This window comes from Triturus cristatus, chromosome 1_1, assembly GCF_964204655.1.
Source record: "Triturus cristatus chromosome 1_1, aTriCri1.1, whole genome shotgun sequence".
In the NCBI taxonomy this organism is placed as follows: domain Eukaryota; kingdom Metazoa; phylum Chordata; class Amphibia; order Caudata; family Salamandridae; genus Triturus; species Triturus cristatus.
Window position 1 is genome coordinate 1,182,211,368 of NC_140579.1, and position 144,179 is coordinate 1,182,355,546.

Below are 144,179 nucleotides of genomic sequence, written 5' to 3' on the forward strand. Positions count from 1 at the left end.
ATCAACATCACTGCAGATATAGGTGTGAGATCTCTATCACTGTAGATATTGGTGTTAGATCACTATCACTGCAGCTATAGGTTTGAGATCACTATCACTGCAGATATTACTTCAGTTATAGGTGTGAGATCCCTATCACTGCAGATTTAGGTATGAGATCACCATCACTGCAGATATAGGTGTGAGGTCACCATCACTGCAGATATAGGTGTGAGATCATTATCACTGCAAATATAGGTGTGAGATCATCATTACTTGAGATATAGGTGTGAGATCACTATCACTGCAGATACAGGTGTGAGATCACCATCACTGCAGATATAGGTGTGAGATCACCATCACTGCAGATATTGTTGTGAGATCAAAATCACTGCTGATATAGGTGTGAGATCACTATCATGGCAGATATAAGTGTGAGATCTCTATCACTGTAGATATTGGTGTGAGATGACTATCACTGCAGATATAGGTTTGAGATCACTATCACTGCAGATATTAATTCAGAGATAGGTGTGAAATCACTATCACTGCAGATATAGGTGTGAGATCACTATTGCTGCAGGTATAGGTGTGAGGTCACTATCACTGCAGATATAGGTGTGAGATCATGACCAATTCAGATATTGGTGTGAGATCACTATCACTGCAGATAAAGGAGTGAGATCTCTATCACTGCAGATATTGGTGTGAGATCAGCATCACTGCAGATGTAGGTGCGAGATCACTATCACTGCAGATATAGGTGAGATCACCATCACTGCAGATATGGGTGAGAGATCACTATCACTGCAGAGATGGGTGTGAGCTCAGTATCACTGCAGATATAGGTGTAAGATCACCATCACTGCAGATATAGGTGTGAGATCACTATCACTGCACGTATAGGTGTAAGATCACCATCACTGCAGAGATAGGTGTGAGATCACTATCACTGCAGATATAGGTGTAAGATCACCATCGCTGCAGATATAAGTGTGAGATCACTATCACTGCAGAGATAGGTGTGAGATCACTATCACAGCAGATATAGGAGTAAGATCACCATCACTGCAGATATAGGTGTGAGATCTCTATCACTGTAGATATTGGTGTTAGATCACTATCACTGCAGCTATAGGTTTGAGATCACTATCACTGCAGATATTACTTCAGTTACAGGTGTGAGATCCCTATCACTGCAGATTTAGGTATGAGATCACCATCACTGCAGATATAGGTGTGAGGTCACCATCACTGCAGATATAGGTGTGAGATCATTATCACTGCAAATATAGGTGTGAGATCATCATTACTTGAGATATAGGTGTGAGATCACTATCACTGCAGATACAGGTGTGAGATCACCATCACTGCAGATATAGGTGTGAGATCACCATCACTGCAGATATTGTTGTGAGATCACAATCACTGCTGATATAGGTGTGAGATCACTATCACTGCACGTATAGGTGTAAGATCACCATCACTGCAGAGATAGGTGTGAGATCACTATCACTGCAGATATAGGTGTAAGATCACCATCGCTGCAGATATAAGTGTGAGATCACTATCACTGCAGTGATAGGTGTGAGATCACTATCACTGCACGTATAGGTGTAAGATCACCATCACTGCAGAGATAGGTGTGAGATCACTATCACTGCAGATATAGGTGTAAGATCACCATCGCTGCAGATATAAGTGTGAGATCACTATCACTGCAGTGATAGGTGTGAGATCACTATCACAGCAGATATAGGAGTAAGATCACCATCACTGCAGATATAGGTGTGAGATCTCTATCACTGTAGATATTGGTGTTAGATCACTATCACTGCAGCTATAGGTTTGAGATCACTATCACTGCAGATATTACTTCAGTTACAGGTGTGAGATCCCTATCACTGCAGATTTAGGTATGAGATCACCATCACTGCAGATATAGGTGTGAGGTCACCATCACTGCAGATATAGGTGTGAGATCATTATCACTGCAAATATAGGTGTGAGATCATCATTACTTGAGATATAGGTGTGAGATCACTATCACTGCAGATACAGGTGTGAGATCACCATCACTGCAGATATAGGTGTGAGATCACCATCACTGCAGATATTGTTGTGAGATCACAATCACTGCTGATATAGGTGTGAGATCACTATCACTGCACGTATAGGTGTAAGATCACCATCACTGCAGAGATAGGTGTGAGATCACTATCACTGCAGATATAGGTGTAAGATCACCATCGCTGCAGATATAAGTGTGAGATCACTATCACTGCAGTGATAGGTGTGAGATCACTATCACTGCACGTATAGGTGTAAGATCACCATCACTGCAGAGATAGGTGTGAGATCACTATCACTGCAGATATAGGTGTAAGATCACCATCGCTGCAGATATAAGTGTGAGATCACTATCACTGCAGTGATAGGTGTGAGATCACTATCACAGCAGATATAGGAGTAAGATCACCATCACTGCAGATATAGGTGTGAGATCTCTATCACTGTAGATATTGGTGTTAGATCACTATCACTGCAGCTATAGGTTGGAGATCACTATCACTGCAGATATTACTTCAGTTATAGGTGTGAGATCCCTATCACTGCAGATTTAGGTATGAGATCACCATCACTGCAGATATAGGTGTGAGGTCACCATCACTGCAGATATAGGTGTGAGATCATTATCACTGCAAATATAGGTGTGAGATCATCATTACTTGAGATATAGGTGTGAGATCACTATCACTGCAGATACAGGTGTGAGATCACCATCACTGCAGATATAGGTGTGAGATCACCATCACTGCAGATATTGTTGTGAGATGACTATCACTGCAGATATAGGTTTGAGATCACTATCACTGCAGATATTAATTCAGAGATAGGTGTGAAATCACTATCACTGCAGATATAGGTGTGAGATCAATATCACTGCAGATATAGGTGTGAGATCACTATTGCTGCAGGTATAGGTGTGAGGTCACTATCACTGCAGATATAGGTGTGAGATCACGACCAATTCAGATATTGGTGTGAGATCACTATCACTGCAGATAAAGGTGTGAGATCTCTATCACTGCAGATATTGGTGTGAGATCAGCATCACTGCAGATGTAGGTGCGAGATCACTATCACTGCAGATATAGGCGTGAGATCACCATCACTGCAGATATAGGTATGAGATTATTATTACTGTAGATATAGGTGTGAGATCACCATTACTTCAGATATAGGTGTGAGATCACTATCACTGCATATATAGGTGAGATCACCATTACTGCAGATATGGGTGAGAGATCACTATCACTGCAGAGATGGGTGTGAGCTCACTATCACTGCAGATATAGGCGTGAGATCACCATCACTGCAGATATAGGTATGAGATTATTATTACTGTAGATATAGGTGTGAGATCACCATTACTTCAGATATAGGTGTGAGATCACTATCACTGCATATATAGGTGAGATCACCATCACTGCAGATATGGGTGAGAGATCACTATCACTGCAGAGATGGGTGTGAGCTCAGTATCACTGCAGATATAGGTGTAAGATCACCATCACTGCAGATATAGGTGTGAGATCACTATCACTGCACGTATAGGTGTAAGATCACCATCACTGCAGAGATAGGTGTGAGATCACTATCACTGCAGATATAGGTGTAAGATCACCATCGCTGCAGATATAAGTATGAGATCACTATCACTGCAGAGATAGGTGTGAGATCACTATCACAGCAGATATAGGAGTAAGATCACCATCACTGCAGATATAGGTGTGAGATCTCTATCACTGTAGATATTGGTGTTAGATCACTATCACTGCAGCTATAGGTTTGAGATCACTATCACTGCAGATATTACTTCAGTTACAGGTGTGAGATCCCTATCACTGCAGATTTAGGTATGAGATCACCATCACTGCAGATATAGGTGTGAGGTCACCATCACTGCAGATATAGGTGTGAGATCATTATCACTGCAAATATAGGTGTGAGATCATCATTACTTGAGATATAGGTGTGAGATCACTATCACTGCAGATACAGATGTGAGATCACCATCACTGCAGATATAGGTGTGAGATCACCATCACTGCAGATATTGTTGTGAGATCACAATCACTGCTGATATAGGTGTGAGATCACTATCACTGCACGTATAGGTGTAAGATCACCATCACTGCAGAGATAGGTGTGAGATCACTATCACTGCAGATATAGGTGTAAGATCACCATCGCTGCAGATATAAGTGTGAGATCACTATCACTGCAGAGATAGGTGTGAGATCACTATCACAGCAGATATAGGAGTAAGATCACCATCACTGCAGATATAGGTGTGAGATCTCTATCACTGTAGATATTGGTGTTAGATCACTATCACTGCAGCTATAGGTTTGAGATCACTATCACTGCAGATATTACTTCAGTTACAGGTGTGAGATCCCTATCACTGCAGATTTAGGTATGAGATCACCATCACTGCAGATATAGGTGTGAGGTCACCATCACTGCAGATATAGGTGTGAGATCATTATCACTGCAAATATAGGTGTGAGATCATCATTACTTGAGATATAGGTGTGAGATCACTATCACTTCAGATACAGGTGTGAGATCACCATCACTGCAGATGTAGGTGTGAGATCACCATCACTGCAGATATTGTTGTGAGATCACAATCACTGCTGATATAGGTGTGAGATCACTATCACTGCACGTATAGGTGTAAGATCACCATCACTGCAGAGATAGGTGTGAGATCACTATCACTGCAGATATAGGTGTAAGATCACCATCGCAGCAGATATAAGTGTGAGATCACTATCACTGCAGTGATAGGTGTGAGATCACTATCACTGCACATATAGGTGTAAGATCACCATCACTGCAGAGATAGGTGTGAGATCACTATCACTGCAGATATAGGTGTAAGATCACCATCGCTGCAGATATAAGTGTGAGATCACTATCACTGCAGTGATAGGTGTGAGATCACTATCACAGCAGATATAGGAGTAAGATCACCATCACTGCAGATATAGGTGTGAGATCTCTATCACTGTAGATATTGGTGTTAGATCACTATCACTGCAGCTATAGGTTTGAGATCACTATCACTGCAGATATTACTTCAGTTACAGGTGTGAGATCCCTATCACTGCAGATTTAGGTATGAGATCACCATCACTGCAGATATAGGTGTGAGGTCACCATCACTGCAGATATAGGTGTGAGATCATTATCACTGCAAATATAGGTGTGAGATCATCATTACTTGAGATATAGGTGTGAGATCACTATCACTGCAGATACAGGTGTGAGATCACCATCACTGCAGATATAGGTGTGAGATCACCATCACTGCAGATATTGTTGTGAGATCACAATCACTGCTGATATAGGTGTGAGATCACTATCACTGCACGTATAGGTGTAAGATCACCATCACTGCAGAGATAGGTGTGAGATCACTATCACTGCAGATATAGGTGTAAGATCACAATCGCTGCAGATATAAGTGTGAGATCACTATCACTGCAGTGATAGGTGTGAGATCACTATCACTGCACGTATAGGTGTAAGATCACCATCACTGCAGAGATAGGTGTGAGATCACTATCACTGCAGATATAGGTGTAAGATCACCATCACTGCAGATATAAGTGTGAGATCACTATCACTGCAGTGATAGGTGTGAGATCACTATCACAGCAGATATAGGAGTAAGATCACCATCACTGCAGATATAGGTGTGAGATCTCTATCACTGTAGATATTGGTGTTAGATCACTATCACTGCAGATTTAGGTATGAGATCACCATCACTGCAGATATAGGTGTGAGGTCACCATCACTGCAGATATAGGTGTGAGATCATTATCACTGCAAATATAGGTGTGAGATCATCATTACTTGAGATATAGGTGTGAGATCACTATCACTGCAGATACAGGTGTGAGATCACCATCACTGCAGATATAGGTGTGAGATCACCATCACTGCAGATATTGTTGTGAGATCACAATCACTGCTGATATAGGTGTGAGATCACTATCATGGCAGATATAAGTGTGAGATCTCTATCACTGTAGATATTGGTGTGAGATGACTATCACTGCAGATATAGGTTTGAGATCACTATCACTGCAGATATTAATTCAGAGATAGGTGTGAAATCACTATCACTGCAGATATAGGTGTGAGATCAATATCACTGCAGATATAGGTGTGAGATCACTATTGCTGCGGGTATAGGTGTGAGGTCACTATCACTGCAGATATAGGTGTGAGATCACCACCAATGCAGATATTGGTGTGAGATCACTATCACTGCAGATAAAGGTGTGAGATCTCTATCACTGCAGATATTGGTGTGAGATCAGCATCACTGCAGATGTAGGTGCGAGATCACTATCACTGCAGCTATAGGCGTGAGATCACCATCACTGCAGATATAGGTATGAGATTATTATTACTGTAGATATAGGTGTGAGATCACCATTACTTCAGATATAGGTGTGAGATCACTATCACTGCATATATAGGTGAGATCACCATTACTGCAGATATGGGTGAGAGATCACTATCACCGCAGAGATGGGTGTGAGCTCACTATCACTGCAGATATAGGCGTGAGATCACCATCACTGCAGATATAGGTATGAGATTATTATTACTGTAGATATAGGTGTGAGATCACCATTACTTCAGATATAGGTGTGAGATCACTATCACTGCATATATAGGTGAGATCACCATCACTGCAGATATGGGTGAGAGATCACTATCACTGCAGATATAGGTGTGAGATCACTATCACTGCACATATAGGTGTAAGATCACCATCACTGCAGAGATAGGTGTGAGATCACTATCACTGCAGATATAGGTGTAAGATCACCATCGCTGCAGATATAAGTGTGAGATCACTATCACTGCAGAGATAGGTGTGAGATCACTATCACAGCAGATATAGGAGTAAGATCACCATCACTGCAGATATAGGTGTGAGATCTCTATCACTGTAGATATTGGTGTTAGATCACTATCACTGCAGCTATAGGTTTGAGATCACTATCACTGCAGATATTACTTCAGTTACAGGTGTGAGATCCCTATCACTGCAGATTTAGGTATGAGATCACCATCACTGCAGATATAGGTGTGAGGTCACCATCACTGCAGATATAGGTGTGAGATCATTATCACTGCAAATATAGGTGTGAGATCATCATTACTTGAGATATTGGTGTGAGATCACTATCACTGCAGATACAGGTGTGAGATCACCATCACTGCAGATATAGGTGTGAGATCACCATCACTGCAGATATTGTTGTGAGATCACAATCACTGCTGATATAGGTGTGAGATCACTATCACTGCAGTGATAGGTGTGAGATCACTATCACTGCACGTATAGGTGTAAGATCACCATCACTGCAGAGATAGGTGTGAGATCACTATCACTGCAGATATAGGTGTAAGATCACCATCGCTGCAGATATAAGTGTGAGATCACTATCACTGCAGTGATAGGTGTGAGATCACTATCACAGCAGATATAGGAGTAAGATCACCATCACTGCAGATATAGGTGTGAGATCTCTATCACTGTAGATATTGGTGTTAGATCACTATCACTGCAGCTATAGGTTTGAGATCACTATCACTGCAGATATTACTTCAGTTACAGGTGTGAGATCCCTATCACTGCAGATTTAGGTATGAGATCACCATCACTGCAGATATAGGTGTGAGGTCACCATCACTGCAGATATAGGTGTGAGATCATTATCACTGCAAATATAGGTGTGAGATCATCATTACTTGAGATATAGGTGTGAGATCACTATCACTGCAGATACAGGTGTGAGATCATCATCACTGCAGATATAGGTGTGAGATCACCATCACTGCAGATATTGTTGTGAGATCACAATCACTGCTGATATAGGTGTGATATCACTATCACTGCACGTATAGGTGTAAGATCACCATCACTGCAGAGATAGGTGTGAGATCACTATCACTGCAGATATAGGTGTAAGATCACCATCGCTGCAGATATAAGTGTGAGATCACTATCACTGCAGTGATAGGTGTGAGATCACTATCACTGCACGTATAGGTGTAAGATCACCATCACTGCAGAGATAGGTGTGAGATCACTATCACTGCAGATATAGGTGTAAGATCACCATCGCTGCAGATATAAGTGTGAGATCACTATCACTGCAGTGATAGGTGTGAGATCACTATCACAGCAGATATAGGAGTAAGATCACCATCACTGCAGATATAGGTGTGAGATCTCTATCACTGTAGATATTGGTGTTAGATCACTATCACTGCAGCTATAGGTTTGAGATCACTATCACTGCAGATATTACTTCAGTTACAGGTGTGAGATCCCTATCACTGCAGATTTAGGTATGAGATCACCATCACTGCAGATATAGGTGTGAGGTCACCATCACTGCAGATAAAGGTGTGAGATCATTATCACTGCAAATATAGGTGTGAGATCATCATTACTTGAGATATAGGTGTGAGATCACTATCACTGCAGATACAGGTGTGAGATCATCATCACTGCAGATATAGGTGTGAGATCACCATCACTGCAGATATTGTTGTGAGATCACAATCACTGCTGATATAGGTGTGAGATCACTATCACTGCACGTATAGGTGTAAGATCCCCATCACTGCAGAGATAGGTGTGAGATCACTATCACTGCAGATATAGGTGTAAGATCACCATTGCTGCAGATATAAGTGTGAGATCACTATCACTGCAGTGATAGGTGTGAGATCACTATCACTGCACGTATAGGTGTAAGATCACCATCACTGCAGAGATAGGTGTGAGATCACTATCACTGCAGATATAGGTGTAAGATCACCATCGCTGCAGATATAAGTGTGAGATCACTATCACTGCAGTGATAGGTGTGAGATCACTATCACAGCAGATATAGGAGTAAGATCACCATCACTGCAGATATAGGTGTGAGATCTCTATCACTGTAGATATTGGTGTTAGATCACTATCACTGCAGCTATAGGTTTGAGATCACTATCACTGCAGATATTACTTCAGTTATAGGTGTGAGATCCCTATCACTGCAGATTTAGGTATGAGATCACCATCACTGCAGATATAGGTGTGAGGTCACCATCACTGCAGATATAGGTGTGAGATCATTATCACTGCAAATATAGGTGTGAGATCATCATTACTTGAGATATAGGTATGAGATCACTATCACTGCAGATACAGGTGTGAGATCACCATCACTGCAGATATAGGTGTGAGATCACCATCACTGCAGATATTGTTGTGAGATCACAATCACTGCTGATATAGGTGTGAAATCACTATCATGGCAGATATAAGTGTGAGATCTCTATCACTGTAGATATTGGTGTGAGATGACTATCACTGCAGATATAGGTTTGAGATCACTATCACTGCAGATATTAATTCAGAGATAGGTGTGAAATCACTATCACTGCAGATATAGGTGTGAGATCAATATCACTGCAGATATAGGTGTGAGATCAATATTGCTGCAGGTATAGGTGTGAGGTCACTATCACTGCAGATATAGGTGTGAGATCACCACCAATGCAGATATTGGTGTGAGATCACTATCACTGCAGATAAAGGTGTGAGATCTCTATCACTGCAGATATTGGTGTGAGATCCACATCACTACAGATATTGGTGTGAGATCACTATCACTGCAGATATAGGTGTCAGAGCATCATCACTTCAGATATAGTTGTGAGATCACTATCACTGCACATATAGGTGTAAGATCACCATCACTGCAGAGATAGGTGTGAGATCACTATCACTGCAATTATAGGTGTAAGATCACCATCACTGCAGATATAAGTGTGAGATCACTATCACTGCAATTATAGGTGTAAGATCACCATCACTGCAGATATAAGTGTGAGATCACTATCACTGCTGAGATAGGTGTGAGATCACTATCACAGCAGATATAGGTGTAAGATCACCATCACCGCAGATACAGGTGTGAGATCTCTATCACTGTAGATATTGGTGTTAGATCACTATCACTGCAGCTATAGGTTTGAGATCACTATCACTGCAGATATTACTTCAGATATAGGTGTGAGATCCCTATCACTGCAGATTTAGGTATGAGATCACCATCACTGCAGATATAGGTGTGAGATCACCATCACTGCAGATATAGGTGTGAGATCATTATCACTGCATATATAGGTGAGATCACCATTACTGCAGATATGGGTGAGAGATCACTATCACTGCAGAGATGGGTGTGAGCTCACTATCACTGCAGATATAGGCGTGAGATCACCATCACTGCAGATATAGGTATGAGATTATTATTACTGTAGATATAGGTGTGAGATCACCATTACTTCAGATATAGGTGTGAGATCACTATCACTGCATATATAGGTGAGATCACCATCACTGCAGATATGGGTGAGAGATCACTATCACTGCAGAGATGGGTGTGAGCTCAGTATCACTGCAGATATAGGTGTAAGATCACCATCACTGCAGATATAGGTGTGAGATCACTATCACTGCACGTATAGGTGTAAGATCACCATCACTGCAGAGATAGGTGTGAGATCACTATCACTGCAGATATAGGTGTAAGATCACCATCGCTGCAGATATAAGTATGAGATCACTATCACTGCAGAGATAGGTGTGAGATCACTATCACAGCAGATATAGGAGTAAGATCACCATCACTGCAGATATAGGTGTGAGATCTCTATCACTGTAGATATTGGTGTTAGATCACTATCACTGCAGCTATAGGTTTGAGATCACTATCACTGCAGATATTACTTCAGTTACAGGTGTGAGATCCCTATCACTGCAGATTTAGGTATGAGATCACCATCACTGCAGATATAGGTGTGAGGTCACCATCACTGCAGATATAGGTGTGAGATCATTATCACTGCAAATATAGGTGTGAGATCATCATTACTTGAGATATAGGTGTGAGATCACTATCACTGCAGATACAGATGTGAGATCACCATCACTGCAGATATAGGTGTGAGATCACCATCACTGCAGATATTGTTGTGAGATCACAATCACTGCTGATATAGGTGTGAGATCACTATCACTGCACGTATAGGTGTAAGATCACCATCACTGCAGAGATAGGTGTGAGATCACTATCACTGCAGATATAGGTGTAAGATCACCATCGCTGCAGATATAAGTGTGAGATCACTATCACTGCAGAGATAGGTGTGAGATCACTATCACAGCAGATATAGGAGTAAGATCACCATCACTGCAGATATAGGTGTGAGATCTCTATCACTGTAGATATTGGTGTTAGATCACTATCACTGCAGCTATAGGTTTGAGATCACTATCACTGCAGATATTACTTCAGTTACAGGTGTGAGATCCCTATCACTGCAGATTTAGGTATGAGATCACCATCACTGCAGATATAGGTGTGAGGTCACCATCACTGCAGATATAGGTGTGAGATCATTATCACTGCAAATATAGGTGTGAGATCATCATTACTTGAGATATAGGTGTGAGATCACTATCACTTCAGATACAGGTGTGAGATCACCATCACTGCAGATGTAGGTGTGAGATCACCATCACTGCAGATATTGTTGTGAGATCACAATCACTGCTGATATAGGTGTGAGATCACTATCACTGCACGTATAGGTGTAAGATCACCATCACTGCAGAGATAGGTGTGAGATCACTATCACTGCAGATATAGGTGTAAGATCACCATCGCAGCAGATATAAGTGTGAGATCACTATCACTGCAGTGATAGGTGTGAGATCACTATCACTGCACATATAGGTGTAAGATCACCATCACTGCAGAGATAGGTGTGAGATCACTATCACTGCAGATATAGGTGTAAGATCACCATCGCTGCAGATATAAGTGTGAGATCACTATCACTGCAGTGATAGGTGTGAGATCACTATCACAGCAGATATAGGAGTAAGATCACCATCACTGCAGATATAGGTGTGAGATCTCTATCACTGTAGATATTGGTGTTAGATCACTATCACTGCAGCTATAGGTTTGAGATCACTATCACTGCAGATATTACTTCAGTTACAGGTGTGAGATCCCTATCACTGCAGATTTAGGTATGAGATCACCATCACTGCAGATATAGGTGTGAGGTCACCATCACTGCAGATATAGGTGTGAGATCATTATCACTGCAAATATAGGTGTGAGATCATCATTACTTGAGATATAGGTGTGAGATCACTATCACTGCAGATACAGGTGTGAGATCACCATCACTGCAGATATAGGTGTGAGATCACCATCACTGCAGATATTGTTGTGAGATCACAATCACTGCTGATATAGGTGTGAGATCACTATCACTGCACGTATAGGTGTAAGATCACCATCACTGCAGAGATAGGTGTGAGATCACTATCACTGCAGATATAGGTGTAAGATCACAATCGCTGCAGATATAAGTGTGAGATCACTATCACTGCAGTGATAGGTGTGAGATCACTATCACTGCACGTATAGGTGTAAGATCACCATCACTGCAGAGATAGGTGTGAGATCACTATCACTGCAGATATAGGTGTAAGATCACCATCACTGCAGATATAAGTGTGAGATCACTATCACTGCAGTGATAGGTGTGAGATCACTATCACAGCAGATATAGGAGTAAGATCACCATCACTGCAGATATAGGTGTGAGATCTCTATCACTGTAGATATTGGTGTTAGATCACTATCACTGCAGATTTAGGTATGAGATCACCATCACTGCAGATATAGGTGTGAGGTCACCATCACTGCAGATATAGGTGTGAGATCATTATCACTGCAAATATAGGTGTGAGATCATCATTACTTGAGATATAGGTGTGAGATCACTATCACTGCAGATACAGGTGTGAGATCACCATCACTGCAGATATAGGTGTGAGATCACCATCACTGCAGATATTGTTGTGAGATCACAATCACTGCTGATATAGGTGTGAGATCACTATCATGGCAGATATAAGTGTGAGATCTCTATCACTGTAGATATTGGTGTGAGATGACTATCACTGCAGATATAGGTTTGAGATCACTATCACTGCAGATATTAATTCAGAGATAGGTGTGAAATCACTATCACTGCAGATATAGGTGTGAGATCAATATCACTGCAGATATAGGTGTGAGATCACTATTGCTGCGGGTATAGGTGTGAGGTCACTATCACTGCAGATATAGGTGTGAGATCACCACCAATGCAGATATTGGTGTGAGATCACTATCACTGCAGATAAAGGTGTGAGATCTCTATCACTGCAGATATTGGTGTGAGATCAGCATCACTGCAGATGTAGGTGCGAGATCACTATCACTGCAGCTATAGGCGTGAGATCACCATCACTGCAGATATAGGTATGAGATTATTATTACTGTAGATATAGGTGTGAGATCACCATTACTTCAGATATAGGTGTGAGATCACTATCACTGCATATATAGGTGAGATCACCATTACTGCAGATATGGGTGAGAGATCACTATCACCGCAGAGATGGGTGTGAGCTCACTATCACTGCAGATATAGGCGTGAGATCACCATCACTGCAGATATAGGTATGAGATTATTATTACTGTAGATATAGGTGTGAGATCACCATTACTTCAGATATAGGTGTGAGATCACTATCACTGCATATATAGGTGAGATCACCATCACTGCAGATATGGGTGAGAGATCACTATCACTGCAGATATAGGTGTGAGATCACTATCACTGCACATATAGGTGTAAGATCACCATCACTGCAGAGATAGGTGTGAGATCACTATCACTGCAGATATAGGTGTAAGATCACCATCGCTGCAGATATAAGTGTGAGATCACTATCACTGCAGAGATAGGTGTGAGATCACTATCACAGCAGATATAGGAGTAAGATCACCATCACTGCAGATATAGGTGTGAGATCTCTATCACTGTAGATATTGGTGTTAGATCACTATCACTGCAGCTATAGGTTTGAGATCACTATCACTGCAGATATTACTTCAGTTACAGGTGTGAGATCCCTATCACTGCAGATTTAGGTATGAGATCACCATCACTGCAGATATAGGTGTGAGGTCACCATCACTGCAGATATAGGTGTGAGATCATTATCACTGCAAATATAGGTGTGAGATCATCATTACTTGAGATATTGGTGTGAGATCACTATCACTGCAGATACAGGTGTGAGATCACCATCACTGCAGATATAGGTGTGAGATCACCATCACTGCAGATATTGTTGTGAGATCACAATCACTGCTGATATAGGTGTGAGATCACTATCACTGCAGTGATAGGTGTGAGATCACTATCACTGCACGTATAGGTGTAAGATCACCATCACTGCAGAGATAGGTGTGAGATCACTATCACTGCAGATATAGGTGTAAGATCACCATCGCTGCAGATATAAGTGTGAGATCACTATCACTGCAGTGATAGGTGTGAGATCACTATCACAGCAGATATAGGAGTAAGATCACCATCACTGCAGATATAGGTGTGAGATCTCTATCACTGTAGATATTGGTGTTAGATCACTATCACTGCAGCTATAGGTTTGAGATCACTATCACTGCAGATATTACTTCAGTTACAGGTGTGAGATCCCTATCACTGCAGATTTAGGTATGAGATCACCATCACTGCAGATATAGGTGTGAGGTCACCATCACTGCAGATATAGGTGTGAGATCATTATCACTGCAAATATAGGTGTGAGATCATCATTACTTGAGATATAGGTGTGAGATCACTATCACTGCAGATACAGGTGTGAGATCATCATCACTGCAGATATAGGTGTGAGATCACCATCACTGCAGATATTGTTGTGAGATCACAATCACTGCTGATATAGGTGTGATATCACTATCACTGCACGTATAGGTGTAAGATCACCATCACTGCAGAGATAGGTGTGAGATCACTATCACTGCAGATATAGGTGTAAGATCACCATCGCTGCAGATATAAGTGTGAGATCACTATCACTGCAGTGATAGGTGTGAGATCACTATCACTGCACGTATAGGTGTAAGATCACCATCACTGCAGAGATAGGTGTGAGATCACTATCACTGCAGATATAGGTGTAAGATCACCATCGCTGCAGATATAAGTGTGAGATCACTATCACTGCAGTGATAGGTGTGAGATCACTATCACAGCAGATATAGGAGTAAGATCACCATCACTGCAGATATAGGTGTGAGATCTCTATCACTGTAGATATTGGTGTTAGATCACTATCACTGCAGCTATAGGTTTGAGATCACTATCACTGCAGATATTACTTCAGTTACAGGTGTGAGATCCCTATCACTGCAGATTTAGGTATGAGATCACCATCACTGCAGATATAGGTGTGAGGTCACCATCACTGCAGATAAAGGTGTGAGATCATTATCACTGCAAATATAGGTGTGAGATCATCATTACTTGAGATATAGGTGTGAGATCACTATCACTGCAGATACAGGTGTGAGATCATCATCACTGCAGATATAGGTGTGAGATCACCATCACTGCAGATATTGTTGTGAGATCACAATCACTGCTGATATAGGTGTGAGATCACTATCACTGCACGTATAGGTGTAAGATCCCCATCACTGCAGAGATAGGTGTGAGATCACTATCACTGCAGATATAGGTGTAAGATCACCATTGCTGCAGATATAAGTGTGAGATCACTATCACTGCAGTGATAGGTGTGAGATCACTATCACTGCACGTATAGGTGTAAGATCACCATCACTGCAGAGATAGGTGTGAGATCACTATCACTGCAGATATAGGTGTAAGATCACCATCGCTGCAGATATAAGTGTGAGATCACTATCACTGCAGTGATAGGTGTGAGATCACTATCACAGCAGATATAGGAGTAAGATCACCATCACTGCAGATATAGGTGTGAGATCTCTATCACTGTAGATATTGGTGTTAGATCACTATCACTGCAGCTATAGGTTTGAGATCACTATCACTGCAGATATTACTTCAGTTATAGGTGTGAGATCCCTATCACTGCAGATTTAGGTATGAGATCACCATCACTGCAGATATAGGTGTGAGGTCACCATCACTGCAGATATAGGTGTGAGATCATTATCACTGCAAATATAGGTGTGAGATCATCATTACTTGAGATATAGGTATGAGATCACTATCACTGCAGATACAGGTGTGAGATCACCATCACTGCAGATATAGGTGTGAGATCACCATCACTGCAGATATTGTTGTGAGATCACAATCACTGCTGATATAGGTGTGAAATCACTATCATGGCAGATATAAGTGTGAGATCTCTATCACTGTAGATATTGGTGTGAGATGACTATCACTGCAGATATAGGTTTGAGATCACTATCACTGCAGATATTAATTCAGAGATAGGTGTGAAATCACTATCACTGCAGATATAGGTGTGAGATCAATATCACTGCAGATATAGGTGTGAGATCAATATTGCTGCAGGTATAGGTGTGAGGTCACTATCACTGCAGATATAGGTGTGAGATCACCACCAATGCAGATATTGGTGTGAGATCACTATCACTGCAGATAAAGGTGTGAGATCTCTATCACTGCAGATATTGGTGTGAGATCACCATCACTACAGATATTGGTGTGAGATCACTATCACTGCAGATATAGGTGTCAGAGCATCATCAATTCAGATATAGGTGTGAGATCACTATCACTGCACATATAGGTGTAAGATCACCATCACTGCAGAGATAGGTGTGAGATCACTATCACTGCAATTATAGGTGTAAGATCACCATCACTGCAGATATAAGTGTGAGATCACCATCACTGCAGATATAGGTGTGAGATCACCATCACTGCAGATATAGGTGTGAGATCATTATCACTGCAAATATAGGTGTGAGATCATCATTACTTGAGCTATAGGTGTGAGATCACTATCACTGCAGATACAGGTGTGAGATCACCATCACTGCAGATATAGGTGTGAGATCAATATCACTGCAGATATAGGTGTGAGATCACTATTGCTGCAGGTATAGGTGTGAGGTCACTATCACTGCAGATATTGGTGTGAGATCCACATCACTACAGATATTGGTGTGAGATCACTATCACTGCAGATATAGGTGTCAGAGCATCATCACTTCAGATATAGTTGTGAGATCACTATCACTGCACATATAGGTGTAAGATCACCATCACTGCAGAGATAGGTGTGAGATCACTATCACTGCAATTATAGGTGTAAGATCACCATCACTGCAGATATAAGTGTGAGATCACTATCACTGCAATTATAGGTGTAAGATCACCATCACTGCAGATATAAGTGTGAGATCACTATCACTGCTGAGATAGGTGTGAGATCACTATCACAGCAGATATAGGTGTAAGATCACCATCACCGCAGATACAGGTGTGAGATCTCTATCACTGTAGATATTGGTGTTAGATCACTATCACTGCAGCTATAGGTTTGAGATCACTATCACTGCAGATATTACTTCAGATATAGGTGTGAGATCCCTATCACTGCAGATTTAGGTATGAGATCACCATCACTGCAGATATAGGTGTGAGATCACCATCACTGCAGATATAGGTGTGAGATCATTATCACTGCATATATAGGTGAGATCACCATTACTGCAGATATGGGTGAGAGATCACTATCACTGCAGAGATGGGTGTGAGCTCACTATCACTGCAGATATAGGCGTGAGATCACCATCACTGCAGATATAGGTATGAGATTATTATTACTGTAGATATAGGTGTGAGATCACCATTACTTCAGATATAGGTGTGAGATCACTATCACTGCATATATAGGTGAGATCACCATCACTGCAGATATGGGTGAGAGATCACTATCACTGCAGAGATGGGTGTGAGCTCAGTATCACTGCAGAAATAGGTGTAAGATCACCATCACTGCAGATATAGGTGTGAGATCACTATCACTGCACGTATAGGTGTAAGATCACCATCACTGCAGAGATAGGTGTGAGATCACTATCACTGCAGATATAGGTGTAAGATCACCATCGCTGCAGATATAAGTGTGAGATCACTATCACTGCAGAGATAGGTGTGAGATCACTATCACAGCAGATATAGGAGTAAGATCACCATCACTGCAGATATAGGTGTGAGATCTCTATCACTGTAGATATTGGTGTTAGATCACTATCACTGCAGCTATAGGTTTGAGATCACTATCACTGCAGATATTACTTCAGTTACAGGTGTGAGATCCCTATCACTGCAGATTTAGGTATGAGATCACCATCACTGCAGATATAGGTGTGAGGTCACCATCACTGCAGATATAGGTGTGAGATCATTATTACTGCAAATATAGGTGTGAGATCATCATTACTTGAGATATAGGTGTGAGATCACTATCACTGCAGATACAGGTGTGAGATCACCATCACTGCAGATATAGGTGTGAGATCACCATCACTGCAGATATTGTTGTGAGATCACAATCACTGCTGATATAGGTGTGAGATCACTATCACTGCACGTATAGGTGTAAGATCACCATCACTGCAGAGATAGGTGTGAGATCACTATCACTGCAGATATAGGTGTAAGATCACCATCGCAGCAGATATAAGTGTGAGATCACTATCACTGCAGTGATAGGTGTGAGATCACTATCACTGCACGTATAGGTGTAAGATCACCATCACTGCAGAGATAGGTGTGAGATCACTATCACTGCAGATATAGGTGTAAGATCACCATCGCTGCAGATATAAGTGTGAGATCACTATCACTGCAGTGATAGGTGTGAGATCACTATCACAGCAGATATAGGAGTAAGATCACCATCACTGCAGATATAGGTGTGAGATCTCTATCACTGTAGATATTGGTGTTAGATCACTATCACTGCAGCTATAGGTTTGAGATCACTATCACTGCAGATATTATTTCAGTTACAGGTGTGAGATCCCTATCACTGCAGATTTAGGTATGAGATCACCATCACTGCAGATATAGGTGTGAGGTCACCATCACTGCAGATATAGGTGTGAGATCATTATCACTGCAAATATAGGTGTGAGATCATCATTACTTGAGATATAGGTGTGAGATCACTATCACTGCAGATACAGGTGTGAGATCACCATCACTGCAGATATAGGTGTGAGATCACCATCACTGCAGATATTGTTGTGAGATCACAATCACTGCTGATATAGGTGTGAGATCACTATCACTGCACGTATAGGTGTAAGATCACCATCACTGCAGAGATAGGTGTGAGATCACTATCACTGCAGATATAGGTGTAAGATGACCATCGCTGCAGATATAAGTGTGAGATCACTATCACTGCAGTGATAGGTGTGAGATCACTATCACTCCACGTATAGGTGTAAGATCACCATCACTGCAGAGATAGGTGTGAGATCACTATCACTGCAGATATAGGTGTAAGATCACCATCGCTGCAGATATAAGTGTGAGATCACTATCACTGCAGTGATAGGTGTGAGATCACTATCACAGCAGATATAGGAGTAAGATCAACATCACTGCAGATATAGGTGTGAGATCTCTATCACTGTAGATATTGGTGTTAGATCACTATCACTGCAGCTATAGGTTTGAGATCACTATCACTGCAGATATTACTTCAGTTATAGGTGTGAGATCCCTATCACTGCAGATTTAGGTATGAGATCACCATCACTGCAGATATAGGTGTGAGGTCACCATCACTGCAGATATAGGTGTGAGATCACCATCACTGCAGATATTGTTGTGAGATCAAAATCACTGCTGATATAGGTGTGAGATCACTATCATGGCAGATATAAGTGTGAGATCTCTATCACTGTAGATATTGGTGTGAGATGACTATCACTGCAGATATAGGTTTGAGATCACTATCACTGCAGATATTAATTCAGAGATAGGTGTGAAATCACTATCACTGCAGATATAGGTGTGAGATCACTATTGCTGCAGGTATAGGTGTGAGGTCACTATCACTGCAGATATAGGTGTGAGATCACGACCAATTCAGATATTGGTGTGAGATCACTATCACTGCAGATAAAGGTGTGAGATCTCTATCACTGCAGATATTGGTGTGAGATCAGCATCACTGCAGATGTAGGTGCGAGATCACTATCACTGCAGATATAGGTGAGATCACCATCACTGCAGATATGGGTGAGAGATCACTATCACTGCAGAGATGGGTGTGAGCTCAGTATCACTGCAGATATAGGTGTAAGATCACCATCACTGCAGATATAGGTGTGAGATCACTATCACTGCACGTATAGGTGTAAGATCACCATCACTGCAGAGATAGGTGTGAGATCACTATCACTGCAGATATAGGTGTAAGATCACCATCGCTGCAGATATAAGTGTGAGATCACTATCACTGCAGAGATAGGTGTGAGATCACTATCACAGCAGATATAGGAGTAAGATCACCATCACTGCAGATATAGGTGTGAGATCTCTATCACTGTAGATATTGGTGTTAGATCACTATCACTGCAGCTATAGGTTTGAGATCACTATCACTGCAGATATTACTTCAGTTACAGGTGTGAGATCCCTATCACTGCAGATTTAGGTATGAGATCACCATCACTGCAGATATAGGTGTGAGGTCACCATCACTGCAGATATAGGTGTGAGATCATTATCACTGCAAATATAGGTGTGAGATCATCATTACTTGAGATATAGGTGTGAGATCACTATCACTGCAGATACAGGTGTGAGATCACCATCACTGCAGATATAGGTGTGAGATCACCATCACTGCAGATATTGTTGTGAGATCACAATCACTGCTGATATAGGTATGAGATCACTATCACTGCACGTATAGGTGTAAGATCACCATCACTGCAGAGATAGGTGTGAGATCACTATCACTGCAGATATAGGTGTAAGATCACCATCGCTGCAGATATAAGTGTGAGATCACTATCACTGCAGTGATAGGTGTGAGATCACTATCACTGCACGTATAGGTGTAAGATCACCATCACTGCAGAGATAGGTGTGAGATCACTATCACTGCAGATATAGGTGTAAGATCACCATCGCTGCAGATATAAGTGTGAGATCACTATCACTGCAGTGATAGGTGTGAGATCACTATCACAGCAGATATAGGAGTAAGATCACCATCACTGCAGATATAGGTGTGAGATCTCTATCACTGTAGATATTGGTGTTAGATCACTATCACTGCAGCTATAGGTTTGAGATCACTATCACTGCAGATATTACTTCAGTTACAGGTGTGAGATCCCTATCACTGCAGATTTAGGTATGAGATCACCATCACTGCAGATATAGGTGTGAGGTCACCATCACTGCAGATATAGGTGTGAGATCATTATCACTGCAAATATAGGTGTGAGATCATCATTACTTGAGATATAGGTGTGAGATCACTATCACTGCAGATACAGGTGTGAGATCACCATCACTGCAGATATAGGTGTGAGATCACCATCACTGCAGATATTGTTGTGAGATCACAATCACTGCTGATATAGGTGTGAGATCACTATCACTGCACGTATAGGTGTAAGATCACCATCACTGCAGAGATAGGTGTGAGATCACTATCACTGCAGATATAGGTGTAAGATCACCATCGCTGCAGATATAAGTGTGAGATCACTATCACTGCAGTGATAGGTGTGAGATCACTATCACTGCACGTATAGGTGTAAGATCACCATCACTGCAGAGATAGGTGTGAGATCACTATCACTGCAGATATAGGTGTAAGATCACCATCGCTGCAGATATAAGTGTGAGATCACTATCACTGCAGTGATAGGTGTGAGATCACTATCACAGCAGATATAGGAGTAAGATCACCATCACTGCAGATATAGGTGTGAGATCTCTATCACTGTAGATATTGGTGTTAGATCACTATCACTGCAGCTATAGGTTTGAGATCACTATCACTGCAGATATTACTTCAGTTATAGGTGTGAGATCCCTATCACTGCAGATTTAGGTATGAGATCACCATCACTGCAGATATAGGTGTGAGGTCACCATCACTGCAGATATAGGTGTGAGATCATTATCACTGCAAATATAGGTGTGAGATCATCATTACTTGAGATATAGGTGTGAGATCACTATCACTGCAGATACAGGTGTGAGATCACCATCACTGCAGATATAGGTGTGAGATCACCATCACTGCAGATATTGTTGTGAGATCACAATCACTGCTGATATAGGTGTGAGATCACTATCATGGCAGATATAAGTATGAGATCTCTATCACTGTAGATATTGGTGTGAGATGACTATCACTGCAGATATAGGTTTGAGATCACTATCACTGCAGATATTAATTCAGAGATAGGTGTGAAATCACTATCACTGCAGATATAGGTGTGAGATCAATATCACTGCAGATATAGGTGTGAGATCACTATTGCTGCAGGTATAGGTGTGAGGTCACTATCACTGCAGATATAGGTGTGAGATCACCACCAATGCAGATATTGGTGTGAGATCACTATCACTGCAGATAAAGGTGTGAGATCTCTATCACTGCAGATATTGGTGTGAGATCACCATCACTACAGATATTGGTGTGAGATCACTATCACTGCAGATATAGGTGTCAGAGCATCATCACTTCAGATATAGGTGTGAGATCACTATCACTGCACATATAGGTGTAAGATCACCATCACTGCAGAGATAGGTGTGAGATCACTATCACTGCAATTATAGGTGTAAGATCACCATCACTGCAGATATAAGTGTGAGATCACTATCACTGCAATTATAGGTGTAAGATCACCATCACTGCAGATATAAGTGTGAGATCACTATCACTGCTGAGATAGGTGTGAGATCACTATCACAGCAGATATAGGTGTAAGATCACCATCACCGCAGATACAGGTGTGAGATCTCTATCACTGTAGATATTGGTGTTAGATCACTATCACTGCAGCTATAGGTTTGAGATCACTATCACTGCAGATATTACTTCAGATATAGGTGTGAGATCCCTATCACTGCAGATTTAGGTATGAGATCACCATCACTGCAGATATAGGTGTGAGATGACCATCACTGCAGATATAGGTGTGAGATCAGCATCACTGTAGATGTAGGTGTGAGATCACTATCACTGCAGATATAGGCGTGAGATCACCATCACTGCAGATATAGGTATGAGATTATTATTACTGTAGATATAGGTGTGAGATCACCATTACTTCAGATATAGGTGTGAGATCACTATCACTTCATATATAGGTGAGATCACCATCACTGCAGATATGGGTGAGAGATCACTATCACTGCAGAGATAGGTGTGAGCTCACTATCACTGCAGATATAGGTATAAGATCACCATCACTGCAGATATAGGTGTGAGATCACTATCACTGCACGTATAGGTGTAAGATCACCATCACTGCAGAGATAGGTGTGAGATCACTATCACTGCAGATATAGGTGTAAGATCACCATCGCTGCAGATATAAGTGTGAGATCACTATCACTGCAGAGATAGGTGTGAGATCACTATCACAGCAGATATAGGAGTAAGATCACCATCACTGCAGATATAGGTGTGAGATCTCTATCACTGTAGATATTGGTGTTAGATCACTATCACTGCAGCTATAGGTTTGAGATCACTATCACTGCAGATATTACTTCAGATATAGGTGTGAGATCCCTATCACTGCAGATTTAGGTATGAGATCACCATCACTGCAGATATAGGTGTGATATCACCATCACTGCAGATAATAATTCAGAGATAGGTGTGAGATCACTATCACTGCAGATATAGGTGTGAGATCACTATCACTGCATATATAGGTGTGAGATCACTATTGCTGCAGGTATAGGTGTGAGATCACTATCACTGCAGATATAAGTGTGAGATCACCACCAATGCAGATATTGGTGTGAGATCACTATCACTGCAGATATAGGTGTGAGATCACCATCACTGCAGATAAAGGTGTGAGATCTCTATCACTGCAGATAGTGGTGTGAGATCACCATCACTACAGATATTGGTGAGAAATCACTATCACTGCAGATATGGGTGTGAGATCACTATCACTGCAGAGATAGGCATGAGATCACTATCACAGCAGATATAGGTGTGAGATCACAATCACTGCAGATATAGGTGTGAGATCTCTATCACTGTAGATATTGGTGTTAGATCACTATCACTGCAGATATAGGTTTGAGATCACTATCACTGCAGATATTACTTCAGATATAAGTATGATATCCCTATCACTGCAGATATAGGTGTGAGATCACCATTACTTCAGATATAGGTGTGAGATCACTGTCACTGCAGATTTAGGTGTGAGATCACCATCACTGCAGATATAGGTGTGAGAGCACTATTACTGCAGATATAGGTGCAAGATCACTATCACTGCAGATATATGTGTGAGATTGCCATCACTGCAGATATTGGTGTGAGATGACCATCACTGCAGATATAAGTGTGAGATCACTATCACTGCAATTATAGGTGTAAGATCACCATCACTGCAGATATAAGTGTGAGATCACTATCACTGCTGAGATAGGTGTGAGATCACTATCACAGCAGATATAGGTGTAAGATCACCATCACCGCAGATACAGGTGTGAGATCTCTATCACTGTAGATATTGGTGTTAGATCACTATCACTGCAGCTATAGGTTTGAGATCACTATCACTGCAGATATTACTTCAGATATAGGTGTGAGATCCCTATCACTGCAGATTTAGGTATGAGATCACCATCACTGCAGATATAGGTGTGAGATGACCATCACTGCAGATATAGGTGTGAGATCAGCATCACTGTAGATGTAGGTGTGAGATCACTATCACTGCAGATATAGGCGTGAGATCACCATCACTGCAGATATAGGTATGAGATTATTATTACTGTAGATATAGGTGTGAGATCACCATTACTTCAGATATAGGTGTGAGATCACTATCACTTCATATATAGGTGAGATCACCATCACTGCAGATATGGGTGAGAGATCACTATCACTGCAGAGATAGGTGTGAGCTCACTATCACTGCAGATATAGGTATAAGATCACCATCACTGCAGATATAGGTGTGAGATCACTATCACTGCATGTATAGGTGTAAGATCACCATCACTGCAGAGATAGGTGTGAGATCACTATCACTGCAGATATAGGTGTAAGATCACCATCGCTGCAGATATAAGTGTGAGATCACTATCACTGCAGAGATAGGTGTGAGATCACTATCACAGCAGATATAGGAGTAAGATCACCATCACTGCAGATATAGGTGTGAGATCTCTATCACTGTAGATATTGGTGTTAGATCACTATCACTGCAGCTATAGGTTTGAGATCACTATCACTGCAGATATTACTTCAGATATAGGTGTGAGATCCCTATCACTGCAGATTTAGGTATGAGATCACCATCACTGCAGATATAGGTGTGATATCACCATCACTGCAGATAATAATTCAGAGATAGGTGTGAGATCACTATCACTGCAGATATAGGTGTGAGATCACTATCACTGCAGATATAGGTGTGAGATCACTATTGCTGCAGGTATAGGTGTGAGATCACTATCACTGCAGATATAGGTGTGAGATCACCACCAATGCAGATATTGGTGTGAGATCACTATCACTGCAGATATAGGTGTAAGATCACCATCACTGCAGATAAAGGTGTGAGATCTCTATCACTGCAGATAGTGGTGTGAGATCACCATCACTACAGATATTGGTGAGAAATCACTATCACTGCAGATATTGGTGTGAGATCACTGTCACTGCAGATATAGGTGTGAGATCACTATCACTGCAGATAAAGGTGTGAGATATCTATCACTGCAGATATTGGTGTGAGATCACCATCACTACAGATATTGGTGTGAGATCACTATCACTGCAGATATAGGTGTCAGAGCATCATCACTTCAGATATAGGTGTGAGATCACTATCACTGCACATATAGGTGTAAGATCACCATCACTGCAGAGATAGGTGTGAGATCACTATCACTGCAATTATAGGTGTAAGATCACCATCACTGCAGATATAAGTGTGAGATCACTATCACTGCAATTATAGGTGTAAGATCACCATCACTGCAGATATAAGTGTGAGATCACTATCACTGCTGAGATAGGTGTGAGATCACTATCACAGCAGATATAGGTGTAAGATCACCATCACCGCAGATACAGGTGTGAGATCTCTATCACTGTAGATATTGGTGTTAGATCACTATCACTGCAGCTATAGGTTTGAGATCACTATCACTGCAGATATTACTTCAGATATAGGTGTGAGATCCCTATCACTGCAGATTTAGGTATGAGATCACCATCACTGCAGATATAGGTGTGAGATGACCATCACTGCAGATATAGGTGTGAGATCAGCATCACTGTAGATGTAGGTGTGAGATCACTATCACTGCAGATATAGGCGTGAGATCACCATCACTGCAGATATAGGTATGAGATTATTATTACTGTAGATATAGGTGTGAGATCACCATTACTTCAGATATAGGTGTGAGATCACTATCACTTCATATATAGGTGAGATCACCATCACTGCAGATATGGGTGAGAGATCACTATCACTGCAGAGATAGGTGTGAGCTCACTATCACTGCAGATATAGGTATAAGATCACCATCACTGCAGATATAGGTGTGAGATCACTATCACTGCACGTATAGGTGTAAGATCACCATCACTGCAGAGATAGGTGTGAGATCACTATCACTGCAGATATAGGTGTAAGATCACCATCGCTGCAGATATAAGTGTGAGATCACTATCACTGCAGAGATAGGTGTGAGATCACTATCACAGCAGATATAGGAGTAAGATCACCATCACTGCAGATATAGGTGTGAGATCTCTATCACTGTAGATATTGGTGTTAGATCACTATCACTGCAGCTATAGGTTTGAGATCACTATCACTGCAGATATTACTTCAGATATAGGTGTGAGATCCCTATCACTGCAGATTTAGGTATGAGATCACCATCACTGCAGATATAGGTGTGATATCACCATCACTGCAGATAATAATTCAGAGATAGGTGTGAGATCACTATCACTGCAGATATAGGTGTGAGATCACTATCACTGCAGATATAGGTGTGAGATCACTATTGCTGCAGGTATAGGTGTGAGATCACTATCACTGCAGATATAGGTGTGAGATCACCACCAATGCAGATATTGGTGTGAGATCACTATCACTGCAGATATAGGTGTAAGATCACCATCACTGCAGATAAAGGTGTGAGATCTCTATCACTGCAGATAGTGGTGTGAGATCACCATCACTACAGATATTGGTGAGAAATCACTATCACTGCAGATATTGGTGTGAGATCACTGTCACTGCAGATGTAGGTTTGAGATCACAATCACTGCAGATATTAATTCAGAGATAGGTGTGAGATCACTATCACTGCAGATATAGGTGTGAGATCACTATCACTGCATATATAGGTGTGAGATCACTATTGCTGCAGGTATAGGTGTGAGATCACTATCACTGCAGATATAAGTGTGAGATCACCACCAATGCAGATATTGGTGTGAGATCACTATCACTGCAGATATAGGTGTGAGATCACCATCACTGCAGATAAAGGTGTGAGATCTCTATCACTGCAGATAGTGGTGTGAGATCACCATCACTACAGATATTGGTGAGAAATCACTATCACTGCAGATATGGGTGTGAGATCACTATCACTGCAGAGATAGGCGTGAGATCACTATCACAGCAGATATAGGTGTGAGATCACAATCACTGCAGATATAGGTGTGAGATCTCTATCACTGTAGATATTGGTGTTAGATCACTATCACTGCAGATATAGGTTTGAGATCACTATCACTGCAGATATTACTTCAGATATAGGTATGATATCCCTATCACTGCAGATATAGGTGTGAGATCACCATTACTTCAGATATAGGTGTGAGATCACTGTCACTGCAGATTTAGGTGTGAGATCACCATCACTGCAGATATAGGTGTGAGAGCACTATTACTGCAGATATAGGTGCAAGATCACTATCACTGCAGATATATGTGTGAGATTGCCATCACTGCAGATATTGGTGTGAGATGACCATCACTGCAGATATAAGTGTGAGATCACTATCACTGCAATTATAGGTGTAAGATCACCATCACTGCAGATATAAGTGTGAGATCACTATCACTGCTGAGATAGGTGTGAGATCACTATCACAGCAGATATAGGTGTAAGATCACCATCACCGCAGATACAGGTGTGAGATCTCTATCACTGTAGATATTGGTGTTAGATCACTATCACTGCAGCTATAGGTTTGAGATCACTATCACTGCAGATATTACTTCAGATATAGGTGTGAGATCCCTATCACTGCAGATTTAGGTATGAGATCACCATCACTGCAGTTATAGGTGTGAGATGACCATCACTGCAGATATAGGTGTGAGATCAGCATCACTGTAGATGTAGGTGTGAGATCACTATCACTGCAGATATAGGCGTGAGATCACCATCACTGCAGATATAGGTATGAGATTATTATTACTGTAGATATAGGTGTGAGATCACCATTACTTCAGATATAGGTGTGAGATCACTATCACTTCATATATAGGTGAGATCACCATCACTGCAGATATGGGTGAGAGATCACTATCACTGCAGAGATAGGTGTGAGCTCACTATCACTGCAGATATAGGTATAAGATCACCATCACTGCAGATATAGGTGTGAGATCACTATCACTGCACGTATAGGTGTAAGATCACCATCACTGCAGAGATAGGTGTGAGATCACTATCACTGCAGATATAGGTGTAAGATCACCATCGCTGCAGATATAAGTGTGAGATCACTATCACTGCAGAGATAGGTGTGAGATCACTATCACAGCAGATATAGGAGTAAGATCACCATCACTGCAGATATAGGTGTGAGATCTCTATCACTGTAGATATTGGTGTTAGATCACTATCACTGCAGCTATAGGTTTGAGATCACTATCACTGCAGATATTACTTCAGATATAGGTGTGAGATCCCTATCACTGCAGATTTAGGTATGAGATCACCATCACTGCAGATATAGGTGTGATATCACCATCACTGCAGATAATAATTCAGAGATAGGTGTGAGATCACTATCACTGCAGATATAGGTGTGAGATCACTATCACTGCAGATATAGGTGTGAGATCACTATTGCTGCAGGTATAGGTGTGAGATCACTATCACTGCAGATATAGGTGTGAGATCACCACCAATGCAGATATTGGTGTGAGATCACTATCACTGCAGATATAGGTGTAAGATCACCATCACTGCAGATAAAGGTGTGAGATCTCTATCACTGCAGATAGTGGTGTGAGATCACCATCACTACAGATATTGGTGAGAAATCACTATCACTGCAGATATTGGTGTGAGATCACTGTCACTGCAGATCTAGGTTTGAGATCACAATCACTGCAGATATTAATTCAGAGATAGGTGTGAGATCACTATCACTGCAGATATAGGTGTGAGATCACTATCACTGCATATATAGGTGTGAGATCACTATTGCTGCAGGTATAGGTGTGAGATCACTATCACTGCAGATATAAGTGTGAGATCACCACCAATGCAGATATTGGTGTGAGATCACTATCACTGCAGATATAGGTGTGAGATCACCATCACTGCAGATAAAGGTGTGAGATCTCTATCACTGCAGATAGTGGTGTGAGATCACCATCACTACAGATATTGGTGAGAAATCACTATCACTGCAGATATGGGTGTGAGATCACTATCACTGCAGAGATAGGCGTGAGATCACTATCACAGCAGATATAGGTGTGAGATCACAATCACTGCAGATATAGGTGTGAGATCTCTATCACTGTAGATATTGGTGTTAGATCACTATCACTGCAGATATAGGTTTGAGATCACTATCACTGCAGATATTACTTCAGATATAGGTATGATATCCCTATCACTGCAGATATAGGTGTGAGATCACCATTACTTCAGATATAGGTGTGAGATCACTGTCACTGCAGATTTAGGTGTGAGATCACCATCACTGCAGATATAGGTGTGAGAGCACTATTACTGCAGATATAGGTGCAAGATCACTATCACTGCAGATATATGTGTGAGATTGCCATCACTGCAGATATTGGTGTGAGATGACTATCACTGCAGATATAAGAGTGAGATCACTCTCACTGCAGATAAATATGTGAGATCTCTATCACTGTATATCACTTTCACTGCAGATATAGATGTGATATCACTATCACTGCAGATATAGGTGTGAGATTACCATTACTTCAGATACAGGTGTGAGATCACCATTACTTCAGAAATAGGCGTGAGATCACTATCACTGCAGATATGTGTGAGATCACAATCACTGCAGATATTGCTTCAGATACAGGTGTGACATCACAATCACTGCAGATATAGGTGAGATCAACATCACTGCAGATATAGGTGTGAGATCACTATTGCTGCAGATATAGGTGTGAGATCTCTATCACTGTAGATATTGGTGTTAGATCACTATCACTGCAGATATAGGTTTGAGATCACTATCACTGCAGATATTACTTCAGATATAGGTATGAGATCCCTATAACTGCAGATATAGGTGTGAGATCACCATTACTTCAGATATAGGTGTGAGATCACTGTCACTGCAGATTTAGGTGTGAGATCACCATCACTGCAGATATAGGTGTGAGATCTCTATCACTGTAGATATTGGTGTTAGATCACTATCACTGCAGCTATAGGTTTGAGATCACTATCACTGCAGATATTATTTCAGTTACAGGTGTGAGATCCCTATCACTGCAGATTTAGGTATGAGATCACCATCACTGCAGATATAGGTGTGAGGTCACCATCACTGCAGATATAGGTGTGAGATCATTATCACTGCAAATATAGGTGTGAGATCATCATTACTTGAGATATAGGTGTGAGATCACTATCACTGCAGATACAGGTGTGAGATCACCATCACTGCAGATATAGGTGTGAGATCACCATCACTGCAGATATTGTTGTGAGATCACAATCACTGCTGATATAGGTGTGAGATCACTATCACTGCACGTATAGGTGTAAGATCACCATCACTGCAGAGATAGGTGTGAGATCACTATCACTGCAGATATAGGTGTAAGATCACCATCGCTGCAGATATAAGTGTGAGATCACTATCACTGCAGTGATAGGTGTGAGATCACTATCACTCCACGTATAGGTGTAAGATCACCATCACTGCAGAGATAGGTGTGAGATCACTATCACTGCAGATATAGGTGTAAGATCACCATCGCTGCAGATATAAGTGTGAGATCACTATCACTGCAGTGATAGGTGTGAGATCACTATCACAGCAGATATAGGAGTAAGATCACCATCACTGCAGATATAGGTGTGAGATCTCTATCACTGTAGATATTGGTGTTAGATCACTATCACTGCAGCTATAGGTTTGAGATCACTATCACTGCAGATATTACTTCAGTTATAGGTGTGAGATCCCTATCACTGCAGATTTAGGTATGAGATCACCATCACTGCAGATATAGGTGTGAGGTCACCATCACTGCAGATATAGGTGTGAGATCATTATCACTGCAAATATAGGTGTGAGATCATCATTACTTGAGATATAGGTGTGAGATCACTATCACTGCAGATACAGGTGTGAGATCACCATCACTGCAGATATAGGTGTGAGATCACCATCACTGCAGATATTGTTGTGAGATCACAATCACTGCTGATATAGGTGTGAGATCACTATCATGGTAGATATAAGTGTGAGATCTCTATCACTGTAGATATTGGTGTGAGATGACTATCACTGCAGATATAGGTTTGAGATCACTATCACTGCAGATATTAATTCAGAGATAGGTGTGAAATCACTATCACTGCAGATATAGGTGTGAGATCAATATCACTGCAGATATAGGTGTGAGATCACTATTGCTGCAGGTATAGGTGTGAGGTCACTATCACTGCAGATATAGGTGTGAGATCATGACCAATTCAGATATTGGTGTGAGATCACTATCACTGCAGATAAAGGTGTGAGATCTCTATCACTGCAGATATTGGTGTGAGATCAGCATCACTGCAGATGTAGGTGCGAGATCACTATCACTGCAGATATAGGCGTGAGATCACCATCACTGCAGATATAGGTATGAGATTATTATTACTGTAGATATAGGTGTGAGATAACCATTACTTCAGATATAGGTGTGAGATCACTATCACTGCATATATAGGTGAGATCACCATCACTGCAGATATGGGTGAGAGATCACTATCACTGCAGAGATGGGTGTGAGCTCAGTATCACTGCAGATATAGGTGTAAGATCACCATCACTGCAGATATAGGTGTGAGATCACTATCACTGCACGTATAGGTGTAAGATCACCATCACTGCAGAGATAGGTGTGAGATCACTATCACTGCAGATATAGGTGTAAGATCACCATCGCTGCAGATATAAGTGTGAGATCACTATCACTGCAGAGATAGGTGTGAGATCACTATCACAGCAGATATAGGAGTAAGATCACCATCACTGCAGATATAGGTGTGAGATCTCTATCACTGTAGATATTGGTGTTAGATCACTATCACTGCAGCTATAGGTTTGAGATCACTATCACTGCAGATATTACTTCAGTTACAGGTGTGAGATCCCTATCACTGCAGATTTAGGTATGAGATCACCATCACTGCAGATATAGGTGTGAGGTCACCATCACTGCAGATATAGGTGTGAGATCATTATCACTGCAAATATAGGTGTGAGATCATCATTACTTGAGATATAGGTGTGAGATCACTATCACTGCAGATACAGGTGTGAGATCACCATCACTGCAGATATAGGTGTGAGATCACCATCACTGCAGATATTGTTGTGAGATCACAATCACTGCTGATATAGGTGTGAGATCACTATCACTGCACGTATAGGTGTAAGATCACCATCACTGCAGAGATAGGTGTGAGATCACTATCACTGCAGATATAGGTGTAAGATTACCATCGCTGCAGATATAAGTGTGAGATCACTATCACTGCAGTGATAGGTGTGAGATCACTATCACTGCACGTATAGGTGTAAGATCACCATCACTGCAGAGATAGGTGTGAGATCACTATCACTGCAGATATAGGTGTAAGATCACCATCGCTGCAGATATAAGTGTGAGATCACTATCACTGCAGTGATAGGTGTGAGATCACTATCACAGCAGATATAGGAGTAAGATCACCATCACTGCAGATATAGGTGTGAGATCTCTATCACTGTAGATATTGGTGTTAGATCACTATCACTGCAGCTATAGGTTTGAGATCACTATCACTGCAGATATTACTTCAGTTACAGGTGTGAGATCCCTATCACTGCAGATTTAGGTATGAGATCACCATCACTGCAAATATAGGTGTGAGGTCACCATCACTGCAGATATAGGTGTGAGATCATTATCACTGCAAATATAGGTGTGAGATCATCATTACTTGAGATATAGGTGTGAGATCACTATCACTGCAGATACAGGTGTGAGATCACCATCACTGCAGATATAGGTGTGAGATAACCATCACTGCAGATATTGTTGTGAGATCACAATCACTGCTGATATAGGTGTGAGATCACTATCACTGCACGTATAGGTGTAAGATCACCATCACTGCAGAGATAGGTGTGAGATCGCTATCACTGCATATATAGGTGTAAGATCACCATCGCTGCAGATATAAGTGTGAGATCACTATCACTGCAGTGATAGGTGTGAGATCACTATCACTGCACGTATAGGTGTAAGATCACCATCACTGCAGAGATAGGTGTGAGATCACTATCACTGCAGATATAGGTGTAAGATCACCATCGCTGCAGATATAAGTGTGAGATCACTATCACTGCAGTGATAGGTGTGAGATCACTATCACAGCAGATATAGGAGTAAGATCACCATCACTGCAGATATAGGTGTGAGATCTCTATCACTGTAGATATTGGTGTTAGATCACTATCACTGCAGCTATAGGTTTGAGATCACTATCACTGCAGATATTACTTCAGTTATAGGTGTGAGATCCCTATCACTGCAGATTTAGGTATGAGATCACCATCACTGCAGATATAGGTGTGAGGTCACCATCACTGCAGATATAGGTGTGAGATCATTATCACTGCAAATATAGGTGTGAGATCATCATTACTTGAGATATAGGTGTGAGATCACTATCACTGCAGATACAGGTGTGAGATCACCATCACTGCAGATATAGGTGTGAGATCACCATCACTGCAGATATTGTTGTGAGATCACAATCACTGCTGATAGGTGTGAGATCACTATCATGGCAGATATAAGTGTGAGATCTCTATCACTGTAGATATTGGTGTGAGATGACTATCACTGCAGATATAGGTTTGAGATCACTATCACTGCAGATATTAATTCAGAGATAGGTGTGAAATCACTATCACTGCAGATATAGGTGTGAGATCAATATCACTGCAGATATAGGTGTGAGATCACTATTGCTGCAGGTATAGGTGTGAGGTCACTATCACTGCAGATATAGGTGTGAGATCACCACCAATGCAGATATTGGTGTGAGATCACTATCACTGCAGATAAAGGTGTGAGATCTCTATCACTGCAGATATTGGTGTGAGATCACCATCACTACAGATATTGGTGTGAGATCACTATCACTGCAGATATAGGTGTCAGAGCATCATCACTTCAGATATAGGTGTGAGATCACTATCACTGCACATATAGGTGTAAGATCACCATCACTGCAGAGATAGGTGTGAGATCACTATCACTGCAATTATAGGTGTAAGATCACCATCACTGCAGATATAAGTGTGAGATCACTATCACTGCAATTATAGGTGTAAGATCACCATCACTGCAGATATAAGTGTGAGATCACTATCACTGCTGAGATAGGTGTGAGATCACTATCACAGCAGATATAGGTGTAAGATCACCATCACCGCAGATACAGGTGTGAGATCTCTATCACTGTAGATATTGGTGTTAGATCACTATCACTGCAGCTATAGGTTTGAGATCACTATCACTGCAGATATTACTTCAGATATAGGTGTGAGATACCTATCACTGCAGATTTAGGTATGAGATCACCATCACTGCAGATATAGGTGTGAGATGACCATCACTGCAGATATAGGTGTGAGATCAGCATCACTGTAGATGTAGGTGTGAGATCACTATCACTGCAGATATAGGCGTGAGATCACCATCACTGCAGATATAGGTATGAGATTATTATTACTGTAGATATAGGTGTGAGATCACCATTACTTCAGATATAGGTGTGAGATCACTATCACTTCATATATAGGTGAGATCGCCATCACTGCAGATATGGGTGAGAGATCACTATCACTGCAGAGATAGGTGTGAGCTCACTATCACTGCAGATATAGGTATAAGATCACCATCACTGCAGATATAGGTGTGAGATCACTATCACTGCACGTATATGTGTAAGATCACCATCACTGCAGAGATAGGTGTGAGATCACTATCACGGCAGATATAGGTGTAAGATCACCATCGCTGCAGATATAAGTGTGAGATCACTATCACTGCAGAGATAGGTGTGAGATCACTATCACAGCAGATATAGGAGTAAGATCACCATCACTGCAGATATAGGTGTGAGATCTCTATCACTGTAGATATTGGTGTTAGATCACTATCACTGCAGCTATAGGTTTGAGATCACTATCACTGCAGATATTACTTCAGATATAGGAGTGAGATCCCTATCACTGCAGATTTAGGTATGAGATCACCATCACTGCAGATATAGGTGTGAGATCACCATCACTGCAGATATTAATTCAGAGATAGGTGTGAGATCACTATCACTGCAGATATAGGTGTGAGATCACTATCACTGCAGATATAGGTGTGAGATCACTATCGCTGCAGGTATAGGTGTGAGATCACTATCACTGCAGATATAGGAGTGAGATCACCACCAATGCAGATATTGGTGTGAGATCACTATCACTGCAAATAGAGGTGTAAGATCACCATCACTGCAGATAAAGGTGTGAGATCTCTATCACTGCAGATAGTGGTGTGAGATCACCATCACTACAGATATTGGTGAGAAATCACTATCACTGCAGATATTGGTGTGAGATCACTGTCACTGCAGATATAGGTTTGAGATCACAATCACTGCAGATATTAATTCAGAGATAGGTGTGAGATCACTATCACTGCAGATATAGGTGTGAGATCACTATCACTGCAGATATAGGTGTGAGATCACTATTGCTGCAGGTATAGGTGTGAGATCACTATCACTGCAGATATAGGTGTGAGATCACCACCAATGCAGATATTGGTGTGAGATCACTATCACTGCAGATATAGGTGTGAGATCACCATCACTGCAGATAAAGGTGTGAGATCTCTATCACTGCAGATAGTGGTGTGAGATCACCATCACTACAGATATTGGTGAGAAATCACTATCACTGCAGATATGGGTGTGAGATCACTATCACTGCAGAGATAGGCGTGAGATCACTATCACAGCAGATATAGGTGTGAGATCACAATCACTGCAGATATAGGTGTGAGATCTCTATCACTGTAGATATTGGTGTTAGATCACTATCACTGCAGATATAGGTTTGAGATCACTATCACTGCAGATATTACTTCAGATATAGGTATGATATCCCTATCACTGCAGATATAGGTGTGAGATCACCATTACTTCAGATATAGGTGTGAGATCACTGTCACTGCAGATTTAGGTGTGAGATCACCATCACTGCAGATATAGGTGTGAGAGCACTATTACTGCAGATATAGGTGCAAGATCACTATCACTGCAGATATATGTGTGAGATTGCCATCACTGCAGATATTGGTGTGAGATGACTATCACTGCAGATATAAGAGTGAGATCACTCTCACTGCAGATAAATATGTGAGATCTCTATCACTGTATATCACTTTCACTGCAGATATAGATGTGATATCACTATCACTGCAGATATAGGTGTGAGATTACCATTACTTCAGATACAGGTGTGAGATCACCATTACTTCAGAAATAGGCGTGAGATCACTATCACTGCAGATAAGTGTGAGATCACAATCACTGCAGATATTGCTTCAGATAGAGGTGTGACATCACAATCACTGCAGATATAGGTGAGATCAACATCACTGCAGATATAGGTGTGAGATCACTATTGCTGCAGATATAGGTGTGAGATCTCTATCACTGTAGATATTGGTGTTAGATCACTATCACTGCAGATATAGGTTTGAGATCACTATCACTGCAGATATTACTTCAGATATAGGTATGAGATCCCTATAACTGCAGATATAGGTGTGAGATCACCATTACTTCAGATATAGGTGTGAGATCACTGTCACTGCAGATTTAGGTGTGAGATCACCATCACTGCAGATATAGGTGTGAGAGCACTATTACTGCAGATATAGGTGCAAGATCACCATCACTGCAGATATAGGTGTGAGATCACCATCACTGCAGACATAGGTGTGAGATCATTATCACTGCAAATATAGGTGTGAGATCATCATTACTTGAGATATAGGCGTGAGATCACTATCACTGCAGATACAGGTGTGAGATCACCATCACTGCAGATATAGGTGTGAGATCACCATCACTGCAGATATTGTTGTGAGATCACAATCACTGCTGATATAGGTGTGAGATCATTATCATGGCAGATATAAGTGTGAGATCTCTATCACTGTATATATTGGTGTGAGATGACTATCACTGCATATATAGGTTTGAGATCACTATCACTGCAAATATTAATTCAGAGATAGGTGTGAAATCACTATCACTGCAGATATAGGTGTGAGATCACTCTCGCTGCAGATATAGGTGTGAGATCACTTTTGCTGCAGGTATAGGTGTGAGATCACTATCACTGCAGATATAGGTGTGAGATCACCACCAATGCAGATATAGGTGTGAGATCACTATCACTGCAGATATAGGTGTGAGATGACCATCACTGCAGATATAGGTGTGAGATCAGCATCACTGTAGATGTAGGTGTGAGATCACTATCACTGCAGATATAGGCGTGAGATCACCATCACTGCAGATATAGGTATGAGATTATTATTACTGTAGATATAGGTGTGAGATCACCATTACTTCAGATATAGGTGTGAGATCACTATCACTTCATATATAGGTGAGATCACCATCACTGCAGATATGGGTGAGAGATCACTATCACTGCAGAGATAGGTGTGAGCTCACTATCATTGCAGATATAGGTATAAGATCACCATCACTGCAGATATAGGTGTGAGATCACTATCACTGCACGTATAGGTGTAAGATCACCATCACTGCAGTGATAGGTGTGAGATCACTATCACAGCAGATATAGGTGTAAGATCACCATCACCGCAGATACAGGTGTGAGATCTCTATCACTGTAGATATTGGTGTTAGATCACTATCACTGCAGCTATAGGTTTGAGATCACTATCACTGCAGATATTACTTCAGATATAGGTGTGAGATCCCTATCACTGCAGATTTAGGTATGAGATCACCATCACTGCAGATATAGGTGTGAGATCACCATCACTGCAGATATAGGTGTGAGATCATTATCACTGCATATATAGGTGAGATCACCATTACTGCAGATATGGGTGAGAGATCACTATCACTGCAGAGATGGGTGTGAGCTCACTATCACTGCAGATATAGGCGTGAGATCACCATCACTGCAGATATAGGTATGAGATTATTATTACTGTAGATATAGGTGTGAGATCACCATTACTTCAGATATAGGTGTGAGATCACTATCACTGCATATATAGGTGAGATCACCATCACTGCAGATATGGGTGAGAGATCACTATCACTGCAGAGATGGGTGTGAGCTCAGTATCACTGCAGATATAGGTGTAAGATCACCATCACTGCAGATATAGGTGTGAGATCACTATCACTGCACGTATCGGTGTAAGATCACCATCACTGCAGAGATAGGTGTGAGATCACTATCACTGCAGATATAGGTGTAAGATCACCATCGCTGCAGATATAAGTGTGAGATCACTATCACTGCAGAGATAGGTGTGAGATCACTATCACAGCAGATATAGGAGTAAGATCACCATCACTGCAGATATAGGTGTGAGATCTCTATCACTGTAGATATTGGTGTTAGATCACTATCACTGCAGCTATAGGTTTAAGATCACTATCACTGCAGATATTACTTCAGTTACAGGTGTGAGATCCCTATCACTGCAGATTTAGGTATGAGATCACCATCACTGCAGATATAGGTGTGAGGTCACCATCACTGCAGATATAGGTGTGAGATCATTATCACTGCAAATATAGGTGTGAGATCATCATTACTTGAGATATAGGTGTGAGATCACGATCACTGCAGATACAGGTGTGAGATCACCATCACTGCAGATATAGGTGTGAGATCACCATCACTGCAGATATTGTTGTGAGATCACAATCACTGCTGATATAGGTGTGAGATCACTATCACTGCACGTATAGGTGTAAGATCACCATCACTGCAGAGATAGGTGTGAGATCACTATCACTGCAGATATAGGTGTAAGATCACCATCGCTGCAGATATAAGTGTGAGATCACTATCACTGCAGTGATAGGTGTGAGATCACTATCACTGCACGTATAGGTGTAAGATCACCATCACTGCAGAGATAGGTGTGAGATCACTATCACTGCAGATATAGGTGTAAGATCACCATCACTGCAGATATAAGTGTGAGATCACTATCACTGCAGTGATAGGTGTGAGATCACTATCACAGCAGATATAGGAGTAAGATCACCATCACTGCAGATATAGGTGTGAGATCTCTATCACTGTAGATATTGGTGTTAGATCACTATCACTGCAGCTATAGGTTTGAGATCACTATCACTGCAGATATTACTTCAGTTATAGGTGTAAGATCCCTATCACTGCAGATTTAGGTATGAGATCACCATCACTGCAGATATAGGTGTGAGGTCACCATCACTGCAGATATAGGTGTGAGATCATTATCACTGCAAATATAGGTGTGAGATCATCATTACTTGAGATATAGGTGTGAGATCACTATCACTGCAGATACAGGTGTGAGATCACCATCACTGCAGATATAGGTGTGAGATCACCATCACTGCAGATATTGTTGTGAGATCACAATCACTGCTGATATAGGTGTGAGGTCACTATCATGGCAGATATAAGTGTGAGATCTCTATCACTGTAGATATTGGTGTGAGATGACTATCACTGCAGATATAGGTTTGAGATCACTATCACTGCAGATATTAATTCAGAGATAGGTGTGAAATCACTATCACTGCAGATATAGGTGTGAGATCAATATCACTGCAGATATAGGTGTGAGATCACTATTGCTGCAGGTATAGGTGTGAGGTCACTATCACTGCAGATATAGGTGTGAGATCACCACCAATGCAGATATTGGTGTGAGATCACTATCACTGCAGATAAAGGTGTGAGATCTCTATCACTGCAGATATTGGTGTGAGATCAGCATCACTGCAGATGTAGGTGCGAGATCACTATCACTGCAGATATAGGCGTGAGATCACCATCACTGCAGATATAGGTATGAGATTATTATTACTGTAGATATAGGTGTGAGATCACCATTACTTCAGATATAGGTGTGAGATCACTATCACTGCATATATAGGTGAGATCACCATTACTGCAGATATGGGTGAGAGATCACTATCACTGCAGAGATGGGTGTGAGCTCACTATCACTGCAGATATAGGCGTGAGATCACCATCACTGCAGATATAGGTATGAGATTATTATTACTGTAGATATAGGTGTGAGATCACCATTACTTCAGATATAGGTGTGAGATCACTATCACTGCATATATAGGTGAGATCACCATCACTGCAGATATGGGTGAGAGATCACTATCACTGCAGATGTAGGTGTGAGATCACTATCACTGCACGTATAGGTGTAAGATCACCATCACTGCAGAGATAGGTGTGAGATCACTATCACTGCAGATATAGGTGTAAGATCACCATCGCTGCAGATATAAGTGTGAGATCACTATCACTGCAGAGATAGGTGTGAGATCACTACCACAGCAGATATAGGAGTAAGATCACCATCACTGCAGATATAGGTGTGAGATCTCTATCACTGTAGATATTGGTGTTAGATCACTATCACTGCAGCTATAGGTTTGAGATCACTATCACTGCAGATATTACTTCAGTTACAGGTGTGAGATCCCTATCACTGCAGATTTAGGTATGAGATCACCATCACTGCAGATATAGGTGTGAGGTCACCATCACTGCAGATATAGGTGTGAGATCATTATCACTGCAAATATAGGTGTGAGATCATCATTACTTGAGATATAGGTGTGAGATCACTATCACGGCAGATACAGGTGTGAGATCACCATCACTGCAGATATAGGTGTGAGATCACCATCACTGCAGATATTGTTGTGAGATCACAATCACTGCTGATATAGGTGTGAGATCACTATCACTGCACGTATAGGTGTAAGATCACCATCACTGCAGAGATAGGTGTGAGATCACTATCACTGCAGCTATAGGTTTGAGATCACTATCACTGCAGATATTACTTCAGTTACAGGTGTGAGATCCCTATCACTGCAGATTTAGGTATGAGATCACCATCACTGCAGATATAGGTGTGAGGTCACCATCACTGCAGATATAGGTGTGAGATCATTATCACTGCAAATATAGGTGTGAGATCATCATTACTTGAGATATAGGTGTGAGATCACTATCACTGCAGATACAGGTGTGAGATCATCATCACTGCAGATATAGGTGTGAGATCACCATCACTGCAGATATTGTTGTGAGATCACAATCACTGCTGATATAGGTGTGAGATCACTATCATGGCAGATATAAGTGTGAGATCTCTATCACTGTAGATATTGGTGTGAGATGACTATCACTGCAGATATAGGTTTGAGATCACTATCACTGCAGATATTAATTCAGAGATAGGTGTGAAATCACTATCACTGCAGATATAGGTGTGAGATCAATATCACTGCAGATATAGGTGTGAGATCACTATTGCTGCAGGTATAGGTGTGAGGTCACTATCACTGCAGATATAGGTGTGAGATCACCACCAATGCAGATATTGGTGTGAGATCACTATCACTGCAGATAAAGGTGTGAGATCTCTATCACTGCAGATATTGGTGTGAGATCAGCATCACTGCAGATGTAGGTGCGAGATCACTATCACTGCAGATATAGGCGTGAGATCACCATCACTGCAGATATAGGTATGAGATTATTATTACTGTAGATATAGGTGTGAGATCACCATTACTTCAGATATAGGTGTGAGATCACTATCACTGCATATATAGGCGAGATCACCATTACAGCAGATATGGGTGAGAGATCACTATCACTGCAGAGATGGGTGTGAGCTCACTATCACTGCAGATATAGGCGTGAGATCACCATCACTGCAGATATAGGTATGAGATTATTATTACTGTAGATATAGGTGTGAGATCACCATTACTTCAGATATAGGTGTGAGATCACTATCACTGCATATATAGGTGAGATCACCATCACTGCAGATATGGGTGAGAGATCACTATCACTGCAGATATAGGTGTGAGATCACTATCACTGCACGTATAGGTGTAAGATCACCATCACTGCAGAGATAGGTGTGAGATCACTATCACTGCAGATATAGGTGTAAGATCACCATCGCTGCAGATATAAGTGTGAGATCACTATCACTGCAGAGATAGGTGTGAGATCACTATCACAGCAGATATAGGAGTAAGATCACCATCACTGCAGATATAGGTGTGAGATCTCTATCACTGTAGATATTGGTGTTAGATCACTATCACTGCAGCTATAGGTTTGAGATCACTATCACTGCAGATATTACTTCAGTTACAGGTGTGAGATCCCTATCACTGCAGATTTAGGTATGAGATCACCATCACTGCAGATATAGGTGTGAGGTCACCATCACTGCAGATATAGGTGTGAGATCATTATCACTGCAAATATAGGTGTGAGATCATCATTACTTGAGATATAGGTGTGAGATCACTATCACTGCAGATACAGGTGTGAGATCACCATCACTGCAGATATAGGTGTGAGATCACCATCACTGCAGATATTGTTGTGAGATCACAATCACTGTTGATATAGGTGTGAGATCACTATCACTGCACGTATAGGTGTAAGATCACCATCACTGCAGAGATAGGTGTGAGATCACTGTCACTGCAGATATAGGTGTAAGATCACCATCGCTGCAGATATAAGTGTGAGATCACTATCACTGCAGTGATAGGTGTGAGATCACTATCACTGCACGTATAGGTGTAAGATCACCATCACTGCAGAGATAGGTGTGAGATCACTATCACTGCAGATATAGGTGTAAGATCACCATCGCTGCAGATATAAGTGTGAGATCACTATCACTGCAGTGATAGGTGTGAGATCACTATCACAGCAGATATAGGAGTAAGATCACCATCACTGCAGATATAGGTGTGAGATCTCTATCACTGTAGATATTGGTGTTAGATCACTATCACTGCAGCTATAGGTTTGAGATTCACTGCAGATATTACTTCAGTTACAGGTGTGAGATCCCTATCACTGCAGATTTAGGTATGAGATCACCATCACTGCAGATATAGGTGTGAGGTCACCATCACTGCAGATATAGGTGTGAGATCATTATCACTGCAAATATAGGTGTGAGATCATCATTACTTGAGATATAGGTGTGAGATCACTATCACTGCAGATACAGGTGTGAGATCATCATCACTGCAGATATAGGTGTGAGATCACCATCACTGCAGATATTGTTGTGAGATCACAATCACTGCTGATATAGGTGTGAGATCACTATCACTGCACGTATAGGTGTAAGATCACCATCACTGCAGAGATAGGTGTGAGATCACTATCACTGCAGATATAGGTGTAAGATCACCATCGCTGCAGATATAAGTGTGAGATCACTATCACTGCAGTGATAGGTGTGAGATCACTATCACTGCACGTATAGGTGTAAGATCACCATCACTGCAGAGATAGGTGTGAGATCACTATCACTGCAGATATAGGTGTAAGATCACCATCGCTGCAGATATAAGTGTGAGATCACTATCACTGCAGTGATAGGTGTGAGATCACTATCACAGCAGATATAGGAGTAAGATCACCATCACTGCAGATATAGGTGTGAGATCTCTATCACTGTAGATATTGGTGTTAGATCACTATCACTGCAGCTATAGGTTTGAGATCACTATCACTGCAGATATTACTTCAGTTATAGGTGTGAGATCCCTATCACTGCAGATTTAGGTATGAGATCACCATCACTGCAGATATAGGTGTGAGGTCACCATCACTGCAGATATAGGTGTGAGAACATTATCACTGCAAATATAGGTGTGAGATCATCATTACTTGAGATATAGGTGTGAGATCACTATCACTGCAGATACAGGTGTGAGATCACCATCACTGCAGATATAGGTGTGAGATCACCATCACTGCAGATATTGTTGTGAGATCACAATCACTGCTGATATAGGTGTGAAATCACTATCATGGCAGATATAAGTGTGAGATCTCTATCACTGTAGATATTGGTGTGAGATGACTATCACTGCAGATATAGGTTTGAGATCACTATCACTGCAGATATTAATTCAGAGATAGGTGTGAAATCACTATCACTGCAGATATAGGTGTGAGATCAATATCACTGCAGATATAGGTGTGAGATCACTATTGCTGCAGGTATAGGTGTGAGGTCACTATCACTGCAGATATAGGTGTGAGATCACCACCAATGCAGATATTGGTGTGAGATCACTATCACTGCAGATAAAGGTGTGAAATCTCTATCACTGCAGATATTGGTGTGAGATCACCATCACTACAGATATTGGTGTGAGATCACTATCACTGCAGATATAGGTGTCAGAGCATCATCACTTCAGATATAGGTGTGAGATCACTATCACTGCACATATAGGTGTAAGATCACCATCACTGCAGAGATAGGTGTGAGATCACTATCACTGCAATTATAGGTGTAAGATCACCATCACTGCAGATATAAGTGTGAGATCACTATCACTGCAATTATAGGTGTAAGATCACCATCACTGCAGATATAAGTGTGAGATCACTATCACTGCTGAGATAGGTGTGAGATCACTATCACAGCAGATATAGGTGTAAGATCACCATCACCGCAGATACAGGTGTGAGATCTCTATCACTGTAGATATTGGTGTTAGATCACTATCACTGCAGCTATAGGTTTGAGATCACTATCACTGCAGATATTACTTCAGTTACAGGTGTGAGATCCCTATCACTGCAGATTTAGGTATGAGATCACCATCACTGCAGATATAGGTGTGAGGTCACCATCACTGCAGATATAGGTGTGAGATCATTATCACTGCAAATATAGGTGTGAGATCATCATTACTTGAGATATAGGTGTGAGATCACGATCACTGCAGATACAGGTGTGAGATCACCATCACTGCAGATATAGGTGTGAGATCACCATCACTGCAGATATTGTTGTGAGATCACAATCATTGCTGATATAGGTGTGAGATCACTATCACTGCACGTATAGGTGTAAGATCACCATCACTGCAGAGATAGGTGTGAGATCACTATCACTGCAGATATAGGTGTAAGATCACCATCGCTGCAGATATAAGTGTGAGATCACTATCACTGCAGTGATAGGTGTGAGATCACTATCACTGCACGTATAGGTGTAAGATCACCATCACTGCAGAGATAGGTGTGAGATCACTATCACTGCAGATATAGGTGTAAGATCACCATCACTGCAGATATAAGTGTGAGATCACTATCACTGCAGTGATAGGTGTGAGATCACTATCACAGCAGATATAGGAGTAAGATCACCATCACTGCAGATATAGGTGTGAGATCTCTATCACTGTAGATATTGGTGTTAGATCACTATCACTGCAGCTATAGGTTTGAGATCACTATCACTGCAGATATTACTTCAGTTATAGGTGTAAGATCCCTATCACTGCAGATTTAGGTATGAGATCACCATCACTGCAGATATAGGTGTGAGGTCACCATCACTGCAGATATAGGTGTGAGATCATTATCACTGCAAATATAGGTGTGAGATCATCATTACTTGAGATATAGGTGTGAGATCACTATCACTGCAGATACAGGTGTGAGATCACCATCACTGCAGATATAGGTGTGAGATCACCATCACTGCAGATATTGTTGTGAGATCACAATCACTGCTGATATAGGTGTGAAATCACTATCATGGCAGATATAAGTGTGAGATCTCTATCACTGTAGATATTGGTGTGAGATGACTATCACTGCAGATATAGGTTTGAGATCACTATCACTGCAGATATTAATTCAGAGATAGGTGTGAAATCACTATCACTGCAGATATAGGTGTGAGATCAATATCACTGCAGATATAGGTGTGAGATCACTATTGCTGCAGGTATAGGTGTGAGGTCACTATCACTGCAGATATAGGTGTGAGATCACCACCAATGCAGATATTGGTGTGAGATCACTATCACTGCAGATAAAGGTGTGAGATCTCTATCACTGCAGATATTGGTGTGAGATCACCATCACTACAGATATTGGTGTGAGATCACTATCACTGCAGATATAGGTGTCAGAGCATCATCACTTCAGATATAGGTGTGAGATCACTATCACTGCACATATAGGTGTAAGATCACCATCACTGCAGAGATAGGTGTGAGATCACTATCACTGCAATTATAGGTGTAAGATCACCATCACTGCAGATATAAGTGTGAGATCACTATCACTGCAATTATAGGTGTAAGATCACCATCACTGCAGATATAAGTGTGAGATCACTATCACTGCTGAGATAGGTGTGAGATCACTATCACAGCAGATATAGGTGTAAGATCACCATCACCGCAGATACAGGTGTGAGATCTCTATCACTGTAGATATTGGTGTTAGATCACTATCACTGCAGCTATAGGTTTGAGATCACTATCACTGCAGATATTACTTCAGTTACAGGTGTGAGATCCCTATCACTGCAGATTTAGGTATGAGATCACCATCACTGCAGATATAGGTGTGAGGTCACCATCACTGCAGATATAGGTGTGAGATCATTATCACTGCAAATATAGGTGTGAGATCATCATTACTTGAGATATAGGTGTGAGATCACGATCACTGCAGATACAGGTGTGAGATCACCATCACTGCAGATATAGGTGTGAGATCACCATCACTGCAGATATTGTTGTGAGATCACAATCATTGCTGATATAGGTGTGAGATCACTATCACTGCACGTATAGGTGTAAGATCACCATCACTGCAGAGATAGGTGTGAGATCACTATCACTGCAGATATAGGTGTAAGATCACCATCGCTGCAGATATAAGTGTGAGATCACTATCACTGCAGTGATAGGTGTGAGATCACTATCACTGCACGTATAGGTGTAAGATCACCATCACTGCAGAGATAGGTGTGAGATCACTATCACTGCAGATATAGGTGTAAGATCACCATCACTGCAGATATAAGTGTGAGATCACTATCACTGCAGTGATAGGTGTGAGATCACTATCACAGCAGATATAGGAGTAAGATCACCATCACTGCAGATATAGGTGTGAGATCTCTATCACTGTAGATATTGGTGTTAGATCACTATCACTGCAGCTATAGGTTTGAGATCACTATCACTGCAGATATTACTTCAGTTATAGGTGTAAGATCCCTATCACTGCAGATTTAGGTATGAGATCACCATCACTGCAGATATAGGTGTGAGGTCACCATCACTGCAGATATAGGTGTGAGATCATTATCACTGCAAATATAGGTGTGAGATCATCATTACTTGAGATATAGGTGTGAGATCACTATCACTGCAGATACAGGTGTGAGATCACCATCACTGCAGATATAGGTGTGAGATCACCATCACTGCAGATATTGTTGTGAGATCACAATCACTGCTGATATAGGTGTGAGGTCACTATCATGGCAGATATAAGTGTGAGATCTCTATCACTGTAGATATTGGTGTGAGATGACTATCACTGCAGATATAGGTTTGAGATCACTATCACTGCAGATATTAATTCAGAGATAGGTGTGAAATCACTATCACTGCAGATATAGGTGTGAGATCAATATCACTGCAGATATAGGTGTGAGATCACTATTGCTGCAGGTATAGGTGTGAGGTCACTATCACTGCAGATATAGGTGTGAGATCACCACCAATGCAGATATTGGTGTGAGATCACTATCACTGCAGATAAAGGTGTGAGATCTCTATCACTGCAGATATTGGTGTGAGATCAGCATCACTGCAGATGTAGGTGCGAGATCACTATCACTGCAGATATAGGCGTGAGATCACCATCACTGCAGATATAGGTATGAGATTATTATTACTGTAGATATATGTGTGAGATCACCATTACTTGAGATATAGGTGTGAGATCACTATCACTGCATATATAGGCGAGATCACCATTACTGCAGATATGGGTGAGAGATCACTATCACTGCAGAGATGGGTGTGAGCTCACTATCACTGCAGATATAGGCGTGAGATCACCATCACTGCAGATATAGGTATGAGATTATTATTACTGTAGATATAGGTGTGAGATCACCATTACTTCAGATATAGGTGTGAGATCACTATCACTGCATATATAGGTGAGATCACCATCACTGCAGATATGGGTGAGAGATCACTATCACTGCAGATATAGGTGTGAGATCACTATCACTGCACGTATAGGTGTAAGATCACCATCACTGCAGAGATAGGTGTGAGATCACTATCACTGCAGATATAGGTGTAAGATCACCATCGCTGCAGATATAAGTGTGAGATCACTATCACTGCAGAGATAGGTGTGAGATCACTATCACAGCAGATATAGGAGTAAGATCACCATCACTGCAGATATAGGTGTGAGATCTCTATCACTGTAGATATTGGTGTTAGATCACTATCACTGCAGCTATAGGTTTGAGATCACTATCACTGCAGATATTACTTCAGTTACAGGTGTGAGATCCCTATCACTGCAGATTTAGGTATGAGATCACCATCACTGCAGATATAGGTGTGAGGTCACCATCACTGCAGATATAGGTGTGAGATCATTATCACTGCAAATATAGGTGTGAGATCATCATTACTTGAGATATAGGTGTGAGATCACTATCACTGCAGATACAGGTGTGAGATCACCATCACTGCAGATATAGGTGTGAGATCACCATCACTGCAGATATTGTTGTGAGATCACAATCACTGCTGATATAGGTGTGAGATCACTATCACTGCACGTATAGGTGTAAGATCACCATCACTGCAGAGATAGGTGTGAGATCACTATCACTGCAGATATAGGTGTAAGATCACCATCGCTGCAGATATAAGTGTGAGATCACTATCACTGCAGTGATAGGTGTGAGATCACTATCACTGCATGTATAGGTGTAAGATCACCATCACTGCAGAGATAGGTGTGAGATCACTATCACTGCAGATATAGGTGTAAGATCACCATCGCTGCAGATATAAGTGTGAGATCACTATCACTGCAGTGATAGGTGTGAGATCACTATCACAGCAGATATAGGAGTAAGATCACCATCACTGCAGATACAGGTGTGAGATCTCTATCACTGTAGATATTGGTGTTAGATCACTATCACTGCAGCTATAGGTTTGAGATTCACTGCAGATATTACTTCAGTTACAGGTGTGAGATCCCTATCACTGCAGATTTAGGTATGAGATCACCATCACTGCAGATATAGGTGTGAGGTCACCATCACTGCAGATATAGGTGTGAGATCATTATCACTGCAAATATAGGTGTGAGATCATCATTACTTGAGATATAGGTGTGAGATCACTATCACTGCAGATACAGGTGTGAGATCATCATCACTGCAGATATAGGTGTGAGATCACCATCACTGCAGATATTGTTGTGAGATCACAATCACTGCTGATATAGGTGTGAGATCACTATCACTGCACGTATAGGTGTAAGATCACCATCACTGCAGAGATAGGTGTGAGATCACTATCACTGCAGATATAGGTGTAAGATCACCATCGCTGCAGATATAAGTGTGAGATCACTATCACTGCAGTGATAGGTGTGAGATCACTATCACTGCACGTATAGGTGTAAGATCACCATCACTGCTGAGATAGGTGTGAGATCACTATCACTGCAGATATAGGTGTAAGATCACCATCGCTGCAGATATAAGTGTGAGATCACTATCACTGCAGTGATAGGTGTGAGATCACTATCACAGCAGATATAGGAGTAAGATCACCATCACTGCAGATATAGGTGTGAGATCTCTATCACTGTAGATATTGGTGTTAGATCACTATCACTGCAGCTATAGGTTTGAGATCACTATCACTGCAGATATTACTTCAGTTATAGGTGTGAGATCCCTATCACTGCAGATTTAGGTATGAGATCACCATCACTGCAGATATAGGTGTGAGGTCACCATCACTGCAGATATAGGTGTGAGATCATTATCACTGCAAATATAGGTGTGAGATCATCATTACTTGAGATATAGGTGTGAGATCACTATCACTGCAGATACAGGTGTGAGATCACCATCACTGCAGATATAGGTGTGAGATCACCATCACTGCAGATATTGTTGTGAGATCACAATCACTGCTGATATAGGTGTGAAATCACTATCATGGCAGATATAAGTGTGAGATCTCTATCACTGTAGATATTGGTGTGAGATGACTATCACTGCAGATATAGGTTTGAGATCACTATCACTGCAGATATTAATTCAGAGATAGGTGTGAAATCACTATCACTGCAGATATAGGTGTGAGATCAATATCACTGCAGATATAGGTGTGAGATCACTATTGCTGCAGGTATAGGTGTGAGATCACTATCACTGCAGATAAAGGTGTGAGATCTCTATCACTGCAGATGTTGGTGTGAGATCACCATCACTACAGATATTGGTGTGAGATCACTATCACTGCAGATATAGGTGTCAGAGCATCATCACTTCAGATATAGGTGTGAGATCACTATCACTGCACATATAGGTGTAAGATCACCATCACTGCAGAGATAGGTGTGAGATCACTATCACTGCAATTATAGGTGTAAGATCACCATCACTGCAGATATAAGTGTGAGATCACTATCACTGCAATTATAGGTGTAAGATCACCATCACTGCAGATATAAGTGTGAGATCACTATCACTGCTGAGATAGGTGTGAGATCACTATCACAGCAGATATAGGTGTAAGATCACCATCACCGCAGATACAGGTGTGAGATCTCTATCACTGTAGATATTGGTGTTAGATCACTATCACTGCAGCTATAGGTTTGAGATCACTATCACTGCAGATATTACTTCAGTTACAGGTGTGAGATCCCTATCACTGCAGATTTAGGTATGAGATCACCATCACTGCAGATATAGGTGTGAGGTCACCATCACTGCAGATATAGGTGTGAGATCATTATCACTGCAAATATAGGTGTGAGATCATCATTACTTGAGATATAGGTGTGAGATCACGATCACTGCAGATACAGGTGTGAGATCACCATCACTGCAGATATAGGTGTGAGATCACCATCACTGCAGATATTGTTGTGAGATCACAATCACTGCTGATATAGGTGTGAGATCACTATCACTGCACGTATAGGTGTAAGATCACCATCACTGCAGAGATAGGTGTGAGATCACTATCACTGCAGATATAGGTGTAAGATCACCATCGCTGCAGATATAAGTGTGAGATCACTATCACTGCAGTGATAGGTGTGAGATCACTATCACTGCACGTATAGGTGTAAGATCACCATCACTGCAGAGATAGGTGTGAGATCACTATCACTGCAGATATAGGTGTAAGATCACCATCACTGCAGATATAAGTGTGAGATCACTATCACTGCAGTGATAGGTGTGAGATCACTACCACAGCAGATATAGGAGTAAGATCACCATCACTGCAGATATAGGTGTGAGATCTCTATCACTGTAGATATTGGTGTTAGATCACTATCACTGCAGCTATAGGTTTGAGATCACTATCACTGCAGATATTACTTCAGTTACAGGTGTGAGATCCCTATCACTGCAGATTTAGGTATGAGATCACCATCACTGCAGATATAGGTGTGAGGTCACCATCACTGCAGATATAGGTGTGAGATCATTATCACTGCAAATATAGGTGTGAGATCATCATTACTTGAGATATAGGTGTGAGATCACTATCACTGCAGATACAGGTGTGAGATCACCATCACTGCAGATATAGGTGTGAGATCACCATCACTGCAGATATTGTTGTGAGATCACAATCACTGCTGATATAGGTGTGAGATCACTATCACTGCACGTATAGGTGTAAGATCACCATCACTGCAGAGATAGGTGTGAGATCACTATCACTGCAGCTATAGGTTTGAGATCACTATCACTGCAGATATTACTTCAGTTACAGGTGTGAGATCCCTATCACTGCAGATTTAGGTATGAGATCACCATCACTGCAGATATAGGTGTGAGGTCACCATCACTGCAGATATAGGTGTGAGATCATTATCACTGCAAATATAGGTGTGAGATCATCATTACTTGAGATATAGGTGTGAGATCACTATCACTGCAGATACAGGTGTGAGATCATCATCACTGCAGATATAGGTGTGAGATCACCATCACTGCAGATATTGTTGTGAGATCACAATCACTGCTGATATAGGTGTGAGATCACTATCATGGCAGATATAAGTGTGAGATCTCTATCACTGTAGATATTGGTGTGAGATGACTATCACTGCAGATATAGGTTTGAGATCACTATCACTGCAGATATTAATTCAGAGATAGGTGTAAAATCACTATCACTGCAGATATAGGTGTGAGATCAATATCACTGCAGATATAGGTGTGAGATCACTATTGCTGCAGGTATAGGTGTGAGGTCACTATCACTGCAGATATAGGTGTGAGATCACCACCAATGCAGATATTGGTGTGAGATCACTATCACTGCAGATAAAGGTGTGAGATCTCTATCACTGCAGATATTGGTGTGAGATCAGCATCACTGCAGATGTAGGTGCGAGATCACTATCACTGCAGATATAGGCGTGAGATCACCATCACTGCAGATATAGGTATGAGATTATTATTACTGTAGATATAGGTGTGAGATCACCATTACTTCAGATATAGGTGTGAGATCACTATCACTGCATATATAGGCGAGATCACCATTACTGCAGATATGGGTGAGAGATCACTATCACTGCAGAGATGGGTGTGAGCTCACTATCACTGCAGATATAGGCGTGAGATCACCATCACTGCAGATATAGGTATGAGATTATTATTACTGTAGATATAGGTGTGAGATCACCATTACTTCAGATATAGGTGTGAGATCACTATCACTGCATATATAGGTGAGATCACCATCACTGCAGATATGGGTGAGAGATCACTATCACTGCAGATATAGGTGTGAGATCACTATCACTGCACGTATAGGTGTAAGATCACCATCACTGCAGAGATAGGTGTGAGATCACTATCACTGCAGATATAGGTGTAAGATCACCATCGCTGCAGATATAAGTGTGAGATCACTATCACTGCAGAGATAGGTGTGAGATCACTATCACAGCAGATATAGGAGTAAGATCACCATCACTGCAGATATAGGTGTGAGATCTCTATCACTGTAGATATTGGTGTTAGATCACTATCACTGCAGCTATAGGTTTGAGATCACTATCACTGCAGATATTACTTCAGTTACAGGTGTGAGATCCCTATCACTGCAGATTTAGGTATGAGATCACCATCACTGCAGATATAGGTGTGAGGTCACCATCACTGCAGATATAGGTGTGAGATCATTATCACTGCAAATATAGGTGTGAGATCATCATTACTTGAGATATAGGTGTGAGATCACTATCACTGCAGATACAGGTGTGAGATCACCATCACTGCAGATATAGGTGTGAGATCACCATCACTGCAGATATTGTTGTGAGATCACAATCACTGCTGATATAGGTGTGAGATCACTATCACTGCACGTATAGGTGTAAGATCACCATCACTGCAGAGATAGGTGTGAGATCACTATCACTGCAGATATAGGTGTAAGATCACCATCGCTGCAGATATAAGTGTGAGATCACTATCACTGCAGTGATAGGTGTGAGATCACTATCACTGCACGTATAGGTGTAAGATCACCATCACTGCAGAGATAGGTGTGAGATCACTATCACTGCAGATATAGGTGTAAGATCACCATCGATGCAGATATAAGTGTGAGATCACTATCACTGCAGTGATAGGTGTGAGATCACTATCACAGCAGATATAGGAGTAAGATCACCATCACTGCAGATATAGGTGTGAGATCTCTATCACTGTAGATATTGGTGTTAGATCACTATCACTGCAGCTATAGGTTTGAGATTCACTGCAGATATTACTTCAGTTACAGGTGTGAGATCCCTATCACTGCAGATTTAGGTATGAGATCACCATCACTGCAGATATAGGTGTGAGGTCACCATCACTGCAGATATAGGTGTGAGATCATTATCACTGCAAATATAGGTGTGAGATCATCATTACTTGAGATATAGGTGTGAGATCACTATCACTGCAGATACAGGTGTGAGATCATCATCACTGCAGATATAGGTGTGAGATCACCATCACTGCAGATATTGTTGTGAGATCACAATCACTGCTGATATAGGTGTGAGATCACTATCACTGCACGTATAGGTGTAAGATCACCATCACTGCAGAGATAGGTGTGAGATCACTATCACTGCAGATATAGGTGTAAGATCACCATCGCTGCAGATATAAGTGTGAGATCACTATCACTGCAGTGATAGGTGTGAGATCACTATCACTGCACGTATAGGTGTAAGATCACCATCACTGCAGAGATAGGTGTGAGATCACTATCACTGCAGATATAGGTGTAAGATCACCATCGCTGCAGATATAAGTGTGAGATCACTATCACTGCAGTGATAGGTGTGAGATCACTATCACAGCAGATATAGGAGTAAGATCACCATCACTGCAGATATAGGTGTGAGATCTCTATCACTGTAGATATTGGTGTTAGATCACTATCACTGCAGCTATAGGTTTGAGATCACTATCACTGCAGATATTACTTCAGTTATAGGTGTGAGATCCCTATCACTGCAGATTTAGGTATGAGATCACCATCACTGCAGATATAGGTGTGAGGTCACCATCACTGCAGATATAGGTGTGAGATCATTATCACTGCAAATATAGGTGTGAGATCATCATTACTTGAGATATAGGTGTGAGATCACTATCACTGCAGATACAGGTGTGAGATCACCATCACTGCAGATATAGGTGTGAGATCACCATCACTGCAGATATTGTTGTGAGATCACAATCACTGCTGATATAGGTGTGAAATCACTATCATGGCAGATATAAGTGTGAGATCTCTATCACTGTAGATATTGGTGTGAGATGACTATCACTGCAGATATAGGTTTGAGATCACTATCACTGCAGATATTAATTCAGAGATAGGTGTGAAATCACTATCACTGCAGATATAGGTGTGAGATCAATATCACTGCAGATATAGGTGTGAGATCACTATTGCTGCAGGTATAGGTGTGAGGTCACTATCACTGCAGATATAGGTGTGAGATCACCACCAATGCAGATATTGGTGTGAGATCACTATCACTGCAGATAAAGGTGTGAGATCTCTATCACTGCAGATATTGGTGTGAGATCACCATCACTACAGATATTGGTGTGAGATCACTATCACTGCAGATATAGGTGTCAGAGCATCATCACTTCAGATATAGGTGTGAGATCACTATCACTGCACATATAGGTGTAAGATCACCATCACTGCAGAGATAGGTGTGAGATCACTATCACTGCAATTATAGGTGTAAGATCACCATCACTGCAGATATAAGTGTGAGATCACTATCACTGCAATTATAGGTGTAAGATCACCATCACTGCAGATATAAGTGTGAGATCACTATCACTGCTGAGATAGGTGTGAGATCACTATCACAGCAGATATAGGTGTAAGATCACCATCACCGCAGATACAGGTGTGAGATCTCTATCACTGTAGATATTGGTGTTAGATCACTATCACTGCAGCTATAGGTTTGAGATCACTATCACTGCAGATATTACTTCAGATATAGGTGTGAGATCCCTATCACTGCAGATTTAGGTATGAGATCACCATCACTGCAGATATAGGTGTGAGATCACCATCACTGCAGATATAGGTGTGAGATCATTATCACTGCATATATAGGTGAGATCACCATTACTGCAGATATGGGTGAGAGATCACTATCACTGCAGAGATGGGTGTGAGCTCACTATCACTGCAGATATAGGCGTGAGATCACCATCACTGCAGATATAGGTATGAGATTATTATTACTGTAGATATAGGTGTGAGATCACCATTACTTCAGATATAGGTGTGAGATCACTATCACTGCATATATAGGTGAGATCACCATCACTGCAGATATGGGTGAGAGATCACTATCACTGCAGAGATGGGTGTGAGCTCAGTATCACTGCAGATATAGGTGTAAGATCACCATCACTGCAGATATAGGTGTGAGATCACTATCACTGCACGTATCGGTGTAAGATCACCATCACTGCAGAGATAGGTGTGAGATCACTATCACTGCAGATATAGGTGTAAGATCACCATCGCTGCAGATATAAGTGTGAGATCACTATCACTGCAGAGATAGGTGTGAGATCACTATCACAGCAGATATAGGAGTAAGATCACCATCACTGCAGATATAGGTGTGAGATCTCTATCACTGTAGATATTGGTGTTAGATCACTATCACTGCAGCTATAGGTTTGAGATCACTATCACTGCAGATATTACTTCCGTTACAGGTGTGAGATCCCTATCACTGCAGATTTAGGTATGAGATCACCATCACTGCAGATATAGGTGTGAGGTCACCATCACTGCAGATATAGGTGTGAGATCATTATCACTGCAAATATAGGTGTGATATCATCATTACTTGAGATATAGGTGTGAGATCACGATCACTGCAGATACAGGTGTGAGATCACCATCACTGCAGATATTGTTGTGAGATCACAATCACTGCTGATATAGGTGTGAGATCACTATCACTGCACGTATAGGTGTAAGATCACCATCACTGCAGAGATAGGTGTGAGATCACTATCACTGCAGATATAGGTGTAAGATCACCATCGCTGCAGATATAAGTGTGAGATCACTATCACTGCAGTGATAGGTGTGAGATCACTATCACTGCACGTATAGGTGTAAGATCACCATCACTGCAGAGATAGGTGTGAGATCACTATCACTGCAGATATAGGTGTAAGATCACCATCGCTGCAGATATAAGTGTGAGATCACTATCACTGCAGAGATAGGTGTGAGATCACTATCACAGCAGATATAGGAGTAAGATCACCATCACTGCAGATATAGGTGTGAGATCTCTATCACTGTAGATATTGGTGTTAGATCACTATCACTGCAGCTATAGGTTTGAGATCACTATCACTGCAGATATTACTTCAGTTACAGGTGTGAGATCCCTATCACTGCAGATTTAGGTATGAGATCACCATCACTGCAGATATAGGTGTGAGGTCACCATCACTGCAGATATAGGTGTGAGATCATTATCACTGCAAATATAGGTGTGAGATCATCATTACTTGAGATATAGGTGTGAGATCACTATCACTGCAGATACAGGTGTGAGATCACCATCACTGCAGATATAGGTGTGAGATCACCATCACTGCAGATATTGTTGTGAGATCACAATCACTGCTGATATAGGTGTGAGATCACTATCACTGCACGTATAGGTGTAAGATCACCATCACTGCAGAGATAGGTGTGAGATCACTATCACTGCAGATATAGGTGTAAGATCACCATCGCTGCAGATATAAGTGTGAGATCACTATCACTGCAGTGATAGGTGTGAGATCACTATCACTGCACGTATAGGTGTAAGATCACCATCACTGCAGAGATAGGTGTGAGATCACTATCACTGCAGATATAGGTGTAAGATCACCATCGCTGCAGATATAAGTGTGAGATCACTATCACTGCAGTGATAGGTGTGAGATCACTATCACAGCAGATATAGGAGTAAGATCACCATCACTGCAGATATAGGTGTGAGATCTCTATCACTGTAGATATTGGTGTTAGATCACTATCACTGCAGCTATAGGTTTGAGATTCACTGCAGATATTACTTCAGTTACAGGTGTGAGATCCCTATCACTGCAGATTTAGGTATGAGATCACCATCACTGCAGATATAGGTGTGAGGTCACCATCACTGCAGATATAGGTGTGAGATCATTATCACTGCAAATATAGGTGTGAGATCATCATTACTTGAGATATAGGTGTGAGATCACTATCACTGCAGATACAGGTGTGAGATCATCATCACTGCAGATATAGGTGTGAGATCACCATCACTGCAGATATTGTTGTGAGATCACAATCACTGCTGATATAGGTGTGAGATCACTATCACTGCACGTATAGGTGTAAGATCACCATCACTGCAGAGATAGGTGTGAGATCACTATCACTGCAGATATAGGTGTAAGATCACCATCGCTGCAGATATAAGTGTGAGATCACTATCACTGCAGTGATAGGTGTGAGATCACTATCACTGCACGTATAGGTGTAAGATCACCATCACTGCAGAGATAGGTGTGAGATCACTATCACTGCAGATATAGGTGTAAGATCACCATCGCTGCAGATATAAGTGTGAGATCACTATCACTGCAGTGATAGGTGTGAGATCACTATCACAGCAGATATAGGAGTAAGATCACCATCACTGCAGATATAGGTGTGAGATCTCTATCACTGTAGATATTGGTGTTAGATCACTATCACTGCAGCTATAGGTTTGAGATCACTATCACTGCAGATATTACTTCAGTTATAGGTGTGAGATCCCTATCACTGCAGATTTAGGTATGAGATCACCATCACTGCAGATATAGGTGTGAGGTCACCATCACTGCAGATATAGGTGTGAGATCATTATCACTGCAAATATAGGTGTGAGATCATCATTACTTGAGATATAGGTGTGAGATCACTATCACTGCAGATACAGGTGTGAGATCACCATCACTGCAGATATAGGTGTGAGATCACCATCACTGCAGATATTGTTGTGAGATCACAATCACTGCTGATATAGGTGTGAAATCACTATCATGGCAGATATAAGTGTGAGATCTCTATCACTGTAGATATTGGTGTGAGATGACTATCACTGCAGATATAGGTTTGAGATCACTATCACTGCAGATATTAATTCAGAGATAGGTGTGAAATCACTATCACTGCAGATATAGGTGTGAGATCAATATCACTGCAGATATAGGTGTGAGATCACTATTGCTGCAGGTATAGGTGTGAGGTCACTATCACTGCAGATATAGGTGTGAGATCACCACCAATGCAGATATTGGTGTGAGATCACTATCACTGCAGATAAAGGTGTGAGATCTCTATCACTGCAGATATTGGTGTGAGATCACCATCACTACAGATATTGGTGTGAGATCACTATCACTGCAGATATAGGTGTCAGAGCATCATCAATTCAGATATAGGTGTGAGATCACTATCACTGCACATATAGGTGTAAGATCACCATCACTGCAGAGATAGGTGTGAGATCACTATCACTGCAATTATAGGTGTAAGATCACCATCACTGCAGATATAAGTGTGAGATCACTATCACTGCAATTATAGGTGTAAGATCACCATCACTGCAGATATAAGTGTGAGATCACTATCACTGCTGAGATAGGTGTGAGATCACTATCACAGCAGATATAGGTGTAAGATCACCATCACCGCAGATACAGGTGTGAGATCTCTATCACTGTAGATATTGGTGTTAGATCACTATCACTGCAGCTATAGGTTTGAGATCACTATCACTGCAGATATTACTTCAGATATAGGTGTGAGATCCCTATCACTGCAGATTTAGGTATGAGATCACCATCACTGCAGATATAGGTGTGAGATCACCATCACTGCAGATATAGGTGTGAGATCATTATCACTGCATATATAGGTGAGATCACCATTACTGCAGATATGGGTGAGAGATCACTATCACTGCAGAGATGGGTGTGAGCTCACTATCACTGCAGATATAGGCGTGAGATCACCATCACTGCAGATATAGGTATGAGATTATTATTACTGTAGATATAGGTGTGAGATCACCATTACTTCAGATATAGGTGTGAGATCACTATCACTGCATATATAGGTGAGATCACCATCACTGCAGATATGGGTGAGAGATCACTATCACTGCAGAGATGGGTGTGAGCTCAGTATCACTGCAGATATAGGTGTAAGATCACCATCACTGCAGATATAGGTGTGAGATCACTATCACTGCACATATCGGTGTAAGATCACCATCACTGCAGAGATAGGTGTGAGATCACTATCACTGCAGATATAGGTGTAAGATCACCATCGCTGCAGATATAAGTGTGAGATCACTATCACTGCAGAGATAGGTGTGAGATCACTATCACAGCAGATATAGGAGTAAGATCACCATCACTGCAGATATAGGTGTGAGATCTCTATCACTGTAGATATTGGTGTTAGATCACTATCACTGCAGCTATAGGTTTGAGATCACTATCACTGCAGATATTACTTCAGTTACAGGTGTGAGATCCCTATCACTGCAGATTTAGGTATGAGATCACCATCACTGCAGATATAGGTGTGAGGTCACCATCACTGCAGATATAGGTGTGAGATCATTATCACTGCAAATATAGGTGTGATATCATCATTACTTGAGATATAGGTGTGAGATCACGATCACTGCAGATACAGGTGTGAGATCACCATCACTGCAGATATAGGTGTGAGATCACCATCACTGCAGATATTGTTGTGAGATCACAATCACTGCTGATATAGGTGTGAGATCACTATCACTGCACGTATAGGTGTAAGATCACCATCACTGCAGAGATAGGTGTGAGATCACTATCACTGCAGTGATAGGTGTGAGATCACTATCACTGCACGTATAGGTGTAAGATCACCATCACTGCAGAGATAGGTGTGAGATCACTATCACTGCAGATATAGGTGTAAGATCACCATCACTGCAGATATAAGTGTGAGATCACTATCACTGCAGTGATAGGTGTGAGATCACTATCACAGCAGATATAGGAGTAAGATCACCATCACTGCAGATATAGGTGTGAGATCTCTATCACTGTAGATATTGGTGTTAGATCACTATCACTGCAGCTATAGGTTTGAGATCACTATCACTGCAGATATTACTTCAGTTATAGGTGTAAGATCCCTATCACTGCAGATTTAGGTATGAGATCACCATCACTGCAGATATAGGTGTGAGGTCACCATCACTGCAGATATAGGTGTGAGATCATTATCACTGCAAATATAGGTGTGAGATCATCATTACTTGAGATATAGGTGTGAGATCACTATCACTGCAGATACAGGTGTGAGATCACCATCACTGCAGATATAGGTGTGAGATCACCATCACTGCAGATATTGTTGTGAGATCACAATCACTGCTGATATAGGTGTGAGATCACTATCATGGCAGATATAAGTGTGAGATCTCTATCACTGTAGATATTGGTGTGAGATGACTATCACTGCAGATATAGGTTTGAGATCACTATCACTGCAGATATTAATTCAGAGATAGGTGTGAAATCACTATCACTGCAGATATAGGTGTGAGATCAATATCACTGCAGATATAGGTGTGAGATCACTATTGCTGCAGGTATAGGTGTGAGGTCACTATCACTGCAGATATAGGTGTGAGATCACCACCAATGCAGATATTGGTGTGAGATCACTATCACTGCAGATAAAGGTGTGAGATCTCTATCACTGCAGATATTGGTGTGAGATCAGCATCACTGCAGATGTAGGTGCGAGATCACTATCACTGCAGATATAGGCGTGAGATCACCATCACTGCAGATATAGGTATGAGATTATTATTACTGTAGATATAGGTGTGAGATCACCATTACTTCAGATATAGGTGTGAGATCACTATCACTGCATATATAGGTGAGATCACCATTACTGCAGATATGGGTGAGAGATCACTATCACTGCAGAGATGGGTGTGAGCTCACTATCACTGCAGATATAGGCGTGAGATCAGCATCACTGCAGATGTAGGTGCGAGATCACTATCACTGCAGATATAGGCGTGAGATCACCATCACTGCAGATATAGGTATGAGATTATTATTACTGTAGATATAGGTGTGAGATCACCATTACTTCAGATATAGGTGTGAGATCACTATCACTGCATATATAGGTGATATCACCATCACTGCAGATATGGGTGAGAGATCACTATCACTGCAGATGTAGGTGTGAGATCACTATCACTGCACGTATAGGTGTAAGATCACCATCACTGCAGAGATAGGTGTGAGATCACTATCACTGCAGATATAGGTGTAAGATCACCATCGCTGCAGATATAAGTGTGAGATCACTATCACTGCAGAGATAGGTGTGAGATCACTATCACAGCAGATATAGGAGTAAGATTACCATCACTGCAGATATAGGTGTGAGATCTCTATCACTGTAGATATTGGTGTTAGATCACTATCACTGCAGCTATAGGTTTGAGATCACTATCACTGCAGATATTACTTCAGTTACAGGTGTGAGATCCCTATCACTGCAGATTTAGGTATGAGATCACCATCACTGCAGATATAGGTGTGAGGTCACCATCACTGCAGATATAGGTGTGAGATCATTATCACTGCAAATATAGGTGTGAGATCATCATTACTTGAGATATAGGTGTGAGATCACTATCACTGCAGATACAGGTGTGAGATCACCATCACTGCAGATATAGGTGTGAGATCACCATCACTGCAGATATTGTTGTGAGATCACAATCACTGCTGATATAGGTGTGAGATCACTATCACTGCACGTATAGGTGTAAGATCACCATCACTGCAGAGATAGGTGTGAGATCACTATCACTGCAGATATAGGTGTAAGATCACCATCGCTGCAGATATAAGTGTGAGATCACTATCACTGCAGTGATAGGTGTGAGATCACTATCACTGCACGTATAGGTGTAAGATCACCATCACTGCAGAGATAGGTGTGAGATCACTATCACTGCAGATATAGGTGTAAGATCACCATCGCTGCAGATATAAGTGTGAGATCACTATCACTGCAGTGATAGGTGTGAGATCACTATCACAGCAGATATAGGAGTAAGATCACCATCACTGCAGATATAGGTGTGAGATCTCTATCACTGTAGATATTGGTGTTAGATCACTATCACTGCAGCTATAGGTTTGAGATTCACTGCAGATATTACTTCAGTTACAGGTGTGAGATCCCTATCACTGCAGATTTAGGTATGAGATCACCATCACTGCAGATATAGGTGTGAGGTCACCATCACTGCAGATATAGGTGTGAGATCATTATCACTGCAAATATAGGTGTGAGATCATCATTACTTGAGATATAGGTGTGAGATCACTATCACTGCAGATACAGGTGTGAGATCATCATCACTGCAGATATAGGTGTGAGATCACCATCACTGCAGATATTGTTGTGAGATCACAATCACTGCTGATATAGGTGTGAGATCACTATCACTGCACGTATAGGTGTAAGATCACCATCACTGCAGAGATAGGTGTGAGATCACTATCACTGCAGATATAGGTGTAAGATCACCATCGCTGCAGATATAAGTGTGAGATCACTATCACTGCAGTGATAGGTGTGAGATCACTATCACTGCACGTATAGGTGTAAGATCACCATCACTGCAGAGATAGGTGTGAGATCACTATCACTGCAGATATAGGTGTAAGATCACCATCGCTGCAGATATAAGTGTGAGATCACTATCACTGCAGTGATAGGTGTGAGATCACTATCACAGCAGATATAGGAGTAAGATCACCATCACTGCAGATATAGGTGTGAGATCTCTATCACTGTAGATATTGGTGTTAGATCACTATCACTGCAGCTATAGGTTTGAGATCACTATCACTGCAGATATTACTTCAGTTATAGGTGTGAGATCCCTATCACTGCAGATTTAGGTATGAGATCACCATCACTGCAGATATAGGTGTGAGGTCACCATCACTGCAGATATAGGTGTGAGAACATTATCACTGCAAATATAGGTGTGAGATCATCATTACTTGAGATATAGGTGTGAGATCACTATCACTGCAGATACAGGTGTGAGATCACCATCACTGCAGATATAGGTGTGAGATCACCATCACTGCAGATATTGTTGTGAGATCACAATCACTGCTGATATAGGTGTGAAATCACTATCATGGCAGATATAAGTGTGAGATCTCTATCACTGTAGATATTGGTGTGAGATGACTATCACTGCAGATATAGGTTTGAGATCACTATCACTGCAGATATTAATTCAGAGATAGGTGTGAAATCACTATCACTGCAGATATAGGTGTGAGATCAATATCACTGCAGATATAGGTGTGAGATCACTATTGCTGCAGGTATAGGTGTGAGGTCACTATCACTGCAGATATAGGTGTGAGATCACCACCAATGCAGATATTGGTGTGAGATCACTATCACTGCAGATAAAGGTGTGAGATCTCTATCACTGCAGATATTGGTGTGAGATCACCATCACTACAGATATTGGTGTGAGATCACTATCACTGCAGATATAGGTGTCAGAGCATCATCACTTCAGATATAGGTGTGAGATCACTATCACTGCACATATAGGTGTAAGATCACCATCACTGCAGAGATAGGTGTGAGATCACTATCACTGCAATTGTAGGTGTAAGATCACCATCACTGCAGATATAAGTGTGAGATCACTATCACTGCAATTATAGGTGTAAGATCACCATCACTGCAGATATAAGTGTGAGATCACTATCACTGCTGAGATAGGTGTGAGATCACTATCACAGCAGATATAGGTGTAAGATCACCATCACCGCAGATACAGGTGTGAGATCTCTATCACTGTAGATATTGGTGTTAGATCACTATCACTGCAGCTATAGGTTTGAGATCACTATCACTGCAGATATTACTTCAGTTACAGGTGTGAGATCCCTATCACTGCAGATTTAGGTATGAGATCACCATCACTGCAGATATAGGTGTGAGGTCACCATCACTGCAGATATAGGTGTGAGATCATTATCACTGCAAATATAGGTGTGAGATCATCATTACTTGAGATATAGGTGTGAGATCACGATCACTGCAGATACAGGTGTGAGATCACCATCACTGCAGATATAGGTGTGAGATCACCATCACTGCAGATATTGTTGTGAGATCACAATCATTGCTGATATAGGTGTGAGATCACTATCACTGCACGTATAGGTGTAAGATCACCATCACTGCAGAGATAGGTGTGAGATCACTATCACTGCAGATATAGGTGTAAGATCACCATCGCTGCAGATATAAGTGTGAGATCACTATCACTGCAGTGATAGGTGTGAGATCACTATCACTGCACGTATAGGTGTAAGATCACCATCACTGCAGAGATAGGTGTGAGATCACTATCACTGCAGATATAGGTGTAAGATCACCATCACTGCAGATATAAGTGTGAGATCACTATCACTGCAGTGATAGGTGTGAGATCACTATCACAGCAGATATAGGAGTAAGATCACCATCACTGCAGATATAGGTGTGAGATCTCTATCACTGTAGATATTGGTGTTAGATCACTATCACTGCAGCTATAGGTTTGAGATCACTATCACTGCAGATATTACTTCAGTTATAGGTGTAAGATCCCTATCACTGCAGATTTAGGTATGAGATCACCATCACTGCAGATATAGGTGTGAGGTCACCATCACTGCAGATATAGGTGTGAGATCATTATCACTGCAAATATAGGTGTGAGATCATCATTACTTGAGATATAGGTGTGAGATCACTATCACTGCAGATACAGGTGTGAGATCACCATCACTGCAGATATAGGTGTGAGATCACCATCACTGCAGATATTGTTGTGAGATCACAATCACTGCTGATATAGGTGTGAGGTCACTATCATGGCAGATATAAGTGTGAGATCTCTATCACTGTAGATATTGGTGTGAGATGACTATCACTGCAGATATAGGTTTGAGATCACTATCACTGCAGATATTAATTCAGAGATAGGTGTGAAATCACTATCACTGCAGATATAGGTGTGAGATCAATATCACTGCAGATATAGGTGTGAGATCACTATTGCTGCAGGTATAGGTGTGAGGTCACTATCACTGCAGATATAGGTGTGAGATCACCACCAATGCAGATATTGGTGTGAGATCACTATCACTGCAGATAAAGGTGTGAGATCTCTATCACTGCAGATATTGGTGTGAGATCAGCATCACTGCAGATGTAGGTGCGAGATCACTATCACTGCAGATATAGGCGTGAGATCACCATCACTGCAGATATAGGTATGAGATTATTATTACTGTAGATATAGGTGTGAGATCACCATTACTTGAGATATAGGTGTGAGATCACTATCACTGCATATATAGGCGAGATCACCATTACTGCAGATATGGGTGAGAGATCACTATCACTGCAGAGATGGGTGTGAGCTCACTATCACTGCAGATATAGGCGTGAGATCACCATCACTGCAGATATAGGTATGAGATTATTATTACTGTAGATATAGGTGTGAGATCACCATTACTTCAGATATAGGTGTGAGATCACTATCACTGCATATATAGGTGAGATCACCATCACTGCAGATATGGGTGAGAGATCACTATCACTGCAGATATAGGTGTGAGATCACTATCACTGCACGTATAGGTGTAAGATCACCATCACTGCAGAGATAGGTGTGAGATCACTATCACTGCAGATATAGGTGTAAGATCACCATCGCTGCAGATATAAGTGTGAGATCACTATCACTGCAGAGATAGGTGTGAGATCACTATCACAGCAGATATAGGAGTAAGATCACCATCACTGCAGATATAGGTGTGAGATCTCTATCACTGTAGATATTGGTGTTAGATCACTATCACTGCAGCTATAGGTTTGAGATCACTATCACTGCAGATATTACTTCAGTTACAGGTGTGAGATCCCTATCACTGCAGATTTAGGTATGAGATCACCATCACTGCAGATATAGGTGTGAGGTCACCATCACTGCAGATATAGGTGTGAGATCATTATCACTGCAAATATAGGTGTGAGATCATCATTACTTGAGATATAGGTGTGAGATCACTATCACTGCAGATACAGGTGTGAGATCACCATCACTGCAGATATAGGTGTGAGATCACCATCACTGCAGATATTGTTGTGAGATCACAATCACTGCTGATATAGGTGTGAGATCACTATCACTGCACGTATAGGTGTAAGATCACCATCACTGCAGAGATAGGTGTGAGATCACTATCACTGCAGATATAGGTGTAAGATCACCATCGCTGCAGATATAAGTGTGAGATCACTATCACTGCAGTGATAGGTGTGAGATCACTATCACTGCACGTATAGGTGTAAGATCACCATCACTGCAGAGATAGGTGTGAGATCACTATCACTGCAGATATAGGTGTAAGATCACCATCGCTGCAGATATAAGTGTGAGATCACTATCACTGCAGTGATAGGTGTGAGATCACTATCACAGCAGATATAGGAGTAAGATCACCATCACTGCAGATACAGGTGTGAGATCTCTATCACTGTAGATATTGGTGTTAGATCACTATCACTGCAGCTATAGGTTTGAGATTCACTGCAGATATTACTTCAGTTACAGGTGTGAGATCCCTTTCACTGCAGATTTAGGTATGAGATCACCATCACTGCAGATATAGGTGTGAGGTCACCATCACTGCAGATATAGGTGTGAGATCATTATCACTGCAAATATAGGTGTGAGATCATCATTACTTGAGATATAGGTGTGAGATCACTATCACTGCAGATACAGGTGTGAGATCATCATCACTGCAGATATAGGTGTGAGATCACCATCACTGCAGATATTGTTGTGAGATCACAATCACTGCTGATATAGGTGTGAGATCACTATCACTGCACGTATAGGTGTAAGATCACCATCACTGCAGAGATAGGTGTGAGATCACTATCACTGCAGATATAGGTGTAAGATCACCATCGCTGCAGATATAAGTGTGAGATCACTATCACTGCAGTGATAGGTGTGAGATCACTATCACTGCACGTATAGGTGTAAGATCACCATCACTGCAGAGATAGGTGTGAGATCACTATCACTGCAGATATAGGTGTAAGATCACCATCGCTGCAGATATAAGTGTGAGATCACTATCACTGCAGTGATAGGTGTGAGATCACTATCACAGCAGATATAGGAGTAAGATCACCATCACTGCAGATATAGGTGTGAGATCTCTATCACTGTAGATATTGGTGTTAGATCACTATCACTGCAGCTATAGGTTTGAGATCACTATCACTGCAGATATTACTTCAGTTATAGGTGTGAGATCCCTATCACTGCAGATTTAGGTATGAGATCACCATCACTGCAGATATAGGTGTGAGGTCACCATCACTGCAGATATAGGTGTGAGATCATTATCACTGCAAATATAGGTGTGAGATCATCATTACTTGAGATATAGGTGTGAGATCACTATCACTGCAGATACAGGTGTGAGATCACCATCACTGCAGATATAGGTGTGAGATCACCATCACTGCAGATATTGTTGTGAGATCACAATCACTGCTGATATAGGTGTGAAATCACTATCATGGCAGATATAAGTGTGAGATCTCTATCACTGTAGATATTGGTGTGAGATGACTATCACTGCAGATATAGGTTTGAGATCACTATCACTGCAGATATTAATTCAGAGATAGGTGTGAAATCACTATCACTGCAGATATAGGTGTGAGATCAATATCACTGCAGATATAGGTGTGAGATCACTATTGCTGCAGGTATAGGTGTGAGATCACTATCACTGCAGATAAAGGTGTGAGATCTCTATCACTGCAGATATTGGTGTGAGATCACCATCACTACAGATATTGGTGTGAGATTACTATCACTGCAGATATAGGTGTCAGAGCATCATCACTTCAGATATAGGTGTGAGATCACTATCACTGCACATATAGGTGTAAGATCACCATCACTGCAGAGATAGGTGTGAGATCACTATCACTGCAATTATAGGTGTAAGATCACCATCACTGCAGATATAAGTGTGAGATCACTATCACTGCAATTATAGGTGTAAGATCACCATCACTGCAGATATAAGTGTGAGATCACTATCACTGCTGAGATAGGTGTGAGATCACTATCACAGCAGATATAGGTGTAAGATCACCATCACCGCAGATACAGGTGTGAGATCTCTATCACTGTAGATATTGGTGTTAGATCACTATCACTGCAGCTATAGGTTTGAGATCACTATCACTGCAGATATTACTTCAGTTACAGGTGTGAGATCCCTATCACTGCAGATTTAGGTATGAGATCACCATCACTGCAGATATAGGTGTGAGGTCACCATCACTGCAGATATAGGTGTGAGATCATTATCACTGCAAATATAGGTGTGAGATCATCATTACTTGAGATATAGGTGTGAGATCACGATCACTGCAGATACAGGTGTGAGATCACCATCACTGCAGATATAGGTGTGAGATCACCATCACTGCAGATATTGTTGTGAGATCACAATCACTGCTGATATAGGTGTGAGATCACTATCACTGCACGTATAGGTGTAAGATCACCATCACTGCAGAGATAGGTGTGAGATCACTATCACTGCAGATATAGGTGTAAGATCACCATCGCTGCAGATATAAGTGTGAGATCACTATCACTGCAGTGATAGGTGTGAGATCACTATCACTGCACGTATAGGTGTAAGATCACCATCACTGCAGAGATAGGTGTGAGATCACTATCACTGCAGATATAGGTGTAAGATCACCATCACTGCAGATATAAGTGTGAGATCACTATCACTGCAGTGATAGGTGTGAGATCACTATCACAGCAGATATAGGAGTAAGATCACCATCACTGCAGATATAGGTGTGAGATCTCTATCACTGTAGATATTGGTGTTAGATCACTATCACTGCAGCTATAGGTTTGAGATCACTATCACTGCAGATATTACTTCAGTTATAGGTGTAAGATCCCTATCACTGCAGATTTAGGTATGAGATCACCATCACTGCAGATATAGGTGTGAGGTCACCATCACTGCAGATATAGGTGTGAGATCATTATCACTGCAAATATAGGTGTGAGATCATCATTACTTGAGATATAGGTGTGAGATCACTATCACTGCAGATACAGGTGTGAGATCACCATCACTGCAGATATAGGTGTGAGATTACCATCACTGCAGATATTGTTGTGAGATCACAATCACTGCTGATATAGGTGTGAGGTCACTATCATGGCAGATATAAGTGTGAGATCTCTATCACTGTAGATATTGGTGTGAGATGACTATCACTGCAGATATAGGTTTGAGATCACTATCACTGCAGATATTAATTCAGAGATAGGTGTGAAATCACTATCACTGCAGATATAGGTGTGAGATCAATATCACTGCAGATATAGGTGTGAGATCACTATTGCTGCAGGTATAGGTGTGAGGTCACTATCACTGCAGATATAGGTGTGAGATCACCACCAATGCAGATATTGGTGTGAGATCACTATCACTGCAGATAAAGGTGTGAGATCTCTATCACTGCAGATATTGGTGTGAGATCAGCATCACTGCAGATGTAGGTGCGAGATCACTATCACTGCAGATATAGGCGTGAGATCACCATCACTGCAGATATAGGTATGAGATTATTATTACTGTAGATATAGGTGTGAGATCACCATTACTTCAGATATAGGTGTGAGATCACTATCACTGCATATATAGGTGAGATCACCATTACTGCAGATATGGGTGAGAGATCACTATCACTGCAGAGATGGGTGTGAGCTCACTATCACTGCAGATATAGGCGTGAGATCACCATCACTGCAGATATAGGTATGAGATTATTATTACTGTGGATATAGGTGTGAGATCACCATTACTTCAGATATAGGTGTGAGATCACTATCACTGCATATATAGGTGAGATCACCATCACTGCAGATATGGGTGAGAGATCACTATCACTGCAGATGTAGGTGTGAGATCACTATCACTGCATGTATAGGTGTAAGATCACCATCACTGCAGAGATAGGTGTGAGATCACTATCACTGCAGATATAGGTGTAAGATCACCATCGCTGCAGATATAAGTGTGAGATCACTATCACTGCAGAGATAGGTGTGAGATCACTACCACAGCAGATATAGGAGTAAGATCACCATCACTGCAGATATAGGTGTGAGATCTCTATCACTGTAGATATTGGTGTTAGATCACTATCACTGCAGCTATAGGTTTGAGATCACTATCACTGCAGATATTACTTCAGTTACAGGTGTGAGATCCCTATCACTGCAGATTTAGGTATGAGATCACCATCACTGCAGATATAGGTGTGAGGTCACCATCACTGCAGATATAGGTGTGAGATCATTATCACTGCAAATATAGGTGTGAGATCATCATTACTTGAGATATAGGTGTGAGATCACTATCACTGCAGATACAGGTGTGAGATCACCATCACTGCAGATATAGGTGTGAGATCACCATCACTGCAGATATTGTTGTGAGATCACAATCACTGCTGATATAGGTGTGAGATCACTATCACTGCACGTATAGGTGTAAGATCACCATCACTGCAGAGATAGGTGTGAGATCACTATCACTGCAGCTATAGGTTTGAGATCACTATCACTGCAGATATTACTTCAGTTACAGGTGTGAGATCCCTATCACTGCAGATTTAGGTATGAGATCACCATCACTGCAGATATAGGTGTGAGGTCACCATCACTGCAGATATAGGTGTGAGATCATTATCACTGCAAATATAGGTGTGAGATCATCATTACTTGAGATATAGGTGTGAGATCACTATCACTGCAGATACAGGTGTGAGATCATCATCACTGCAGATATAGGTGTGAGATCACCATCACTGCAGATATTGTTGTGAGATCACAATCACTGCTGATATAGGTGTGAGATCACTATCATGGCAGATATAAGTGTGAGATCTCTATCACTGTAGATATTGGTGTGAGATGACTATCACTGCAGATATAGGTTTGAGATCACTATCACTGCAGATATTAATTCAGAGATAGGTGTGAAATCACTATCACTGCAGATATAGGTGTGAGATCAATATCACTGCAGATATAGGTGTGAGATCACTATTGCTGCAGGTATAGGTGTGAGGTCACTATCACTGCAGATATAGGTGTGAGATCACCACCAATGCAGATATTGGTGTGAGATCACTATCACTGCAGATAAAGGTGTGAGATCTCTATCACTGCAGATATTGGTGTGAGATCAGCATCACTGCAGATGTAGGTGCGAGATCACTATAACTGCAGATATAGGCGTGAGATCACCATCACTGCAGATATAGGTATGAGATTATTTTTACTGTAGATATAGGTGTGAGATCACCATTACTTCAGATATAGGTGTGAGATCACTATCACTGCATATATAGGCGAGATCACCATTACTGCAGATATGGGTGAGAGATCACTATCACTGCAGAGATGGGTGTGAGCTCACTATCACTGCAGATATAGGCGTGAGATCACCATCACTGCAGATATAGGTATGAGATTATTATTACTGTAGATATAGGTGTGAGATCACCATTACTTCAGATATAGGTGTGAGATCACTATCACTGCATATATAGGTGAGATCACCATCACTGCAGATATGGGTGAGAGATCACTATCACTGCAGATATAGGTGTGAGATCACTATCACTGCACGTATAGGTGTAAGATCACCATCACTGCAGAGATAGGTGTGAGATCACTATCACTGCAGATATAGGTGTAAGATCACCATCGCTGCAGATATAAGTGTGAGATCACTATCACTGCAGAGATAGGTGTGAGATCACTATCACAGCAGATATAGGAGTAAGATCACCATCACTGCAGATATAGGTGTGAGATCTCTATCACTGTAGATATTGGTGTTAGATCACTATCACTGCAGCTATAGGTTTGAGATCACTATCACTGCAGATATTACTTCAGTTACAGGTGTGAGATCCCTATCACTGCAGATTTAGGTATGAGATCACCATCACTGCAGATATAGGTGTGAGGTCACCATCACTGCAGATATAGGTGTGAGATCATTATCACTGCAAATATAGGTGTGAGATCATCATTACTTGAGATATAGGTGTGAGATCACTATCACTGCAGATACAGGTGTGAGATCACCATCACTGCAGATATAGGTGTGAGATCACCATCACTGCAGATATTGTTGTGAGATCACAATCACTGCTGATATAGGTGTGAGATCACTATCACTGCACGTATAGGTGTAAGATCACCATCACTGCAGAGATAGGTGTGAGATCACTATCACTGCAGATATAGGTGTAAGATCACCATCGCTGCAGATATAAGTGTGAGATCACTATCACTGCAGTGATAGGTGTGAGATCACTATCACTGCACGTATAGGTGTAAGATCACCATCACTGCAGAGATAGGTGTGAGATCACTATCACTGCAGATATAGGTGTAAGATCACCATCGCTGCAGATATAAGTGTGAGATCACTATCACTGCAGTGATAGGTGTGAGATCACTATCACAGCAGATATAGGAGTAAGATCACCATCACTGCAGATATAGGTGTGAGATCTCTATCACTGTAGATATTGGTGTTAGATCACTATCACTGCAGCTATAGGTTTGAGATTCACTGCAGATATTACTTCAGTTACAGGTGTGAGATCCCTATCACTGCAGATTTAGGTATGAGATCACCATCACTGCAGATATAGGTGTGAGGTCACCATCACTGCAGATATAGGTGTGAGATCATTATCACTGCAAATATAGGTGTGAGATCATCATTACTTGAGATATAGGTGTGAGATCACTATCACTGCAGATACAGGTGTGAGATCATCATCACTGCAGATATAGGTGTGAGATCACCATCACTGCAGATATTGTTGTGAGATCACAATCACTGCTGATATAGGTGTGAGATCACTATCACTGCACGTATAGGTGTAAGATCACCATCACTGCAGAGATAGGTGTGAGATCACTATCACTGCAGATATAGGTGTAAGATCACCATCGCTGCAGATATAAGTGTGAGATCACTATCACTGCAGTGATAGGTGTGAGATCACTATCACTGCACGTATAGGTGTAAGATCACCATCACTGCAGAGATAGGTGTGAGATCACTATCACTGCAGATATAGGTGTAAGATCACCATCGCTGCAGATATAGGTGTGAGGTCACCATCACTGCAGATATAGGTGTGAGATCATTATCACTGCAAATATAGGTGTGAGATCATCATTACTTGAGATATAGGTGTGAGATCACTATCACTGCAGATACAGGTGTGAGATCACCATCACTGCAGATATAGGTGTGAGATCACCATCACTGCAGATATTGTTGTGAGATCACAATCACTGCTGATATAGGTGTGAAATCACTATCATGGCAGATATAAGTGTGAGATCTCTATCACTGTAGATATTGGTGTGAGATGACTATCACTGCAGATATAGGTTTGAGATCACTATCACTGCAGATATTAATTCAGAGATAGGTGTGAAATCACTATCACTGCAGATATAGGTGTGAGATCAATATCACTGCAGATATAGGTGTGAGATCACTATTGCTGCAGGTATAGGTGTGAGGTCACTATCACTGCAGATATAGGTGTGAGATCACCACCAATGCAGATATTGGTGTGAGATCACTATCACTGCAGATAAAGGTGTGAGATCTCTATCACTGCAGATATTGGTGTGAGATCACCATCACTACAGATATTGGTGTGAGATCACTATCACTGCAGATATAGGTGTCAGAGCATCATCACTTCAGATATAGGTGTGAGATCACTATCACTGCACATATAGGTGTAAGATCACCATCACTGCAGAGATAGGTGTGAGATCACTATCACTGCAATTATAGGTGTAAGATCACCATCACTGCAGATATAAGTGTGAGATCACTATCACTGCAATTATAGGTGTAAGATCACCATCACTGCAGATATAAGTGTGAGATCACTATCACTGCTGAGATAGGTGTGAGATCACTATCACAGCAGATATAGGTGTAAGATCACCATCACCGCAGATACAGGTGTGAGATCTCTATCACTGTAGATATTGGTGTTAGATCACTATCACTGCAGCTATAGGTTTGAGATCACTATCACTGCAGATATTACTTCAGATATAGGTGTGAGATCCCTATCACTGCAGATTTAGGTATGAGATCACCATCACTGCAGATATAGGTGTGAGATCACCATCACTGCAGATATAGGTGTGAGATCATTATCACTGCATATATAGGTGAGATCACCATTACTGCAGATATGGGTGAGAGATCACTATCACTGCAGAGATGGGTGTGAGCTCACTATCACTGCAGATATAGGCGTGAGATCACCATCACTGCAGATATAGGTATGAGATTATTATTACTGTAGATATAGGTGTGAGATCACCATTACTTCAGATATAGGTGTGAGATCACTATCACTGCATATATAGGTGAGATCACCATCACTGCAGATATGGGTGAGAGATCACTATCACTGCAGAGATGGGTGTGAGCTCAGTATCACTGCAGATATAGGTGTAAGATCACCATCACTGCAGATATAGGTGTGAGATCACTATCACTGCACGTATCGGTGTAAGATCACCATCACTGCAGAGATAGGTGTGAGATCACTATCACTGCAGATATAGGTGTAAGATCACCATCGCTGCAGATATAAGTGTGAGATCACTATCACTGCAGAGATAGGTGTGAGATCACTATCACAGCAGATATAGGAGTAAGATCACCATCACTGCAGATATAGGTGTGAGATCTCTATCACTGTAGATATTGGTGTTAGATCACTATCACTGCAGCTATAGGTTTGAGATCACTATCACTGCAGATATTACTTCAGTTACAGGTGTGAGATCCCTATCACTGCAGATTTAGGTATGAGATCACCATCACTGCAGATATAGGTGTGAGGTCACCATCACTGCAGATATAGGTGTGAGATCATTATCACTGCAAATATAGGTGTGATATCATCATTACTTGAGATATAGGTGTGAGATCACGATCACTGCAGATACAGGTGTGAGATCACCATCACTGCAGATATTGTTGTGAGATCACAATCACTGCTGATATAGGTGTGAGATCACTATCACTGCACGTATAGGTGTAAGATCACCATCACTGCAGAGATAGGTGTGAGATCACTATCACTGCAGATATAGGTGTAAGATCACCATCGCTGCAGATATAAGTGTGAGATCACTATCACTGCAGTGATAGGTGTGAGATCACTATCACTGCACGTATAGGTGTAAGATCACCATCACTGCAGAGATAGGTGTGAGATCACTATCACTGCAGATATAGGTGTAAGATCACCATCGCTGCAGATATAAGTGTGAGATCACTATCACTGCAGAGATAGGTGTGAGATCACTATCACAGCAGATATAGGAGTAAGATCACCATCACTGCAGATATAGGTGTGAGATCTCTATCACTGTAGATATTGGTGTTAGATCACTATCACTGCAGCTATAGGTTTGAGATCACTATCACTGCAGATATTACTTCAGTTACAGGTGTGAGATCCCTATCACTGCAGATTTAGGTATGAGATCACCATCACTGCAGATATAGGTGTGAGGTCACCATCACTGCAGATATAGGTGTGAGATCATTATCACTGCAAATATAGGTGTGAGATCATCATTACTTGAGATATAGGTGTGAGATCACTATCACTGCAGATACAGGTGTGAGATCACCATCACTGCAGATATAGGTGTGAGATCACCATCACTGCAGATATTGTTGTGAGATCACAATCACTGCTGATATAGGTGTGAGATCACTATCACTGCACGTATAGGTGTAAGATCACCATCACTGCAGAGATAGGTGTGAGATCACTATCACTGCAGATATAGGTGTAAGATCACCATCACTGCAGATATAAGTGTGAGATCACTATCACTGCAGTGATAGGTGTGAGATCACTATCACTGCACGTATAGGTGTAAGATCACCATCACTGCAGAGATAGGTGTGAGATCACTATCACTGCAGATATAGGTGTAAGATCACCATCGCTGCAGATATAAGTGTGAGATCACTATCACTGCAGTGATAGGTGTGAGATCACTATCACAGCAGATATAGGAGTAAGATCACCATCACTGCAGATATAGGTGTGAGATCTCTATCACTGTAGATATTGGTGTTAGATCACTATCACTGCAGCTATAGGTTTGAGATTCACTGCAGATATTACTTCAGTTACAGGTGTGAGATCCCTATCACTGCAGATTTAGGTATGAGATCACCATCACTGCAGATATAGGTGTGAGGTCACCATCACTGCAGATATAGGTGTGAGATCATTATCACTGCAAATATAGGTGTGAGATCATCATTACTTGAGATATAGGTGTGAGATCACTATCACTGCAGATACAGGTGTGAGATCATCATCACTGCAGATATAGGTGTGAGATCACCATCACTGCAGATATTGTTGTGAGATCACAATCACTGCTGATATAGGTGTGAGATCACTATCACTGCACGTATAGGTGTAAGATCACCATCACTGCAGAGATAGGTGTGAGATCACTATCACTGCAGATATAGGTGTAAGATCACCATCGCTGCAGATATAAGTGTGAGATCACTATCACTGCAGTGATAGGTGTGAGATCACTATCACTGCACGTATAGGTGTAAGATCACCATCACTGCAGAGATAGGTGTGAGATCACTATCACTGCAGATATAGGTGTAAGATCACCATCGCTGCAGATATAAGTGTGAGATCACTATCACTGCAGTGATAGGTGTGAGATCACTATCACAGCAGATATAGGAGTAAGATCACCATCACTGCAGATATAGGTGTGAGATCTCTATCACTGTAGATATTGGTGTTAGATCACTATCACTGCAGCTATAGGTTTGAGATCACTATCACTGCAGATATTACTTCAGTTATAGGTGTGAGATCCCTATCACTGCAGATTTAGGTATGAGATCACCATCACTGCAGATATAGGTGTGAGGTCACCATCACTGCAGATATAGGTGTGAGATCATTATCACTGCAAATATAGGTGTGAGATCATCATTACTTGAGATATAGGTGTGAGATCACTATCACTGCAGATACAGGTGTGAGATCACCATCACTGCAGATATAGGTGTGAGATCACCATCACTGCAGATATTGTTGTGAGATCACAATCACTGCTGATATAGGTGTGAAATCACTATCATGGCAGATATAAGTGTGAGATCTCTATCACTGTAGATATTGGTGTGAGATGACTATCACTGCAGATATAGGTTTGAGATCACTATCACTGCAGATATTAATTCAGAGATAGGTGTGAAATCACTATCACTGCAGATATAGGTGTGAGATCAATATCACTGCAGATATAGGTGTGAGATCACTATTGCTGCAGGTATAGGTGTGAGGTCACTATCACTGCAGATATAGGTGTGAGATCACCACCAATGCAGATATTGGTGTGAGATCACTATCACTGCAGATAAAGGTGTGAGATCTCTATCACTGCAGATATTGGTGTGAGATCACCATCACTACAGATATTGGTGTGAGATCACTATCACTGCAGATATAGGTGTCAGAGCATCATCACTTCAGATATAGGTGTGAGATCACTATCACTGCACATATAGGTGTAAGATCACCATCACTGCAGAGATAGGTGTGAGATCACTATCACTGCAATTATAGGTGTAAGATCACCATCACTGCAGATATAAGTGTGAGATCACTATCACTGCAATTATAGGTGTAAGATCACCATCACTGCAGATATAAGTGTGAGATCACTATCACTGCTGAGATAGGTGTGAGATCACTATCACAGCAGATATAGGTGTAAGATCACCATCACCGCAGATACAGGTGTGAGATCTCTATCACTGTAGATATTGGTGTTAGATCACTATCACTGCAGCTATAGGTTTGAGATCACTATCACTGCAGATATTACTTCAGATATAGGTGTGAGATCCCTATCACTGCAGATTTAGGTATGAGATCACCATCACTGCAGATATAGGTGTGAGATCACCATCACTGCAGATATAGGTGTGAGATCATTATCACTGCATATATAGGTGAGATCACCATTACTGCAGATATGGGTGAGAGATCACTATCACTGCAGAGATGGGTGTGAGCTCACTATCACTGCAGATATAGGCGTGAGATCACCATCACTGCAGATATAGGTATGAGATTATTATTACTGTAGATATAGGTGTGAGATCACCATTACTTCAGATATAGGTGTGAGATCACTATCACTGCATATATAGGTGAGATCACCATCACTGCAGATATGGGTGAGAGATCACTATCACTGCAGAGATGGGTGTGAGCTCAGTATCACTGCAGATATAGGTGTAAGATCACCATCACTGCAGATATAGGTGTGAGATCACTATCACTGCACGTATCGGTGTAAGATCACCATCACTGCAGAGATAGGTGTGAGATCACTATCACTGCAGATATAGGTGTAAGATCACCATCGCTGCAGATATAAGTGTGAGATCACTATCACTGCAGAGATAGGTGTGAGATCACTATCACAGCAGATATAGGAGTAAGATCACCATCACTGCAGATATAGGTGTGAGATCTCTATCACTGTAGATATTGGTGTTAGATCACTATCACTGCAGCTATAGGTTTGAGATCACTATCACTGCAGATATTACTTCAGTTACAGGTGTGAGATCCCTATCACTGCAGATTTAGGTATGAGATCACCATCACTGCAGATATAGGTGTGAGGTCACCATCACTGCAGATATAGGTGTGAGATCATTATCACTGCAAATATAGGTGTGATATCATCATTACTTGGGATATAGGTGTGAGATCACGATCACTGCAGATACAGGTGTGAGATCACCATCACTGCAGATATAGGTGTGAGATCACCATCACTGCAGATATTGTTGTGAGATCACAATCACTGCTGATATAGGTGTGAGATCACTATCACTGCACGTATAGGTGTAAGATCACCATCACTGCAGAGATAGGTGTGAGATCACTATCACTGCAGATATAGGTGTAAGATCACCATCGCTGCAGATATAAGTGTGAGATCACTATCACTGCAGTGATAGGTGTGAGATCACTATCACTGCACGTATAGGTGTAAGATCACCATCACTGCAGAGATAGGTGTGAGATCACTATCACTGCAGATATAGGTGTAAGATCACCATCACTGCAGATATAAGTGTGAGATCACTATCACTGCAGTGATAGGTGTGAGATCACTATCACAGCAGATATAGGAGTAAGATCACCATCACTGCAGATATAGGTGTGAGATCTCTATCACTGTAGATATTGGTGTTAGATCACTATCACTGCAGCTATAGGTTTGAGATCACTATCACTGCAGATATTACTTCAGTTATAGGTGTAAGATCCCTATCACTGCAGATTTAGGTATGAGATCACCATCACTGCAGATATAGGTGTGAGGTCACCATCACTGCAGATATAGGTGTGAGATCATTATCACTGCAAATATAGGTGTGAGATCATCATTACTTGAGATATAGGTGTGAGATCACTATCACTGCAGATACAGGTGTGAGATCACCATCACTGCAGATATAGGTGTGAGATCACCATCACTGCAGATATTGTTGTGAGATCACAATCACTGCTGATATAGGTGTGAGATCACTATCATGGCAGATATAAGTGTGAGATCTCTATCACTGTAGATATTGGTGTGAGATGACTATCACTGCAGATATAGGTTTGAGATCACTATCACTGCAGATATTAATTCAGAGATAGGTGTGAAATCACTATCACTGCAGATATAGGTGTGAGATCAATATCACTGCAGATATAGGTGTGAGATCACTATTGCTGCAGGTATAGGTGTGAGGTCACTATCACTGCAGATATAGGTGTGAGATCACCACCAATGCAGATATTGGTGTGAGATCACTATCACTGCAGATAAAGGTGTGAGATCTCTATCACTGCAGATATTGGTGTGAGATCAGCATCACTGCAGATGTAGGTGCGAGATCACTATCACTGCAGATATAGGCGTGAGATCACCATCACTGCAGATATAGGTATGAGATTATTATTACTGTAGATATAGGTGTGAGATCACCATTACTTCAGATATAGGTGTGAGATCACTATCACTGCATATATAGGTGAGATCACCATTACTGCAGATATGGGTGAGAGATCACTATCACTGCAGAGATGGGTGTGAGCTCACTATCACTGCAGATATAGGCGTGAGATCAGCATCACTGCAGATGTAGGTGCGAGATCACTATCACTGCAGATATAGGCGTGAGATCACCATCACTGCAGATATAGGTATGAGATTATTATTACTGTAGATATAGGTGTGAGATCACCATTACTTCAGATATAGGTGTGAGATCACTATCACTGCATATATAGGTGAGATCACCATCACTGCAGATATGGGTGAGAGATCACTATCACTGCAGATGTAGGTGTGAGATCACTATCACTGCACGTATAGGTGTAAGATCACCATCACTGCAGAGATAGGTGTGAGATCACTATCACTGCAGATATAGGTGTAAGATCACCATCGCTGCAGATATAAGTGTGAGATCACTATCACTGCAGAGATAGGTGTGAGATCACTATCACAGCAGATATAGGAGTAAGATTACCATCACTGCAGATATAGGTGTGAGATCTCTATCACTGTAGATATTGGTGTTAGATCACTATCACTGCAGCTATAGGTTTGAGATCACTATCACTGCAGATATTACTTCAGTTACAGGTGTGAGATCCCTATCACTGCAGATATAGGTGTGAGATCATTATCACTGCAAATATAGGTGTGATATCATCATTACTTGAGATATAGGTGTGAGATCACGATCACTGCAGATACAGGTGTGAGATCACCATCACTGCAGATATTGTTGTGAGATCACAATCACTGCTGATATAGGTGTGAGATCACTATCACTGCACGTATAGGTGTAAGATCACCATCACTGCAGAGATAGGTGTGAGATCACTATCACTGCAGATATAGGTGTAAGATCACCATCGCTGCAGATATAAGTGTGAGATCACTATCACTGCAGTGATAGGTGTGAGATCACTATCACTGCACGTATAGGTGTAAGATCACCATCACTGCAGAGATAGGTGTGAGATCACTATCACTGCAGATATAGGTGTAAGATCACCATCGCTGCAGATATAAGTGTGAGATCACTATCACTGCAGAGATAGGTGTGAGATCACTATCACAGCAGATATAGGAGTAAGATCACCATCACTGCAGATATAGGTGTGAGATCTCTATCACTGTAGATATTGGTGTTAGATCACTATCACTGCAGCTATAGGTTTGAGATCACTATCACTGCAGATATTACTTCAGTTACAGGTGTGAGATCCCTATCACTGCAGATTTAGGTATGAGATCACCATCACTGCAGATATAGGTGTGAGGTCACCATCACTGCAGATATAGGTGTGAGATCATTATCACTGCAAATATAGGTGTGAGATCATCATTACTTGAGATATAGGTGTGAGATCACTATCACTGCAGATACAGGTGTGAGATCACCATCACTGCAGATATAGGTGTGAGATCACCATCACTGCAGATATTGTTGTGAGATCACAATCACTGCTGATATAGGTGTGAGATCACTATCACTGCACGTATAGGTGTAAGATCACCATCACTGCAGAGATAGGTGTGAGATCACTATCACTGCAGATATAGGTGTAAGATCACCATCACTGCAGATATAAGTGTGAGATCACTATCACTGCAGTGATAGGTGTGAGATCACTATCACTGCACGTATAGGTGTAAGATCACCATCACTGCAGAGATAGGTGTGAGATCACTATCACTGCAGATATAGGTGTAAGATCACCATCGCTGCAGATATAAGTGTGAGATCACTATCACTGCAGTGATAGGTGTGAGATCACTATCACAGCAGATATAGGAGTAAGATCACCATCACTGCAGATATAGGTGTGAGATCTCTATCACTGTAGATATTGGTGTTAGATCACTATCACTGCAGCTATAGGTTTGAGATTCACTGCAGATATTACTTCAGTTACAGGTGTGAGATCCCTATCACTGCAGATTTAGGTATGAGATCACCATCACTGCAGATATAGGTGTGAGGTCACCATCACTGCAGATATAGGTGTGAGATCATTATCACTGCAAATATAGGTGTGAGATCATCATTACTTGAGATATAGGTGTGAGATCACTATCACTGCAGATACAGGTGTGAGATCATCATCACTGCAGATATAGGTGTGAGATCACCATCACTGCAGATATTGTTGTGAGATCACAATCACTGCTGATATAGGTGTGAGATCACTATCACTGCACGTATAGGTGTAAGATCACCATCACTGCAGAGATAGGTGTGAGATCACTATCACTGCAGATATAGGTGTAAGATCACCATCGCTGCAGATATAAGTGTGAGATCACTATCACTGCAGTGATAGGTGTGAGATCACTATCACTGCACGTATAGGTGTAAGATCACCATCACTGCAGAGATAGGTGTGAGATCACTATCACTGCAGATATAGGTGTAAGATCACCATCGCTGCAGATATAAGTGTGAGATCACTATCACTGCAGTGATAGGTGTGAGATCACTATCACAGCAGATATAGGAGTAAGATCACCATCACTGCAGATATAGGTGTGAGATCTCTATCACTGTAGATATTGGTGTTAGATCACTATCACTGCAGCTATAGGTTTGAGATCACTATCACTGCAGATATTACTTCAGTTATAGGTGTGAGATCCCTATCACTGCAGATTTAGGTATGAGATCACCATCACTGCAGATATAGGTGTGAGGTCACCATCACTGCAGATATAGGTGTGAGATCATTATCACTGCAAATATAGGTGTGAGATCATCATTATTTGAGATATAGGTGTGAGATCACTATCACTGCAGATACAGGTGTGAGATCACCATCACTGCAGATATAGGTGTGAGATCACCATCACTGCAGATATTGTTGTGAGATCACAATCACTGCTGATATAGGTGTGAAATCACTATCATGGCAGATATAAGTGTGAGATCTCTATCACTGTAGATATTGGTGTGAGATGACTATCACTGCAGATATAGGTTTGAGATCACTATCACTGCAGATATTAATTCAGAGATAGGTGTGAAATCACTATCACTGCAGATATAGGTGTGAGATCAATATCACTGCAGATATAGGTGTGAGATCACTATTGCTGCAGGTATAGGTGTGAGGTCACTATCACTGCAGATATAGGTGTGAGATCACCACCAATGCAGATATTGGTGTGAGATCACTATCACTGCAGATAAAGGTGTGAGATCTCTATCACTGCAGATATTGGTGTGAGATCACCATCACTACAGATATTGGTGTGAGATCACTATCACTGCAGATATAGGTGTCAGAGCATCATCACTTCAGATATAGGTGTGAGATCACTATCACTGCACATATAGGTGTAAGATCACCATCACTGCAGAGATAGGTGTGAGATCACTATCACTGCAATTATAGGTGTAAGATCACCATCACTGCAGATATAAGTGTGAGATCACTATCACTGCAATTATAGGTGTAAGATCACCATCACTGCAGATATAAGTGTGAGATCACTATCACTGCTGAGATAGGTGTGAGATCACTATCACAGCAGATATAGGTGTAAGATCACCATCACCGCAGATACAGGTGTGAGATCTCTATCACTGTAGATATTGGTGTTAGATCACTATCACTGCAGCTATAGGTTTGAGATCACTATCACTGCCGATATTACTTCAGATATAGGTGTGAGATCCCTATCACTGCAGATTTAGGTATGAGATCACCATCACTGCAGATATAGGTGTGAGATCACCATCACTGCAGATATAGGTGTGAGATCATTATCACTGCATATATAGGTGAGATCACCATTACTGCAGATATGGGTGAGAGATCACTATCACTGCAGAGATGGGTGTGAGCTCACTATCACTGCAGATATAGGCGTGAGATCACCATCACTGCAGATATAGGTATGAGATTATTATTACTGTAGATATAGGTGTGAGATCACCATTACTTCAGATATAGGTGTGAGATCACTATCACTGCATATATAGGTGAGATCACCATCACTGCAGATATGGGTGAGAGATCACTATCACTGCAGAGATGGGTGTGAGCTCAGTATCACTGCAGATATAGGTGTAAGATCACCATCACTGCAGATATAGGTGTGAGATCACTATCACTGCACGTATCGGTGTAAGATCACCATCACTGCAGAGATAGGTGTGAGATCACTATCACTGCAGATATAGGTGTAAGATCACCATCGCTGCAGATATAAGTGTGAGATCACTATCACTGCAGAGATAGGTGTGAGATCACTATCACAGCAGATATAGGAGTAAGATCACCATCACTGCAGATATAGGTGTGAGATCTCTATCACTGTAGATATTGGTGTTAGATCACTATCACTGCAGCTATAGGTTTGAGATCACTATCACTGCAGATATTACTTCAGTTACAGGTGTGAGATCCCTATCACTGCAGATTTAGGTATGAGATCACCATCACTGCAGATATAGGTGTGAGGTCACCATCACTGCAGATATAGGTGTGAGATCATTATCACTGCAAATATAGGTGTGATATCATCATTACTTGGGATATAGGTGTGAGATCACGATCACTGCAGATACAGGTGTGAGATCACCATCACTGCAGATATAGGTGTGAGATCACCATCACTGCAGATATTGTTGTGAGATCACAATCACTGCTGATATAGGTGTGAGATCACTATCACTGCACGTATAGGTGTAAGATCACCATCACTGCAGAGATAGGTGTGAGATCACTATCACTGCAGATATAGGTGTAAGATCACCATCGCTGCAGATATAAGTGTGAGATCACTATCACTGCAGTGATAGGTGTGAGATCACTATCACTGCACGTATAGGTGTAAGATCACCATCACTGCAGAGATAGGTGTGAGATCACTATCACTGCAGATATAGGTGTAAGATCACCATCACTGCAGATATAAGTGGGAGATCACTATCACTGCAGTGATAGGTGTGAGATCACTATCACAGCAGATATAGGAGTAAGATCACCATCACTGCAGATATAGGTGTGAGATCTCTATCACTGTAGATATTGGTGTTAGATCACTATCACTGCAGCTATAGGTTTGAGATCACTATCACTGCAGATATTACTTCAGTTATAGGTGTAAGATCCCTATCACTGCAGATTTAGGTATGAGATCACCATCACTGCAGATATAGGTGTGAGGTCACCATCACTGCAGATATAGGTGTGAGATCATTATCACTGCAAATATAGGTGTGAGATCATCATTACTTGAGATATAGGTGTGAGATCACTATCACTGCAGATACAGGTGTGAGATCACCATCACTGCAGATATAGGTGTGAGATCACCATCACTGCAGATATTGTTGTGAGATCACAATCACTGCTGATATAGGTGTGAGATCACTATCATGGCAGATATAAGTGTGAGATCTCTATCACTGTAGATATTGGTGTGAGATGACTATCACTGCAGATATAGGTTTGAGATCACTATCACTGCAGATATTAATTCAGAGATAGGTGTGAAATCACTATCACTGCAGATATAGGTGTGAGATCAATATCACTGCAGATATAGGTGTGAGATCACTATTGCTGCAGGTATAGGTGTGAGGTCACTATCACTGCAGATATAGGTGTGAGATCACCACCAATGCAGATATTGGTGTGAGATCACTATCACTGCAGATAAAGGTGTGAGATCTCTATCACTGCAGATATTGGTGTGAGATCAGCATCACTGCAGATGTAGGTGCGAGATCACTATCACTGCAGATATAGGCGTGAGATCACCATCACTGCAGATATAGGTATGAGATTATTATTACTGTAGATATAGGTGTGAGATCACCATTACTTCAGATATAGGTGTGAGATCACTATCACTGCATATATAGGTGAGATCACCATTACTGCAGATATGGGTGAGAGATCACTATCACTGCAGAGATGGGTGTGAGCTCACTATCACTGCAGATATAGGCGTGAGATCAGCATCACTGCAGATGTAGGTGCGAGATCACTATCACTGCAGATATAGGCGTGAGATCACCATCACTGCAGATATAGGTATGAGATTATTATTACTGTAGATATAGGTGTGAGATCACCATTACTTCAGATATAGGTGTGAGATCACTATCACTGCATATATAGGTGAGATCACCATCACTGCAGATATGGGTGAGAGATCACTATCACTGCAGATGTAGGTGTGAGATCACTATCACTGCACGTATAGGTGTAAGATCACCATCACTGCAGAGATAGGTGTGAGATCACTATCACTGCAGATATAGGTGTAAGATCACCATCGCTGCAGATATAAGTGTGAGATCACTATCACTGCAGAGATAGGTGTGAGATCACTATCACAGCAGATATAGGAGTAAGATTACCATCACTGCAGATATAGGTGTGAGATCTCTATCACTGTAGATATTGGTGTTAGATCACTATCACTGCAGCTATAGGTTTGAGATCACTATCACTGCAGATATTACTTCAGTTACAGGTGTGAGATCCCTATCACTGCAGATTTAGGTATGAGATCACCATCACTGCAGATATAGGTGTGAGGTCACCATCACTGCAGATATAGGTGTGAGATCATTATCACTGCAAATATAGGTGTGAGATCATCATTACTTGAGATATAGGTGTGAGATCACTATCACTGCAGATACAGGTGTGAGATCACCATCACTGCAGATATAGGTGTGAGATCACCATCACTGCAGATATTGTTGTGAGATCACAATCACTGCTGATATAGGTGTGAGATCACTATCACTGCACGTATAGGTGTAAGATCACCATCACTGCAGAGATAGGTGTGAGATCACTATCACTGCAGCTATAGGTTTGAGATCACTATCACTGCAGATATTACTTCAGTTACAGGTGTGAGATCCCTATCACTGCAGATTTAGGTATGAGATCACCATCACTGCAGAAATAGGTGTGAGGTCACCATCACTGCAGATATAGGTGTGAGATCATTATCACTGCAAATATAGGTGTGAGATCATCATTACTTGAGATATAGGTGTGAGATCACTATCACTGCAGATACAGGTGTGAGATCATCATCACTGCAGATATAGGTGTGAGATCACCATCACTGCAGATATTGTTGTGAGATCACAATCACTGCTGATATAGGTGTGAGATCACTATCACTGCACGTATAGGTGTAAGATCACCATCACTGCAGAGATAGGTGTGAGATCACTATCACTGCAGATATAGGTGTAAGATCACCATCGCTGCAGATATAAGTGTGAGATCACTATCACTGCAGAGATAGGTGTGAGATCACTATCACAGCAGATATAGGAGTAAGATCACCATCACTGCAGATATAGGTGTGAGATCTCTATCACTGTAGATATTGGTGTTAGATCACTATCACTGCAGCTATAGGTTTGAGATCACTATCACTGCAGATATTACTTCAGTTACAGGTGTGAGATCCCTATCACTGCAGATTTAGGTATGAGATCACCATCACTGCAGATATAGGTGTGAGGTCACCATCACTGCAGATATAGGTGTGAGATCATTATCACTGCAAATATAGGTGTGAGATCATCATTACTTGAGATATAGGTGTGAGATCACTATCACTGCAGATACAGGTGTGAGATCACCATCACTGCAGATGTAGGTGTGAGATCACCATCACTTCAGATATTGTTGTGAGATCACAATCACTGCTGATATAGGTGTGAGATCACTATCACTGCACGTATAGGTGTAAGATCACCATCACTGCAGAAATAGGTGTGAGATCACTATCACTGCAGATATAGGTGTAAGATCACCATCACAGCAGATATAAGTGTGAGATCACTATCACTGCAGTGATAGGTGTGAGATCACTATCACTGCACGTATAGGTGTAAGATCACCATCACTGCAGAGATAGGTGTGAGATCACTATCACTGCAGATATAGGTGTAAGATCACCATCGCTGCAGATATAAGTGTGAGATCACTATCACTGCAGTGATAGGTGTGAGATCACTATCACAGCAGATATAGGAGTAAGATCACCATCACTGCAGATATAGGTGTGAGATCTCTATCACTGTAGATATTGGTGTTAGATCACTATCACTGCAGCTATAGGTTTGAGATCACTATCACTGCAGATATTACTTCAGTTACAGGTGTGAGATCCCTATCACTGCAGATTTAGGTATGAGATCACCATCACTGCAGATATAGGTGTGAGGTCACCATCACTGCAGATATAGGTGTGAGATCATTATCACTGCAAATATAGGTGTGAGATCATCATTACTTGAGATATAGGTGTGAGATCACTATCACTGCAGATACAGGTGTGAGATCACCATCACTGCAGATATAGGTGTGAGATCACCATCACTGCAGATATTGTTGTGAGATCACAATCACTGCTGATATAGGTGTGAGATCACTATCACTGCACGTATAGGTGTAAGATCACCATCACTGCAGAGATAGGTGTGAGATCACTATCACTGCAGATATAGGTGTAAGATCACAATCGCTGCAGATATAAGTGTGAGATCACTATCACTGCAGTGATAGGTGTGAGATCACTATCACTGCACGTATAGGTGTAAGATCACCATCACTGCAGAGATAGGTGTGAGATCACTATCACTGCAGATATAGGTGTAAGATCACCATCACTGCAGATATAAGTGTGAGATCACTATCACTGCAGTGATAGGTGTGAGATCACTATCACAGCAGATATAGGAGTAAGATCACCATCACTGCAGATATAGGTGTGAGATCTCTATCACTGTAGATATTGGTGTTAGATCACTATCACTGCAGCTATAGGTTTGAAATCACTATCACTGCAGATATTACTTCAGTTATAGGTGTAAGATCCCTATCACTGCAGATTTAGGTATGAGATCACCATCACTGCAGATATAGGTGTGAGGTCACCATCACTGCAGATATAGGTGTGAGATCATTATCACTGCAATTATAGGTGTGAGATCATCATTACTTGAGATATAGGTGTGAGATCACTATCACTGCAGATACAGGTGTGAGATCACCATCACTGCAGATATAGGTGTGAGATCACCATCACTGCAGATATTGTTGTGAGATCACAATCACTGCTGATATAGGTGTGAGATCACTATCATGGCAGATATAAGTGTGAGATCTCTATCACTGTAGATATTGGTGTGAGATGACTATCACTGCAGATATAGGTTTGAGATCACTATCACTGCAGATATTAATTCAGAGATAGGTGTGAAATCACTATCACTGCAGATATAGGTGTGAGATCAATATCACTGCAGATATAGGTGTGAGATCACTATTGCTGCGGGTATAGGTGTGAGGTCACTATCACTGCAGATATAGGTGTGAGATCACCACCAATGCAGATATTGGTGTGAGATCACTATCACTGCAGATAAAGGTGTGAGATCTCTATCACTGCAGATATTGGTGTGAGATCAGCATCACTGCAGATGTAGGTGCGAGATCACTATCACTGCAGATATAGGCGTGAGATCACCATCACTGCAGATATAGGTATGAGATTATTATTACTGTAGATATAGGTGTGAGATCACCATTACTTCAGATATAGGTGTGAGATCACTATCACTGCATATATAGGTGAGATCACCATTACTGCAGATATGGGTGAGAGATCACTATCACTGCAGAGATGGGTGTGAGCTCACTATCACTGCAGATATAGGCGTGAGATCACCATCACTGCAGATATAGGTATGAGATTATTATTACTGTAGATATAGGTGTGAGATCACCATTACTTCAGATATAGGTGTGAGATCACTATCACTGCATATATAGGTGTGAGATCACCATCACTGCAGATTTGGGTGAGAGATCACTATCACTGCAGATATAGGTGTGAGATCCATATCACTGCACATATAGGTGTAAGATCACCATCACTGCAGAGATAGGTGTGAGATCACTATCACTGCAGATATAGGTGTAAGATCACCATCGCTGCAGATATAAGTGTGAGATCACTATCACTGCAGAGATAGGTGTGAGATCACTATCACAGCAGATATAGGAGTAAGATCACCATCACTGCAGATATAGGTGTGAGATCTCTATCACTGTAGATATTGGTGTTAGATCACTATCACTGCAGCTATAGGTTTGAGATCACTATCACTGCAGATATTACTTCAGTTACAGGTGTGAGATCCCTATCACTGCAGATTTAGGTATGAGATCACCATCACTGCAGATATAGGTGTGAGGTCACCATCACTGCAGATATAGGTGTGAGATCATTATCACTGCAAATATAGGTGTGAGATCATCATTACTTGAGATATTGGTGTGAGATCACTATCACTGCAGATACAGGTGTGAGATCACTATCACTGCAGTGATAGGTGTGAGATCACTATCACTGCACGTATAGGTGTAAGATCACCATCACTGCAGAGATAGGTGTGAGATCACTATCACTGCAGATATAGGTGTAAGATCACCATCGCTGCAGATATAAGTGTGAGATCACTATCACTGCAGTGATAGGTGTGAGATCACTATCACAGCAGATATAGGAGTAAGATCACCATCACTGCAGATATAGGTGTGAGATCTCTATCACTGTAGATATTGGTGTTAGATCACTATCACTGCAGCTATAGGTTTGAGATCACTATCACTGCAGATATTACTTCAGTTACAGGTGTGAGATCCCTATCACTGCAGATTTAGGTATGAGATCACCATCACTGCAGATATAGGTGAGAGGTCACCATCACTGCAGATATAGGTGTGAGATCATTATCACTGCAAATATAGGTGTGAGATCATCATTACTTGAGATATAGGTGTGAGATCACTATCACTGCAGATACAGGTGTGAGATCATCATCACTGCAGATATAGGTGTGAGATCATCATCAATGCAGATATTGTTGTGAGATCACAATCACTGCTGATATAGGTGTGATATCACTATCACTGCACGTATAGGTGTAAGATCACCATCACTGCAGAGATAGGTGTGAGATCACTATCACTGCAGATATAGGTGTAAGATCACCATCGCTGCAGATATAAGTGTGAGATCACTATCACTGCAGTGATAGGTGTGAGATCACTATCACTGCACGTATAGGTGTAAGATCACCATCACTGCAGAGATAGGTGTGAGATCACTATCACTGCAGATATAGGTGTAAGATCACCATCGCTGCAGATATAAGTGTGAGATCACTATCACTGCAGTGATAGGTGTGAGATCACTATCACAGCAGATATAGGAGTAAGATCACCATCACTGCAGATATAGGTGTGAGATCTCTATCACTGTAGATATTGGTGTTAGATCACTATCACTGCAGCTATAGGTTTGAGATCACTATCACTGCAGATATTACTTCAGTTACAGGTGTGAGATCCCTATCACTGCAGATTTAGGTATGAGATCACCATCACTGCAGATATAGGTGTGAGGTCACCATCACTGCAGATAAAGGTGTGAGATCATTATCACTGCAAATATAGGTGTGAGATCATCATTACTTGAGATATAGGTGTGAGATCACTATCACTGCAGATACAGGTGTGAGATCATCATCACTGCAGATATAGGTGTGAGATCACCATCACTGCAGATATTGTTGTGAGATCACAATCACTGCTGATATAGGTGTGAGATCACTCTCACTGCACGTATAGGTGTAAGATCCCCATCACTGCAGAGATAGGTGTGAGATCACTATCACTGCAGATATAGGTGTAAGATCACCATTGCTTCAGATATAAGTGTGAGATCACTATCACTGCAGTGATAAGTGTGAGATCACTATCACTGCACGTATAGGTGTAAGATCACCATCACTGCAGAGATAGGTGTGAGATCACTATCACTGCAGATATAGGTGTAAGATCACCATCGCTGCAGATATAAGTGTGAGATCACTATCACTGCAGTGATAGGTGTGAGATCACTATCACAGCAGATATAGGAGTAAGATCACCATCACTGCAGATATAGGTGTGAGATCTCTATCACTGTAGATATTGGTGTTAGATCACTATCACTGCAGCTATAGGTTTGAGATCACTATCACTGCAGATATTACTTCAGTTATAGGTGTGAGATCCCTATCACTGCAGATTTAGGTATGAGATCACCATCACTGCAGATATAGGTGTGAGGTCACCATCACTGCAGATATAGGTGTGAGATCATTATCACTGCAAATATAGGTGTGAGATCATCATTACTTGAGATATAGGTGTGAGATCACTATCACTGCAGATACAGGTGTGAGATCACCATCACTGCAGATATAGGTGTGAGATCACCATCACTGCAGATATTGTTGTGAGATCACAATCACTGCTGATATAGGTGTGAAATCACTATCATGGCAGATATAAGTGTGAGATCTCTATCACTGTAGATATTGGTGTGAGATGACTATCACTGCAGATATAGGTTTGAGATCACTATCACTGCAGATATTAATTCAGAGATAGGTGTGAAATCACTATCACTGCAGATATAGGTGTGAGATCAATATCACTGCAGATATAGGTGTGAGATCAATATTGCTGCAGGTATAGGTGTGAGGTCACTATCACTGCAGATATAGGTGTGAGATCACCACCAATGCAGATATTGGTGTGAGATCACTATCACTGCAGATAAAGGTGTGAGATCTCTATCACTGCAGATATTGGTGTGAGATCCACATCACTACAGATATTGGTGTGAGATCACTATCACTGCAGATATAGGTGTCAGAGCATCATCACTTCAGATATAGTTGTGAGATCACTATCACTGCACATATAGGTGTAAGATCACCATCACTGCAGAGATAGGTGTGAGATCACTATCACTGCAATTATAGGTGTAAGATCACCATCACTGCAGATATAAGTGTGAGATCACTATCACTGCAATTATAGGTGTAAGATCACCATCACTGCAGATATAAGTGTGAGATCACTATCACTGCTGAGATAGGTGTGAGATCACTATCACAGCAGATATAGGTGTAAGATCACCATCACCGCAGATACAGGTGTGAGATCTCTATCACTGTAGATATTGGTGTTAGATCACTATCACTGCAGCTATAGGTTTGAGATCACTATCACTGCAGATATTACTTCAGATATAGGTGTGAGATCCCTATCACTGCAGATTTAGGTATGAGATCACCATCACTGCAGATATAGGTGTGAGATCACCATCACTGCAGATATAGGTGTGAGATCATTATCACTGCATATATAGGTGAGATCACCATTACTGCAGATATGGGTGAGAGATCACTATCACTGCAGAGATGGGTGTGAGCTCACTATCACTGCAGATATAGGCGTGAGATCACCATCACTGCAGATATAGGTATGAGATTATTATTACTGTAGATATAGGTGTGAGATCACCATTACTTCAGATATAGGTGTGAGATCACTAGCACTGCATATATAGGTGAGATCACCATCACTGCAGATATGGGTGAGAGATCACTATCACTGCAGAGATGGGTGTGAGCTCAGTATCACTGCAGATATAGGTGTAAGATCACCATCACTGCAGATATAGGTGTGAGATCACTATCACTGCACGTATAGGTGTAAGATCACCATCACTGCAGAGATAGGTGTGAGATCACTATCACTGCAGATATAGCTGTAAGATCACCATCGCTGCAGATATAAGTGTGAGATCACTATCACTGCAGAGATAGGTGTGAGATCACTATCACAGCAGATATAGGAGTAAGATCACCATCACTGCAGATATAGGTGTGAGATCTCTATCACTGTAGATATTGGTGTTAGATCACTATCACTGCAGCTATAGGTTTGAGATCACTATCACTGCAGATATTACTTCAGTTACAGGTGTGAGATCCCTATCACTGCAGATTTAGGTATGAGATCACCATCACTGCAGATATAGGTGTGAGGTCACCATCACTGCAGATATAGGTGTGAGATCATTATCACTGCAAATATAGGTGTGAGATCATCATTACTTGAGATATAGGTGTGAGATCACTATCACTGCAGATACAGGTGTGAGATCACCATCACTGCAGATATAGGTGTGAGATCACCATCACTGCAGATATTGTTGTGAGATCACAATCACTGCTGATATAGGTGTGAGATCACTATCACTGCACGTATAGGTGTAAGATCACCATCACTGCAGAGATAGGTGTGAGATCACTATCACTGCAGATATAGGTGTAAGATCACCATCGCTGCAGATATAAGTGTGAGATCACTATCACTGCAGTGATAGGTGTGAGATCACTATCACTGCATGTATAGGTGTAAGATCACCATCACTGCAGAGATAGGTGTGAGATCACTATCACTGCAGATATAGGTGTAAGATCACCATCGCTGCAGATATAAGTGTGAGATCACTATCACTGCAGTGATAGGTGTGAGATCACATAACAGCAGATATAGGAGTAAGATCACCATCACTGCAGATATAGGTGTGAGATCTCTATCACTGCAGATATTGGTGTTAGATCACTATCACTGCAGCTATAGGTTTGAGATTCACTGCAGATATTACTTCAGTTACAGGTGTGAGATCCCTATCACTGCAGATTTAGGTATGAGATCACCATCACTGCAGATATAGGTGTGAGGTCACCATCACTGCAGATATAGGTGTGAGATCATTATCACTGCAAATATAGGTGTGAGATCATCATTACTTGAGATATAGGTGTGAGATCACTATCACTGCAGATACAGGTGTGAGATCATCATCACTGCAGATATAGGTGTGAGATCACCATCACTGCAGATATTGTTGTGAGATCACAATCACTGCTGATATAGGTGTGAGATCACTATCACTGCACGTATAGGTGTAAGATCACCATCACTGCAGAGATAGGTGTGAGATCACTATCACTGCAGATATAGGTGTAAGATCACCATCGCTGCAGATATAAGTGTGAGATCACTATCACTGCAGTGATAGGTGTGAGATCACTATCACTGCACGTATAGGTGTAAGATCACCATCACTGCAGAGATAGGTGTGAGATCACTATCACTGCAGATATAGGTGTAAGATCACCATCGCTGCAGATATAAGTGTGAGATCACTATCACTGCAGTGATAGGTGTGAGATCACTATCACAGCAGATATAGGAGTAAGATCACCATCACTGCAGATATAGGTGTGAGATCTCTATCACTGTAGATATTGGTGTTAGATCACTATCACTGCAGCTATATGTTTGAGATCACTATCACTGCAGATATTACTTCAGTTATAGGTGTGAGATCCCTATCACTGCAGATTTAGGTATGAGATCACCATCACTGCAGATATAGGTGTGAGGTCACCATCACTGCAGATATAGGTGTGAGATCATTATCACTGCAAATATAGGTGTGAGATCATCATTACTTGAGATATAGGTGTGAGATCACTATCACTGCAGATACAGGTGTGAGATCACCATCACTGCAGATATAGGTGTGAGATCACCATCACTGCAGATATTGTTGTGAGATCACAATCACTGCTGATATAGGTGTGAAATCACTATCATGGCAGATATAAGTGTGAGATCTCTATCACTGTAGATATTGGTGTGAGATGACTATCACTGCAGATATAGGTTTGAGATCACTATCACTGCAGATATTAATTCAGAGATAGGTGTGAAATCACTATCACTGCAGATATAGGTGTGAGATCAATATCACTGCAGATATAGGTGTGAGATCACTATTGCTGCAGGTATAGGTGTGAGGTCACTATCACTGCAGATATAGGTGTGAGATCACCACCAATGCAGATATTGGTGTGAGATCACTATCACTGCAGATAAAGGTGTGAGATCTCTATCACTGCAGATATTGGTGTGAGATCACCATCACTACAGATATTGGTGTGAGATCACTATCACTGCAGATATAGGTGTCAGAGCATCATCAATTCAGATATAGGTGTGAGATCACTATCACTGCACATATAGGTGTAAGATCACCATCACTGCAGAGATAGGTGTGAGATCACTATCACTGCAATTATAGGTGTAAGATCACCATCACTGCAGATATAAGTGTGAGATCACTATCACTGCAATTATAGGTGTAAGATCACCATCACTGCAGATATAAGTGTGAGATCACTATCACTGCTGAGATAGGTGTGAGATCACTATCACAGCAGATATAGGTGTAAGATCACCATCACCGCAGATACAGGTGTGAGATCTCTATCACTGTAGATATTGGTGTTAGATCACTATCACTGCAGCTATAGGTTTGAGATCACTATCACTGCAGATATTACTTCAGATATAGGTGTGAGATCCCTATCACTGCAGATTTAGGTATGAGATCACCATCACTGCAGATATAGGTGTGAGATCACCATCACTGCAGATATAGGTGTGAGATCATTATCACTGCATATATAGGTGAGATCACCATTACTGCAGATATGGGTGAGAGATCACTATCACTGCAGAGATGGGTGTGAGCTCACTATCACTGCAGATATAGGCGTGAGATCACCATCACTGCAGATATAGGTATGAGATTATTATTACTGTAGATATAGGTGTGAGATCACCATTACTTCAGATATAGGTGTGAGATCACTATCACTGCATATATAGGTGAGATCACCATCACTGCAGATATGGGTGAGAGATCACTATCACTGCAGAGATGGGTGTGAGCTCAGTATCACTGCAGATATAGGTGTAAGATCACCATCACTGCAGATATAGGTGTGAGATCACTATCACTGCACGTATCGGTGTAAGATCACCATCACTGCAGAGATAGGTGTGAGATCACTATCACTGCAGATATAGGTGTAAGATCACCATCGCTGCAGATATAAGTGTGAGATCACTATCACTGCAGAGATAGGTGTGAGATCACTATCACAGCAGATATAGGAGTAAGATCACCATCACTGCAGATATAGGTGTGAGATCTCTATCACTGTAGATATTGGTGTTAGATCACTATCACTGCAGCTATAGGTTTGAGATCACTATCACTGCAGATATTACTTCAGTTACAGGTGTGAGATCCCTATCACTGCAGATTTAGGTATGAGATCACCATCACTGCAGATATAGGTGTGAGGTCACCATCACTGCAGATATAGGTGTGAGATCATTATCACTGCAAATATAGGTGTGATATCATCATTACTTGGGATATAGGTGTGAGATCACGATCACTGCAGATACAGGTGTGAGATCACCATCACTGCAGATATAGGTGTGAGATCACCATCACTGCAGATATTGTTGTGAGATCACAATCACTGCTGATATAGGTGTGAGATCACTATCACTGCACGTATAGGTGTAAGATCACCATCACTGCAGAGATAGGTGTGAGATCACTATCACTGCAGATATAGGTGTAAGATCACCATCGCTGCAGATATAAGTGTGAGATCACTATCACTGCAGTGATAGGTGTGAGATCACTATCACTGCACGTATAGGTGTAAGATCACCATCACTGCAGAGATAGGTGTGAGATCACTATCACTGCAGATATAGGTGTAAGATCACCATCACTGCAGATATAAGTGTGAGATCACTATCACTGCAGTGATAGGTGTGAGATCACTATCACAGCAGATATAGGAGTAAGATCACCATCACTGCAGATATAGGTGTGAGATCTCTATCACTGTAGATATTGGTGTTAGATCACTATCACTGCAGCTATAGGTTTGAGATCACTATCACTGCAGATATTACTTCAGTTATAGGTGTAAGATCCCTATCACTGCAGATTTAGGTATGAGATCACCATCACTGCAGATATAGGTGTGAGGTCACCATCACTGCAGATATAGGTGTGAGATCATTATCACTGCAAATATAGGTGTGAGATCATCATTACTTGAGATATAGGTGTGAGATCACTATCACTGCAGATACAGGTGTGAGATCACCATCACTGCAGATATAGGTGTGAGATCACCATCACTGCAGATATTGTTGTGAGATCACAATCACTGCTGATATAGGTGTGAGATCACTATCATGGCAGATATAAGTGTGAGATCTCTATCACTGTAGATATTGGTGTGAGATGACTATCACTGCAGATATAGGTTTGAGATCACTATCACTGCAGATATTAATTCAGAGATAGGTGTGAAATCACTATCACTGCAGATATAGGTGTGAGATCAATATCACTGCAGATATAGGTGTGAGATCACTATTGCTGCAGGTATAGGTGTGAGGTCACTATCACTGCAGATATAGGTGTGAGATCACCACCAATGCAGATATTGGTGTGAGATCACTATCACTGCAGATAAAGGTGTGAGATCTCTATCACTGCAGATATTGGTGTGAGATCAGCATCACTGCAGATGTAGGTGCGAGATCACTATCACTGCAGATATAGGCGTGAGATCACCATCACTGCAGATATAGGTATGAGATTATTATTACTGTAGATATAGGTGTGAGATCACCATTACTTCAGATATAGGTGTGAGATCACTATCACTGCATATATAGGTGAGATCACCATTACTGCAGATATGGGTGAGAGATCACTATCACTGCAGAGATGGGTGTGAGCTCACTATCACTGCAGATATAGGCGTGAGATCAGCATCACTGCAGATGTAGGTGCGAGATCACTATCACTGCAGATATAGGCGTGAGATCACCATCACTGCAGATATAGGTATGAGATTATTATTACTGTAGATATAGGTGTGAGATCACCATTACTTCAGATATAGGTGTGAGATCACTATCACTGCATATATAGGTGAGATCACCATCACTGCAGATATGGGTGAGAGATCACTATCACTGCAGATGTAGGTGTGAGATCACTATCACTGCACGTATAGGTGTAAGATCACCATCACTGCAGAGATAGGTGTGAGATCACTATCACTGCAGATATAGGTGTAAGATCACCATCGCTGCAGATATAAGTGTGAGATCACTATCACTGCAGAGATAGGTGTGAGATCACTATCACAGCAGATATAGGAGTAAGATTACCATCACTGCAGATATAGGTGTGAGATCTCTATCACTGTAGATATTGGTGTTAGATCACTATCACTGCAGCTATAGGTTTGAGATCACTATCACTGCAGATATTACTTCAGTTACAGGTGTGAGATCCCTATCACTGCAGATTTAGGTATGAGATCACCATCACTGCAGATATAGGTGTGAGGTCACCATCACTGCAGATATAGGTGTGAGATCATTATCACTGCAAATATAGGTGTGAGATCATCATTACTTGAGATATAGGTGTGAGATCACTATCACTGCAGATACAGGTGTGAGATCACCATCACTGCAGATATAGGTGTGAGATCACCATCACTGCAGATATTGTTGTGAGATCACAATCACTGCTGATATAGGTGTGAGATCACTATCACTGCACGTATAGGTGTAAGATCACCATCACTGCAGAGATAGGTGTGAGATCACTATCACTGCAGCTATAGGTTTGAGATCACTATCACTGCAGATATTACTTCAGTTACAGGTGTGAGATCCCTATCACTGCAGATTTAGGTATGAGATCACCATCACTGCAGAAATAGGTGTGAGGTCACCATCACTGCAGATATAGGTGTGAGATCATTATCACTGCAAATATAGGTGTGAGATCATCATTACTTGAGATATAGGTGTGAGATCACTATCACTGCAGATACAGGTGTGAGATCATCATCACTGCAGATATAGGTGTGAGATCACCATCACTGCAGATATTGTTGTGAGATCACAATCACTGCTGATATAGGTGTGAGATCACTATCACTGCACGTATAGGTGTAAGATCACCATCACTGCAGAGATAGGTGTGAGATCACTATCACTGCAGATATAGGTGTAAGATCACCATCGCTGCAGATATAAGTGTGAGATCACTATCACTGCAGAGATAGGTGTGAGATCACTATCACAGCAGATATAGGAGTAAGATCACCATCACTGCAGATATAGGTGTGAGATCTCTATCACTGTAGATATTGGTGTTAGATCACTATCACTGCAGCTATAGGTTTGAGATCACTATCACTGCAGATATTACTTCAGTTACAGGTGTGAGATCCCTATCACTGCAGATTTAGGTATGAGATCACCATCACTGCAGATATAGGTGTGAGGTCACCATCACTGCAGATATAGGTGTGAGATCATTATCACTGCAAATATAGGTGTGAGATCATCATTACTTGAGATATAGGTGTGAGATCACTATCACTGCAGATACAGGTGTGAGATCACCATCACTGCAGATGTAGGTGTGAGATCACCATCACTGCAGATATTGTTGTGAGATCACAATCACTGCTGATATAGGTGTGAGATCACTATCACTGCACGTATAGGTGTAAGATCACCATCACTGCAGAGATAGGTGTGAGATCACTATCACTGCAGATATAGGTGTAAGATCACAATCGCTGCAGATATAAGTGTGAGATCACTATCACTGCAGTGATAGGTGTGAGATCACTATCACTGCACGTATAGGTGTAAGATCACCATCACTGCAGAGATAGGTGTGAGATCACTATCACTGCAGATATAGGTGTAAGATCACCATCACTGCAGATATAAGTGTGAGATCACTATCACTGCAGTGATAGGTGTGAGATCACTATCACAGCAGATATAGGAGTAAGATCACCATCACTGCAGATATAGGTGTGAGATCTCTATCACTGTAGATATTGGTGTTAGATCACTATCACTGCAGCTATAGGTTTGAAATCACTATCACTGCAGATATTACTTCAGTTATAGGTGTAAGATCCCTATCACTGCAGATTTAGGTATGAGATCACCATCACTGCAGATATAGGTGTGAGGTCACCATCACTGCAGATATAGGTGTGAGATCATTATCACTGCAATTATAGGTGTGAGATCATCATTACTTGAGATATAGGTGTGAGATCACTATCACTGCAGATACAGGTGTGAGATCACCATCACTGCAGATATAGGTGTGAGATCACCATCACTGCAGATATTGTTGTGAGATCACAATCACTGCTGATATAGGTGTGAGATCACTATCATGGCAGATATAAGTGTGAGATCTCTATCACTGTAGATATTGGTGTGAGATGACTATCACTGCAGATATAGGTTTGAGATCACTATCACTGCAGATATTAATTCAGAGATAGGTGTGAAATCACTATCACTGCAGATATAGGTGTGAGATCAATATCACTGCAGATATAGGTGTGAGATCACTATTGCTGTGGGTATAGGTGTGAGGTCACTATCACTGCAGATATAGGTGTGAGATCACCACCAATGCAGATATTGGTGTGAGATCACTATCACTGCAGATAAAGGTGTGAGATCTCTATCACTGCAGATATTGGTGTGAGATCAGCATCACTGCAGATGTAGGTGCGAGGTCACTATCACTGCAGATATAGGCGTGAGATCACCATCACTGCAGATATAGGTATGAGATTATTATTACTGTAGATATAGGTGTGAGATCACCATTACTTCAGATATAGGTGTGAGATCACTATCACTGCATATATAGGTGAGATCACCATTACTGCAGATATGGGTGAGAGATCACTATCACTGCAGAGATGGGTGTGAGCTCACTATCACTGCAGATATAGGCGTGAGATCACCATCACTGCAGATATAGGTATGAGATTATTATTACTGTAGATATAGGTGTGAGATCACCATTACTTCAGATATAGGTGTGAGATCACTATCACTGCATATATAGGTGAGATCACCATCACTGCAGATTTGGGTGAGAGATCACTATCACTGCAGATATAGGTGTGAGATCCCTATCACTGCACATATAGGTGTAAGATCACCATCACTGCAGAGATAGGTGTGAGATCACTATCACTGCAGATATAGGTGTAAGATCACCATCGCTGCAGATATAAGTGTGAGATCACTATCACTGCAGAGATAGGTGTGAGATCACTATCACAGCAGATATAGGAGTAAGATCACCATCACTGCAGATATAGGTGTGAGATCTCTATCACTGTAGATATTGGTGTTAGATCACTATCACTGCAGCTATAGGTTTGAGATCACTATCACTGCAGATATTACTTCAGTTACAGGTGTGAGATCCCTATCACTGCAGATTTAGGTATGAGATCACCATCACTGCAGATATAGGTGTGAGGTCACCATCACTGCAGATATAGGTGTGAGATCATTATCACTGCAAATATAGGTGTGAGATCATCATTACTTGAGATATTGGTGTGAGATCACTATCACTGCAGATACAGGTGTGAGATCACTATCACTGCAGTGATAGGTGTGAGATCACTATCACTGCACGTATAGGTGTAAGATCACCATCACTGCAGAGATAGGTGTGAGATCACTATCACTGCAGATATAGGTGTAAGATCACCATCGCTGCAGATATAAGTGTGAGATCACTATCACTGCAGTGATAGGTGTGAGATCACTATCACAGCAGATATAGGAGTAAGATCACCATCACTGCAGATATAGGTGTGAGATCTCTATCACTGTAGATATTGGTGTTAGATCACTATCACTGCAGCTATAGGTTTGAGATCACTATCACTGCAGATATTACTTCAGTTACAGGTGTGAGATCCCTATCACTGCAGATTTAGGTATGAGATCACCATCACTGCAGATATAGGTGAGAGGTCACCATCACTGCAGATATAGGTGTGAGATCATTATCACTGCAAATATAGGTGTGAGATCATCATTACTTGAGATATAGGTGTGAGATCACTATCACTGCAGATACAGGTGTGAGATCATCATCACTGCAGATATAGGTGTGAGATCACCATCAATGCAGATATTGTTGTGAGATCACAATCACTGCTGATATAGGTGTGATATCACTATCACTGCACGTATAGGTGTAAGATCACCATCACTGCAGAGATAGGTGTGAGATCACTATCACTGCAGATATAGGTGTAAGATCACCATCGCTGCAGATATAAGTGTGAGATCACTATCACTGCAGTGATAGGTGTGAGATCACTATCACTGCACGTATAGGTGTAAGATCACCATCACTGCAGAGATAGGTGTGAGATCACTATCACTGCAGATATAGGTGTAAGATCACCATCGCTGCAGATATAAGTGTGAGATCACTATCACTGCAGTGATAGGTGTGAGATCACTATCACAGCAGATATAGGAGTAAGATCACCATCACTGCAGATATAGGTGTGAGATCTCTATCACTGTAGATATTGGTGTTAGATCACTATCACTGCAGCTATAGGTTTGAGATCACTATCACTGCAGATATTACTTCAGTTACAGGTGTGAGATCCCTATCACTGCAGATTTAGGTATGAGATCACCATCACTGCAGATATAGGTGAGAGGTCACCATCACTGCAGATATAGGTGTGAGATCATTATCACTGCAAATATAGGTGTGAGATCATCATTACTTGAGATATAGGTGTGAGATCACTATCACTGCAGATACAGGTGTGAGATCATCATCACTGCAGATATAGGTGTGAGATCACCATCAATGCAGATATTGTTGTGAGATCACAATCACTGCTGATATAGGTGTGATATCACTATCACTGCACGTATAGGTGTAAGATCACCATCACTGCAGAGATAGGTGTGAGATCACTATCACTGCAGATATAGGTGTAAGATCACCATCGCTGCAGATATAAGTGTGAGATCACTATCACTGCAGTGATAGGTGTGAGATCACTATCACTGCACGTATAGGTGTAAGATCACCATCACTGCAGAGATAGGTGTGAGATCACTATCACTGCAGATATAGGTGTAAGATCACCATCGCTGCAGATATAAGTGTGAGATCACTATCACTGCAGTGATAGGTGTGAGATCACTATCACAGCAGATATAGGAGTAAGATCACCATCACTGCAGATATAGGTGTGAGATCTCTATCACTGTAGATATTGGTGTTAGATCACTATCACTGCAGCTATAGGTTTGAGATCACTATCACTGCAGATATTACTTCAGTTACAGGTGTGAGATCCCTATCACTGCAGATTTAGGTATGAGATCACCATCACTGCAGATATAGGTGTGAGGTCACCATCACTGCAGATAAAGGTGTGAGATCATTATCACTGCAAATATAGGTGTGAGATCATCATTACTTGAGATATAGGTGTGAGATCACTATCACTGCAGATACAGGTGTGAGATCATCATCACTGCAGATATAGGTGTGAGATCACCATCACTGCAGATATTGTTGTGAGATCACAATCACTGCTGATATAGGTGTGAGATCACTCTCACTGCACGTATAGGTGTAAGATCCCCATCACTGCAGAGATAGGTGTGAGATCACTATCACTGCAGATATAGGTGTAAGATCACCATTGCTTCAGATATAAGTGTGAGATCACTATCACTGCAGTGATAAGTGTGAGATCACTATCACTGCACGTATAGGTGTAAGATCACCATCACTGCAGAGATAGGTGTGAGATCACTATCACTGCAGATATAGGTGTAAGATCACCATCGCTGCAGATATAAGTGTGAGATCACTATCACTGCAGTGATAGGTGTGAGATCACTATCACAGCAGATATAGGAGTAAGATCACCATCACTGCAGATATAGGTGTGAGATCTCTATCACTGTAGATATTGGTGTTAGATCACTATCACTGCAGCTATAGGTTTGAGATCACTATCACTGCAGATATTACTTCAGTTATAGGTGTGAGATCCCTATCACTGCAGATTTAGGTATGAGATCACCATCACTGCAGATATAGGTGTGAGGTCACCATCACTGCAGATATAGGTGTGAGATCATTATCACTGCAAATATAGGTGTGAGATCATCATTACTTGAGATATAGGTGTGAGATCACTATCACTGCAGATACAGGTGTGAGATCACCATCACTGCAGATATAGGTGTGAGATCACCATCACTGCAGATATTGTTGTGAGATCACAATCACTGCTGATATAGGTGTGAAATCACTATCATGGCAGATATAAGTGTGAGATCTCTATCACTGTAGATATTGGTGTGAGATGACTATCACTGCAGATATAGGTTTGAGATCACTATCACTGCAGATATTAATTCAGAGATAGGTGTGAAATCACTATCACTGCAGATATAGGTGTGAGATCAATATCACTGCAGATATAGGTGTGAGATCAATATTGCTGCAGGTATAGGTGTGAGGTCACTATCACTGCAGATATAGGTGTGAGATCACCACCAATGCAGATATTGGTGTGAGATCACTATCACTGCAGATAAAGGTGTGAGATCTCTATCACTGCAGATATTGGTGTGAGATCCACATCACTACAGATATTGGTGTGAGATCACTATCACTGCAGATATAGGTGTCAGAGCATCATCACTTCAGATATAGTTGTGAGATCACTATCACTGCACATATAGGTGTAAGATCACCATCACTGCAGAGATTGGTGTGAGATCACTATCACTGCAATTATAGGTGTAAGATCACCATCACTGCAGATATAAGTGTGAGATCACTATCACTGCAATTATAGGTGTAAGATCACCATCACTGCAGATATAAGTGTGAGATCACTATCACTGCTGAGATAGGTGTGAGATCACTATCACAGCAGATATAGGTGTAAGATCACCATCACCGCAGATACAGGTGTGAGATCTCTATCACTGTAGATATTGGTGTTAGATCACTATCACTGCAGCTATAGGTTTGAGATCACTATCACTGCAGATATTACTTCAGATATAGGTGTGAGATCCCTATCACTGCAGATTTAGGTATGAGATCACCATCACTGCAGATATAGGTGTGAGATCACCATCACTGCAGATATAGGTGTGAGATCATTATCACTGCATATATAGGTGAGATCACCATTACTGCAGATATGGGTGAGAGATCACTATCACTGCAGAGATGGGTGTGAGCTCACTATCACTGCAGATATAGGCGTGAGATCACCATCACTGCAGATATAGGTATGAGATTATTATTACTGTAGATATAGGTGTGAGATCACCATTACTTCAGATATAGGTGTGAGATCACTATCACTGCATATATAGGTGAGATCACCATCACTGCAGATATGGGTGAGAGATCACTATCACTGCAGAGATGGGTGTGAGCTCAGTATCACTGCAGATATAGGTGTAAGATCACCATCACTGCAGATATAGGTGTGAGATCACTATCACTGCACGTATAGGTGTAAGATCACCATCACTGCAGAGATAGGTGTGAGATCACTATCACTGCAGATATAGCTGTAAGATCACCATCGCTGCAGATATAAGTGTGAGATCACTATCACTGCAGAGATAGGTGTGAGATCACTATCACAGCAGATATAGGAGTAAGATCACCATCACTGCAGATATAGGTGTGAGATCTCTATCACTGTAGATATTGGTGTTAGATCACTATCACTGCAGCTATAGGTTTGAGATCACTATCACTGCAGATATTACTTCAGTTACAGGTGTGAGATCCCTATCACTGCAGATTTAGGTATGAGATCACCATCACTGCAGATATAGGTGTGAGGTCACCATCACTGCAGATATAGGTGTGAGATCATTATCACTGCAAATATAGGTGTGAGATCATCATTACTTGAGATATAGGTGTGAGATCACTATCACTGCAGATACAGGTGTGAGATCACCATCACTGCAGATATAGGTGTGAGATCACCATCACTGCAGATATTGTTGTGAGATCACAATCACTGCTGATATAGGTGTGAGATCACTATCACTGCACGTATAGGTGTAAGATCACCATCACTGCAGAGATAGGTGTGAGATCACTATCACTGCAGATATAGGTGTAAGATCACCATCGCTGCAGATATAAGTGTGAGATCACTATCACTGCAGTGATAGGTGTGAGATCACTATCACTGCATGTATAGGTGTAAGATCACCATCACTGCAGAGATAGGTGTGAGATCACTATCACTGCAGATATAGGTGTAAGATCACCATCGCTGCAGATATAAGTGTGAGATCACTATCACTGCAGTGATAGGTGTGAGATCACATAACAGCAGATATAGGAGTAAGATCACCATCACTGCAGATATAGGTGTGAGATCTCTATCACTGCAGATATTGGTGTTAGATCACTATCACTGCAGCTATAGGTTTGAGATTCACTGCAGATATTACTTCAGTTACAGGTGTGAGATCCCTATCACTGCAGATTTAGGTATGAGATCACCATCACTGCAGATATAGGTGTGAGGTCACCATCACTGCAGATATAGGTGTGAGATCATTATCACTGCAAATATAGGTGTGAGATCATCATTACTTGAGATATAGGTGTGAGATCACTATCACTGCAGATACAGGTGTGAGATCATCATCACTGCAGATATAGGTGTGAGATCACCATCACTGCAGATATTGTTGTGAGATCACAATCACTGCTGATATAGGTGTGAGATCACTATCACTGCACGTATAGGTGTAAGATCACCATCACTGCAGAGATAGGTGTGAGATCACTATCACTGCAGATATAGGTGTAAGATCACCATCGCTGCAGATATAAGTGTGAGATCACTATCACTGCAGTGATAGGTGTGAGATCACTATCACTGCACGTATAGGTGTAAGATCACCATCACTGCAGAGATAGGTGTGAGATCACTATCACTGCAGATATAGGTGTAAGATCACCATCGCTGCAGATATAAGTGTGAGATCACTATCACTGCAGTGATAGGTGTGAGATCACTATCACAGCAGATATAGGAGTAAGATCACCATCACTGCAGATATAGGTGTGAGATCTCTATCACTGTAGATATTGGTGTTAGATCACTATCACTGCAGCTATAGGTTTGAGATCACTATCACTGCAGATATTACTTCAGTTATAGGTGTGAGATCCCTATCACTGCAGATTTAGGTATGAGATCACCATCACTGCAGATATAGGTGTGAGGTCACCATCACTGCAGATATAGGTGTGAGATCATTATCACTGCAAATATAGGTGTGAGATCATCATTACTTGAGATATAGGTGTGAGATCACTATCACTGCAGATACAGGTGTGAGATCACCATCACTGCAGATATAGGTGTGAGATCACCATCACTGCAGATATTGTTGTGAGATCACAATCACTGCTGATATAGGTGTGAAATCACTATCATGGCAGATATAAGTGTGAGATCTCTATCACTGTAGATATTGGTGTGAGATGACTATCACTGCAGATATAGGTTTGAGATCACTATCACTGCAGATATTAATTCAGAGATAGGTGTGAAATCACTATCACTGCAGATATAGGTGTGAGATCAATATCACTGCAGATATAGGTGTGAGATCACTATTGCTGCAGGTATAGGTGTGAGGTCACTATCACTGCAGATATAGGTGTGAGATCACCACCAATGCAGATATTGGTGTGAGATCACTATCACTGCAGATAAAGGTGTGAGATCTCTATCACTGCAGATATTGGTGTGAGATCACCATCACTACAGATATTGGTGTGAGATCACTATCACTGCAGATATAGGTGTCAGAGCATCATCACTTCAGATATAGGTGTGAGATCACTATCACTGCACATATAGGTGTAAGATCACCATCACTGCAGAGATAGGTGTGAGATCACTATCACTGCAATTATAGGTGTAAGATCACCATCACTGCAGATATAAGTGTGAGATCACTATCACTGCAATTATAGGTGTAAGATCACCATCACTGCAGATATAAGTGTGAGATCACTATCACTGCTGAGATAGGTGTGAGATCACTATCACAGCAGATATAGGTGTAAGATCACCATCACCGCAGAAACAGGTGTGAGATCTCTATCACTGTAGATATTGGTGTTAGATCACTATCACTGCAGCTATAGGTTTGAGATCACTATCACTGCAGATATTACTTCAGATATAGGTGTGAGATCCCTATCACTGCAGATTTAGGTATGAGATCACCATCACTGCAGATATAGGTGTGAGATCACCATCACTGCAGATATAGGTGTGAGATCATTATCACTGCATATATAGGTGAGATCACCATTACTGCAGATATGGGTGAGAGATCACTATCACTGCAGAGATGGGTGTGAGCTCACTATCACTGCAGATATAGGCGTGAGATCACCATCACTGCAGATATAGGTATGAGATTATTATTACTGTAGATATAGGTGTGAGATCACCATTACTTCAGATATAGGTGTGAGATCACTATCACTGCATATATAGGTGAGATCACCATCACTGCAGATATGGGTGAGAGATCACTATCACTGCAGAGATGGGTGTGAGCTCAGTATCACTGCAGATATAGGTGTAAGATCACCATCACTGCAGATATAGGTGTGAGATCACTATCACTGCACGTATCGGTGTAAGATCACCATCACTGCAGAGATAGGTGTGAGATCACTATCACTGCAGATATAGGTGTAAGATCACCATCGCTGCAGATATAAGTGTGAGATCACTATCACTGCAGAGATAGGTGTGAGATCACTATCACAGCAGATATAGGAGTAAGATCACCATCACTGCAGATATAGGTGTGAGATCTCTATCACTGTAGATATTGGTGTTAGATCACTATCACTGCAGCTATAGGTTTGAGATCACTATCACTGCAGATATTACTTCAGTTACAGGTGTGAGATCCCTATCACTGCAGATTTAGGTATGAGATCACCATCACTGCAGATATAGGTGTGAGGTCACCATCACTGCAGATATAGGTGTGAGATCATTATCACTGCAAATATAGGTGTGATATCATCATTACTTGGGATATAGGTGTGAGATCACGATCACTGCAGATACAGGTGTGAGATCACCATCACTGCAGATATAGGTGTGAGATCACCATCACTGCAGATATTGTTGTGAGATCACAATCACTGCTGATATAGGTGTGAGATCACTATCACTGCACGTATAGGTGTAAGATCACCATCACTGCAGAGATAGGTGTGAGATCACTATCACTGCAGATATAGGTGTAAGATCACCATCGCTGCAGATATAAGTGTGAGATCACTATCACTGCAGTGATAGGTGTGAGATCACTATCACTGCACGTATAGGTGTAAGATCACCATCACTGCAGAGATAGGTGTGAGATCACTATCACTGCAGATATAGGTGTAAGATCACCATCACTGCAGATATAAGTGTGAGATCACTATCACTGCAGTGATAGGTGTGAGATCACTATCACAGCAGATATAGGAGTAAGATCACCATCACTGCAGATATAGGTGTGAGATCTCTATCACTGTAGATATTGGTGTTAGATCACTATCACTGCAGCTATAGGTTTGAGATCACTATCACTGCAGATATTACTTCAGTTATAGGTGTAAGATCCCTATCACTGCAGATTTAGGTATGAGATCACCATCACTGCAGATATAGGTGTGAGGTCACCATCACTGCAGATATAGGTGTGAGATCATTATCACTGCAAATATAGGTGTGAGATCATCATTACTTGAGATATAGGTGTGAGATCACTATCACTGCAGATACAGGTGTGAGATCACCATCACTGCAGATATAGGTGTGAGATCACCATCACTGCAGATATTGTTGTGAGATCACAATCACTGCTGATATAGGTGTGAGATCACTATCATGGCAGATATAAGTGTGAGATCTCTATCACTGTAGATATTGGTGTGAGATGACTATCACTGCAGATATAGGTTTGAGATCACTATCACTGCAGATATTAATTCAGAGATAGGTGTGAAATCACTATCACTGCAGATATAGGTGTGAGATCAATATCACTGCAGATATAGGTGTGAGATCACTATTGCTGCAGGTATAGGTGTGAGGTCACTATCACTGCAGATATAGGTGTGAGATCACCACCAATGCAGATATTGGTGTGAGATCACTATCACTGCAGATAAAGGTGTGAGATCTCTATCACTGCAGATATTGGTGTGAGATCAGCATCACTGCAGATGTAGGTGCGAGATCACTATCACTGCAGATATAGGCGTGAGATCACCATCACTGCAGATATAGGTATGAGATTATTATTACTGTAGATATAGGTGTGAGATCACCATTACTTCAGATATAGGTGTGAGATCACTATCACTGCATATATAGGTGAGATCACCATTACTGCAGATATGGGTGAGAGATCACTATCACTGCAGAGATGGGTGTGAGCTCACTATCACTGCAGATATAGGCGTGAGATCAGCATCACTGCAGATGTAGGTGCGAGATCACTATCACTGCAGATATAGGCGTGAGATCACCATCACTGCAGATATAGGTATGAGATTATTATTACTGTAGATATAGGTGTGAGATCACCATTACTTCAGATATAGGTGTGAGATCACTATCACTGCATATATAGGTGAGATCACCATCACTGCAGATATGGGTGAGAGATCACTATCACTGCAGATGTAGGTGTGAGATCACTATCACTGCACGTATAGGTGTAAGATCACCATCACTGCAGAGATAGGTGTGAGATCACTATCACTGCAGATATAGGTGTAAGATCACCATCGCTGCAGATATAAGTGTGAGATCACTATCACTGCAGAGATAGGTGTGAGATCACTATCACAGCAGATATAGGAGTAAGATTACCATCACTGCAGATATAGGTGTGAGATCTCTATCACTGTAGATATTGGTGTTAGATCACTATCACTGCAGCTATAGGTTTGAGATCACTATCACTGCAGATATTACTTCAGTTACAGGTGTGAGATCCCTATCACTGCAGATTTAGGTATGAGATCACCATCACTGCAGATATAGGTGTGAGGTCACCATCACTGCAGATATAGGTGTGAGATCATTATCACTGCAAATATAGGTGTGAGATCATCATTACTTGAGATATAGGTGTGAGATCACTATCACTGCAGATACAGGTGTGAGATCACCATCACTGCAGATATAGGTGTGAGATCACCATCACTGCAGATATTGTTGTGAGATCACAATCACTGCTGATATAGGTGTGAGATCACTATCACTGCACGTATAGGTGTAAGATCACCATCACTGCAGAGATAGGTGTGAGATCACTATCACTGCAGCTATAGGTTTGAGATCACTATCACTGCAGATATTACTTCAGTTACAGGTGTGAGATCCCTATCACTGCAGATTTAGGTATGAGATCACCATCACTGCAGAAATAGGTGTGAGGTCACCATCACTGCAGATATAGGTGTGAGATCATTATCACTGCAAATATAGGTGTGAGATCATCATTACTTGAGATATAGGTGTGAGATCACTATCACTGCAGATACAGGTGTGAGATCATCATCACTGCAGATATAGGTGTGAGATCACCATCACTGCAGATATTGTTGTGAGATCACAATCACTGCTGATATAGGTGTGAGATCACTATCACTGCACGTATAGGTGTAAGATCACCATCACTGCAGAGATAGGTGTGAGATCACTATCACTGCAGATATAGGTGTAAGATCACCATCGCTGCAGATATAAGTGTGAGATCACTATCACTGCAGAGATAGGTGTGAGATCACTATCACAGCAGATATAGGAGTAAGATCACCATCACTGCAGATATAGGTGTGAGATCTCTATCACTGTAGATATTGGTGTTAGATCACTATCACTGCAGCTATAGGTTTGAGATCACTATCACTGCAGATATTACTTCAGTTACAGGTGTGAGATCCCTATCACTGCAGATTTAGGTATGAGATCACCATCACTGCAGATATAGGTGTGAGGTCACCATCACTGCAGATATAGGTGTGAGATCATTATCACTGCAAATATAGGTGTGAGATCATCATTACTTGAGATATAGGTGTGAGATCACTATCACTGCAGATACAGGTGTGAGATCACCATCACTGCAGATGTAGGTGTGAGATCACCATCACTTCAGATATTGTTGTGAGATCACAATCACTGCTGATATAGGTGTGAGATCACTATCACTGCACGTATAGGTGTAAGATCACCATCACTGCAGAGATAGGTGTGAGATCACTATCACTGCAGATATAGGTGTAAGATCACCATCGCAGCAGATATAAGTGTGAGATCACTATCACTGCAGTGATAGGTGTGAGATCACTATCACTGCACGTATAGGTGTAAGATCACCATCACTGCAGAGATAGGTGTGAGATCACTATCACTGCAGATATAGGTGTAAGATCACCATCGCTACAGATATAAGTGTGAGATCACTATCACTGCAGTGATAGGTGTGAGATCACTATCACAGCAGATATAGGAGTAAGATCACCATCACTGCAGATATAGGTGTGAGATCTCTATCACTGTAGATATTGGTGTTAGATCACTATCACTGCAGCTATAGGTTTGAGATCACTATCACTGCAGATATTACTTCAGTTACAGGTGTGAGATCCCTATCACTGCAGATTTAGGTATGAGATCACCATCACTGCAGATATAGGTGTGAGGTCACCATCACTGCAGATATAGGTGTGAGATCATTATCACTGCAAATATAGGTGTGAGATCATCATTACTTGAGATATAGGTGTGAGATCACTATCACTGCAGATACAGGTGTGAGATCACCATCACTGCAGATATAGGTGTGAGATCACCATCACTGCAGATATTGTTGTGAGATCACAATCACGGCTGATATAGGTGTGAGATCACTATCACTGCACGTATAGGTGTAAGATCACCATCACTGCAGAGATAGGTGTGAGATCACTATCACTGCAGATATAGGTGTAAGATCACAATCGCTGCAGATATAAGTGTGAGATCACTATCACTGCAGTGATAGGTGTGAGATCACTATCACTGCACGTATAGGTGTAAGATCACCATCACTGCAGAGATAGGTGTGAGATCACTATCACTGCAGATATAGGTGTAAGATCACCATCACTGCAGATATAAGTGTGAGATCACTATCACTGCAGTGATAGGTGTGAGATCACTATCACAGCAGATATAGGAGTAAGATCACCATCACTGCAGATATAGGTGTGAGATCTCTATCACTGTAGATATTGGTGTTAGATCACTATCACTGCAGCTATAGGTTTGAAATCACTATCACTGCAGATATTACTTCAGTTATAGGTGTAAGATCCCTATCACTGCAGATTTAGGTATGAGATCACCATCACTGCAGATATAGGTGTGAGGTCACCATCACTGCAGATATAGGTGTGAGATCATTATCACTGCAATTATAGGTGTGAGATCATCATTACTTGAGATATAGGTGTGAGATCACTATCACTGCAGATACAGGTGTGAGATCACCATCACTGCAGATATAGGTGTGAGATCACCATCACTGCAGATATTGTTGTGAGATCACAATCACTGCTGATATAGGTGTGAGATCACTATCATGGCAGATATAAGTGTGAGATCTCTATCACTGTAGATATTGGTGTGAGATGACTATCACTGCAGATATAGGTTTGAGATCACTATCACTGCAGATATTAATTCAGAGATAGGTGTGAAATCACTATCACTGCAGATATAGGTGTGAGATCAATATCACTGCAGATATAGGTGTGAGATCACTATTGCTGTGGGTATAGGTGTGAGGTCACTATCACTGCAGATATAGGTGTGAGATCACCACCAATGCAGATATTGGTGTGAGATCACTATCACTGCAGATAAAGGTGTGAGATCTCTATCACTGCAGATATTGGTGTGAGATCAGCATCACTGCAGATGTAGGTGCGAGATCACTATCACTGCAGATATAGGCGTGAGATCACCATCACTGCAGATATAGGTATGAGATTATTATTACTGTAGATATAGGTGTGAGATCACCATTACTTCAGATATAGGTGTGAGATCACTATCACTGCATATATAGGTGAGATCACCATTACTGCAGATATGGGTGAGAGATCACTATCACTGCAGAGATGGGTGTGAGCTCACTATCACTGCAGATATAGGCGTGAGATCACCATCACTGCAGATATAGGTATGAGATTATTATTACTGTAGATATAGGTGTGAGATCACCATTACTTCAGATATAGGTGTGAGATCACTATCACTGCATATATAGGTGAGATCACCATCACTGCAGATTTGGGTGAGAGATCACTATCACTGCAGATATAGGTGTGAGATCCCTATCACTGCACATATAGGTGTAAGATCACCATCACTGCAGAGATAGGTGTGAGATCACTATCACTGCAGATATAGGTGTAAGATCACCATCGCTGCAGATATAAGTGTGAGATCACTATCACTGCAGAGATAGGTGTGAGATCACTATCACAGCAGATATAGGAGTAAGATCACCATCACTGCAGATATAGGTGTGAGATCTCTATCACTGTAGATATTGGTGTTAGATCACTATCACTGCAGCTATAGGTTTGAGATCACTATCACTGCAGATATTACTTCAGTTACAGGTGTGAGATCCCTATCACTGCAGATTTAGGTATGAGATCACCATCACTGCAGATATAGGTGTGAGGTCACCATCACTGCAGATATAGGTGTGAGATCATTATCACTGCAAATATAGGTGTGAGATCATCATTACTTGAGATATTGGTGTGAGATCACTATCACTGCAGATACAGGTGTGAGATCACTATCACTGCAGTGATAGGTGTGAGATCACTATCACTGCACGTATAGGTGTAAGATCACCATCACTGCAGAGATAGGTGTGAGATCACTATCACTGCAGATATAGGTGTAAGATCACCATCGCTGCAGATATAAGTGTGAGATCACTATCACTGCAGTGATAGGTGTGAGATCACTATCACAGCAGATATAGGAGTAAGATCACCATCACTGCAGATATAGGTGTGAGATCTCTATCACTGTAGATATTGGTGTTAGATCACTATCACTGCAGCTATAGGTTTGAGATCACTATCACTGCAGATATTACTTCAGTTACAGGTGTGAGATCCCTATCACTGCAGATTTAGGTATGAGATCACCATCACTGCAGATATAGGTGAGAGGTCACCATCACTGCAGATATAGGTGTGAGATCATTATCACTGCAAATATAGGTGTGAGATCATCATTACTTGAGATATAGGTGTGAGATCACTATCACTGCAGATACAGGTGTGAGATCATCATCACTGCAGATATAGGTGTGAGATCACCATCAATGCAGATATTGTTGTGAGATCACAATCACTGCTGATATAGGTGTGATATCACTATCACTGCACGTATAGGTGTAAGATCACCATCACTGCAGAGATAGGTGTGAGATCACTATCACTGCAGATATAGGTGTAAGATCACCATCGCTGCAGATATAAGTGTGAGATCACTATCACTGCAGTGATAGGTGTGAGATCACTATCACTGCACGTATAGGTGTAAGATCACCATCACTGCAGAGATAGGTGTGAGATCACTATCACTGCAGATATAGGTGTAAGATCACCATCGCTGCAGATATAAGTGTGAGATCACTATCACTGCAGTGATAGGTGTGAGATCACTATCACAGCAGATATAGGAGTAAGATCACCATCACTGCAGATATAGGTGTGAGATCTCTATCACTGTAGATATTGGTGTTAGATCACTATCACTGCAGCTATAGGTTTGAGATCACTATCACTGCAGATATTACTTCAGTTACAGGTGTGAGATCCCTATCACTGCAGATTTAGGTATGAGATCACCATCACTGCAGATATAGGTGTGAGGTCACCATCACTGCAGATAAAGGTGTGAGATCATTATCACTGCAAATATAGGTGTGAGATCATCATTACTTGAGATATAGGTGTGAGATCACTATCACTGCAGATACAGGTGTGAGATCATCATCACTGCAGATATAGGTGTGAGATCACCATCACTGCAGATATTGTTGTGAGATCACAATCACTGCTGATATAGGTGTGAGATCACTCTCACTGCACGTATAGGTGTAAGATCCCCATCACTGCAGAGATAGGTGTGAGATCACTATCACTGCAGATATAGGTGTAAGATCACCATTGCTTCAGATATAAGTGTGAGATCACTATCACTGCAGTGATAAGTGTGAGATCACTATCACTGCACGTATAGGTGTAAGATCACCATCACTGCAGAGATAGGTGTGAGATCACTATCACTGCAGATATAGGTGTAAGATCACCATCGCTGCAGATATAAGTGTGAGATCACTATCACTGCAGTGATAGGTGTGAGATCACTATCACAGCAGATATAGGAGTAAGATCACCATCACTGCAGATATAGGTGTGAGATCTCTATCACTGTAGATATTGGTGTTAGATCACTATCACTGCAGCTATAGGTTTGAGATCACTATCACTGCAGATATTACTTCAGTTATAGGTGTGAGATCCCTATCACTGCAGATTTAGGTATGAGATCACCATCACTGCAGATATAGGTGTGAGGTCACCATCACTGCAGATATAGGTGTGAGATCATTATCACTGCAAATATAGGTGTGAGATCATCATTACTTGAGATATAGGTGTGAGATCACTATCACTGCAGATACAGGTGTGAGATCACCATCACTGCAGATATAGGTGTGAGATCACCATCACTGCAGATATTGTTGTGAGATCACAATCACTGCTGATATAGGTGTGAAATCACTATCATGGCAGATATAAGTGTGAGATCTCTATCACTGTAGATATTGGTGTGAGATGACTATCACTGCAGATATAGGTTTGAGATCACTATCACTGCAGATATTAATTCAGAGATAGGTGTGAAATCACTATCACTGCAGATATAGGTGTGAGATCAATATCACTGCAGATATAGGTGTGAGATCAATATTGCTGCAGGTATAGGTGTGAGGTCACTATCACTGCAGATATAGGTGTGAGATCACCACCAATGCAGATATTGGTGTGAGATCACTATCACTGCAGATAAAGGTGTGAGATCTCTATCACTGCAGATATTGGTGTGAGATCCACATCACTACAGATATTGGTGTGAGATCACTATCACTGCAGATATAGGTGTCAGAGCATCATCACTTCAGATATAGTTGTGAGATCACTATCACTGCACATATAGGTGTAAGATCACCATCACTGCAGAGATAGGTGTGAGATCACTATCACTGCAATTATAGGTGTAAGATCACCATCACTGCAGATATAAGTGTGAGATCACTATCACTGCAATTATAGGTGTAAGATCACCATCACTGCAGATATAAGTGTGAGATCACTATCACTGCTGAGATAGGTGTGAGATCACTATCACAGCAGATATAGGTGTAAGATCACCATCACCGCAGATACAGGTGTGAGATCTCTATCACTGTAGATATTGGTGTTAGATCACTATCACTGCAGCTATAGGTTTGAGATCACTATCACTGCAGATATTACTTCAGATATAGGTGTGAGATCCCTATCACTGCAGATTTAGGTATGAGATCACCATCACTGCAGATATAGGTGTGAGATCACCATCACTGCAGATATAGGTGTGAGATCATTATCACTGCATATATAGGTGAGATCACCATTACTGCAGATATGGGTGAGAGATCACTATCACTGCAGAGATGGGTGTGAGCTCACTATCACTGCAGATATAGGCGTGAGATCACCATCACTGCAGATATAGGTATGAGATTATTATTACTGTAGATATAGGTGTGAGATCACCATTACTTCAGATATAGGTGTGAGATCACTATCACTGCATATATAGGTGAGATCACCATCACTGCAGATATGGGTGAGAGATCACTATCACTGCAGAGATGGGTGTGAGCTCAGTATCACTGCAGATATAGGTGTAAGATCACCATCACTGCAGATATAAGTGTGAGATCACTATCACTGCAGATATAGCTGTAAGATCACCATCGCTGCAGATATAAGTGTGAGATCACTATCACTGCACGTATAGGTGTAAGATCACCATCACTGCAGAGATAGGTGTGAGATCACTATCACTGCAGATATAGCTGTAAGATCACCATCGCTGCAGATATAAGTGTGAGATCACTATCACTGCAGAGATAGGTGTGAGATCACTATCACAGCAGATATAGGAGTAAGATCACCATCACTGCAGATATAGGTGTGAGATCTCTATCACTGTAGATATTGGTGTTAGATCACTATCACTGCAGCTATAGGTTTGAGATCACTATCACTGCAGATATTACTTCAGTTACAGGTGTGAGATCCCTATCACTGCAGATTTAGGTATGAGATCACCATCACTGCAGATATAGGTGTGAGGTCACCATCACTGCAGATATAGGTGTGAGATCATTATCACTGCAAATATAGGTGTGAGATCATCATTACTTGAGATATAGGTGTGAGATCACTATCACTGCAGATACAGGTGTGAGATCACCATCACTGCAGATATAGGTGTGAGATCACCATCACTGCAGATATTGTTGTGAGATCACAATCACTGCTGATATAGGTGTGAGATCACTATCACTGCACGTATAGGTGTAAGATCACCATCACTGCAGAGATAGGTGTGAGATCACTATCACTGCAGATATAGGTGTAAGATCACCATCGCTGCAGATATAAGTGTGAGATCACTATCACTGCAGTGATAGGTGTGAGATCACTATCACTGCACGTATAGGTGTAAGATCACCATCACTGCAGAGATAGGTGTGAGATCACTATCACTGCAGATATAGGTGTAAGATCACCATCACTGCAGATATAAGTGTGAGATCACTATCACTGCAGTGATAGGTGTGAGATCACTATCACAGCAGATATAGGAGTAAGATCACCATCACTGCAGATATAGGTGTGAGATCTCTATCACTGTAGATATTGGTGTTAGATCACTATCACTGCAGCTATAGGTTTGAAATCACTATCACTGCAGATATTACTTCAGTTATAGGTGTAAGATCCCTATCACTGCAGATTTAGGTATGAGATCACCATCACTGCAGATATAGGTGTGAGGTCACCATCACTGCAGATATAGGTGTGAGATCATTATCACTGCAATTATAGGTGTGAGATCATCATTACTTGAGATATAGGTGTGAGATCACTATCACTGCAGATACAGGTGTGAGATCACCATCACTGCAGATATAGGTGTGAGATCACCATCACTGCAGATATTGTTGTGAGATCACAATCACTGCTGATATAGGTGTGAGATCACTATCATGGCAGATATAAGTGTGAGATCTCTATCACTGTAGATATTGGTGTGAGATGACTATCACTGCAGATATAGGTTTGAGATCACTATCACTGCAGATATTAATTCAGAGATAGGTGTGAAATCACTATCACTGCAGATATAGGTGTGAGATCAATATCACTGCAGATATAGGTGTGAGATCACTATTGCTGCGGGTATAGGTGTGAGGTCACTATCACTGCAGATATAGGTGTGAGATCACCACCAATGCAGATATTGGTGTGAGATCACTATCACTGCAGATAAAGGTGTGAGATCTCTATCACTGCAGATATTGGTGTGAGATCAGCATCACTGCAGATGTAGGTGCGAGATCACTATCACTGCAGATATAGGCGTGAGATCACCATCACTGCAGATATAGGTATGAGATTATTATTACTGTAGATATAGGTGTGAGATCACCATTACTTCAGATATAGGTGTGAGATCACTATCACTGCATATATAGGTGAGATCACCATTACTGCAGATATGGGTGAGAGATCACTATCACTGCAGAGATGGGTGTGAGCTCACTATCACTGCAGATATAGGCGTGAGATCACCATCACTGCAGATATCGGTATGAGATTATTATTACTGTAGATATAGGTGTGAGATCACCATTACTTCAGATATAGGTGTGAGATCACTATCACTGCATATATAGGTGAGATCACCATCACTGCAGATTTGGGTGAGAGATCACTATCACTGCAGATATAGGTGTGAGATCCCTATCACTGCACATATAGGTGTAAGATCACCATCACTGCAGAGATAGGTGTGAGATCACTATCACTGCAGATATAGGTGTAAGATCACCATCGCTGCAGATATAAGTGTGAGATCACTATCACTGCAGAGATAGGTGTGAGATCACTATCACAGCAGATATAGGAGTAAGATCACCATCACTGCAAATATAGGTGTGAGATCTCTATCACTGTAGATATTGGTGTTAGATCACTATCACTGCAGCTATAGGTTTGAGATCACTATCACTGCAGATATTACTTCAGTTACAGGTGTGAGATCCCTATCACTGCAGATTTAGGTATGAGATCACCATCACTGCAGATATAGGTGTGAGGTCACCATCACTGCAGATATAGGTGTGAGATCATTATCACTGCAAATATAGGTGTGAGATCATCATTACCTGAGATATTGGTGTGAGATCACTATCACTGCAGATACAGGTGTGAGATCACTATCACTGCAGTGATAGGTGTGAGATCACTATCACTGCACGTATAGGTGTAAGATCACCATCACTGCAGAGATAGGTGTGAGATCACTATCACTGCAGATATAGGTGTAAGATCACCATCGCTGCAGATATAAGTGTGAGATCACTATCACTGCAGTGATAGGTGTGAGATCACTATCACAGCAGATATAGGAGTAAGATCACCATCACTGCAGATATAGGTGTGAGATCTCTATCACTGTAGATATTGGTGTTAGATCACTATCACTGCAGCTATAGGTTTGAGATCACTATCACTGCAGATATTACTTCAGTTACAGGTGTGAGATCCCTATCACTGCAGATTTAGGTATGAGATCACCATCACTGCAGATATAGGTGAGAGGTCACCATCACTGCAGATATAGGTGTGAGATCATTATCACTGCAAATATAGGTGTGAGATCATCATTACTTGAGATATAGGTGTGAGATCACTATCACTGCAGATACAGGTGTGAGATCATCATCACTGCAGATATAGGTGTGAGATCACCATCAATGCAGATATTGTTGTGAGATCACAATCACTGCTGATATAGGTGTGATATCACTATCACTGCACGTATAGGTGTAAGATCACCATCACTGCAGAGATAGGTGTGAGATCACTATCACTGCAGATATAGGTGTAAGATCACCATCGCTGCAGATATAAGTGTGAGATCACTATCACTGCAGTGATAGGTGTGAGATCACTATCACTGCACGTATAGGTGTAAGATCACCATCACTGCAGAGATAGGTGTGAGATCACTATCACTGCAGATATAGGTGTAAGATCACCATCGCTGCAGATATAAGTGTGAGATCACTATCACTGCAGTGATAGGTGTGAGATCACTATCACTGCACGTATAGGTGTAAGATCACCATCACTGCAGAGATAGGTGTGAGATCACTATCACTGCAGATATAGGTGTAAGATCACCATCGCTGCAGATATAAGTGTGAGATCACTATCACTGCAGTGATAGGTGTGAGATCACTATCACAGCAGATATAGGAGTAAGATCACCATCACTGCAGATATAGGTGTGAGATCTCTATCACTGTAGATATTGGTGTTAGATCACTATCACTGCAGCTATAGGTTTGAGATCACTATCACTGCAGATATTACTTCAGTTACAGGTGTGAGATCCCTCTCACTGCAGATTTAGGTATGAGATCACCATCACTGCAGATATAGGTGTGAGGTCACCATCACTGCAGATATAGGTGTGAGATCATTATCACTGCAAATATAGGTGTGAGATCATCATTACTTGAGATATAGGTGTGAGATCACTATCACTGCAGATACAGGTGTGAGATCACCATCACTGCAGATATAGGTGTGAGATCACCATCACTGCAGATATTGTTGTGAGATCACAATCACTGCTGATATAGGTGTGAGATCACTATCACTGCACGTATAGGTGTAAGATCACCATCACTGCAGAGATAGGTGTGAGATCACTATCACTGCAGATATAGGTGTAAGATCACAATCGCTGCAGATATAAGTGTGAGATCACTATCACTGCAGTGATAGGTGTGAGATCACTATCACTGCACGTATAGGTGTAAGATCACCATCACTGCAGAGATAGGTGTGAGATCACTATCACTGCAGATATAGGTGTAAGATCACCATCACTGCAGATATAAGTGTGAGATCACTATCACTGCAGTGATAGGTGTGAGATCACTATCACAGCAGATATAGGAGTAAGATCACCATCACTGCAGATATAGGTGTGAGATCTCTATCACTGTAGATATTGGTGTTAGATCACTATCACTGCAGCTATAGGTTTGAAATCACTATCACTGCAGATATTACTTCAGTTATAGGTGTAAGATCCCTATCACTGCAGATTTAGGTATGAGATCACCATCACTGCAGATATAGGTGTGAGGTCACCATCACTGCAGATATAGGTGTGAGATCATTATCACTGCAATTATAGGTGTGAGATCATCATTACTTGAGATATAGGTGTGAGATCACTATCACTGCAGATACAGGTGTGAGATCACCATCACTGCAGATATAGGTGTGAGATCACCATCACTGCAGATATTGTTGTGAGATCACAATCACTGCTGATATAGGTGTGAGATCACTATCATGGCAGATATAAGTGTGAGATCTCTATCACTGTAGATATTGGTGTGAGATGACTATCACTGCAGATATAGGTTTGAGATCACTATCACTGCAGATATTAATTCAGAGATAGGTGTGAAATCACTATCACTGCAGATATAGGTGTGAGATCAATATCACTGCAGATATAGGTGTGAGATCACTATTGCTGCGGGTATAGGTGTGAGGTCACTATCACTGCAGATATAGGTGTGAGATCACCACCAATGCAGATATTGGTGTGAGATCACTATCACTGCAGATAAAGGTGTGAGATCTCTATCACTGCAGATATTGGTGTGAGATCAGCATCACTGCAGATGTAGGTGCGAGATCACTATCACTGCAGATATAGGCGTGAGATCACCATCACTGCAGATATAGGTATGAGATTATTATTACTGTAGATATAGGTGTGAGATCACCATTACTTCAGATATAGGTGTGAGATCACTATCACTGCATATATAGGTGAGATCACCATTACTGCAGATATGGGTGAGAGATCACTATCACTGCAGAGATGGGTGTGAGCTCACTATCACTGCAGATATAGGCGTGAGATCACCATCACTGCAGATATAGGTATGAGATTATTATTACTGTAGATATAGGTGTGAGATCACCATTACTTCAGATATAGGTGTGAGATCACTATCACTGCATATATAGGTGAGATCACCATCACTGCAGATTTGGGTGAGAGATCACTATCACTGCAGATATAGGTGTGAGATCCCTATCACTGCACATATAGGTGTAAGATCACCATCACTGCAGAGATAGGTGTGAGATCACTATCACTGCAGATATAGGTGTAAGATCACCATCGCTGCAGATATAAGTGTGAGATCACTATCACTGCAGAGATAGGTGTGAGATCACTATCACAGCAGATATAGGAGTAAGATCACCATCACTGCAAATATAGGTGTGAGATCTCTATCACTGTAGATATTGGTGTTAGATCACTATCACTGCAGCTATAGGTTTGAGATCACTATCACTGCAGATATTACTTCAGTTACAGGTGTGAGATCCCTATCACTGCAGATTTAGGTATGAGATCACCATCACTGCAGATATAGGTGTGAGGTCACCATCACTGCAGATATAGGTGTGAGATCATTATCACTGCAAATATAGGTGTGAGATCATCATTACTTGAGATATTGGTGTGAGATCACTATCACTGCAGATACAGGTGTGAGATCACTATCACTGCAGTGATAGGTGTGAGATCACTATCACTGCACGTATAGGTGTAAGATCACCATCACTGCAGAGATAGGTGTGAGATCACTATCACTGCAGATATAGGTGTAAGATCACCATCGCTGCAGATATAAGTGTGAGATCACTATCACTGCAGTGATAGGTGTGAGATCACTATCACAGCAGATATAGGAGTAAGATCACCATCACTGCAGATATAGGTGTGAGATCTCTATCACTGTAGATATTGGTGTTAGATCACTATCACTGCAGCTATAGGTTTGAGATCACTATCACTGCAGATATTACTTCAGTTACAGGTGTGAGATCCCTATCACTGCAGATTTAGGTATGAGATCACCATCACTGCAGATATAGGTGAGAGGTCACCATCACTGCAGATATAGGTGTGAGATCATTATCACTGCAAATATAGGTGTGAGATCATCATTACTTGAGATATAGGTGTGAGATCACTATCACTGCAGATACAGGTGTGAGATCATCATCACTGCAGATATAGGTGTGAGATCACCATCAATGCAGATATTGTTGTGAGATCACAATCACTGCTGATATAGGTGTGATATCACTATCACTGCACGTATAGGTGTAAGATCACCATCACTGCAGAGATAGGTGTGAGATCACTATCACTGCAGATATAGGTGTAAGATCACCATCGCTGCAGATATATGTGTGAGATCACTATCACTGCAGTGATAGGTGTGAGATCACTATCACTGCACGTATAGGTGTAAGATCACCATCACTGCAGAGATAGGTGTGAGATCACTATCACTGCAGATATAGGTGTAAGATCACCATCGCTGCAGATATAAGTGTGAGATCACTATCACTGCAGTGATAGGTGTGAGATCACTATCACAGCAGATATAGGAGTAAGATCACCATCACTGCAGATATAGGTGTGAGATCTCTATCACTGTAGATATTGGTGTTAGATCACTATCACTGCAGCTATAGGTTTGAGATCACTATCACTGCAGATATTACTTCAGTTACAGGTGTGAGATCCCTATCACTGCAGATTTAGGTATGAGATCACCATCACTGCAGATATAGGTGTGAGGTCACCATCACTGCAGATAAAGGTGTGAGATCATTATCACTGCAAATATAGGTGTGAGATCATCATTACTTGAGATATAGGTGTGAGATCACTATCACTGCAGATACAGGTGTGAGATCATCATCACTGCAGATATAGGTGTGAGATCACCATCACTGCAGATATTGTTGTGAGATCACAATCACTGCTGATATAGGTGTGAGATCACTCTCACTGCACGTATAGGTGTAAGATCCCCATCACTGCAGAGATAGGTGTGAGATCACTATCACTGCAGATATAGGTGTAAGATCACCATTGCTTCAGATATAAGTGTGAGATCACTATCACTGCAGTGATAAGTGTGAGATCACTATCACTGCACGCATAGGTGTAAGATCACCATCACTGCAGAGATAGGTGTGAGATCACTATCACTGCAGATATAGGTGTAAGATCACCATCGCTGCAGATATAAGTGTGAGATCACTATCACTGCAGTGATAGGTGTGAGATCACTATCACAGCAGATATAGGAGTAAGATCACCATCACTGCAGATATAGGTGTGAGATCTCTATCACTGTAGATATTGGTGTTAGATCACTATCACTGCAGCTATAGGTTTGAGATCACTATCACTGCAGATATTACTTCAGTTATAGGTGTGAGATCCCTATCACTGCAGATTTAGGTATGAGATCACCATCACTGCAGATATAGGTGTGAGGTCACCATCACTGCAGATATAGGTGTGAGATCATTATCACTGCAAATATAGGTGTGAGATCATCATTACTTGAGATATAGGTGTGAGATCACTATCACTGCAGATACAGGTGTGAGATCACCATCACTGCAGATATAGGTGTGAGATCACCATCACTGCAGATATTGTTGTGAGATCACAATCACTGCTGATATAGGTGTGAAATCACTATCATGGCAGATATAAGTGTGAGATCTCTATCACTGTAGATATTGGTGTGAGATGACTATCACTGCAGATATAGGTTTGAGATCACTATCACTGCAGATATTAATTCAGAGATAGGTGTGAAATCACTATCACTGCAGATATAGGTGTGAGATCAATATCACTGCAGATATAGGTGTGAGATCAATATTGCTGCAGGTATAGGTGTGAGGTCACTATCACTGCAGATATAGGTGTGAGATCACCACCAATGCAGATATTGGTGTGAGATCACTATCACTGCAGATAAAGGTGTGAGATCTCTATCACTGCAGATATTGGTGTGAGATCCACATCACTACAGATATTGGTGTGAGATCACTATCACTGCAGATATAGGTGTCAGAGCATCATCACTTCAGATATAGTTGTGAGATCACTATCACTGCACATATAGGTGTAAGATCACCATCACTGCAGAGATAGGTGTGAGATCACTATCACTGCAATTATAGGTGTAAGATCACCATCACTGCAGATATAAGTGTGAGATCACTATCACTGCAATTATAGGTGTAAGATCACCATCACTGCAGATATAAGTGTGAGATCACTATCACTGCTGAGATAGGTGTGAGATCACTATCACAGCAGATATAGGTGTAAGATCACCATCACCGCAGATACAGGTGTGAGATCTCTATCACTGTAGATATTGGTGTTAGATCACTATCACTGCAGCTATAGGTTTAAGATCACTATCACTGCAGATATTACTTCAGATATAGGTGTGAGATCCCTATCACTGCAGATTTAGGTATGAGATCACCATCACTGCAGATATAGGTGTGAGATCACCATCACTGCAGATATAGGTGTGAGATCATTATCACTGCATATATAGGTGAGATCACCATTACTGCAGATATGGGTGAGAGATCACTATCACTGCAGAGATGGGTGTGAGCTCACTATCACTGCAGATATAGGCGTGAGATCACCATCACTGCAGATATAGGTATGAGATTATTATTACTGTAGATATAGGTGTGAGATCACCATTACTTCAGATATAGGTGTGAGATCACTATCACTGCATATATAGGTGAGATCACCATCACTGCAGATATGGGTGAGAGATCACTATCACTGCAGAGATGGGTGTGAGCTCAGTATCACTGCAGATATAGGTGTAAGATCACCATCACTGCAGATATAGGTGTGAGATCACTATCACTGCACGTATAGGTGTAAGATCACCATCACTGCAGAGATAGGTGTGAGATCACTATCACTGCAGATATAGCTGTAAGATCACCATCGCTGCAGATATAAGTGTGAGATCACTATCACTGCAGAGATAGGTGTGAGATCACTATCACAGCAGATATAGGAGTAAGATCACCATCACTGCAGATATAGGTGTGAGATCTCTATCACTGTAGATATTGGTGTTAGATCACTATCACTGCAGCTATAGGTTTGAGATCACTATCACTGCAGATATTACTTCAGTTACAGGTGTGAGATCCCTATCACTGCAGATTTAGGTATGAGATCACCATCACTGCAGATATAGGTGTGAGGTCACCATCACTGCAGATATAGGTGTGAGATCATTATCACTGCAAATATAGGTGTGAGATCATCATTACTTGAGATATAGGTGTGAGATCACTATCACTGCAGATACAGGTGTGAGATCACCATCACTGCAGATATAGGTGTGAGATCACCATCACTGCAGATATTGTTGTGAGATCACAATCACTGCTGATATAGGTGTGAGATCACTATCACTGCACGTATAGGTGTAAGATCACCATCACTGCAGAGATAGGTGTGAGATCACTATCACTGCAGATATAGGTGTAAGATCACCATCGCTGCAGATATAAGTGTGATATCACTATCACTGCAGTGATAGGTGTGAGATCACTATCACTGCACGTATAGGTGTAAGATCACCATCACTGCAGAGATAGGTGTGAGATCACTATCACTGCAGATATAGGTGTAAGATCACCATCGCTGCAGATATAAGTGTGAGATCACTATCACTGCAGTGATAGGTGTGAGATCACTATCACAGCAGATATAGGAGTAAGATCACCATCACTGCAGATATAGGTGTGAGATCTCTATCACTGTAGATATTGGTGTTAGATCACTATCACTGCAGCTATAGGTTTGAGATCACTATCACTGCAGATATTACTTCAGTTACAGGTGTGAGATCCCTATCACTGCAGATTTAGGTATGAGATCACCATCACTGCAGATATAGGTGTGAGGTCACCATCACTGCAGATATAGGTGTGAGATCATTATCACTGCAAATATAGGTGTGAGATCATCATTACTTGAGATATAGGTGTGAGATCACTATCACTGCAGATACAGGTGTGAGATCACCATCACTGCAGATATAGGTGTGAGATCACCATCACTGCAGATATTGTTGTGAGATCACAATCACTGCTGATATAGGTGTGAGATCACTATCACTGCACGTATAGGTGTAAGATCACCATCACTGCAGAGATAGGTGTGAGATCGCTATCACTGCAGATATAGGTGTAAGATCACCATCGCTGCAGATATAAGTGTGAGATCACTATCACTGCAGTGATAGGTGTGAGATCACTATCACTGCACGTATAGGTGTAAGATCACCATCACTGCAGAGATAGGTGTGAGATCACTATCACTGCAGATATAGGTGTAAGATCACCATCGCTGCAGATATAAGTGTGAGATCACTATCACTGCAGTGATAGGTGTGAGATCACTATCACAGCAGATATAGGAGTAAGATCACCATCACTTCAGATATAGGTGTGAGATCTCTATCACTGTAGATATTGGTGTTAGATCACTATCACTGCAGCTATAGGTTTGAGATCACTATCACTGCAGATATTACTTCAGTTATAGGTGTGAGATCCCTATCACTGCAGATTTAGGTATGAGATCACCATCACTGCAGATATAGGTGTGAGGTCACCATCACTGCAGATATAGGTGTGAGATCATTATCACTGCAAATATAGGTGTGAGATCATCATTACTTGAGATATAGGTGTGAGATCACTATCACTGCAGATACAGGTGTGAGATCACCATCACTGCAGATATAGGTGTGAGATCACCATCACTGCAGATATTGTTGTGAGATCACAATCACTGCTGATATAGGTGTGAGATCACTATCACGGCAGATATAAGTGTGAGATCTCTATCACTGTAGATATTGGTGTGAGATGACTATCACTGCAGATATAGGTTTGAGATCACTATCACTGCAGATATTAATTCAGAGATAGGTGTGAAATCACTATCACTGCAGATATAGGTGTGAGATCAATATCACTGCAGATATAGGTGTGAGATCACTATTGCTGCAGGTATAGGTGTGAGGTCACTATCACTGCAGATATAGGTGTGAGATCACCACCAATGCAGATATTGGTGTGAGATCACTATCACTGCAGATAAAGGTGTGAGATCTCTATCACTGCAGATATTGGTGTGAGATCACCATCACTACAGATATTGGTGTGAGATCACTATCACTGCAGATATAGGTGTCAGAGCATCATCACTTCAGATATAGGTGTGAGATCACTATCACTGCACATATAGGTGTAAGATCACCATCACTGCAGAGATAGGTGTGAGATCACTATCACTGCAATTATAGGTGTAAGATCACCATCACTGCAGATATAAGTGTGAGATCACTATCACTGCAATTATAGGTGTAAGATCACCATCACTGCAGATATAAGTGTGAGATCACTATCACTGCTGAGATAGGTGTGAGATCACTATCACAGCAGATATAGGTGTAAGATCACCATCACCGCAGATACAGGTGTGAGATCTCTATCACTGTAGATATTGGTGTTAGATCACTATCACTGCAGCTATAGGTTTGAGATCACTATCACTGCAGATATTACTTCAGATATAGGTGTGAGATCCCTATCACTGCAGATTTAGGTATGAGATCACCATCACTGCAGATATAGGTGTGAGATGACCATCACTGCAGATATAGGTGTGAGATCAGCATCACTGTAGATGTAGGTGTGAGATCACTATCACTGCAGATATAGGCGTGAGATCACCATCACTGCAGATATAGGTATGAGATTATTATTACTGTAGATATAGGTGTGAGATCACCATTACTTCAGATATAGGTGTGAGATCACTATCACTTCATATATAGGTGAGATCACCATCACTGCAGATATGGGTGAGAGATCACTATCACTGCAGAGATAGGTGTGAGCTCACTATCACTGCAGATATAGGTATAAGATCACCATCACTGCAGATATAGGTGTGAGATCACCACCAATGCAGATATAGGTGTGAGATCACTATCACTGCAGATATAGGTGTGAGATGACCATCACTGCAGATATAGGTGTAAGATCACCATCACTGCAGAGATAGGTGTGAGATCGCTATCACTGCAGATATAGGTGTAAGATCACCATCGCTGCAGATATAAGTGTGAGATCACTATCACTGCAGTGATAGGTGTGAGATCACTATCACTGCACGTATAGGTGTAAGATCACCATCACTGCAGAGATAGGTGTGAGATCACTATCACTGCAGATATAGGTGTAAGATCACCATCGCTGCAGATATAAGTGTGAGATCACTATCACTGCAGTGATAGGTGTGAGATCACTATCACAGCAGATATAGGAGTAAGATCACCATCACTGCAGATATAGGTGTGAGATCTCTATCACTGTAGATATTGGTGTTAGATCACTATCACTGCAGCTATAGGTTTGAGATCACTATCACTGCAGATATTACTTCAGTTATAGGTGTGAGATCCCTATCACTGCAGATTTAGGTATGAGATCACCATCACTGCAGATATAGGTGTGAGGTCACCATCACTGCAGATATAGGTGTGAGATCATTATCACTGCAAATATAGGTGTGAGATCATCATTACTTGAGATATAGGTGTGAGATCACTATCACTGCAGATACAGGCGTGAGATCACCATCACTGCAGATATAGGTGTGAGATCACCATCACTGCAGATATTGTTGTGAGATCACAATCACTGCTGATATAGGTGTGAGATCACTATCACGGCAGATATAAGTGTGAGATCTCTATCACTGTAGATATTGGTGTGAGATGACTATCACTGCAGATATAGGTTTGAGATCACTATCACTGCAGATATTAATTCAGAGATAGGTGTGAAATCACTATCACTGCAGATATAGGTGTGAGATCAATATCACTGCAGATATAGGTGTGAGATCACTATTGCTGCAGGTATAGGTGTGAGGTCACTATCACTGCAGATATAGGTGTGAGATCACCACCAATGCAGATATTGGTGTGAGATCACTATCACTGCAGATAAAGGTGTGAGATCTCTATCACTGCAGATATTGGTGTGAGATCACCATCACTACAGATATTGGTGTGAGATCACTATCACTGCAGATATAGGTGTCAGAGCATCATCACTTCAGATATAGGTGTGAGATCACTATCACTGCACATATAGGTGTAAGATCACCATCACTGCAGAGATAGGTGTGAGATCACTATCACTGCAATTATAGGTGTAAGATCACCATCACTGCAGATATAAGTGTGAGATCACTATCACTGCAATTATAGGTGTAAGATCACCATCACAGCAGATATAAGTGTGAGATCACTATCACTGCTGAGATAGGTGTGAGATCACTATCACAGCAGATATAGGTGTAAGATCACCATCACCGCAGATACAGGTGTGAGATCTCTATCACTGTAGATATTGGTGTTAGATCACTATCACTGCAGCTATAGGTTTGAGATCACTATCACTGCAGATATTACTTCAGATATAGGTGTGAGATCCCTATCACTGCAGATTTAGGTATGAGATCACCATCACTGCAGATATAGGTGTGAGATGACCATCACTGCAGATATAGGTGTGAGATCAGCATCACTGTAGATGTAGGTGTGAGATCACTATCACTGCAGATATAGGCGTGAGATCACCATCACTGCAGATATAGGTATGCGATTATTATTACTGTAGATATAGGTGTGAGATCACCATTACTTCAGATATAGGTGTGAGATCACTATCACTTCATATATAGGTGAGATCACCATCACTGCAGATATGGGTGAGAGATCACTATCACTGCAGAGATAGGTGTGAGCTCACTATCACTGCAGATATAGGTATAAGATCACCATCACTGCAGATATAGGTGTGAGATCACTATCACTGCACGTATAGGTGTAAGATCACCATCACTGCAGAGATAGGTGTGAGATCACTATCACTGCAGATATAGGTGTAAGATCACCATTGCTGCAGATATAAGTGTGAGATCACTATCACTGCAGAGATAGGTGTGAGATCACTATCACAGCAGATATAGGAGTAAGATCACCATCACTGCAGATATAGGTGTGAGATCTCTATCACTGTAGATATTGGTGTTAGATCACTATCACTGCAGCTATAGGTTTGAGATCACTATCACTGCAGATATTACTTCAGATATAGGTGTGAGATCCCTATCACTGCAGATTTAGGTATGAGATCACCATCACTGCAGATATAGGTGTGAGATCACCATCACTGCAGATATTAATTCAGAGATAGGTGTGAGATCACTATCACTGCAGATATAGGTGTGAGATCACTATCGCTGCAGGTATAGGTGTGAGATCACTATCACTGCAGATATAGGAGTGAGATCACCACCAATGCAGATATTGGTGTGAGATCACTATCACTGCAGATATAGGTGTAAGATCACCATCATTGCAGATAAAGGTGTGAGATCTCTATCACTGCAGATAGTGGTGTGAGATCACCATCACTACAGATATTGGTGAGAAATCACTATCACTGCAGATATTGGTGTGAGATCACTGTCACTGCAGATATAGGTTTGAGATCACAATCACTGCAGATATTAATTCAGAGATAGGTGTGAGATCACTATCACTGCAGATATAGGTGTGAGATCACTATCACTGCAGATATAGGTGTGAGATCACTATTGCTGCAGGTATAGGTGTGAGATCACTATCACTGCAGATATAGGTGTGAGATCACCACCAATGCAGATATTAGTGTGAGATCACTATCACTGCAGATATAGGTGTGAGATCACCATCACTGCAGATAAAGGTGTGAGATCTCTATCACTGCAGATAGTGGTGTGAGATCACCATCACTACAGATATTGGTGAGAAATCACTATCACTGCAGATATGGGTGTGAGATCACTATCACTGCAGAGATAGGCGTGAGATCACTATCACAGCAGATATAGGTGTGAGATCACAATCACTGCAGATATAGGTGTGAGATCTCTATCACTGTAGATATTGGTGTTAGATCACTATCACTGCAGATATAGGTTTGAGATCACTATCACTGCAGATATTACTTCAGATATAGGTATGATATCCCTATCACTGCAGATATAGGTGTGAGATCACCATTACTTCAGATATAGGTGTGAGATCACTGTCACTGCAGATTTAGGTGTGAGATCACCATCACTGCAGATATAGGTGTGAGAGCACTATTACTGCAGATATAGGTGCAAGATCACTATCACTGCAGATATATGTGTGAGATTGCCATCACTGCAGATATTGGTGTGAGATGACTATCACTGCAGATATAAGAGTGAGATCACTCTCACTGCAGATAAATATGTGAGATCTCTATCACTGTATATCACTTTCACTGCAGATATAGATGTGATATCACTATCACTGCAGATATAGGTGTGAGATTACCATTACTTCAGATACAGGTGTGAGATCACCATTACTTCAGAAATAGGCGTGAGATCACTATCACTGCAGATATGTGTGAGATCACAATCACTGCAGATATTGCTTCAGATACAGGTGTGACATCACAATCACTGCAGATATAGGTGAGATCAACATCACTGCAGATATAGGTGTGAGATCACTATTGCTGCAGATATAGGTGTGAGATCTCTATCACTGTAGATATTGGTGTTAGATCACTATCACTGCAGATATAGGTTTGAGATCACTATCACTGCAGATATTACTTCAGATATAGGTATGAGATCCCTATAACTGCAGATATAGGTGTGAGATCACCATTACTTCAGATATAGGTGTGAGATCACTGTCACTGCAGATTTAGGTGTGAGATCACCATCACTGCAGATATAGGTGTGAGAGCACTATTACTGCAGATATAGGTGCAAGATCACCATCACTGCAGATATAGGTGTGAGATCACCATCACTGCAGACATAGGTGTGAGATCATTATCACTGCAAATATAGGTGTGAGATCATCATTACTTGAGATATAGGTGTGAGATCACTATCACTGCAGATACAGGTGTGAGATCACCATCACTGCAGATATAGGTGTGAGATCACCATCACTGCAGATATTGTTGTGAGATCACAATCACTGCTGATATAGGTGTGAGATCATTATCATGGCAGATATAAGTGTGAGATCTCTATCACTGTATATATTGGTGTGAGATGACTATCACTGCATATATAGGTTTGAGATCACTATCACTGCAGATATTAATTCAGAGATAGGTGTGAAATCACTATCACTGCAGATATAGGTGTGAGATCACTCTCACTGCAGATATAGGTGTGAGATCACTATTGCTGCAGGTATAGGTGTGAGATCACTATCACTGCAGATATAGGTGTGAGATCACCACCAATGCAGATATAGGTGTGAGATCACTATCACTGCAGATATAGGTGTGAGATGACCATCACTGCAGATATAGGTGTGAGATCAGCATCACTGTAGATGTAGGTGTGAGATCACTATCACTGCAGATATAGGCGTGAGATCACCATCACTGCAGATATAGGTATGAGATTATTATTACTGTAGATATAGGTGTGAGATCACCATTACTTCAGATATAGGTGTGAGATCACTATCACTTCATATATAGGTGAGATCACCATCACTGCAGATATGGGTGAGAGATCACTATCACTGCAGAGATAGGTGTGAGCTCACTATCACTGCAGATATAGGTATAAGATCACCATCACTGCAGATATAGGTGTGAGATCACTATCACTGCACGTATAGGTGTAAGATCACCATCACTGCAGTGATAGGTGTGAGATCACTATCACAGCAGATATAGGTGTAAGATCACCATCACCGCAGATACAGGTGTGAGATCTCTAAATAATAATAATAATAATAAAGCGTTTTATAAAGCGCATGGCTGCACAACTGTGTATCCCCGCGCTAATTGCTGACAAAAAACTCCTTACAGCTCACCGAGACAGAGAGACAGGGAGATGTTAATAAGGGAAGAGATGAGTTTTTAGTTTAGCTCTAAAGGGAATTTCTGATGGTTCCATTCTCAGATGAACTGGCAGGGCATTCCAATGCTTTGCTCCAAGAAAACTAAAGGAGCGACCGCCCAGTCTTGCTCTATTGATCCGGGGAAGTTTGAATTGTGACATACCCGAGGATCTGAGGTTTCTGGTAGGGCGGTGGATAGTTAGAAGATTTCTCAAATAAGTGGGTCCTTTGTTGTGTGCAATTCTGTGGGCATAGCAGAGAGCCTTAAATCTGATTCTTTCTCTAACTGGAAGCCAGTGAAGCTTGGACAAGGTTGCTGTAGCGGATGTTCTTTTTGGTAGACCTAGTACCATGCGGGCAGCCGCATTTTGAATGCATTGAAGCTGGTGCAGTTGTTTTTGGTTCGCACCTAAAAGGAGAACGTTTCCATAATCCAGGTGGGGCGTTATCAGTGCATGCACTAACGTTTTCCTTGCTTCAATGGGAACAAGATCAATAGTCTTACGTGAGATTTTTAACGTGCCCATACATTTGCCAATTGTTTTATTGACTTGTGTTCTTCCCGACAAATCCGAGTCAATCATTATTCCTAGGTTTTTGACCCTTTCGACTGGGTGGGGGCAATCGCCCAGAGTAGTAGGCCACCAAGCCTGGGACCATATGGAGGTTTTATTCCCTACCACTAGCACCTCCGTTTTGTCGCCATTCAAACGGAGGCAGTTATTATCCATCCAGGTGGCGACCGCTGCCATGCAGCTAGAAAAATTGGTGGCAAATTTTTCGCTGTCTGGGGTGAGTTTGAACATGAGCTGGGTGTCGTCAGCATAACTGACAATGCCCACCCCAAAATTCTCTACGACTCGAGCTAGGGGTTCCATATAGATGTTAAACAGGGTAGGGCTCAAACTAGAGCCCTGAGGGACCCCATAGCTGATGTCGCGAGAAGATGATTTGAAGGGTGGGCAATGTATATGGAATGATCTTTTGGAGAGAAAAGATTTAAACCAGGCAAGGGCATGATCCCTTACTCCAATGTCTGATAGTCGGGACAACAGGGTGTCATGAAGCACAGTGTCGAAAGCTGCACTTAAGTCAAGCATGACAAGTGCAGCTGTCTCCCCCTCATCTACCATCTTGCGAATGCACTCTGTGGAGTAAAGAACCGCCGACTCCGTGGAGTATCCAGGTCTAAAACCAGATCTCTATCACTGTAGATATTGGTGTCAGATCACTATCACTGCAGCTATAGGTTTGAGATCACTATCACTGCAGATATTACTTCAGATATAGGTGTGAGATCCCTATCACTGCAGATTTAGGTATGAGATCACCATCACTGCAGATATAGGTGTGAGATCACCATCACTGCAGATATAGGTGTGAGATCATTATCACTGCATATATAGGTGAGATCACCATTACTGCAGATATGGGTGAGAGATCACTATCACTGCAGAGATGGGTGTGAGCTCACTATCACTGCAGATATAGGCGTGAGATCACCATCACTGCAGATATAGGTATGAGATTATTATTACTGTAGATATAGGTGTGAGATCACCATTACTTCAGATATAGGTGTGAGATCACTATCACTGCATATATAGGTGAGATCACCATCACTGCAGATATGGGTGAGAGATCACTATCACTGCAGAGATGGGTGTGAGCTCAGTATCACTGCAGATATAGGTGTAAGATCACCATCACTGCAGATATAGGTGTGAGATCACTATCACTGCACGTATCGGTGTAAGATCACCATCACTGCAGAGATAGGTGTGAGATCACTATCACTGCAGATATAGGTGTAAGATCACCATCGCTGCAGATATAAGTGTGAGATCACTTTCACTGCAGAGATAGGTGTGAGATCACTATCACAGCAGATATAGGAGTAAGATCACCATCACTGCAGATATAGGTGTGAGATCTCTATCACTGTAGATATTGGTGTTAGATCACTATCACTGCAGCTATAGGTTTGAGATCACTATCACTGCAGATATTACTTCAGTTACAGGTGTGAGATCCCTATCACTGCAGATTTAGGTATGAGATCACCATCACTGCAGATATAGGTGTGAGGTCACCATCACTGCAGATATAGGTGTGAGATCATTATCACTGCAAATATAGGTGTGAGATCATCATTACTTGAGATATAGGTGTGAGATCACGATCACTGCAGATACAGGTGTGAGATCACCATCACTGCAGATATAGGTGTGAGATCACCATCACTGCAGATATTGTTGTGAGATCACAATCACTGCTGATATAGGTGTGATATCACTATCACTGCACGTATAGGTGTAAGATCACCATCACTGCAGAGATAGGTGTGAGATCACTATCACTGCAGATATAGGTGTAAGATCACCATCGCTGCAGATATAAGTGTGAGATCACTATCACTGCAGTGATAGGTGTGAGATCACTATCACTGCACGTATAGGTGTAAGATCACCATCACTGCAGAGATAGGTGTGAGATCACTATCACTGCAGATATAGGTGTAAGATCACCATCGCTGCAGATATAAGTGTGAGATCACTATCACTGCAGTGATAGGTGTGAGATCACTATCACAGCAGATATAGGAGTAAGATCACCATCACTGCAGATATAGGTGTGAGATCTCTATCACTGTAGATATTGGTGTTAGATCACTATCACTGCAGCTATAGGTTTGAGATCACTATCACTGCAGATATTACTTCAGTTACAGGTGTGAGATCCCTATCACTGCAGATTTAGGTATGAGATCACCATCACTGCAGATATAGGTGTGAGGTCACCATCACTGCAGATAAAGGTGTGAGATCATTATCACTGCAAATATAGGTGTGAGATCATCATTACTTGAGATATAGGTGTGAGATCACTATCACTGCAGATACAGGTGTGAGATCATCATCACTGCAGATATAGGTGTGAGATCACCATCACTGCAGATATTGTTGTGAGATCACAATCACTGCTGATATAGGTGTGAGATCACTCTCACTGCACGTATAGGTGTAAGATCACCATCACTGCAGAGATAGGTGTGAGATCACTATCACTGCAGATATAGGTGTAAGATCACCATTGCTTCAGATATAAGTGTGAGATCACTATCACTGCAGTGATAAGTGTGAGATCACTATCACTGCACGTATAGGTGTAAGATCACCATCACTGCAGAGATAGGTGTGAGATCACTATCACTGCAGATATAGGTGTAAGATCACCATCGCTGCAGATATAAGTGTGAGATCACTATCACTGCAGTGATAGGTGTGAGATCACTATCACAGCAGATATAGGAGTAAGATCACCATCACTGCAGATATAGGTGTGAGATCTCTATCACTGTAGATATTGGTGTTAGATCACTATCACTGCAGCTATAGGTTTGAGATCACTATCACTGCAGATATTACTTCAGTTATAGGTGTGAGATCCCTATCACTGCAGATTTAGGTATGAGATCACCATCACTGCAGATATAGGTGTGAGGTCACCATCACTGCAGATATAGGTGTGAGATCATTATCACTGCAAATATAGGTGTGAGATCATCATTACTTGAGATATAGGTGTGAGATCACTATCACTGCAGATACAGGTGTGAGATCACCATCACTGCAGATATAGGTGTGAGATCACCATCACTGCAGATATTGTTGTGAGATCACAATCACTGCTGATATAGGTGTGAAATCACTATCATGGCAGATATAAGTGTGAGATCTCTATCACTGTAGATATTGGTGTGAGATGACTATCACTGCAGATATAGGTTTGAGATCACTATCACTGCAGATATTAATTCAGAGATAGGTGTGAAATCACTATCACTGCAGATATAGGTGTGAGATCAATATCACTGCAGATATAGGTGTGAGATCAATATTGCTGCAGGTATAGGTGTGAGGTCACTATCACTGCAGATATAGGTGTGAGATCACCACCAATGCAGATATTGGTGTGAGATCACTATCACTGCAGATAAAGGTGTGAGATCTCTATCACTGCAGATATTGGTGTGAGATCCACATCACTACAGATATTGGTGTGAGATCACTATCACTGCAGATATAGGTGTCAGAGCATCATCACTTCAGATATAGTTGTGAGATCACTATCACTGCACATATAGGTGTAAGATCACCATCACTGCAGAGATAGGTGTGAGATCACTATCACTGCAATTATAGGTGTAAGATCACCATCACTGCAGATATAAGTGTGAGATCACTATCACTGCAATTATAGGTGTAAGATCACCATCACTGCAGATATAAGTGTGAGATCACTATCACTGCTGAGATAGGTGTGAGATCACTATCACAGCAGATATAGGTGTAAGATCACCATCACCGCAGATACAGGTGTGAGATCTCTATCACTGTAGATATTGGTGTTAGATCACTATCACTGCAGCTATAGGTTTGAGATCACTATCACTGCAGATATTACTTCAGATATAGGTGTGAGATCCCTATCACTTCAGATTTAGGTATGAGATCACCATCACTGCAGATATAGGTGTGAGATCACCATCACTGCAGATATAGGTGTGAGATCATTATCACTGCATATATAGGTGAGATCACCATTACTGCAGATATGGGTGAGAGATCACTATCACTGCAGAGATGGGTGTGAGCTCACTATCACTGCAGATATAGGCGTGAGATCACCATCACTGCAGATATAGGTATGAGATTATTATTACTGTAGATATAGGTGTGAGATCACCATTACTTCAGATATAGGTGTGAGATCACTATCACTGCATATATAGGTGAGATCACCATCACTGCAGATATGGGTGAGAGATCACTATCACTGCAGAGATGGGTGTAAGATCACCATCACTGCAGATATAGGTGTGAGATCACTATCACTGCACGTATAGGTGTAAGATCACCATCACTGCAGAGATAGGTGTGAGATCACTATCACTGCAGATATAGCTGTAAGATCACCATCGCTGCAGATATAAGTGTGAGATCACTATCACTGCAGAGATAGGTGTGAGATCACTATCACAGCAGATATAGGAGTAAGATCACCATCACTGCAGATATAGGTGTGAGATCTCTATCACTGTAGATATTGGTGTTAGATCACTATCACTGCAGCTATAGGTTTGAGATCACTATCACTGCAGATATTACTTCAGTTACAGGTGTGAGATCCCTATCACTGCAGATTTAGGTATGAGATCACCATCACTGCAGATATAGGTGTGAGGTCACCATCACTGCAGATATAGGTGTGAGATCATTATCACTGCAAATATAGGTGTGAGATCATCATTACTTGAGATATAGGTGTGAGATCACTATCACTGCAGATACAGGTGTGAGATCACCATCACTGCAGATATAGGTGTGAGATCACCATCACTGCAGATATTGTTGTGAGATCACAATCACTGCTGATATAGGTGTGAGATCACTATCACTGCACGTATAGGTGTAAGATCACCATCACTGCAGAGATAGGTGTGAGATCACTATCACTGCAGATATAGGTGTAAGATCACCATCGCTGCAGATATAAGTGTGAGATCACTATCACTGCAG